Genomic DNA, 113465 nt, shown 5'->3' on the forward strand with positions numbered 1-113465 from the left:
GAAATTCCCCAATACTCATGTGTGGTCTGAACTATATCATTCACATCTTTGCTTATATATTTTTGAATTTATTGACCAGATAGTAGATGGGGCTATAGCCTATCCTTCATCTCTGGGCTCCTTAAAATAGAGACTATACCCTATATTCAATTTGTATTACTCATGATACCTAGATTTCATCTACCTGTCTGTCTCTCCAGTCAGTTGTAATTTAAAATAAGGGGAGGGTGAATACTCAGTGAAAATCTAAACATTGTTTGGCCTATTTTAAAATGCAATATAAGTGGAATCACATTGCCTGTACCATTCTGTGGCTTATTTCTTTCACTTAACATAATGTTTTGGAGATTTATCCATGTTGAGTTGAGCTGAGTTCACTGATTTTTATTGCTGTATATTGCAACATTCTACTTCCCCAACTGAAGGAGATGACAAAACATGAATGATGTTTGGGGCAGGTGGATTTAACCAGTAAGTTTTCCCCAGCTTTGCCAGAGATAAGGCTTTTGGCCCAGCAAACCACTTTCCCAACAGTGTTCAGACCTCTGCTGGAGGGAGAAGTCACACAGCCATGTCTTCCTCCAGAGCTAAAATGTCCTGTCTTGATGCTGGGCTGGCTTCAGTATCCTCTGCATGCTTGAGGCACAGGGAAGATGTTCACTTTGGAGCTGCCTCTCTAGGGAATTTGGAAGCAAGAGTAAGAAGGTTCCCACGGGGGGCCAGTGCAGTGGGTGAAGCTGGGTAATTCAGTCCCCAAATTTTCAAGGGGCTCTGTGGGGCCTTAGGCAAAGACAGAATAAATGGCATTTCAGAAAGGTCTTCTCTGAGCTGGCTTTATGGGCATCTGAACTGGGGTGGGGGTGGGAGATGGCAGTGGGCAGCCAACCAGCTCTGGCCTCTATTTGCATATTCATAAGCCCCACACATCGGTTGGTTGGGTTAGGCAGCACCCACTCTCCCTTAGTGCCAGTAGCTGCAACAGGGCTTGTTCTGTCAGATGGTGCCTTGCACTAAGAAGGGGCTGGAGGCTTCCCTCACCCAGCCACAGGCACCAGGCCTGATTAGAGAGGAAGCCAAAAGCACTTTCTGACCATGGCTCTCTGTGCCCAAGGCTGGTGAAGAGTGGGCTGCTCCATCTCCTTGGGGGGTGGCCCACCTGACCAGCGCCCCCGCACCCGGACCTGCCTGAGGGCGTCTTCTCCAAGTGAGTAACACCATCCCTTCCATTTACCTTGCCAGAGCACTTCTCTCTTTTTTTTTATGATGGAATGTTTATTGTAAAAATATTCAAGTATGCAGAAAAGCAGGGAAATTAGCATAACAATACCCATCTAGATATCTATCACCTAGATTTAATCATTATTAACATGTTGCCATGTCTGCTTCATGTTTTGTTAGTGGATTTTCAAGTAAATCACAGTGAGACTTTTCACTCCTAATACCTCGTTCTGTAACCACCTAGGATGGATCTCCCCAGACTTTTGAAGTGTCTCCTTCATAAGGTTCTAACATGGTATTGAGTGAGGAGGCAATTATCATCCCCATTTTAGAAAAATGGGAAAGGCAGAAAGTTCGGCTCAAGGGCAAATGGCTGGGCCAAGAGACCTGACCTCCTAACTCCCGGGCCAGAGCTCCTGTCTCAGGCACATGAAAGGATCCCTTAAGTCCAGGCAACAATGAGACACTGCAGCCTGTGACCTTGGGGGTATCACTTCACCTCTCCACACTTTGGTTGCCTCATCCATAAAGTAAAGGCATGAAGATCTGAGGTTCCCTAACACTGGTCTGTGATGTTTTCTTTGATTCTCAGAGAAGACAATGTAAAAGGTTTTTGACAAAGCTAAATTCATTTGAATATTAAGCCCTTCCTCCCTTTTTTTTTTAAACACAGGGTGGTTAAGATCTTTTTCTTTTATGAAATAAAAATGATAGTGGATTGTAGTCTTTTGTATAATTACCTTTTGCACCCTGACCTGCAAATAAAATGTCAGCAGTTCTCCAGCTGGCCCAATTTTTTGTTTGTTTTAATTTTTTTTTTTTTGGTTGAAATCTAAAAGTCTGGAAACTGCTTATTGTTCCAGATGATCCCTAAGTCCCTCCAAGGCTAAAGTTCTAGGGCTGCAGGGCTTCCTGGACCTGCTCTAGGGGGAAAGGAAGCTACAATTGAAGGAGTGGGTATTACCATCTGGGGGCACAGGCACTCGTCATGAGTTATCACAGGTGATCCTCTGCACAACTCTAGTTGATGACCCTGGTATCGATCCTATTTTACAGGCAAAGGAACTGAGGGGGAAAGAGGCTAGGCTAACTTGCACAAGATCACATAAGAGCTAGGGAGTCTGACCCAGGCCTGATCATTCATATTTCATGGGCACCACTGATGTAGACCCCCAGGGCTTCTGACTTGGTTGTATCTATGTCTGTTGATGGACAGGGCTGTGTGGTACGGGCCGTCAATCTGACTTCCTCTCCCCATTTCCATTCTCAGCCAGTGTGGCAGGGAGAGTTGCTCAGAGCTGGACCAGAAATAGATGGGGCCACCGCTGGCCCACAGCCATGTAGGGATGATGTAGGGGGCTCCCAGAGAATGAAACAGAGATGAGTTTGTACATGAAAACAGTTTAGTGAAGTGTAAAAATGCTGCATGACTTTGAGATATGCCACCCTGAACAAGTCTTACACTGGCAGCTAAAGTTTGCTGAGCCTGGTAAGTGCTTGGATGGGAAGCTGTTCAGGAATAGTGTGCATCAGACAAAAATGTATTCATGTCTAGATGTGTGATTAAGGAATCACTATTACAAATGACCAGTAGTGGACCCTTAAATCCTGTGATATCTGCATAAAAGAAGCTATTTCAGGATAAAACATTTTCCTCCTTATTTCTCCAACCTTATAGTGGGTAGTTATCCACTAGGCACAAGGCTGGTCCAAATGGAATCCAACTGAGTCTAGAAAATGAGTAAACAAAATCCTGCAAAAAGAAACACTGTTTTCCCAATAAAAACCTGGCAGGAACTTTATCAAAGAAATAATAAACTTTCCAGGATAAATCTGGATTGGGCATCAATGACTGTGATGAGAATGAGGTAGCGTTTTTTGGGTTTCCAGCTGTGCCTTTTATCTAAGGATCCCTGATAGGCCATCTTGCTTTCCTGATTGGTTCCCCCAAAGCCAAGCTGGAGTCTGAGGTGTTTGCTCTTCCCTAAATATGGGCACACCACGACGGGGAGATGGCCTGTCAGCTGCTGGTCTCACTGGCACTGGTCCCCAGGACAGGCCTCCCCTTTCCCTCTCTGGGAAGAGTGTTGGGAGATCTTCAGGGAGATCCCGTGGAAGGGCAGACTGCAGGGAGAGGGCTCCTACCATTGGAGGTGATCCGCGCTGTCTTTGCAGCTGTGCTCATGGCCTCCAACACTCCAGCTGAAAGGAGACAACCGACACACAGCTTCTTTCTTATGTCTATTATTTACTTGAAATTCAGCCTCTCCTTCATTAAATACTTTCTAGCTATAAAATCCTACATGTGCATCTCACAAGCCCTGGTGCTATGCTTATGTGTGTAGCTAAATTTGTTTCTCCAGTGGGGCTTTTTATGTCCGGTGCCCAGAAATGTATATCCGGGAAAGGGTCAATGAGAGAAAATGAAAGTTTTGTTTGTTTTTCAATAGATTTTAATTTTTAGAGCAGGTTTAGATTTACAGCAAAATTGAGCAGAAGGTACAGAGATTTCCATATATCATTTGCCATCACACATGCAAATCCTTCCCCATAAACACAAGTTTTTAATAACTATGTGCGAGGAATTGTTCTAAAAACATATGTTAACTCATCGGAGCCTCACAACCACCCCATGGGAACAGTATTATGATTATTCGCATCATATTGATGAGAAACTGAGCTACAGCAGGGCCACAAAGCTGGGAACTGGCTCTAGGGATTCAAATCCAGGCAGTCTGACTACGAGGTCCACGCTTTCAACCTCTATGTTAGATTGTCTTTACTGCTATAATAGTGAAAACTTAAAAAGGAATCTAACTGTCTGACAAAAGGGAATTTGTTAAATAAATAATGGTACATCCATACAATGGAATATTATCAACTTTCATGATGTTGCTATAGATTGATATTCACTGACATGAGATGGGGGAAGAAAGAAGCTACAGAACTATGTATTTGTGGTTCATTTTTGTTTTGTTTATTTATATAATTATAAGAAAGTATGTGAATTTATCTGTACAGATAAAAAGTTTGGGAAAAATGAACACCAGAATGTTAACTGTCAAGTTTTTTTCTGGGAGGCAGCATTATAGCTATCTTTCTTTTCTGTATTTGGGAAGTAAAGTGATCCTGTATTACCTTCACAATCTAAGAAAAGCAGTAAAGCTGTTCTTAAAGGGCTGTGACGATTGCTACTTCTATCTGTGAATATGAGAGTGTGGTTAGTTAATTTTCAAACAGAAAGCTGCTTCACGCCACACCCAGATAAAGGGCTCTGGGCGGCACCCCGGCCCCAGCACAGAGGTTTCCTGTCGCTCGGTTGCCTAGATGCAGTGGCCCTGATCGTCCTCCAGAGGTGGGTGTAAATATCTCTGGGCACCCAGCCACAGTGGAGTCTGGCTGAATTCTGAATATCTAGTTTCTGACCTCAAGACATTCCTGTGGGTTGTTGCTTCATTAAATACAGAGCCCTGTCCCTTGCCCTAGTAGTCGTGCCTCTGGAGCACACAGACTATATGGAACCTCAGGGAAAAACATCTTAAATTACCCACAGGGGAGATTTGGCAAAGTTGGTCGTTCCATGTTCTATCTATTATCTACCTATCAGTTTCTCTGTCTGTACTGATTTTGTTCTATGTAGGGGCTAGAAGGATCTGAAATAAAGTACTTCTAATGAGACAAAAATCAGTCTAAATGAGGTGTATACAGAACATTTTTTGAACTGAATCAGCAAATACCTATTTCATGACAACTGGGAGTCAGGCCTTACTTGGGGAAACAAAGAGAGGGATCACAGTCTAAACGGAAAGAGACATTGATTGCTTCAGAGAGGAGGTGACATTTCAGCTGGATTTTGAAAGAGGAGTAGGAGCTTTTCAGGTAGAAAAGTGGGAGACAGGTCTTCCAGGCAGCGAGGACTGTGCATGCCAAACACGGAGTCATGAAGGAATTTGGCATGTGCGGGGAACACAGCCCAGGACAGCTCCACACTTAAAACCAAGTAAGTTTTGGGCATAATGGCTTCAGAGGAGTTAGATTAGGACCACATTTATGAGGAGCTGAGACATCTGAATCTTATATTCCAGAGGCAGCTAGCAAAGACTGACTCCATGGAGGGATGTGAGCAGACTCACATTTAAAAAAATTAATGCCAATGCTAATGTTACTGAGAAAACTGAAATAATCAAAAGGGAACTTCCACCAACTCCCATCACCGCATCTATCCGTCGGCTGGCTCCTGTCCACGCACACTGCCTAGCCCACCCCCACCACTGACGAACTGAGGATTCTCTTCTGTGAAGTCAGTCTTCCATGTGTGCACTACATCTAGTCCCCTCCTTGCTACTCAAGGACTGGCTCCAGAAATTCTCCCCCTCTTGCCTACATTAACAGTTTTTTCCTTCACTGCCATCAGCCTACAAATATGCTGTTTTTCCTTCTCTCTTGAGAAACCCTCTCTTGACCTCACTTAAGCCACCATCCCATTTCTCTCTTCTTTACAAAACACCTTGAAAAAGTTGTCTTCGTCAATGCCACCAGTTCGTCTGCTCATCCTCTTCCTTAAATGCTCTCCAATGAGGCTTTTCTCCCTTCACTTCACCCAAACTTCTCTCATCAATGTCCTGAATGACTGCACTACCAAACTGAATGGTCAGTTCACAAACCTTATGTGGCTTGACTTCTCTCCCCTCCTAGAAACACTCCTTTCACTTGGCTCCCAGTCCCTCACAAACCCATAGATTTCTCCCTTCCTCCTGATTGTGCCTCCTGTGTCCTTGAGTGACCCCCGTCTTACCCTAGCCTCTTCGTGTTGTTATGTCCCAGGACTCAGTCCATGGTCCCTTCTCCTCTCTATCTCCATCCACTCCTTGGTGAACTCTTCCACCTACATACCTACAACCTCCATTTTATCTTTCCAGCCCAGATCTCACTGAATCCAAGGCTTATTTATCTAACTGCTTTCTCAACATCTTTGCTTGGATGTCTAATAACACCTCAGATTTATCATGTCCAAAGCTGACCTCCTGATACTCCTCCTAAATCTGCTCCTCTGTAGTCCTCTCATCTCAGCTCATGCAATTCCAACCCCTGTTGCTCAGGCCAAGCATTTGGAGTCATCATCAGTGATGCTTTGTTTTCTCCTGCACCCCACATCCAGTCTGTTAGCAAATCCCCCTGGCTCCAACTTCAACATATATCGAGGATCTAACACAACTTCCCACCTCCATTACTACCAACCTTGTCCAAGCCATCTCATCTAGATTATTGCAAGGACCTCCTAAAGTCTCCCTGTTTCAACCCTTGCTCCCTACCAGTAAATTCAGTTTATTATCCACCCAGTAAAGAATGATCCTTTTATAGCTAAGTCAGGTGATATGCTTATAACCTTACAATGGGTCCTCATTTATCTCAGAGTAAAGGCCAACATTTTCACGATGGCCAGCAAGGCTCTATATAACACTTCCCATTACTTAGTATGTTATTCCATCTGTCTCCCTTTTCATGAATGTTAGCTCCACGTGGGCAGGGGATTTTCATCTGTTGTCAGCAATTGGTTCATGTTTGTTGAATGAATGAGTGAATGTAGAAGAAGGACCAGAGTGAGAAGAGGCTAAAAGAGGAAGACCAGTCATGAGGTATTAGAATCGTCCAGGTGAAAAGTTATGCAGTCTTGATCAGGCATGTGTAATGGGAAAGGCATGTAGAATGTAGTTCGGAACCATTGCTGCTATAAATTCACCAGATGTGGTGCGCAAATCAATGCTAAAGATGAGGAGTTGGGCAGGAGTCAGAGATACTGCTCAGCATGCAGCCTGAACAAGATGGGTAGATTGAGAGGAAAGGCAGAGGGGCAGCTCTAGAGTTTGGGTTTGAAAATGTTGAGTTTAAGCAGGAAATGTCCCTGAGCAGTTAGAATTACCATACCCAATCCCCTCTTTTTGAAAGCTATTTAGTTGAAATTATATGTAGCTTGTATGATAGTTGTATGCTCCCTCCTGGTTAAAATATAATTCTGCCAGTATAGTGATAATTAGTAGTTAGAAAGCAGCTTATATATGCTTAATGATCCAGTTATGCTTATCAGATGTTAAGATCTGATTTAAAAATAATTTTTCATACTATGCAAATAATACATATTCATTGTCAAATGATCATAGAAATTTAAGAAATGTTTCTCTCTCCAAGAGGTGGCAAACCATCCAAACTTGGTTTGGCAATAAATCCTTTAATTTATATTAATTTTGCAAGTCACCTATTTTTATTTTAGTAATTTACAAATGTCTTACTCAAAGCAAGTACCTTTGGGTTATTGTGACCTGAGAACATAGCCCACTTTCTGTGTCATTTTCCCCATGAGGGCACTGCAGCTGTCACCACCTCCCACCCTCCACCCTGGAGCTTGGAGTGACGTTGCTCACAGGAGCTTATGTTGGGTGTCTCTGCCATGTCCAGGTGGACGCTGTAGCATTGTCTACACACCAAAACCCACTGGCTGCAGAAAAATTGAGATTTTCCCAAGGTAGAGAATTCCAAGTAAGTTTCAGGATGAAAGTGGGAAGAACAAAGCAGGCTCTTTCACCAGCATTTGTGCAAAATAAGCAAAGGAGAGTGGAAATTAGTAGAGGAAAAAAAATTCATTTGCCTCTTCTAGGAAAGGAAGAATCTGCTTAACAGATAGAGAAATGGGTCTCTTAATGCACGTCTTTTTTGTGGGGGTATCATTAATATACAATTACATGAGCAACATTATGGTTACTAGACTCCCCCCATTATCAAGTCCCCACCACATACCCCATTACAGTCACTGTCCATCAGCGTAGTAAGATGCTGTAGAGTCACTACTTGTCTTCTCTGTGTTATACTGCCTTCCCAGTGCCCCCTCCCCCCGCTATATTATGTGTTATGCATGTCTTTTCATCTTCAGTTTCCTCATCTGTAAAATGGGAGAATTAGACTGACTCTTAAGTTTGGCATGAGGGGCAAAGCAGTTAAAATGTACAAATGTGTTTTTTTTGGTTTTTTTTTTTGAGAGTGCATCTCTCATATTTATTGATCAAATGGTTGTTAACAACAATAGAATTCTGTATAGGGGACTCAATGCTCAATGCACAATCATTAATCCACCCCAAGCCTAATTCTCGTCAGTCTCCAATCTTCTGAAGCATAATGAACAAGTTCTTACATGGTGAACAAATTCTTACATAGTGAATAAGTTCTTACATGGTGAACAGTGCAAGAGCAGTCATCACAGAAACTTTCGGTTTTGCTCATGCATTATGAACTCTAAACAGTCAGTTCAAATATGAATACTCATTTGGTTTTTATACTTGATTTATATGTGGATCCCACATTTCTCCCTTTATTATTATTATTATTATTTTTAATAAAATGCTGAAGTGGTAGGTAGATGTAAGATAAAGGTAGAAAACTTAGTTTTGTGTTGTAAGAGAGCAAATGTAGATGATCAGGTGTGTGCCTGTAGACTAAGTGTTAATCCAAGCTAGACAAGGGCAATAAAACATCCACGGATGCAGAAGATTTCTCTCAAAACCGGGGAGGTGAGGTTCTAAGCCTCACCTCTGTTGATCCCCAATTTCTCACCTGATGGCCCCCCTGGGACTGTGCCTGTCTTAGGTTGTTCCTGCCTTGAGGAATCTTACCCGTCTCTGGCTAACCAGTCATCTTCCGGGGCCATACAGGGAAATGTTAAGTTGGTAAGTGAGAGAGAAGCCTTATTGTTTGAAAAGGTTAGCTTTTTACTTCCTTGCAGATTTATGCCCTATGGCTTCTATGCCCAGCATTTGTCTTGAGGTATCTTTACCACTTGGAGGAATTATGATACTTGGTAAATTCGATATGAGGCACGAATTCTATTTAAGGGTTGTAATTAGGAAGGAAGAAGAAAAGCTATAGAAGTAGCAGGCAGAAGAAAACATGGGAAGATTGATTATTTCTTTGACATATCTTCTTGTGGAGTAACTTAAGCATACAAATGTTTTGTAAACTCAAAAAATACCTGCTACTAGGAGCCTCCTGATTAAAGCATTTTGGTACTGTGTGGGAATAAAACAGCTTTAGGCAGCTTTTCCTTATTCTCCCCATACCCTCATCCAACCCCATATGATGCTTTTTCTTAATAGCAGATATCATGACCTGAAAACACACTTGTTTATTCTCTTTCCCAATGCCAGATGACCAGCTCCATGAGCGCAGGGCTCTGCCTGTCTCGTTCACGTCTGTCTCTCCAAGTGCCCAGAAGAAGGCCTGCTGCTAGTAGGTGCTTAATAAATTTTTCTTAAATGTTGAACGATGAATGCATAATCTGATTCTTCCAGGAGCAGGACAGCAGAGTGGTTAAATAGCTGGTTCTCAAACTTTGCTTTGCTTTTTTCAAAGGCAGGTTCCCTGCCCCAGCATGGAGGGATTCTGACTTAGCAGGACTGGTAAGGCCTCCTGAATTTACTGTTTTTAACAAACGCTCCAGGTGATTCTGCTGCAGGTAGTCACTAAGTTACTCTGAATCAGACAAATGTTCTTTGGACTTCAGCCTGCCACATATTAGCTGTATGACCGTCTTAACTTCTCTGAGTCTGTTTCCTTATCTGTAAAACAGGGATGACAGCATTCTCACAGAATTATGAGAATTAAATTAGGTACTGAATATAATGCCAGTTATGCAGTTACCTGCCATTATTATTATTGTTGTTGCTGTTATTTTATTGCTGTGCCCTGGCAGAGAAGAACTTTTTCCCTGGATGATCCTTCTTGGGAATCTCCTCAAAGTGTGGGCCCGACCACCCGTACCCCGTTACCTGGGAATTGGTTAGAGATGCAGAATCTCTGCCCACCCAGACCTGCTGAATCAGAATCTGCATCTTAACACTTTTTTTAAAAAACAATAAATGGTTTCTTTGCACATTCAAGTTTAAAAAGTACTGTTCAAAGTTGCCAGTACTGTTTGCTTTCTGTCTCTGATTTCAGAGTTTGCTCAGGAGGCTCGGAATTCCTGGCATCCAGAGCCTGAGTCTGTGACGGCTGCTTTTCACCTTTCTAAGTGCGGAGGAGGAAGGAAGCCCCAGCTTACTCTGGGTGCCCCTCCAGCTGAGGACATTAGGAGGAGGGAGACCCCTCGGAGTCCTACTGGCTCGGCAGCCTCCCAGCAAGTGCCTGGGGAGCCAGGGGATGGACCCAAATGCCAGCTTGCTTTCTCCTCCATCCGGGGCCTGCTCCCACCTGGCAGAACCCCATATGGAAGGTGAGAGAAGCTCATCCCTCCAAGAGCAGGGCAGGGACTCCCCTTTAGCCTGGAGCTGGGTCCCCAGCTCCAGCCTCGCTGATCCTGACTTGTTTTGGGATGAGCACATCCAGGCAAAAAGGGCCAGAGTGGAGACCATCGTCCAAGGCATGTGCCTCTCCCCTAACCCTCCGATGCCAGGCAATTCCCGAGCCAGGGACAGCCTGTGCTGCCCAGAGAAGGCCCGGGAGCGGAAGAGGAAGCAGAACCTACCCAGGCAGCAAAGGCCTCTGAAACCAGGTCCTGCCGGGGGCCACAGCAGCAGGAAGGGGGGCCCTCGGGTGAGAGAACAGCTTCATCTGCTGAAGCAACAGCTAAGACACCTGCAACAGCATGTCCTGCAGGCTGCTGAGGCCAGGGACACAGCTCTGGGCTCCGGAGGCTCCGAGAAGGGGCAGGACCCTTTGAGTATGAAGCAGAGGAATGGCTACAGGCCCAGACCCTGGGGGATGGACAGTGACCACCACCAGTGTTCCCACAGGGACCTCTCTGGGGCGGAAAAACACAGCGTGTCTGAGGTCACACACCAGTCTGAGGAACCCAGTTTCCTTCCTTCTGGAGCACGTGCTTTGCTAGAGATTCTGCGGAAAGAATTGGCTGGGGCAGTGTCCCAGGCCGTGGACTCAGTATTACAAAGGGTGCTACTGGATCCACCACGTCGCCTGACTCAGCTGGGCAGAAGCTTCCAGGAGCTGGTGCCAGAGGGTAGAAGCCAGCCCTCACCTCCTGAGGGAGGGGCCTGTAAAGATCCACTTCCTCCGGCCGCCTTGCCCAGGAGCACACACCCACGGGCTGGGGTCCCACTGGGAAACTTCTCACTGGCCAAGCCTCTGGATTCTCCTCGGTACCCTGTCTCTCCAAGAATGATCCCCAAGCCCTATCAGGGTCCCCCAGAAAACTATCCCTTGACTATGCCTTCCCACACCCAGGAAAATCTGATTCTTAGCCAGCCGGTGGGTCATGGGCCCCAAGGTCACTGGAGCGGCAGTCTCCCCCAGGACTCATCTTCCCAAAGTCACTCCTCGTCAGAGGCTGCCCTACGACCCTGGGGAGCTGTCAAACTGCGACCGTCAGGTCTGAGCCAGCAGTGGCACCCTTTGCCCCTCACGCTCACCCATCTGGAAAGTCTGCCCCTTCTTCCCTCAGTGAAGATGGAACAGGGGGGCCTGCAGGCTGCCGCTCACAAACTTCCTTTCTCCTCAGTCCACATATCCTTTACTAGTAATTGTCACAGTCCAGATAAAGGGGAAATCCAGAAGATGAGGGGAGGTGGGGACAAATAACTACATGGAATAGGGAATAGCTTTGCTTTCCCAACGGTCTTCTTGATGTCACTTGCAGGCCTTCCTTCCCTGTGGCTCACAGCTTTTAGGTGAGAGAGTGATGGCCACATTCTGGGACTTAAGGATGCTGGGAGGTTCATCTACCTCCTTCTACGACACATGAGATTCCGCCACTACTGATGTATTACTTTGGGTCTAAAAGAGTTTTGTTTTTAAACTCAAACAGACTTCCAGAATATAAGTACCCTATGGAGGGAAGAACCCCTTAATTTGGTGTCAGCTGCCCACACCCCTAGGCAGAGAGGCTCACAGGAATGACCTCATCTGAAGCAGGGCTCCTCCAACCTCTTGGATCCAAAGGCAAAAAGCCTGCACTGTTAAGGTAATTCATTGGGAAGGTATAAAGGACCAGAGACTTTGGGCAGATGGGAAAGAGGAAGTTTTCCTGAAGGACTACAACTGAGAGGCAGCTGGAAGCTGTAAGAAGCCTTTAGTTTAAGGAACAGCTTCTAAGCTGCAGCTGAGAGGACTAGAGCCTGGGGCTGGGCACGTGGAGGGAGAGGCAGCCCAATGGTATGACTGAGGGGCAGGCTGGTCTGCAGGAATCTGGCTTTTACTGTGTTATCTGTGCAACCCTTAGGCAGACCCTAGTCTCTTAAATGGTGTTTCCCAGAGGAATGCGCCCTCAGATTGGGTTAGTGTCCTTACTGAGGGACTTCTCAGAGCCTTTAACATGCTGATGTCCAATGTGAAGCTCTAAGAGAAGAATGTATGCAGCCCCAAGCTCATATGTCCAAAGGATTCCCTCCAACAAGCATCTTATAGGACTAAACTTTTTGACAACATATTTTGGATGTTGCTTTTTTAGCAAGCTGAACTCACACCATTGCTTCTCATGGGAAGCCTTGAATCTAGTCTCTAGAGGTCAATGTATGTGTGGAATCACATAGCCAGGTGTGAACGGTCGTGCCCTCTGCTTGGCAAGCTGTAGTAAGGGCAGCAGGATTGGGTAGGACCGGCTCACTGCCACACCAGGGCTTGCTCTTGTGTCCTAAATGCTATGAGCGCCCCCTGCTGGTGACAGGTGTTGGACACAACACCCCCCCACCCCCACCCCCCACGTGGGTGCTGGGTAATTTCCCCACGCGCAGTGAGCAACTATAAAACCAGCGCTAAGAACACCTCACCTGCTACCACAGCCTCTTCAGGCTGTAGGGAATCTTCTTGGAGGTATGGAGATATCAGTGCAGATAAGATTTTCCCAGTCAGGCTATCACCCTGTGCAAGAAAGGCTACCAGTCTGGGACTTTGATAAGAAGCTATCGATTACGACTCCCTGATAAAGTCAGGCAGTGGTGGCAGCAGCTCAAGAACTCAGTCCCCAAAGATTCTCTGCCCAGCTTCCTGTGGGAGGGGCATGCTGCTATTTCCCAGGCACCTACTGTGCCCCATGAAATGAGGCTTGGTCTCAAAAGAACTTCAGGAGGTTTCTGAGCCCATCCACTAGGCCTAGATGCACGGGCAGGGTACTTAGCTACCTATGGAATGATTTGGGGCTCCCAGGCAGCATCCTGGCTCCCCAACTAGTCCCTCATTCCTGCTGCCTACATTCCAGCATTAGAGATTTGTTTTGGTGGGTCATGAAAGCCACTTAAAAGTAAACTGTGTTGAAGTGTAAAAGAACTTTCAAATTCAAACAACATCCCTGTGAAAAGGCATGATGTGAGACAACAATTAGGGTTAACATTTTCTGCACATGTTCTTCCTGGCAGGCACAGCTCCCAGCAATCCACATGTATATGTCCGTCACCTCTCAGCTACAATTCGGAAACTCAGAAAGCTCTGAAAATCCCTCTGATTTCTTTCCCTAAAGTTGATGGCACTTTTTTGGTGGCAAAACCTGACTTGCACCGATTGGAGGCTATTTATAGACTTTTATAGACTATCCCACTTAGTGTAGATGGCCATCCATTCTGCTGTGGAAATATGAACGTACTGGATTACAGACTGCTCCCATAGCCTCCGCTGTGAGAGTTAATATGTGGTATGTGCACCATATTACTGTTGAAAAAATAAATTCTGAAATCTGAACCCCCTTTGCCCACTGTTTCAGAGAAGAAGTTGTGGGCCTGTGTTCTCTCACAATCCTCAAGCATCCTCTCTAGATCAGGCATCTGAGGGGCAGGAACAGAGAAGCAAACCAACTTGCTCAAAGTCACAAGACAGACATATGTGGAGCTGGGATTTGAACCCAGGATCTGAATGCCAAGCACCAGCTTTAACCACTACACTCTGCATTTTAGAAGTGAGGCCACAGCTAATAGGTGACAAAATCAGTATCTGAAACTGGGTCTCTGGACTCTCAAATCCAGGAGCCTTTCCAAAGCCTTTGTGAACCTGTAAGGGAGTAAGAAGTAAGGCCAATGAGACAGGGTGCAGGGCTCTCTGGATAGCAGGCTGGGTGCCAGCTGATTACTATGACTGTAATCAGTTCATTTGGTTTCCTTTGGCTAAACTGATATTCTACTGAGAAGTCTTAGTTTTCCTAAAGCTACAGCTCTCAGACTTGAGCTCCAAGGTTACTCTGTGTAATGCTTCTCACGCAGCTCAGGATTATCCCCGAGACTGCTAAGTGTTCATGTCTAAGAATTTTTATTTCCCTCCAGCCCTGGTGCTGGACAGTCATACAACAGCTCTCTGCTGCTGCTAAAAGGAAGGAGTCTGCTCCCAGGGTGAGTTATGTGTTGGAATATAATTTCCATTATTTGTGGATGGATTAAGGTTGATCAGCTAATCACGCAATCAGTCCTTCATCCAACAGACATTTATTGAGCACCTACTATGTTCCTAGCACTGGGCTAGGCATGTGGAATACAAAGGTGAAAAGATAAGGTCCTTGCCCTCAAGGAGCTCACAGTCTAAATGGGGAGACAAACATGCGGTAAAAATTCCAATAAGGTCATTGCTAAACAGAGGTTTATACAAAGAGCCTTGGTAGCCCAGAGTAAGGAAGGCCTAATTTTCACAGAGAGAGTGTGAGCTGAGATAGGAAGAATGGAAGCTGTGCCGGGCAAATGGAGAGAAGGTGCTGCCCAGCAGTTCAACCTTCCTGAGCCAAAGCACACTGTGATCTGGCACTCAGTCCAGTTAGATGCCTGTGGCTTAAATACTGCAAAGGAGATCATGAGAGCCAGAATGGGGACCATCTAGTTGGCTCCTCTCATTTTACAGGTGAGGAAACCAAGGCAGAGAGGGGCAGGAAACCCCTACTTGGGGGTTTGGACGGTTTATCTGGGATTGACCTGCCATCTCTTTGCTCCCTTTCTGAGAGCACATGCACCAAGTACAACAAACTGTTACATAGGCCATATGACTTCTACACATCTAAGTGTTTTTTAAATTCTGTAACTTCACTATACATAGATGGTATTCAGCATCTGGAAAGAAAAAGCGTATCTGATCAGACTTGCTACAGAGTAAACACACCATTCAACCAGGAAAAATAAAATTAAATAGAATCATAAGGAACAGAGACAATCCACTATTTAAATTGATAAAATTATTTGACAAACTGGTGCTAGTTTTCCTTGACGCTGGGATAAATCCAGGAGGGCCTAAATTCGGGTCACCTGAGGAAGGCCAAACTAATGTTTTTCTTCACACGCTATCCCAGCTCCAACCTCCTGAAGGCTTATTTCTCTGACGTTCAGGTAAAGTTATTCCATTCAGTTTCAGCCTCTTCAAAACTCCCAAGCAGCAGTGGATTTTGCCCCATTTGAGGTCCTAGGTCAGCATACGGGCACTTTAGTTCCCCTTCATGTTGTTAATGGAATCAGTGCAATTTCCAGTTCTGTGCTAAGACTGCCTGAATACTCCTGAATAATATTGGGCTAGGAAGGTTAAGTATCTGAAGTCTTAAGCTTTGAGCTGTACATATACCCAGAAACACACGGAGAGGGAAGATGGAAAGAAAATGATTAGTAAACTGAATCTTCAGCCTAGTGTTCTAGTCTTTGCTGGGGACATTATGAAAAATAAAAAATGTGTAGAATTGGACACTGTCAAATTTCACAACATCCAAATCGCTGTATTTCAAAACTGCATACAGATCAAGTGTGACAATAAGGAAAATCAAGCTCTGATGGTTGGAACCAGACTTTGCCTGTTGTCATGAAGTTTCTGAGGGCTTCCTTTACCCTGGGTTGTTGGGTTAGGGGATGTTAGTACTTGTTTCTACATCTTCCCTTTGCATTTTCCAGGTCTTTCCCTCATGTTCAGTTGCTTGGTTGATGCCTGCACCAAGCTCTTATTTCTATTCATTCTGCAGCTCCAAGCTGCTGATAAATTGCTCACTGATCTGCACTCTTACCCCTTGCTTGGCCCTTTACTGGTAGAAGGCTCCGGGGCCACCATGCAATCTGCCTGGATGCAGCAGAAGCTGGTACCATACTGTTCTTGGCTCCAGACCCTCCCCAAACCTAGACACCGTAGAAAGCTTTTCATGGATAAAAAATAACTTCCATAAATCTAGTATATAAAAAAAAATTATTTTCTAATGGGCATTATAACAAATTCAGATTCTTCTGTGTGTAAGTTAGTGGGCTTGGAAAATAGCCGAGGCTTCTTTTTAAAGGAAGCCCTTTTTAATGTTGGTTAAAGTCATTCTTATTAACCCTTATGTTGAACTGGAAGCTGATAGTTCTGACTCTGAGCATCTCATGGCAAACGTCTGACTCAGTGGACCCACTGTTTGTACAGTTCAACCGCTGCATTACCTCCCAGATGATCAAGTGGTTCAGCAACTTTCGTGAGTTTTACTACATTCAAATGGAGAAATTTGCCCGGCAAGCAATTTCAGATGATGTCACAAATCCCAAAATGCTGGTGGTACTCCGTGACTCAGAACTTTTTCGAGCTCTCAATATGCACTACAACAAGGGAAATGACTTTGAGGTAAGACCATGTACTTGGGTGCCATGAGGTCTGATGAGTGCTGCCTTCCTTTGTGATCGAGTTTTAGAGGAAAAGATCCCCTTCTATATCTGTCCTTTAGTCACTGAGAGCCAGGGCACCCTGGGGCCAATCTCTGTTCCATTCACAAAGATTACATCCTCGACATCCTCTGTTAGGCAACAGGCAGGTGCCACAAACAATATATAGCCAGTCCTCGTTCTAAAACTTACACAGAGGTTTGCCAGGTCTTAGGCCACTTTGTAGTTAATACTCTGTAAATTATCTCATTACTTACCATGTTGACCTCTTTGCCTTAGCACCAGGAGGCCCAGGACTCATGCTGGGATCAGCTGCAGCTCCTAGTCTTGGCTCAGGTTTTCTTGACAACGATTTGTTCTTTTCATCATTTGGTTCTTATCTTTATTTTCACTTGAACAATTTTATTTGTGGGCCTTCCGTGGCAAATCACCTCAAACCCTTCTGGAAAAAAATGAATAAACAGTACTAAACTTCTCAGTCCTTTGGGGATCCCTATGAAGGCACACTGGTGGCACCTTAGAGGTAAGTGTCAGTCAGGGCAAGCAAATGGCCTAAGTGTCACTGGCGAGAACTCCCCATCCAGACACACGTTTCTTTGTGTGGGGCTGACAGCTCTGCGAAGCTGGGGGCCAAGTGTGTCTGGTCACCAATTGCATGTCCGTCTTGCTGTTCTCCCTTGACTGAGACTACAAAGAGCAGTTTATTAATGTCACCAAGAAAGGGAAGAAATGCTGGCATCCACTGGTCAGATGCTCTGTCAGAAGATGTTTGGAAACCTAAGCCCGGCTGTAGGGAAACCTAAGGCTCCTTTCTGAGGCTTGTGGGGTCAGGGCCCGGGGAGGAGCAGGGCTGCCGCATCTTTCCAGGCCGGTGTGGTCACTTGGCATGCAGTGGTGGCAAGCCCTGGGCCAGGCTGGGTCTGGCGGACCCATGGGACTCCCCATCTCCCTGTCATTTATGGTGCCAGTCTGGGTGAGGTCCTGGGACATATTCTTGAGTGCCCCTCAAACTCATGGTTGGCTTTAGGAGCAGGAATGATTACACATCCTTTGGATCCAGCCCCAAAAGATGGTGGGATGAGGTATGACAGTCATAAACTTGGGGCACTCCTTTCCACATCAGGCTTAGACTAAGGAAAAGAATACTAAAAACCTCTTTTGAATCACAGACTTAATTTGAGAGTTTCCCGCTTACTTACTAAAAATGTCACCTGTTAATGGAATCACATCCTTCTACAAAGGGAGTGTTGTTATTATGCTTTCTCCCACAGCCGTCTCACTGGCACCATCATTTCAATGTTTGTATTTGATGAAGGAGCAGGGGATTCCTAGGACTGCAAATATCAGGGGCCAGCAGTGCAGAGACACTCTTAGCAGCCCACCACCCTAGGAACAGGCAGCATCAGGCAGTGAGGTCTGTATGGCGTCACTGCTCCCCAGCCTCACGTCTTTTCTTTCTTGTGGGTCTCTTTGCAAATGCAGGTCCCAGACTGCTTCTTGGAAATTGCCAGCTTGACGTTACAGGAGTTCTTCAGGGCTGTCTCCGCAGGGAAAGACTCAGATCCTTCCTGGAAGAAACCCATTTATAAAATTATTTCAAAACTGGACAGTGACATCCCAGAGATATTCAAATCTTCCAGCAACCCCCAAGGGCTGTTTCGGAATTAAGATCCCGCAAAGTGAGGAGGAGCAACTGGCCAGGATTTCCTAGATTTGTCTTAAATGGCCATCAGTATAGCTGTAGTCATATAAAAATGGCATAAGGAGAAAACACCGAAATAGGTATTATTACCATTTCTGACCATTTATTTGCTTTTCCAGAATCGCCAGTTAGTTTAACCTCAACTCTAACACATATCAACCTAGTGTAATTGTGTGTTGGTAGCACACTGTAAAAGGCATACAGTAGTTTGAAATCAGAAGATTTAAGTCTTTACTTCATTGTTCCATGTGTCATGCCCCTGGGAAATTGCAAGGACCTCTGCATCTGTAAAATGAGGTGGTAAGGATTAAAGGATGATATGTCCTAAAGCACTCTGTGAAATGTTATTCACTACACAAATGTGTTTTTCCCCCCCTTAGCTTTCAGATAAGGTTATCTTATTTGGGGTTTCTAGAAATTGCTGGTTTTACTTTTCTTTTTAATCCAACTTCATTTGCTAGACACTTTCAAATACATTTTCTTTAAGCTTTTCATCTTGACAAGCAGATATTCTCTTCACTTAAAAAGCACCCATCACACATAAGTTTTACAACTGTGCAGTAACTTGCTGAAGTAGAAGGCTAGGGGGTTTGGGTTGGTAGGGATGCTGAGTAGTAACCAAGAGAACTCGAAGACCTTCTGGTGTCAGACTGCATGCTGCCCACCTCACGCTGCCTCTTATGATTTTAAAAAACAGTCCACCATCCCCAGTATGCTGCTGGGATACTGTCATCTGACAGTCCACTGTCATCTGAAGCCTCCCACTTAGGGGGACTTCATCACCCAGGTTTCCCACTGATCATTCCAGCAAGCCCTACATCAACTTTCTACAGGACTGGCGTGTTGCTCTTCATTCACATTTGGCTGCTGGAAATGTTTATCAGTTGGACAATGCGAACAGTCTCTAGTTGACCAATGCAATGGATATGACTTCTTATACGCAGAAGAAACTGAACTTCAGACTGTAGAAACTAGAAAGGGCCTGAGGATATCATCTGGCCCACTCTGCTTAAATTAGGAAGGAGGAAACTGAGCCCCAGATGGAAGACTTGCACAACCCGTGCACAGCTTCACAGACAATGAGTGGAATAACTGGGACAAATAGTCTCACACACAGAAATGGAAATTCTCTCACTCCACAAGGAAGTTACAGTCCCTGGTCAATCCAGTACAGACAAATGAATTCCTGAAATCAACGTTGTTTTCCCCTACTGGCTCGATACAAACTGTGACTCACCCTGAGTATACATAGGCAAAACATCTGCAAGCCCAAGTACCTGCATCTGCCTTCCTTGCCAGTCAGAATCAAGTCCTTGTAAGCACTGCCCAAGTTGTGTGGGCTGGGCTGGGGGGTCCCACAGAGCTCGGACACCGTCATTCTGACTCAGGGCTGCCTGTGACTTTGTTAGCTTACTTCTTTCTGTTTACATAAAACAAGTCTTCACAATCAACTACTCCACTTCCTTGACTTTTTGAGCATGCTGGATCAGATGAGATCAAATCTCCTCTATTGCTGGATCGTCAACATAAAAAGGTATGAAAGGTGATTTTCTTACTAATTTTCTCTTACTCCAAACAGCTGAGAGGAAAACCAAAACAACGTACTTGGCCCAAACTAATGTTCTCAGGTTCTTTTAAGTGTCCTCCAATTTTTAAGTGTCTTCCAACACAGCCAGTTGCACTCAGATGATCTCTGCCTATTTCCCCCCAACAATGTTCCCTTTACAAAAATGAAGGAATCTGCGAAATCTAAGTTTTAAAGTAGGCAAACCCAGAGCAAGGGCAGTTATCTGTGTTTGGAGACAGCAGAAGAACCCACTATCCAGAGATATTACATAGCTATGTAAGACATTCATGGGAAACGATCCCAGGTTCATATGACTGTCTGATATGGAGCAGCCTGTTTCTGTCTCAAACCTGACATTCATTAGTGTGTGTTTCAAAGATAGAGCCAAGCCACCTCCAGGACAGTGAACCTTGTCCCAGGGACCAATTACATGAAATGTATGAGTTCAAATTGAAAACATTTGTGTACTGCACTCTTTCCAGGAAGTGTTTTCTACCCACTGAGCTAAACACAGAAGAATGTATAAATACATACTCTGCCAACAGAAGAATTCTACTTTATTATATTTTTCTGTTTCTACCAAGTATATCTCTTTCGCTGTTGGGAACCCATTCTGAGTGCAAGCTGAGCTGGTTATTATGTTCTTTTAGCAGTCATAACATTGCAAAGGTCTGGTCATTCTTTCCACTAAGGTAGATGTGGGTACTACTCTCTCCCAAATTAGACATGTTCAGAGTCTGATCAATAGTACATAATTGTCTAATCCTTCAGTGGTAGATTGTAGGACCTGGATTGTAGTTTGTGATGATGGCACTATTGAGGAGTTAATGCCCAGTTATTAATTAAAAGTAGGCAGCTAATTGGCTTTCCATGCAGGAAAAGGCTCATTAGGAACCTTATTTCAAACATGATAGTACACACAGCTCCAAACAGGACTCATACAGTGAAGGGGCCGAAGACATCTCTCAGGTATATAAGGGGTACCTGAACCATTTCTGTTCCATCTGACAAAGGGCAAAGCATAAAGGGCAGAGGTGATGTAGCACTATTAATAAGGAGCTGCACCCCAGCTCTATCACTATATGTTGGTCCATAGATCCACTTTTTAAAAATTGTCTTTGTTTCCAATGGCAAAATAGAGAATCCCCTCAAGAAAAATAATTAAAAGACTTGTATAACATAATGTTACACATGCCTTCAGCAAGGATTTTTTAAAAATCCTTATAAAATTAGCTAAAATTTTGGTAACCAGTTCTGAGGATGAAGTCCTATGTATTCTGAATTTTCATGATCTTTGTAGCTCTTTTCTTTATAGTTTTGATCTTTCGCTTTGTATACAGATCGTTGATTTGATGATGCATACATTCACAACAACAAAATAGATATCTAAAAAATCTTTTGATGTTTTTACATACTCCATCAGGCATTTGCATAGGTTTCACATGTTACATGAACATTTTCTCAGGACTGAGAAAATCAGAAAAGAATGAAATAAAGTGATGGGTGGGAAAGAGATAAAAAACACACTGGCTAACATAAGTTATATTTCTATCTGATGAATAAATTATTTACCTTTAAAATTTGAAAAGTGTTCTGTAACTTTTAACCATTGCTTCAGGGCTTTATGCTTTGAAGAAAAAGCTTGTGAAAATATGGCAAATAAAGTATTTCTCACTAAAATATGAAATATTCTTGGTCAGATTTAAGTATATGCAACACAAACTGTAAAGAATGAGCTGTGATTTTCTATTTGAGAATATCAATAATGCATGCTGTACTGCTGAGCTAGATCATGGTACCAACACTTAAAATGTGTATTAAGCACTCACCTTTGGAAAATGATGATTTATGAAGAGAATATTTTTCAGTAGACAATTTCTACAGACCAAGAAGCAGCTCTTCTAGACTATATAAACCTAGAGTAACCAAATGCCCAAGAGTTGCATGTTTAGTCATATTTTTAAAAACCCAGATGTTAGCCTCCAGAGGAAGAAGGGAGTGTCTGGTGAGATGCTGAGAGCAGGTACAGACAATGAGAACAGTAGAGGTACATCCACCCCAAACCTCACCAGTTTCATTATGTCCATCTACTCACTGAGGAGTCTGCCTTCTCCTTCACCAAGAGTCTTTAGGGCTTATTTTGTTCTCACAATCTCACCCCTTCACATGTACAAACTTCTTTTGCCATTTCCAAATTCTCCAGAGTCACCCTTCAAACAAAAGTCAGGTCCTAATCTTTCTTTAGAAAAACCTTTCTTTCCCCCTATTTACCGATTTCTGTGGCTCAGACTCCTATCTCCTTGTTAACTGATTCTGGCCTGGATTTTAGCTTTAGGCAAGAAGGCTGTCTCCACTTTTACCTTCTCCCCATTCATCCTCAGTTATCTGATCTGCTGTACCCCACCCTTCCCCAATCCGCCTTCACTTTCCCCTCAACCAATACCAATCTCTTGAGTACTGTGGTTAGGTGCCTGAGCTCTGGAGTGTGTTTTCATCCTGGGTCAAGCACCTACCAGCTATGGATCCCTGCAAGTTACTCTTTTGGTCTCAGCTTCCTCATCTGTAAAATAGAGATAATAGAATAGTACCTACCTCACAGTACTATTCTAAGGTTTAGAAACTATACATGAAATCCTCAGCACACTCCTAGTGCACAATATAAGCTCAGTAAATGTTAGTTATATTACTCAGCAGTCATAAACTGTTTGCAGAGTCATAAATTTGTATCGCTTTACAGGGAAAAAATATTATTTCATAGCTTAAGATCAGCACTGATGTGTGACATTATTGATATGGAATATTCTGAATTTTGTTTTACTATAACCACCCAGTAGCACATACTAATATTTATGATAACAGCATAAAACTTGGCTTTAAACTGATATATTAATGTTTTCCAAGAGATAAAAAACAGCTTTAAAAAAAAGGCCTTGTGCTATAAACTCTAAATGCATTTCCTCATTTACTCTTCATAGCAATCCTACATTGATGTGTTTGACACATGACATAGATATTATTGCCATTTGTTAGTTGGTTGCTAAGAGATCAACCTGCTTTTGTCTTTTACAGACCAATATGTTGCATTTTTGACACTCTCGTAATAAGTTTAATGCCTAATGTGGTATTTCAAAAACTGTTCAACTTGCCATCTTTAACAATTGCTTCTTGGGTCTGTTTTAATGTCCACTGAATAGAGTGTTTTTGGCTTAAATATTTTCTTGATTAACTTCTGTATAGTTATTCAAAACATCCTTGTAGTTGCTCCACTTGTTCAAAGAGGCTAATTGCTTTCTTTCTTGACTGGATGGTTGTGTAAGGGGGCATACACAACCCTGGTTTTTTTCCCCTCGCACTTCAAATCTATGTTCAAGATTAGATTTCCATAAAGATAAGATTACTTTTTTATTGAAAATAATCTGGCCTCTTTTCTGGCTATTTTCATTTTATAGTCATTAATGTTAACTTCCTCCTCTGCTCTTTCATGAATATGGGTTAGTGATTACCTTTTTCAGAATATTTAGACTCAAAATGTTTTTTGGCTACTGTTTCTAAATAAATTGACATTTTGATATCAAGCTTTATGAGACAATGGGATTATCAATATGATGCTTTACTGATTTCTCACTATATTAAATCCCTAACAAAAAAAACTGCAATTACATGGGACAGACTGTATTTTTTTAATAAAGACCCAAGCTGCTTTTGCTCAAGATTACTATCTTTGTGTTTAGACATTTCATTTCTCATCACATATTCCATTACTTCATCAGGGCTGAGTTTAATAGCTCTGGACCAATGAGAACAAACTCCATAACTCTTCTAAAACTCTTAGTCAAAAATGGTGTAAGAAAAAAGAATTTCTATGGAAGACAGTGGGGTGCAGGTAGAACACACATACAATTGCTAGATTGTAGACTTTTCAGCAAATCCTAGTAACAGAAAGCTTAGTAACACTGGACTGACACTTATAAGGACCTTAGTTTTTAGATACTGGGTGCAAAGAAAATTAAAATCCTCACCTCATGTGAATGGTAGATACAATTATGTATCCTTAAGCTCTGGAGACAGCAATTGCCTGAAAAATGTTAGGTGAGGCAGTTTAATATGTTGACAATGCTTAGAATATGCTATTGACTCCATTTCTTTATTATAGACCCACACCCATTCACTTAAAATATATCAGGGCATTTCTCCACAAGGTTGACAGTCTTCTCACCACTAATTTCAGGAACTAGAACAATGCAACGTTTACTAAGAAATCTCAAACATTCTAAAACTTGCTACAAAAAGAACTGCAATGCATTCATTTTAGGAGACTTCAACACACCACTCACTCCAAAGGACAGATCAACCAGACAGAAAATAAGGACACAGAGGCACTGAACAACACATTATAACAGATGGACCTAACAGACACCTATAGAACATTTCACCCAAAAGCAGCTGGATACACATTCTTCTCAAGTGCACATGGAACATTTTCCAGAATAGACCACATACTAGACCACAAAAAGAGCCTCAGTAAATTCAAAGAGACTGAAATTATACCAACCAACTTCTCAGATCACAAAGGTATAAAACTAGAAATAAATTGTACAAAGAAAACAAACAGGCCCACAAACACATGGAGGCTTAAAAACATGTTCCTAAATAATCAATGGATCAATGACCAAATTAAAACAGAGATCAAGCAATATATGGAGACAAATGAAAACAATAGCACAATGCCCCAACTTCTGTGGGACGCAGCAAAGGCAGTTCTAAGAGGAAAGCATATAGCAATCCAGGCCTATTTAAAGAAGGAAGAACAATCCCAAAAGAATAGTCTAAATTCACAATTATTGAAACTAAACCAAGAAGAACAAATGACGCCCAATGTCAGTAGAAGGAGAGACATAATAAAGATCAGAAAAGAAAGAAATAAAATTGAGAAGAATAAAACAACAGAAAAAATAAATGAAACCAAGACCTGGTACTTTGAGAAAATAAAACAGATAAACACCTAGCCAGATTTATTAAGAAAAAAAGAGAATCTACACACATAAACAGAATCAGAAATGAGAAAGGAAAAATCACTATGGACAGCACAGAAATACAAAGAATTATTAGAGAATACTATGACTATATGCTAACAAACTGGATATCCTAGAAGAAATGGACAACTTTCTAGAAAAATACAACCTTCCAAGACTGACTCAGGAAGAAACAGACAATCTAAACAGACCAATTACCAGCAATGAAATTGAATGGGTAATCAAAAAACTACTCAGGAACAAAACTCCTTGATCAGATGGATTCACTACTGAATTTTATCAGACTTTTAGAGAAGACATAATATCCATTCTCCTTAAAGTTTTCCAAAAAATGGAAGAGGAGGGAATACTCCCAAACTCATTCTATGAAGCCAGCATCATTCTAATACCAAAACCAGGCAAAGAAACCACAAAAAAAGAAAACTAACGACCAATATCCCTAATGAAACAGATGCAGAAATACTCAACAAAATATTAGCAAACCGAATTCAAAAACACATCAAGAGGATCATACACCATGACCAAGTGGGATTCAGCTCAGGGATGCAAGGATGGTACAACATTCGAAAACCCATCAACATCATCCACCACATCAACAAAAAGAAGGACAAATACCCCATGATCATCTTCACTGATGCTGAAAAAGCATTTGACAAAATTCAACATCCATTCATGATAAAAACTCTAGCAAAATGGGTATAGAGGGCAAGTACCTCAACATAATAAAGGCCACATAGGATAAACCCACAGCCAATATCATACTTAACAGCAAGAAGCTGAAAGCTTTTCCTCTCAGATCAGGAATATGACAAGGAGGCCCACACTCCCCGCTTCTATTCAACATAGTACTAGAGGTCCTAGCCACAGCAATCAGACAACACAAAGAAATAAAAGGCATCCAGATTGGTAAGGAAGAAGTCAAACTGTCACTGTTTGCAGATGACATGATATTGTACATAAAAAACCCTAAAGAATCCACTCCAAAACTACTAGATCTAGTATCTGAATTCAGCAAAGTTGCAGGATACAAAATTAATACACAGAAATCTGTTGCATTCCTATACAATAATGATGAACTAGCAGAAAGAGAAATCAGGAAAACAATTCCATTCACAATTGCATCAAAAAGAATAAAATACCTAGGAATAAACCTAACCAAGGAAGTGAAAGACCTATATGCTGAAAACTACAAGACACTCCTAAGAGAAATTAAAGAGGACAGTAATAAATGGAAATTCATCCCATGCTTTTGGCTAGGAAGAATTAATATTATCAAAATGGCCATCCTGCCTAAAGCAATCTACAGATTCAGTGCAATCCCCATCAAAATACCTACAGCATTCTTCAATGAACTGGAACAAATAGCTCTAAAATTCATATGGAAACACAAAAGACCCCGAATAGCCAAAGACTTCCTGAGAAGGAAGAATAAAGCAGGGGGGATCTCACTTCCCAACTTCAAGCTCTACTACAAAGCCACAGTAATCAAGAAAATTTGGTACTGGCACAAGAACAGACCCATAAACCAGTGGAACAGAATAGAGAGTCTAGATATTAATGCAAGCATATATGGTCAATTAATATATGACAAAGGAGCCATGGATATATAATGGGGAAATGACAGTCTCTTCAACAGCTGGTGTTGGCAAAACTGGACAGCTACATGTAAGAGAATTAAACTAGATTACTGCCTAACTCCATACACAAAAGTAAACTTGAAATAGATCAAAGACCTTAATGTAAGTCATGAAACCATAAAACTCTCAGAAAAAAACATAGGCAAAACTCTCTTGAACATATACATGAGCAACTTCTTCATGAACATATCTCCCCGGGCAAGGGAAACAAAAGCAAAAATGAACAAGTGGGACTACATCAAACTAAAAAGCTTCTTTACAGCAAAGGACACCATCAATAGAACAAAAAGGCATCCTACAGTATGGGAGAATATATTCATGAATGACATATCTGATAAGAGGTTGAGATCTAAAACATACAAAGAGCTCATGCACCTCAACAACCAAAAAGCAAATAATCCAATTTAAAAATGGGCAGAGGATATGAACAGACACTTCTCCAAGGAAGAAATTCAGATGCCAACAGGCACATGGTAAGGTGCTCCACTTCGCTAATCATCAGAGAAATGCAAATTGAAACCACAGTGAGGTATCACCTCACACCAGTTAGGATGGCCAACATACAAGACAAACAACAACAAATGTTGGCAAGGATGTGGAGAAAGGGGAACCCTCCTACACTGCTGGTGGGAATGTAAATTAGTTCAACCATTGTGGAAAGCAGTAGGGAGGTTCCTCAAAAACTAAAAATAGAAATACCATTTGACCCAGGAATTCCACTCTTAGGAATTTACCCTAAGCATGCAGCAGGCCAGTTTGAAAAAGACATATGCACCCCTATGTTTATTGCAGCACTATTTACAAAAGCCAAGAAATGGAAGCAACCTAAGTGCCCATCAGCAGATGAATGGATAAAGAAGATGTGGTACATACTCACAATGGAATATTATTCAGTCATAAGAAAACAAATCCTACCATTTGCAACAACATGGATGGACCTAAAGGGTATTATGCTCAGTGAAATAAGCCAGGCGGAGAAAGACAAGTACCAAATGATTTCACTCATATGTGGAGTATAAGAACAAAGAAAAAACGGAAGGAACAAAACAGCAGCAGACTCAAGGAACCCAAGAACGGACTAACAGTTACCAAAGGGAAAGGGAGTGGGGAGGAAGCATGGGAAGGGAGGGAGAAGGGGAATAAGGGGCATTATGATTAGCATACATAATGTAGGGGGGCACGGGGAAGACAGTATAGCACAGAGAAGACAAGTAGTGACTCTACAGCATCTTACTACACTGATAGACAGTGACTATAATGGGTATGTGGTGGGGACTTGATAATGGGGGGAATCTAGTAACCATAATGTTGCTCATGTAATTGTATATGAATGATACCAAAAAAAAAAAGAACTGCTAGCATTCAGTCCATTGTTGTTGTGTCCAAATTGGTGGATTTGCTGAAAAAATGATCAATAACAGATTTTTACGCCTTGGGATATATACTTGTCATTTCAGTTCCTTTAAATAAAGTGACCATGATCTACTTCTTCAAAACATAGTTGAGAAACACACCTTTAAAGATGACCCCATGAAATAAAAGATGAACCCAAAAGCCATTTTATGTTGCAAAAGCTGTGCTACCTATGCCCTCAAAGAGGCAGCCCACAACAGCACAAAGTCCTAAACTCAATTTACTGATGGGACTAGAAATGACTCATTCCATATCCCTTAATACTTCTTCAAAATCCCCTGTGGAGTACTGTATCTTGATTACTGTGGTGGTTACATGAAGCTTATACATGATAAAACCACATAGAACTACACAGACACACAGACACTTGAATACTTGTGAAACCAGTGAAATCTGGATAAGCTCTGTGTAGTGTACCAATGTCAATGTCTTGATTTTGAAACATTATATAAGATATTGCCACTGGGGAGGCTGGGTGAAGGATGCATGAGGACTTCCTTGTACATTTTTTTTGCAGCTTCCTATGAATCTATAATTATTTCAAAGAGTTAAAAACAACCCCTGCCCCCTGCCACAAACCATGTAAAATCAGAACCTTTGAGAAAGTTCTATTGAGGGAGTCCCCTAAAGTGAAGCAAATAGAAGTCTTCACCTCCACAGATTAGAGCGCTTCTATAAAAGGACAATTAAAACCACAAAATCATTATCTAAAATACCATAGTAGATTAATCCAATAAGGTACATTCTAGCTTCTTGATTAAATAGCAATGTTCATTTTGTTAGGATTTGTTTGGTTTTGTTCTGACTATACAGATAATCAGTACTATCAGCTAGTTCTGCTCTCCTGAAAATCAGAAAGAAGTCATAGAAAAATAATCTGTCCTGTACAGCACGGAGAAGACAATTAATGACTTTATAATATCTTACTATGCTGACAGACAGCGACCACAATATAGGGGGTGAGGACTTGATAATATGGGTGAATGGTGAAACCATTGTGTTATGTGAAACCATCATAAGATTGTATATCAATGATACTTAAATAAAAAAACATTAAACTAAGTTTAGAAAATATTCAAGTGATTCTAAAATACATTGCAATTTCATGTACACTATAGTTTTTGCTAATTGAAAGTCATCAAATAATTGTAGTGATGCCAATTTTAATTACATTTTAACTGTACTGAAAAAAATGAAAAAAAAATCTGTCCTGCCTCCTCACTGCACTTCTATCTACAACCTCCTTTTCAAACAAATTTCTCCTTTATGCTTCAACATTAAATAGCATTGTACCATGACTCATTTCTATCTATGGTTAGGAGTTTTTACCACAACTATGAAGGTCTTGGCTTGTTTTCAGGCCCAGGGACACATGAGTGTTTTAGATTAAAAGACATTTTAAATCTTGGCTTTATTTGCTCCTAATTAACCAGATTCTCCCTATATCTAAACTGTTCTTTGGCTATCAAGCTCCTTTGGAAACTGCATTAACCCTTTCAGGCTACATGGATTATTCTGCACTGAAGGGGCTTGTTATTAACAAGTATCCTTTTTTTTTTTTTTTGAGAGAGCATCTCTCATATTTATTGATCAAATGGTTGTTAACAACAATAAAATTCTGTATAGGGGACTCAATGCACAATCATCAATCAACCCCAAGCCTAATTCTCAACAGTCTCCAATCTTCTGAAGCATAACGAACAAGTTCTTACATGGTGAACAAATTCTTACATAGTGAATAAGTTCTTACATGGTGAACAGTGCAAGGGCAGTCATATCACAGAAACTTTCAGTTTTGATCACACATCATGAACTATAAACAATCAAGTCAGATATGATTATTCGTTTGATTTTTATACTTGATTTATATGTGAATCCCACATTTCTCCCTTATTATTATTATTTTTTAAATAAAATGCTGAAGTGGTAGGTAGATGCAAGATAAAGGTAGAAAACAATTTAGTGCTGTAAGAGGGCAAATGTAGATGATCAGGTGTGTGCCTATAGGCTAAGTATTAATCCAAGCTAGACAAGGGCAACAAAACATCCACGGATGCAGAAGATTTCTCTCAAAACAGGGGGGGTGAGGTTCTAAGCCTCCCCTCTGTTGGTCCCCAATTTCTCACCTTATGGCCCCCCTGCGACTGTGCCTGTCTTAGGTTGTTCCTCCCTTGAGGAATCTTACCCGTCTCTGGCTAACCAGTCATCTTCCGGGGCCATACAGGGAAATGTAAAGTTGGTTAGTGAGAGAAAAGCGATATTCTTTGAAAAGGTTAGCTTTTTTACTTCTTTACAGATTTATGCCCTGTGGCTTCTATGCCCAGCATTTGTCTTGAGGTATCTTTACCACTTGGAAGAATTATGATACTTGGTAATTTTCGATATGAGGCACAAATTCTACTAAAGGGTTGTAATTAGGAAGGAAGAAGAAAAGCTATAGAAGTAGCAGACGGAAGAAAACATGGGAAGATTGATTATTTCTTTGACATATCTTCTTGTAGAGTAACATAAGCATGTATAGGTTTTAACAAACTACTAATTAAATTGCGTACACACATTAACATAATAGGAGTACAGCTACATAACAAAAGCAGACCTACAATTACCAGCCATATCCAGTGAAACCAAGAAAACCAGTTAGGTACCCTAGGCATTTGTGAAAACTTATCAATGATATGATGGATATTGTCTAACTGAATTTGAATAGTTTGAGAAAAATCAGACAAATTATAACAACACATTCTTGGGAACTGTTCACACCCCATATGTTCTTTTAACAGTAGATAGTCTATAGTCGCACAATTTTGGAGCGCTGCAACTTGCATTTCTCCTAATTCTTGGTTGAGTTCCGACAGTATAGATCCAGTCAAATTTGTTGTTTTACTGTATGCACAGGCCAGCTTAGATATCTCCTTCTTCCTTCCAATGGCAAGTCCAGGAACCGGTGGGATGAATGCCGCTACAACTGCAGCAGTGCCAGGATCTTTGTTGAAGTTTTTTGATGATCATCTTCGGGAATGACTTACAGAGGATGTTGATGTTGGAAGTTCTTTTTCATATCGTATCTTAATTCATTTTCTGGGTAGCCAAATTAGGCTTTGATCCTCTGTATAAACACAAACAAACCCTTTGCCCACACTTTGATATGCCCTTTATACCATTGTGAAGAACCTATTGGAGATCACCACACAGGAACTGCTTTTTTTCTTTTTAAGAGAAAGGAGTATTATCAGAAAAATGTACTTCCATAGCTGATCATCTGACACCCTTTAAAAGGTCAAAATTAAGGATATGTAAAGCATGCATTAATCGTTGATTTGCAGTTAGTTTTATTCTATCAGGGAGTAATCCCCCTTTTCTTTATCTCTTTTTTTTATCATTAATCTACAATTACATGAAGAATATTATGTTTACTTGGCTCTCCCCTACACCAAGTCCCCCCCACAAACCCCATTATAGTCACTGTCCATCAGCATAGCAAAATGTTGTAGAATCACTACTTGTCTTCTCTGTTGCACAGCCCTCCCCTTTCTCCCACCCCCCACATTATACATGCTAATCATAATACCCCCTTTCTTCTCTCCCCCACCTTATCCCTCCCTACCCACCCATCCCCCCAGTCCCTTTCCCTTTGGTACCTGTTAGTCCATTCTTGGGTTCTGTGATTCTGCTGCTGTTTTGTTCCTTCCATTTTTCCTTTGTTCTTATACTCCACAGATTAGTGAAATCATTTGGTATTTGTCTTTCTCCGCTTGGCTTATTTCACTGAGCATAATACCCTCTAGCTCCATCCATGTTGTTGCAAATCGTAGGATTTGTTTTCTTCTTATGGCTGAATAATATTCCATTGTGTATATGTACCACATCTTCATTATCCATTCATCTACTGATGGACACTTAGGTTGCTTCCAATTCTTGGCTATTGTAAATAGTGCTGTGATAAACATAGGGGTGCATCTGTCTTTTTCAAACTTGAGTGCTGCATTCTTAGGGTAAATTCCTAGAAGTGGAATTCCTGGGTCAAATGGTAAGTCTATTTTGAGCATTTTGAGGAACCTCCATACTGCTTTCCACAATGGCTGAACTAATTTACATTCCCACCAGCAGTGTAGGAGGGTTCCCCTTTCTCCACAACCTCGCCAACATTTGCTGTTGTTTGTCTTTTGGATGGTAGCCGTCCTTACTGGTGTGAGGTGATATCTCATTGTGGATTTAATTTGCATTTCTGTGATAACTAGCGATGTGGAGAATTTTTTCATGTGTCTGTTGGCCATCTGAATTTCTTTTTTGACGAACTGTCTGTTCAGTTTCTCTGCCCCTTTTTTAATTGGATTATTTGTTTTTTGTTTGTTGAGGTGGATTAACAAGTATCCTTTAAACACCTCCAACATCTTCCACACCTACAAAGTTACTAACACACCAGGGAATTTGGAAATTGTGATTAATGAATCTATCTTCAGATGGAGATGAAGTAAAATTTAAAGTCTCCTTTAGCCCTCCAGTTCTCAAGCTTGGCTGAACATTGGAACTACCTAGTGGGCTTTAAAAATTACTAATGCTTGAGTCTCACGCCAAGATTCTGGTTTAATTGCTATGAGATGTAGCCTGAGCTTTGGGAGTTTTAACAGATTCCCAGTAATTCTTGTATACAAACTTTGATAATTACTGCTTTAATATACAACCCTTCACATGGGGCACTTTTCATATTTTATCATTATTCTCAACATGCATATATAAAGAAAAGAGTAATCATATATTCAAATGTTTATGGAATCTGAGCAATTATTCAGCTAGAACCTTATCAATTCTTGGATTTTCAATGGAATGCTCAGACTCTTATCTAGTGAAAGGCTCATGTGAAAAACAGAAAATCCTCAAAGTATATTATTCTCATTAAAAAATACTTTTATTTTATAGAGGTGTTTTGGGTTCACAGCAAAATTGAGTGGAAGGTACATAGATTTTTCCACATACTCCCTGTCTCCATATAAGCACAGCTTCCCCCATTATCAACATCCCCACTAGAGTGGTATCATTGTTACAACTGGTGAAGCTACACTGATACATCATCACCCAAAACCATAGTCTTTCCTAGTGTTTACTCTTGATGTTGTACATTCTGTGGGTTTGGACAATGGTAAATGCCATGTATCCACAATTATAGCATTATACAAAATAGTTTCACTTCCCTAAAAATCCCTCCCTTCCCACTAATCCTTAGCAACCACTAATCTCTACTATCTCCTTTTACAGAATGTCATATGATTGGAATAATACAGTGTGTAGTTGCTTCCAAATCCTGGCAGTTTTGAATAGAGCTGCTAATAACATCCATGTGCAGGTAGCTTTCAACATCTTTGGGCAAATACCAAGGAGTGTGATTGCTGGGTCATATGGTAAGAGCATGTTCACTTTTGTAAGAAACTGCCAGACTGTGTTCCTAAGTGGCTGTACCACTGTGCACTCCCACCGGCAATGAATGAAAATTCCTGTTGATCCACATCCTTGCCAGAATTTGGTGTTGCTGGGGTCCTGGATTTGGCCATTCTCATAGGAGTATAGTGACATCTTGTTTTAATTTGCATTTCTCTTTTTTATAACATGGTGTGAAGCACTTTCCATAAGCTTATTTGCCGTCTGTGTATCTTCTTTGGTGAGGTTTCTGTTAAGGTTTTTAGTCCATTGGGTTGTTTGTTTTCCTATTGCTGTTTTGAGTTCTTTGTCTGTTTTGGATAATAGTCCTTTACCAGATATGTGTTTTGCAAACATTTTCTCCCAGTCTGTGGCTTTTTAAATTCTTTTGACAATACCTTTCTCAGATAATTTTTAAAAATATAAGTGAAATCCAACTTGTCAACTTTTGTTTCATGGGTTGTGCCTTTGATGACCTAGAAAGTTATTGCCAAACCCAAAGTCATCTATATTTTCTCCTATGTTATCTTCCAGGAGTTTACTTTTTTTTACATTTAGGTCTGTGATCCACTTTGAGTTAATTTTTATGAACAGTGTAAGGTCTATGTCTAGATTCATGTACTTGCATGTTGATGTTCAGTTGTTCTAGCACCATTTGTTGAAAATACTCTTTGCTCTACTGTATTGCCTTTACTGTCTACTGATTGTTTATGTGGGCTCTCAATTTTGTCTATTTTGGGCTCTTAGTTCTGTTCCATTTATTTATTTTTGTCTCTTCTTTCACCAATACACAGTCTGATTGAAGTCAAGTTGTGTCAGTTCTTCACTTTTCTTCTTCAATATTGTGTTGGTTATTTTGGGTCTTTTCCCTTTCCATATAAACTTGGAAGCAACTTCTTAATATCCACAAAAAAAAACTTGTTGGGATTTTGGTTAGGATTGCATTGAATCAACAGATCAACTTGGGAAGGGTTGACATTTTTACAATATTGTGTCTTCCTATCCATGAACATGGGCTATCTCTGCCTCTGCATCTATTCTTTGATTTCTTCCATCAGAGTTTGGTAGTTTTCTTCATTTAGATGTTGTACATATCTTTTTAGATTTATACCTAAATATTTCCTTTTTGGGGTTCTAATGTAAATGATAGTGTTATTTCAAATTCCACTTTATTGCTGACACACAGGAAAGCAACAGACATATATTAACCTTGTATCTTGCAACTTTGCAGTAATTGCTTATTAATTCCACATAGTTGCTGATTCTTTTGGATTTTCTACTAGACAATTGTCTTCTGCAAAGATTTATTCTCAATCTGTGTACTTTTTGTTTCCTTGTTTTATTGCATTAGCTAAGACTTCCAATACAGTTTTGAAGAGCAGTGGTGAGAGGGAATATCCTTGCCTTATTCCTGATCTTAATGTGGAAGCTTCAAGTTTCTTAGCATTAAGTATGATAAAATGTTAGTTGCAGGGCTTCTTAATATTCTTTATCAAGTTAAGTTAGTTCCCCTCTATTCTAGTTTACTGAGGGTTTTTATCATGAATGGTTATTGGGTTTTGTCAAATGCTTCAACAGCTATTGATATATTCATGTGATTTTTCTTCCTTAGCCTGTTGTGGTGGATTACATTAATTAATTTTTAAGTGTTGAACCAGTCTTGCATACCTGGGATAAATCCCATTTGATCATGGTGCATGATTCTTTTTATACATTGTTGGATTCAATTTGCTATTTTGTTGACGATTTTCACATTTGCATTCACGAGATCTGCAGTCTGTAGTTTCTTGTGTTTGATTTTACTATTAGGATAATGTTGGCCTCATGAATTAGGAAGAATTCCCTCTGCTTCTACCTTTTGGAAGAGATCAAAGAGAATTGGCATAATTTCTTGCTTAAATGTTTGGTAGAATTCTCAGTGAACTCATCTAGGCCTGGTGCTTTGTTTTGGAAGATTAACACTTATTGATTCTATTTCTTTAATAGATAAAGGCCTATTCAAGTTATTTCTTCTTGTGTGAGTTTTAGCAGATTTGTGTCTTTCAAATTTCATCTCAGATACCAAGCTTGTGAGCAAAGAGTTGTTCATAGTATTCCTTTGTTATCCTTTTATTGTGTATGGGTTCTGTAGTGATGTCCCTTCTTTCATTTCTGATATTAGTAATTTGTGTTAAGAATATCCTTTTAATAAAAGTTTTAATACCTAAATAAATGAACTAGATCCTCTCAAGAGAAGTAGGTATTCCAGACTTCACTAAAACTTTAAAAACAAAAACCAAAAAAACAAGGGTGCAGTATCAAAACCTGTATTTTCTAAGATTATTCAAACGAGTATTAAAAGAAGATGTGCAATGTGAGAAAATATTTTCATAGCACCTGTGGATCCAGTTGTCAGAATTCCAAAGGGAGCAGACAAAAACTTGAAAAAAGAAGTTAATGATAAAGGAAGATAATCTTCTCAACTGACCATTTAATTTCCCCACCATTGAAATACAACACCTATTCCCAAAAGCTTATTAATTTTGAACAATATATGGCTATTATTCAGAGCCTATTTTGCTTAACCATATCAGTTCCAAATTGATTCAAAAGGCAGAATTCAAATGAGAGCAGCATATTAAATGGAATTTTAAAATGCTGAAAGAATTTTGATACCCAATATTAGATTAGGACTCTCTCTAAAACACACATACAGATAATTATTAGGAAGAGAAAAAAGAAGAAGTATTTTCCTACAGTTCAGTAAATTCTGTATTTTTCCTGGAAAATTGGAAAATAATCCCAAAAGGGGCATTTAAAGAAAAATAAGGGAAAGTAATCAATGTCATATACATATCATGGCATATACAAATACACACATGTATATATAAACACACACAAGACATAAGGAGCCTGTAGAATAATATGTAAAGAATATCACATAAAAACAAAACTACATCCATATAGATACATATATATGTATATAAATGTATAGGAAAAGGTTTGGAAAACCACACTCCAAAATGGTAACAGTAAATACTGCTAAGGTTTTTAAGGTGTTTGTTGCTCAATGGGGGGGTTTTAGTATTATCTGTAATGGTTTTATTTTTTTAATAATGACAATGAATTAATATTTTATGGCTGAAATATAAAAAAGATCATGTCTTAAAACACACTTCTAAGAAATCAAACATAACAAAAGTATACCCACCTTGACACTGACAGATGCCAACAAAGAAGCTTTAATGACACATACCCTCTTTCCTCAATGGAAATAGTAGAAAGCAATGGAGAGTTAAGAGCAGAACATTCTGGTCAAATTCACATCTGGATATGACTGCTCAGCTGTTCCAACTAACCAAAGGAATTTTTGCTGTCTTTCCATTGGGTTAGATGAGGACCCATACTTAGCTGTTGCACACACAAGATGCTTACCTTCTTCTTGGTAAATGGAACCATTGGAGCGATATCACCCAAGCACAGGCAGTATACATGCTTCCATGTGAAATCAAGCAATGGACAAATATAACCCTTTGCAAATTCAGCATATTACATATGTATTACTATCTGACTCACTGAAAACAGAATTGCTCATTCCAAATATCAGTTAAAAAAAAACACAAAATACAAAAAAAAAAGTTGCTGGTCAAAATATTTATATACAATCTATGTGATATAACCAGATGTTTCCTCTCCCATAGATATCTTTGCAATAACCATCTAACAGAATTGCCACCATCCTTCATCTTTATCATATTTATCAGAAATCCCAAAATAATGGCCTGTAGGTACTATGTGGCCTCCAAATGTGCATTGTTTTGCCTCAATTGTCCCCATAGTATTTTGAAAAGACTATTTCACATAAAAATCCAGACTTCCACTTGATTTTCATCTGGTAACATTGGGTCTGCCTTGCTTCATGGCAACCACTAGCTAGAGAAGAACTATCTCACTGAGATGAGGGAAGCACTCTGCATCACCCTAGTCCCCACCATACCCTATTGTCTCCAAAACCACTGAGGCTAAAAGTCAACTGAGATTATCATTCTGCTTCCAATGTTGTTTTACTCACAGTAGAGTTAAGAAAATTAATTCCTGTACTTACATCTCTACTAAAAGTGGGAAAACTAAAGATATAAGAGTGTCAAATGTTTTAAGAAAAATGGGGATATTTTCCCATGAAAATGAAGAACATTCCTAGATATATCTAATTTTCAAAGTACATTTCTGATGAAATAATAAACTTAACCTTCCATTATGAAACTATTGGCCAATTCTTTCACTTATGCTATCTTCCATCCATAGCAGGCATTTGGACTTGTGATGCCTGGTTTATATAACATGGATACGCCTCCAACTAGAACATACAAAGGTAGTGAAAAAGCAAACACAAGAAATTAAGTTTTGTGAATTACACATATATTGACCTATATGAATTAATTTTATACTTAAATTTCATCATGTCATCAATTCTAAATATGCCTGTCAAGCACCAACTATACATAATAGGTATTTCATATTAGCAGTTACAATGATGGAAGATGAGTAGAACAGTTCTTACCCTCTAGGAGCTTGCAATTGGAGGGAAAGCCACGGGGAAGAAGAGACAGTTACATAAGTTACTCTATTCGAAGGGGAAATTAAGAGATCACAGGATAAATACAAGTAAAACCCTGTGAAAGCTGGAAGGAGGGAGCAGGAGAGGATCAGGAACAGCTTTAGGGAGAAGGTGGCATGGAGTTGTCCTTAAGATAGGTACAATTTCTAAAGGGTGAGACAAAAAGAAGGCAGTAAAACAGGAAATTTTAGGGAGTGCTGAGGGATCGTATGTCATACAGTGCTCCTGCAGTGTAGTGTACGTGTGGTAAGAGTGGAAGAGGAAGTATGGGATCATGTTACTGACAGACTTCACTGCCAAGCTTGTAAGTTTGTCCTTAATAACATGGCTAATAGCAATTTCCAAGTGAAGTAGGTAAGATGCTTGTTATTGGTGCTAAAGCAAACAGGATAGTTACATTACCTAAGAAATTACAAATTACAGAAAACAAAATTACTTCTAAAAGCTATCTGAACAGCAATACAAGAATGATTTTTCTCTAGAGACAACCCCATTGTTCTTATACACTTAATTCAATACTCTTGATTTTTAAGCTGCCATAATTAAAAAGGAGTATATCAAACAATCTAACAAGTAATAAATGAGATCCTAAATGTAGTTACATTTTTGAGATTTCAAGGAAGGTGGTTCCAGAGGTAATCAACTGAGTTATACTGTTTCTGTGAGACATATTTAGATGAGATTGCATTCCCATGTCCACAGAATTTAGTAGACACACACACACTACTGGAGGGAGAATTCAGCATCCTAGAACTACGAATGGCCCTAATAAAAGAGATGTTGTAATTAAGGAAAGAGAAATTGCCAGATTACAGACCAAGAAACCCAAGTTCTAGTCTTGTTTTATCATCAAGTAACCATGAGACTTTGAGCAAGTCATTTCTTTCAGCCTCAGAAACTTCACCTGTAAAATGAAGGGACTTGACAGGAAGGAGGTCTAAGGTCTGTCATCTCTAAATATGATGAGTTTCAAATGCAGCTTTCAAGTCTGAAATGGCAGTCAGGCTGTGTGGGCCAAAGTACTAACAAAAAAATCAAACAAAAAATTAAAAAAGTTCCTGGAACTGAAACATTGAAGATTTCACATAAAAACCCAGATTTCTCTTTTCTGAAAAACTGAGAAAATGTAACAGCACAAGACCCACATTCCTGCATGGCCACTATCTGCTGTGGCTGAGCAGGTGCTGTCTCCCTTTTAACCGAACCTACCTTATTCTCCAGTTTGCCATAGTTCTCACCCTCTGCCTCATTCATTTACTTGCCAGACCCTGAATGAGTGCATGACCACTGCAATATGCACAGGAGACATCCCATTTATTCACTCTACAGATATATGAGCAAGGCACTGAGCTAGAAGCTGTAAAAGAAATAAACATCAGACACATCTAGTCAAGAAACAGGAATTCACTGCCAGAAATAATAGAGCTGATACTAGAATTTCAAGTTATGGTAGGGAATTATTTCAGTTCTTCAAATATCATAGGAGAGGGATCTGTAATCTAGATCAACATTGTCAAAAACAAGAATGTGTGAATATTTGGTAGAAAGTTCAAGCTTCTTATGTAGAAAACTTAAAATCATGCCTTTCCTTTTACAGCAAATTAAATCCACAGGCTTTTCATAGGACCACAAATGTAAGGTCCTGCTAGCAGGCACAAGACTGTGCATAACTATAGAAGCTCAGCCCCAGTCATGAGAATGCTCTTTGACAAGGGTCTATGTGAAAGCAATGAGCCTAAAACTGAGATCAGATCAGTCAATAAGGTGCAGGTGCATTAACAACCAGAGGACAATGACTTAAGGTTTTAACTGTCCGTTATGTGTGGACGAGGGAACCATCAGAATCTCTGGCCCTTTCTCTCTATTGACCAGTTCTCTCTTTAAGACACACCATGGTTCTTTGCTGTCAAGAGCCTATCATGCAGGATTTTCCAAGAAACAAGATCTGCTTTGTCATTTTATTACTGTCATCTCTCTCCAGAGTTCACCACTGTGCTGTGCTAGCTCTTAAGTGTCTGTCACCCTCTGAGGATGCCTACGTAAAGGACGCCTTCAGTAGTATTCCTTCATTGCTAGAAATTAGGCAAGTATTGGGAAGTGGCAGAGTGATAATGATATATGAAATCCGCAATGTTTAAGAGCAAAAGACAGCATAAATACTCATCAATAGAGACCTGGCAAATTATGGCACAAAGTAAAATATTCTGCTGCTGAAAAAAAGACTGGAACAGAATACTGAGTAATAAAAAAGAACAATACTGACACACATAACAACTTGAATGAATGCTGAGAATTATCCCAATTGAAGTAAAAAAAGCCAATCCCCAAAGAGTATATATTTTATGACTTCATTTATATACCAGTCTTTAAATGATAAAATTATAGAAATGGAGAACAGATTAACGGTTGCCAAGGGTTAGAAATGGGGGTATGGGTGGAAGGAAGATGGGCATGGATACACTAACCTACACGTATGATAAAACTGTATGGAAATACAACCACACAATATATTTTCCATGCTATGTAAGAACAGAAACATAGATGAAGCAATTCCTAAAAACTTTCAGTAGAGCTCCTATAATAAGAAGGTACTTTTGGAAAATTAAAGAATGAGAAAATGAGAAGGGAAGAAGAGCTGGAGAAGGGAATAGAGAGGAAAAGAGGAGGGAGAGAAGTGGGGAGTGGGAATGGGAATGCTCTATGTATGATACGAATGGCCTCTAAGACAAGGTGGTATGTGTAGCATTCTACCAACTGGATAAACCAAAACAAAAATGTTAATATTTAACGTTTAAGCACATAATTTTTCTGAAAGCACATGAAACAGGCAACACTGGTTGCCTCTATATAGGTAGCACAGTAGGAGGCTGCAGGCTGGGATGGAGGGGAGACTTTTAGACACTTGTGAACTTTCTGAATTTATATGAAGGTATTACTTATTCACAAAATCTCCTATTTTCTTTTTGAATATGTGGAAATCGAGGCAAATCAATGCTTCAGCGCCATCACCTTGGTATACCCCTATGGTCTTGCAACTGCTTTCTGTTATCACTCATTCTTTCTCGGGCACTTTATTAATCAGCCTTTGCACCTAAGCCTTTTAAGCCTCCATACTCAGTTTCATTGATTACCTGAAAATGCTTCTGAATTATTTTTCTTTCAGTGCACACACACTGCACCATGTAATACAGCAGAGTTCAGTCTATAGTAGCTGACTATAAAAGGTGACATACATTTTCAAGCCAAGTGAAAGTTTCGAATTTCAAGTTACATATGAGAACAAGTAGAAAAGTGATGATGATAGTGATCAGCTACCAATTTTCAAACTTTTACTATGTCCTTGGTACTGTGTCAAGCAGCTTACAAGCATTATCTCAACTTCTCACAGCAACCTTTAACAGGTGAGTTTTGTTATTTTCACTTTATGTAGATGAGGAAACTTAGCTCAGACAGGTTAAATAATTTGGCTAAGGTCACATAGCTTCTAAGAGAGGAGCCTGAACTTGTACTAGAGTTTGTCAGTACTAAAAATAAGGAATTATTCTTCTATGACTTAGTCAAGTTCATCTCAGTTTTGGTAACTCGAAACTCTAAAACCTTTCTGAAACAGCTATATGATCTCTTTGTAGCTCACAACCTACTGCTTTCACAGTCCCAGCAGTAAGCCAGGCTCTAGACACCAGTTATAACCAAAATATTTACCACTTGCATAGTTAGCAGGATAAAATACTTGACAAAAAAGCTGAGGTGACTCCAAAGTAAGAAAACCTAGGTTGAAATTTTTAGTCACCAATTTAGAATTTAATACTTGGTCTTCAGATGAGATGGCACGTACTTTGGTTTGCCCAATTGGCAATAAGAATTCTTTCAAAAGGTAAAAAAATCTAACTAGAAAATGTAAGATTTTATCTTTGTCAGTAAACTTCTAAATGAACCATTGATACCTGAAATCAATTTTGAACTTGTAGAAATGTGTATCGTGTCAATAGTTTACCATGTATCAAGCTTTTGATCTCTAATCAGTCACAACATATTTTGAATTATACCAGCTTAAACCTACATAAATGATTCACAAATGGAAAAATTTCTGCACCTCGTCTACCACCAAAGTGAGAAGTTTTAGTTTAAAAGATCTGAAACATGAAAGATATCAAAAACTTCCCCCAACATTGTATTATTTTGCTTAAAGACACAAGAAATACAAAATATTTTAAATAAACTTCATATGAATAAAGTAAAAAAATTTAAAACACATACCAAGAAGCTTTCTGAGATGATAAGGAAAGCAATGTAAATAAAACAACAGTAAAATTCTAGTAAATAAATGGAACCCAAGTTAGGTCCTCTGTATTCCAAGGACGTCTCTTAATAAACTTAAAATATTTGTGTTATCAAGGCATTTTCTACCCACACCAAATTTCTCCAAGACATGCTTAGAATTTTTATTCTTTTCTGCTTCTAGTGATAATACAAATTGAAGAATTTCTTACAGTCCCATAATAGACTAGCAAAGTCAAATACCGACTGACAGCCTCTATTATTTCCTTTCTGGCACCCAACCTTCTTTTTCATTGATCTTCTTACATTGAGGTTATTTGTTATACCAATTTCCTCAAGTAGGCAACATTCTATGTCCATTCCTGTCATTTCTGACTCTGTTCACCCTTCCCCATCCCCTCTTAGCATTAAGATCACAGACCCAAGGCCATGATTGCAAGGCAAAAACATGATGGATTTAAAGTGATTAATGGGTGATTACCACTTCTTATTTCATTGGCATTCTGAATACTGTCAGTCAGAACATGAAAAGTTGAGAGAACTGAAGTTAAACATCCTTTATAAGAACATATATGCCTCCATTTTCTTCCAACCTGGAAAACACATTCTGGAAATTTTGTTTTTTGATGAGAACAGACATTTGGTAAATTTAGTAATGAGTACGTGGGTCTTTGAATAAACAATAATTCTAATGGCTATCTTGTTATAGAGTTTCACTCAACATAATGAAGGCGGCTGAGAAAGATCGGTACATAGAAATGTATTGTCAGCCAAAAAGCAACCAAAGTAGCTTTTTGTCAAACACCACAAACAATGGAAGTTATTAAATATAGCAAATTATACATTCAATATTGACTTGTTAATGAACTTAAGTCTCTTAAGTGTAAACATTCAGAATTTCAGGGAAAATAAAAGTATAGAAAGTTGTCAGGATATCCCATTAGTTTTCAGTACTATAACTTCAAATTCTTTAACCCAAAGTGATACCATTTGATTGCTAATAAATATTATCTCTAGTCACACAGTATTTAATGTAAGTCATAAGACTAAGGTTTTTATCTATAGTTCAAAAGTGAACATTTTGAAATATTCAAGCTTTCTGTGAACAAATTTACAATTTGCTGAGTTGGATTACCAAGTGGAAATGGTGTTTGAGGAATAAGGCTCTTCTCTGTCTTCTCTCGTGCTAGAAAGTAACTCTTCTTTGCAGAATGAATAAGAGAAAAGAGCTCTTTTCCTGTTTTTAAATAGGAATGATATTTGGATTTTAGCTCTGTATGTTTCTAGATTCCAGCTGGTACTATCCACAAGAGAGGAAATTCTGTGCAAAAGGCCATGCTTTCCAATAATGAGCAATCTGGCAAGAACCTGCAAATTTGACAGGCTTAAAGGCTGCCTGCCAGAGGGCTCTGCATCTCCAGATTCCTTTCCTGCAATCTTGATTTTTAAAAAATCAACAATCAAGTTCAGTAGTAAGGCAACAAACTCCTGAGTTCTGCGGAGTACATCAGTTCTGTCCACCAGGAGTCAAACCCAGATTAGGGAAAAATCAGACTATAACATAGCATGAAGAGAGAATGTAAAAAGAGGGAGGAACAGGAAAGGATCAAAACAAACAAACAAACAAACAAACAATAAAACAATAAAATACCTTGTTACAGAACAGATGTGCTCCAGAGAACTGATAAATACTTGGAGTTGTCTCTACTAGTTTTCAAGACGCAAAGACAGAGAAAGAAATCAGCTATAAAACAGATCACTGAGCCTTGTGTTTACAACATGTGCTATGGAATCATTGAGCTATATGATCTTCAATGGGAAAGAGGTTTAGCGATGTTCAGCTAGCACGTAATTAGAACACACCATATTAAAAAGAGCAATAAAAATAAAATTAAGAAAACAAGAGAAAGGGGCCCATGCTGTATAGCCCATGAATCTCATCGGCTTTATCATGAAAGTTTATTGTTTTTAATCCTAGTACAATCAGCTACCAGTTACATACAGTAAAAAACAAAAACAGCCACAAAGCAATGATGATATAGTCTGTGACACTGTACAGTGGAGGAAATTTTCTGTTGGAATCCTCCAGCACACATACACCTGGCTTCAGCAGTTAAGCTATCACTCCCTCCCTCCCCAAAATAGTTAAAAAGAAAAATTAATGTCTTGCTCGGGTACAGCAAGATTCTAATACCTCTTGGGGACACTGGAGAACTTTAAAAAACTAAAGCAGTAGAAACAAAACAAAAACTGAAACATGGTAGCAAGGTGACACACATGAAGTTCCATGAGGCCTTGGCTTCAGAGCACCTCAAAGCGAACCACCTGGAAAGAAAAGAAAAGGCTGTCATGCAGGAAAGAAAGGTAGAAAGAAAGTTCAGTAGACCTTAGTATCTCACCACTCCACTCCTTCCCAAATCCACAGAATTCATACTTTTCTCAAGTCTTATATTTTCCTAAGTGAGCCAGGTTGCAGAAAATTGCTTCCTTTCCAAAACATTGTATTGTAAATATTGACAACTAGCATATACTTACTCTTTAGAACCAGAAAATAATATAGGAAGAGAAGCATTTTTAGCAAAGCATGCTGTCTTTTTTATTTCAAACCCTTTAGAACAATCACACAGTAGGCTATTTATATGACTATATACCCTTACCTTAAAGTATCAGTGACTCCATTCAAAAACTAAGTCTCATATATATTTGGTTCGATTGAGGGCTTTTTCAGCCAGGTGACCACTTTCATCTGTGATCTTCTCCCAATCAGTCTGTCCGACCACAAAACCTATGGCCCTTTTCCTATCTGCATCCTTCTTTTCTTCCAGGTCTGCCCATCTCACCTAAAAAGAACACAGCATTAGGTTGGGCTTTAGGAAAAATAAATATGCAAAGGGCCTCTTTCCTCTCTGGATAGTGTAAGGGGTAGGATAACTAATTTGAAACCAGGAGTTAAAAAAATTAGACACTAACTGGGGAGAACTGGAGAAAGCCATAAATCCTACATCAAAAAGAAAACTCTTTAGTCAGTCACCAAGTCCTAACCAATCCAGCTCCTGAGCAGTTCAGTACTCAGCTCAGTCCTGTCCCCTCCCCTTCCTCTGTCACTCCTTTTTAGTTCAGTGAGCTCATTTTTTACCTGAGGTAAACAATAACCTCTGACTAGTCTTCCAATCTTCATTCTCACTCTCTGCCATCCACTCTGTCAGAGTGATGTTCCTAAAATACACACAGTTGTGACTCTCATCTGTTTAAATCCTTCCCCTGCCTACGTAATAAAATCCAAGCACACAGATCCCTTTGCATCTGGCTGGCCCTGACTCTTCTCCTGCAGCATCTCTGGGCAGTGCCTATGCCATTTTGTATAAGCAACAAAATTACATCTAGCTCTCAGAGCACACAGGGCCATGTCCCATCTACATAACCTTGCATATACTAGTCTCTCTTCCTGAAACTTCTTTGCTCTAACCTTGTCCACCTGCCATGAGTTCTAGTCATCAACCCCTGCTTTATCCCTCTTGTCCTTTGCCAATCAAATAATCATTGCTTCTCTGGAGCTACTTCTGGATTTTGACATGTCTATTTTTGAACTTCTGCACTATATTTCAATTATTCATTTATTGATCTGTCTTCCCTAACACACTATTAACACCTTGGATGAAAGACTGAGTTTTCTTTATCTCTACACAATAAATATTCCTTGAAATTTAATCTTAGAGAGAAAACAGGGAGCTGGTATTATTACTTGCAGTCATGGAATAAAAAGGCCAAGAGATGGACTTGACTGATATCATTTATGAGGAGATTATAACCACAAATACACAGATAAGGGATATTTCCAGTTGGTGATCTGATATTTAAAAAATACAGTTTCTTACATGTTATATTAATAATTTAAACATAGTATTAAAAAATTTTAATACATGAAATATAGATTCTTATATTAATAATTAAAAAATATAAGTGGATATATCATACTTTATACAAGTTGAAATGCTTAAAAGAGAGACTATGAAATTGTGGTTTGCAGTATAGTACCAAAGTCTGCAGAGATTGTATTTTAAATATGGCTTGTAATTTATTATCTTTGACAAGGAAAGGGAATCAGAGCACGCATACTCAATGCTCTTCACATTGCATCTACAAATGCATTACTGCTCCTAGAGGCACACTGACCTTCCCTATTACTGTTTACAGGACTAGGCTTCTCCAAACAGCAACCACTTGGCCAAAGATACATAGTTTTAGGAGTGGGGAAAAACTGGTAACACCTGGCTCCTTTCAAAGTAGATATTTATTGTGTGGAAAATCCATGGCTCAATTTCCTTCATGCATCTTAGTAAAAAGCCTAATAAATAATGTGAGATCTTTTGTGTACAAAGATCTCTCAATGTTCTGCTCATTAATGCTGATGTACTTATTTTGATAGAGTCATACTTCTCTCAGTTCCCCTTGGAATCAAGGGGACACATTTTAGCAAAAGATAACTATGGTTAAGAGGGATGAAGAATGGACAGATGGACAGATATTATGGCAACTGAACAAAGAACAAGTAACGAGTCCCCAGTACATCCTTAGCACAGAGTTAAACACACTGATCAACCTCATCCTGAATAAATGGAGAACTAACTTTTAAATCTGCAGTTTAAATCCTAAGCCTCTAAATTCAGATAAAGAATATGGGATTTAGGGGGGACAGCAGGTGAGAAATTGGGGATCAACAGAGGTGAGGCTTAGAACCTCACCCCCCTGTTCTGAGAGAAATCTTTTGCATATGTGGATGTTTTATGGCCCTTGTCTAGCTTGGATTAACACATAGTCTACAGGCACACACCTGATCATCTACATTTGCTCTCTTACAACACTAAACTATGTTTTCTACCTTTATCTTGTATCTACCTACCACTTCAGCATTTTATTAAAAATAATAATAATAAAGAGAGAAATGTGGTATCCACATATAAATCAAGTATAAAAACCAAATGAGTATTCATATTTGAACTGACTGTTTAGAGTTCATAATGCATGAGCAAAACCGAAAGTTTCTGTGATGACTGCCCTTGTACTGTTCACTATGTAACTTATTCATTATGTAAGAATTTGTTCTCCATGTAAGAACTTGTTTGTTATGCCTCAGAAGATTGGAGACTGACGAAAATTAGGCTTGGGGTGGATTAATGATTGTGCATTGAGCACTGACTCCCCTATGCAGAATTTTATTGTCGTTAACCACCATTTGATCAATAAATATGAGAGATGCCCTCACAAAAAAGGACAGACTTCCAATGGTAAAATAAATAAGTAACCGGGATGTAATGTATAGCATAAGGAATATAGTCAAGATATTGTAACAGCTTGGTAGGGTGATAGCTGGAACCTAGAATTATGTATATAAATGTTTTATCACTGTGTTGTACACTTGAAACTAATGTAATGTAATACTGTGCGTCAACTACCCTTCAATAAAAAATAATTATCTAAAAAAAAAAAAGAATATGGGATTTAAAAAATATGTAATTATTTTTTAAATGTGCTGTTCTAGCATATTCTCAAAATTTTAAAGTTGAAATTTAAATATTTCAGAAACTACCGTATTTTGTTCACATCTCTAATACATACTGATGCTATATTAATTATTTATATGATGGACTTCTCCACTGGACTTGTCCTTTAGAGGCCTCATCCACATACCTACCACACAGACACTGAACCCTGTAGAATGAGCAATTACCAAACACTAAAAATATAAGGAGCAGAATAATGACTTTTCAGCTAGAAATGGCTTCGTATGTCAGAGTCCCTCCTAATCTTCTTAGAGGTACTTTGAGATTTACAATCTCAATTGTTTGCCATTTATAGTAACTACAAAAAAAGTTGTAACACAAAAAAATCTTGATAACACTCAAAGGTGAGTTCAGCAAACAAGGGAAATGTTCACCTTCTACAGTTATCAAAGAAACAGAAATTAAAGTTCCTTTGAGTTACCACCTTATATCCAACTAAGCAAGTGAAATTAAAAAAAAAAAAGGAATTGTATTAAAAAACCCAGCCATTTTGGTAGGTATCTAATATGATCAACTCTACAGAGCTAGTTTTTTGTTAATACTGGAAGTTAATCTCAGAAAGTCATGTAGTATTTGTAAAAAGCTGAACTATAAAAATTAAGAGACCCCAGGAAAGGAATTAGTAAGAAATCAGCATTCCTTGCTACCTGTAGGATCTCCCTGTGCTCTGATGTTGACTTTGCTGAGTGGTTTGAGGGTTAAAAATGATCTGAAATGAGGGTATGAAGCAGGGAGAAAAGTTAAAGAGAAGCCACTTTGAAGAACTAGGATGAGCACAGTTCAGTTCTCTTTGCCCATCCAGCTCAAGTAAATTATATGGAAGCATATACTCCTTATTGAAGAGAGTGATATTTATCTGACTAAAAATAAATTAGATGAAAAGATTTCTCATTTGGGATTATTCATTGATACTTAATTACACCAAATTATTATTCCCAAGAGAGAGCTATTTCTACTTCTGTTGCCCCAACCTTAAAACTGTACAAAGAGGTGTCAATACAAGCAGTCCCTGGGTGGAGCTGGGCACAAAAAGACTCATCAGATTTCTTCTCCCCATCCCTCAAGCCACAAAGACAAGGGCAGGCCTAGGGACTGTCTGAAGAATTTCAGAGAGCTTTGAAACCTGGAGTTCTTCGTAATGGTATTCACTGTAATGAAGTTTTACTGGCAATTTTATTATTTTTAAAGTACTGAGGAAATTCATAAAGAAATGATGTATAAAGATGAATGATATGCAACCTCATTCTTAATTAAAGAAATGCAAAATGAAATACTATTTTTTTTCACCTCTCAGAGTGTCAAAAGTTAAAAAGTTTAATAACAGCACTGCCAGTCTAAGTGTGAAAAACAGGAATTTGCTTACATGGGGTGTATAAATAGGTGTAACCTTTTTGGAAAGCTATCTCATAGTATCTAACAGAATGATAAATCATATTCTATGAGCTTGCAGCTTGAGTGCTAAAAATCCACCCTAGGGATATAATTTCACAAAAATGCCAAGACATATACACACCATGACTTCACCATAGTATTTATTATTAGCAATAAAATGAAAACAGCATAAGCATCCACCAATAAGAGACTGGATAAATAAATGATAGTACAAAAACAATGGCATACAAGGTAGCCATTTAAAAAGAACAGTAGGTCTGTACATTCTGATACAGAAAGATGAAGACAAATTAACTGGGAAAGGCTTATGCGAATCATATATAATATGGTCCCTTTTGCTTTGTTTTTTTGTTCTACAGGATTTACACAAATATCACTTTTTATTGAATATGACATCTATATGACATCCTGGCTTCATCTCTCTACTTGTTTTTTAGCAAAACTTCTTCAAAAGGTTGTCCACATTTGCTGTTCTGTACTTCTTCATTTCCTATTCCTTCTCTAATATGCTCCAAACTGGCTTCTGTCCTTCGACTAAGAAAACTGGACTAATTGTTGATCAATCATCAATGATAGCCGTGTTGCCAAATCCAAAGGCCATTTCTCTGGTCTCAATTTATCTCCTCTGTACCATTTAACAACTGACTATTCTTTACTTCTTGAAACATTTACCTCTATCTGTATATCTAAATTTTGGAGTCCTAGTCTTATTATCATTTCTAACTTAATATGGTCACTTAACTGAACTTCTGATTTTTCACTATCAAACTTATGACACCCCCTATCCCCCACCAGTTTTCTCTATCTCAGTAAATGGCATCACATACATGGAGTGCTTATGGCCAGAACCCCAGAGTCATCCCATCCACTCCTGGACCCTCTACATCTAATCCATTAAGAAGTGCCACAGATTCTCGTCAACATTTCACTCCGCACTTGGCTTTTTTTGCCCCCAAGATAAAATGGCACAAGTGGCCACTCTAAACTCCTTCAATGTTGACAAAATGCTCATCATGTGAAGCTCTATTGTCCACTTTTTAAGTTCCTTGTATATTTTCACCTCATAAATTATAAGGTCTGACTCATTTTTTTTGGTGTGTAATATGATATAGCATAAACTAAATCACTCTAAAAAACTAGCATTCATGTGATTATCTGCCTACAACTTTCTCAACCAGATGCCTACATGGGCCCTTTATCTGTTGGCAATAATGATAGTCTCTTACCCTTTTCTTCCCAGGCTCTGAAGCACGAGTATCATAATCATCAGGGAGCTGAAGATAATCCTCCATTCTGCTGGCAATTGCCTCCCAGTCACGTTTCCTTTTAGCACCAGTTCTCAAGCCATCCAACTTGTCTGAGGGACAAACACAGAGCCGCAGCATTAAGGAAGAGTGTGAGTTTGCATACAACACACAAACAGGGAAAAGAAGACTGGAGCACTGTCAGAGGGCACATCCATATTTTTGAGAGCAGCGTCACTTGCAGATCCAAACTATCTTCTTGGCTGAGAGAGTATCAAGTTTTGTGCAATTTCCATTGTTTATTTGGTGTTCCTACTGGCAGCTATTACATTGCAATGTTGGTTTAAGTAACAAATATGGACAGAGCAAGGAAAGGCACTTGTCTCCTGGCCTCCCCGCAGCCCCCCTCAACCCCACCCCAACCCCCCGGCAAATCACATTTCAGGTTTCATGCTCCGAAGGAAAAGGAAAAGTTGGGTTTTTCTAAAAACAATTTCTTCCACCCCTCCACCCACCCCCGCTTTAAAACAATATTACCACCACCCATTTGACTGCAGTCATGTATGTGTGATCCTGTATCACATGAAAAGTAGTATCAAGAACTTAATGAGCAAAACTAATGTTTTTAAGGTCTTAGAGTTTCTTGGGATTTTGACCACTGTTAGAAGATCTGCTGTGAGTTCATGTTTATGAATAAGCTGATGGTACAAATCACCACTTTCTCTAGCTACACTATGAGGTGCTGTTGACCATTCGGAGGCTGAGTTAATTAGCCAAAGTGACCAGACCTGAAATTTCTTTCTGAATCCTCAATCTGAGAGGGCTCGGCTTTCTGAAGGTCCAAACTGTAACCAATTAAATGAGCAGGGATTGGTGATTCAGAAATTATGAGATATGAGGTTAGGTGTCTTTCAAGAACATGCAATGAAAATGTATGGTCTTTTTTATTGGTTGTTAGTACTGATTTTGAATTCTTATGTGTGAAATTTTATGAGTTTTATATATTTTTAGCTACACTGAAGCCCTAAGCTTTTGAATCATCTGTGGTTATATAAACACATAATTATTAAGAAGGAATAAAAGAAAACTTAAAAACTTCAGAAACATAATAACCACACTTCACTGAACTCCATAAAGGGTGCAGAGAGTATATAATAGAAATCTTTAGGCACCAAGTTGGAAAGAACTTGGTAGGAAAAGAAAAGTACAATGGAAGCAGTGGCAGGAAGGAGGGTGAGTTTGTTTTAAATGTGTAAGTTTCACACACAACTAACTGTACCATACCGTACAGGCTTCAAAAATGAGTATGACTTTGCATACTTGGCAATGCTTTTACTTCCTAAACCTTTCCCCTATAAAAGCAATATTAATGAAAAACCAGCAAGGCAAACTGTAACACTTTACACCTCAAGAAATTGTTATCATATCACTTTGGAAAAATTTAACATGGATGAGTTCAACAGAAACAGTCCTCTAATCTCTTCAGTAAATCACACGTTGTACCAAATGGCTCTATCTACATGTATATGGCAGGCCATATTATACAAGACCTTTATGAAGTGACCCCTTGATTGTACAGGGACACAAAATATGGTATCAGAAAATGAACAAAGTCCCACCAACAAAACTATTCTAGTTCAACAGGGTACAGTATTATCAGAAGAGTAGGAAGCTTCAACATACTTACTAAATAAACCTCAAAGGTTTTCCAAACTCATTAAGATCAACTTTGACATTAACATACTTAAAGGAAAACTTTCACATTTCAATTCCAAGAATAGAGTATGGCCAGGCAGCAATGCAGAAGGACAGTGTGAAAACTGCAAGGACTTTTCCTCATACACTGGGCACATATGACAGAAGTTACAGACCAAGAGTCCCATATTTGCAATGGGAAAGTTCAGAAAACCATGTATTTCTAGTCTGAGCACCCTTTTTGTAATGTTTAATCTGAAATTTTAGTATGCACAACATGTTTAAAGTTTACTTCTTGGGGGTGAAGAAAGGTTCATACCTTTCCACATGGCATCCTGGAAACCCAAACACACAGATGTATAGCATAAGGTGAGGGAAGAGAAATCTGGGGTGTTAATTACAGAAGACGATTGGTGTCCAATACACTCATACTAATGATTTTCAAAAGTTTTAAGTTTCAAAAGATGAAGTTTAAAGATGAAGATGAAGGTTTAAATATCCAACTTGGCAATACAATTTACCACACCTTGAAAACAGTATATTTATGATAGTACAACAGAAACAAATTTTAGATACATCTATGTATTTTTTAAACATAAATGTCATTTCCAAAATTTTGTTCATGGTGAACATACAAGGGTTATGCACCTATACAAATAATTGCATTCCAACTGTGAAGAAATGAAACTGCCTGACACACAGAAGGCCAATACACAATAACTCAAAGCAGAGACAAACGATAAAGATGAGAAAAGCAAAAGTACTTGATGTGGAGAAAACTAAATTAGGATAATAGTCTCAAATATTCTTTTGGTTTCTCAAAGTTATGTCATTGGAATTTAATTTAAGTAGCTTCATTGCTGAATCCCAGCATCTGATGTGGTATATACCACCTTTGTGTTTGGGTGTCTGTGTCCTAGCTGGGAAGGAACCAGTCAGGTGTGATTGAAGGTGGGCCAGCCACAGGCAGTCTTCAACTACTCCATGACACCCTTGCCAGATACAGCTCAGGCCCATTCCAAATTTTTTAAATTACACCACTTCCAATTTAATATTCTGACATAGGCTTAACTGTATATAGTAGGCCTAATGAACACAAAGAATCTGCAATGAGATTTAATCAGCTGCCTGAAAGATTATGGGCAAGTGAGTATTTTCTCACTGGCAGACTCATTTGTGAATCAAAATTCCCCAGTTACAGATTCAGCTCTTCTAGCTCAATGTGTGACATTGCTAAAACGTAATATATTTCCAGCCAGCATAATCATGTTACCAAGAGTAACTCAAGAATGTTGGTAAAGTACTCAGAAAAATAAGTCGTACCTCGTAATCAAATCTACTGAATTTGTTATAAGGAAGGCAACATAACTAGGCTAATTCTCAGATGACGATCCTCATATTTGAGAGAAGAATCTTCTTCTCAAGTGGCTCCATGGACCAATCTCAAAGAAACAAGTACTTTCAAAAATCCCCAAACATCCTGATACTTTCAAGAATCAATTTGCTTTCCACCACATGTGATTAGTTCTCAAGATAATTCAGTGGTTCAAGATGCAAGCGATTATATGAAATATCACTGCTACTCTTATTAGAAACAAAAATCCAACTGCAAACATGTTAGAATTTATTTTCCAACAGATGCATTACTAGATCTTCAGTACCTTAATTGAAATGGTTTATTTAACAAATCCATTTCTGGAATTAATTGTCTAACATTCTGTCTTTAAAATGGACTGAATTTGTAAGTTTTTTCTGAGAAGCAAATGGTAGACAGGCTAGAATATTTTTTCCAGAAATTGATACCAAGATTGATATCATATTTTCTTGAATAATCATCACAACTAAATTCCATTTTTCTTTCTCTTCAGAAATTAAAAAGGAAAATAGAAAATGGCCTGGCTGAAGTTAAAAAAATATTATCCTAGGTCATATACTACATGAGGCCTCTGAAGATTATATGCTTAGCTAAAATATTTACCACTTTTACAACCCCCTTGTCTCTTTATGTATGATCTATTTGCCCCAAAAGATAATCACAATTTAGAGAACCAGAAAAGAGGGCAATGATTTTATCATCTTACAGGTTATTCTACAAGTATAGAACTTCAAATAGACCTAATGACAAAAAAGCAGATCTAAAGCATTATTAAAAAAAAGTAATTTGTGATTATTTTTCTACATATTTAATTGCATTTAAACACGTATAAATGCTTTAAGAGCTTAGGGAGGGAGATAACTGGTTATTATTAAGATATCCCAGAGTGGAGGAATCTATCAAGTAACCACATATAATTTTCACATGACATATACTAGAAAAAACTTCTAGACTTTACAACAAAGCACCTATCCCAATAATAATATTACAATTTATGGAACTATCTTTTAACATAGAACCTGTTCAACATAAATTGCTATCATGATCAGTTGGGCAAAATAAAAGGCAGAGTCTATGCAAATATGTGTAAAATGCATCTCTCTGATGTCAGAAATACAGACAATATGTCCCAAACAGTGAAGCAGCAAAATGACTCAAATTTGTTCTATGAATTTAAGGTATTTAGATGATTACTTCAGTTTTGGAATAACAGATTATCAGGAAGAAAAATGCAGAGACCAAGAGTCATACTTCATACATTAGTATGGTCAATCATCTCAGAAAGTCCTTTATCACATTTTCTTAGATTATTTATTAATACAGCTTAATCAGCATGTTAAATGCTTCTCTTTAAGTGAAATAAAAAAATTAAAAAATTAAAGAAAACTGAGAAAACGTTCTACAGTATAATCATGAAATACTGTAGAAAAATCTGCTGGATATGGGTGATTTTCTGCTTGACAGATAACCTCACATTAATCAACTCCAATTTTTGATTTAGACAATCTTTTTAACCAGTTAGTTTACCTTGTAGTATGGCACTAAAGACAAGCTGAAGGAAAATTTAAACAGAATCTTATAGAGAAGGCTCCTTGAAAACCTAAAGTATGTATCTACCTCTCTCTACCCAGAAACTCTAACTTACTATACAAGGAAAATAATTGCCTTTTAATTAATTTTTAAACTTCAATATTTATTATTATTACTACTATTATTACCTGAAGTATTCATAATCAGTTTCAACTTTGGACCACAATTAAAAATTCTTTTAGAAAAGCAGAAATCTCATTGGTACCAACATTTCTGATTAATATAAAAGAGTAATAGTATTTTACTACTAAATTTATCACAAATTTCTGTTTACTCTAAAAACCTTAAGTGGTATTGAAGGTAGTTCTTTTAAAATGTTCTTTTATTCTGTCACAAGATACAACTAATTAAACTGAAAGCTAGCAAAATAGACTGAGGGTGTTAAGGTAGGCCAAAAATCTTGGTTTAAAGCAGAAATTTTAGGAAATTTCCTCCTCTTACAGCAGAAAGACCTATGACCATTACCAGCAGGTATCACATATAAAAACAGGAAAAAGGAAATACCCACCTAGCTTTGCCTCAGATGTGTCCATCTCCCATTTGCTTTTCGGAATGTAACCCTAAATCGTACACAGAGAGAAGCTCGAAGGGTTAGAAAGAGACACACATATGCATATCACTTTTGAACTGGAAAAGCATTAAAACTGGGAATGGATTCGGTTTCCACTCACTGATTACAAATATATCCTTAGGGAAAACATAGTCTCATTATCTTTGAAGAAACTGAATTACCAAATTCACCAAACTTCACTACCCAGATTTCAGAATAGTCACTTCAGAATAGTATCATGAAGGCGATTTGAGGCAGCTACAGCTCAGGACACAATTGCAGTCTGAACAACAGCTGTATTGGTAAGAATGTACTGTCGTGACTGTGCTAATATTAATATCATTCAGAGTAGCAGAGGATTTATAATACTAGCTAGGCTATTTTCTAAAAGTGATAGTAGTCATGAGTTACAAAGAGTGTTCTTCAAGACAGTTATTTTATATTCCAGTGTAATTTTAAATACTTGGAAGAAAGGAGAAAACTTGGTATCACTGAATACAACTATGAAGTTCAACTTCATTTTAAAACCACTCAATCCATTGTAAGTTAGATCTTACAAAGGCTAGTTTTACTGGGTCAATTTCAGAGCATTTTCTTCCTCAGATGAAAGTAGATTATTATTTCTGATGTCTTTTAAAATTATGTTTTCCTGTTACATGAAAACCAGAAATATCCACAGGCATTTTACATCTTATTTACTAAAATAACTGGGTGGTTTATTTCAAACAAAGCGTCAAAGGTTTCAAATTTCCCAATGTACCTATTTAACTATGTAGTAATCCTTTCAGTTTATTCACCTAGCAAGTGTGTGTTTTTTCCACCGAATTTGTAATGAATCCCCTTTTCCTTCATTTGGACTCTGTTATCTCTTAAATCCTAACATACAGGATCTTAATATTAGGACTTAATATATAGGACAGATTCATCAAAGGTGTCAGCATCTTCTTTCAAGAATCAGTATACCTCTCTACTATAGGCAATATTCAAGTTCATGGGCTGGACTGACACACAGGTAAGCTGGAACATACGTAACATTTCATGACAATACCTTATGTGGAAGACTTTACTACGGCATCATCATTCTTCCAGGAAACCTACAGGCTTTATACATTTCTAGTCTTTAAGCCAAACTAATAATTCAATTTCAACTTACTAGGTAGTATTCAGTTTGTAAATTATACCATCTTTTCTAAATACAGTTTAGAACAAACCAAGACAGAGCTATGCTGAAGTGATAGTGCTAAAAGTTAAGTACTGATGAAATTTGTACAAGTTATATCTCAAACATCATCTGAAAACCTTAAGCATCACTAGAATAATATATTTATAAACTCTAAGTCATACCTACTAGGTTTACTGAAGTGCTAAAGAAGGCAAAATATCATACCAGTAACCCGCGCCCCCAAAAAAAGGATTCTCTTAACCAAGAAAAGTTTGGATTTCACCCAGCTGTAGTATCAATACAGAGCTGAAAAGGCAAGGTTTATTGAGAATTCCATTAAAATGGTCTGAATGACATAAGACTTTCTCTTAACCCTTTGGTTAAAATTCTCCAACAATCTTTTACTCTTGGAATAGAACCCAATAGTAGAAGATCTGGATTCTGCATTTTTTAAGGGGTTAAGCGAAGTTTTATAACATAAATAAAACAAGTATGTTACTTTTCCCCCGCTGGAACCACCCTGTTCTTCCTTAAACTATGTCATCATCTCACTGCCTGAGATGTTAGGCCACTTGGAAATAAAAGAGAGAGTCTGGCAAGGTAGACTTCTAAGGCCTCCTTGCCATGTTTGTGATGTAAAAATATAGTATTACAGTGTATTTTGCTTTTTAAAATACAGTACATTAAATTAAAAGTTCCAAGTTTTGACCTATACCTAAGCACATCAGATATTATGAACCATATCCTGAACTGAAATCTCCACAAAAGGAAGACGGAGCTTCAGAAAGCTAACATTATAGACTTCTCACGTGATCACTTTCTAGTACACACACTGCAAATGGCTAAAGAGATCATCAGCCATATTCCAGAACAGTGTGGAACTTTTAAGTGAATTTCCTGCCTGTGTTTTAGTTCATAAATGTCAAAATACAACCTAATTAAGAAAAAAATACTTTGTTTAAAGAAAAAAACATACTGAGACTCAAATGCCATTAACTTTAAAGCTTATTTTTTAATCCACATATGAAATCTAGGAATGTAGAGGATAACACCATCTCTATATAAACACACAGTTTCTTTCCAGAGTCCTCTATATCACACATGAGTCTGATGGAACTACTCCTTAGAGACTCTGTATTCTCTAAGGGGTAGGAATCAGGGTTCTTGCTTTGTACATTTTCAGAAGAACATGAGAAGCAGCTTTAGCAAGGGCTGGTGTATTAAATAAACCAAATAATATTTTGAATTATAAAAGCAACATGATTCCAAGGCATTACTAATCTCTGTACCTCATTAGCAAACACTTAAAACATAACTCTATAGGTCGCATATTCTTGAATGACAGGGTAAGGCAAACATCTCTACAGAGGTGTGATCGAAAGCATTTACAGTAGGTACACAGGAACTCGAACTCCACTATAAAAACCTCTAATCAGCCTAAACAAAATACATTGCCTACATAGTCAAATCATTTTCCCCATCACTTAATAGGATAAAATGCAGAATTAAAAATCCAGCAGTCAGTGGCAACCCTCTGCCTCCTCATTCAATAAATTCTTCTGCCTTAATTAACAGAAACTCAATTTTGAGATCTTATAGCAGAGAAAAGACAATTACGAGTATGTTGGGTAGGCTGTACCACACATCTGCTGGAATGTAAGAAGACCCTTCCATATGTAATTGGTTTTCTTAAAAAGTATAATCCCCTAAAACCACCCACAAATAGTTGAGTGAATCGAGGTAAATTTCTTAGCATTCTTAAAATTTTCTTGTAACAATACAGTAGAGGGTTCTTTAGGTCAGGGGAAAATAAAAAGTACCCAAAAGTCTCCATGAAGATGATTATGGAAACTTTTACCATTAAGGTACACATCAACAGTAGTAATCTGACCACAGATCTGAATTTAAACCCTTGAGAGTTTTAATAAAGAGACACTTTGTTCAAAGTGGTTGGTCTGTCTCCTACCAGTTCGCTTTCCTCTTCCTCTGCATCTTTCTTTTCTTCCTTCTGTTCTTCAATATTTGCATCAAAATCTTCCATCTCTACCTACACCATCCCAATAATCATTAAAAAAAAAAAGATTGAGTTAACAGTTAGGAAAATGTTGAGTCCTTCATTGAGACCTGAAATGAGCCCAATTACCAGAGCAGTACAGCACAGACTCACTGTTATATACTATTCACTTTTAACACCCTAAACTTTGCAACAAAACTGACAAAAGACAGAATGATATTCCTGCCTTTCATTTTCCTGAGGTAGCCATTTCATAGTTCCCTATGAAGTTGAGTACAACAATCTGTTCTAAGCTGACAGTTATCTATTTTGAATGTCTATGGATTACTAGGATCTCTTTTTAAAACCCTTAGCAAGTATTTTTCCAATCAAGTAAAACATATAGACTCAAATTTCAAAATATAAGAAAGGCTATAGTGAAAAGTAAGACAGTATGTTGCTCTAGAATGGTAGCAATGCATATAGAAAGTAGATGGGTTACAGAAATATTTGTAAGGTAAAATTGACAAGACTTGTAGAAATGACTAGATGGTGGAGGAATAAATGGCAAAATTTATATATTACCAAATATAAGTACCAATTACATTAAATATAATTGGTAAAATGGAAAGTAAATAGTAAAGGATAAAGGAGTAAAGTGTCCAGGTTTCAGTAACAAATGATTGGTGGATCTAATTACTAAAATAGAAAATGCTAGAGGAGAAACAGGTTTGGATGAATAACATATTGGATATGTTGAGTTTGAGATGCACTAAAGTAATATATGTTTTTGGTAGAGAATTTGGAATATGGCAGAATTGTAAAAATCATCCATAATCTCCACTCAGATAATTATTGTTAAGATATTGATGAAATTCATTCTAGTCTTTACAATTTATTATAAACGGCAATCCAAAAGAAGGTAGTAGCAAAAGCAGCCAGCAGAGGAGACTAAAAAGGGATGGCCAGAGAGACAAGAGGAAAACCAGGAGGACTCACAAAAGCCAAAAGAAAAATGTTTTCAAGAAGGTGAAAAATTGTTTTCAATTATGTCATATGTTATGCAAAGTTAAGCAACAAAAGTGAGAACTGCCCACTGTCATGGAAATCTTCCATGAGAGTCTCCAGAGCCAGAGAAAAATGGCTTAAGGAGTGGCATGGGAGGTAGAAACACATACAAATACAATGTCAACAGTGAATGTAGAAAATTCTCATTCACAGGAGGAGAGCAAATAAAACAGACGTACACAACTGATTGAAAAACAAAAATCTCTCCTCTTTCATAAATAAAGGTATACTTTCATCAAACTAATAATTGATTTAGGCAAGACTTATCAATGAGTGAAAATTTCTTGGGGAATAGGAGATTAACAATTTCAAAGAATCTCCCTATATTTATTTATTTATTACAAAGAGAAAAAGGTAGAAAAATTTGATGGATACCACCTCAACACAAATCACCAATAATGAATAAACTGAGATCATATGGCTCCTGACATGATGCAGTGAGAACCCAACACCACTTCTGTAGCATTCCTACTAATGTTTAACCTAAAACTAATCATGTGCAAACAATCAGACAAACTCAAATTGAGGGGCATTCTAAAAACAACTGGCTATACTCTTCAAAAAAACTTTGCCTCTCGTGACAATGACAAGACTGAGAAAATATCTTTTATATTAAAGGACTGGATCCTGGAGTTTAAAAAATTGTTAGAAAATACATTTTGGAAATGGTAAAATCTGAACATGTACTTATATATATATAAGATAATTCAGGAAATTTATATTACTTAATATAGTAATTTATCAATGTTAAATTTCCTGAATTTGATAATTGAGACTTCTGGTTTTGTAAGAGAATGCCCTTATTGGTGGGAGATACCTACTGCAACATTTAGGGATAAGGGTTGTGAGGTCTGCAACTTAATTCTCAAATGGCTCCACAATAATAGTGAGATTAGTAATAAGACGTGTGTGTCTACATAGAGAATAATGTGGCAAAATATTAACAATTGGTGAATCTCAGTTAAAGTTGTACAGGTGTTCTTATACTATTTAAGCAACTTTTCTGTGATTTAAAAATGTTTCAAAGTAAAAGGTGAAAAAGATGGTCACCTGTTCACTGCTTTGAACCAAAGGACACTCACCTCTTCAATAGCAGCATCTTGCAGCAAAGAACGAATGTCCAGACGCATCATATGACGAGGTGCAGTTTCCCAATGATCAGCCATCTATGGAGAAATTCAGGAGGTCAAGTTATCTCTGGAAGCTACCCAAAGAAGACCAAGTGGGCATCCAAGACAAATTTAACTAACACTGTGAAGCCGAACATGCCAGTTCCAGGAAGAGCTTGGCCACTGCTTCCACTTAGATACAAAGGATAAGAAATACTAAGGCATACAGAACAGATATTCTGGAAGTAAAGGGAAAGACAAGAACTTTCAGTCAACAGTAATCAACAGAGAAAATTAAGTTTAGAAAATATAACACCTTCTGTATTTGCAAAAATCACCTTATTTATTTCTTTAAGCTTTCTTCCATGGATATTTCTTTTGCCACAAGTCTGGTTATCTGCACTCATTTCAGCTAAATATACCTAAGAAAGAACAAATGATGATTAGGCAAACAAATGCAGTACTTACATGATAGCACAAAGTACTCTAAAGTTTTTTTTTTGAAGTTTATACCTCAAATCCCTTGGTTTTTGCTGCACTCCAAAACTGGTCAAAATGTCTAACTCTGTCATTGATGGCATCCAGGATGATGAAGGGGAAAAAGCCATCATCCAGAGTCTTTTTGAAAGTTTTGAACATGCTGGTGCGGTAGGTCTCCTCCATCTCAGCTTCATATTCATATTCCATTACCTAAGATCCCCCCAAAGAGATAGAGAGTTAGAAAAAGCAAAGAGTCATCCTAAACCTCTTCCCTGGTTAGCATCTGGCTAGAGATGCCTTTGTAGTCTTTCCTTCACACCTGAGTACTAGAGTTTGTGTTCAAAAAAGAGAGAAGTCATTCTTTGTCTTCCAAAAAGCCACATTTCTTCTGAACATATTTTCCCTCCAATACTATTAATGAATCAGGATATAATCTGAGAGGAATATACCATACCTTCTTTTTCACTTTCTTTCCAGAATCTGGATCTTTCTCTTCTTTTTCCACTTCAGTGATGAAGTAATCATCCAGACTTAGAACTCTCGGTGCTGGTCCTCCAAATTCTACCTCCTTATCCTAAGAACCATATAGTTAACAAAGTTAAAAACTATAAAGTTGTGGAATAAATTAATGAATGTTTACACCAAAGTCTTTTGTGGCTAAATAATATGCAATTTTCTGGTGATTTTTAAATCAAGCAGAAGCAAAAATATTTGCTTAGCACATCAAAATTTTTATGGGATGTCATCTACCACAGAGGTCAACTAGAATGGATCAAATGGGAAATATCTGTATTGATATCATGCTGCTTGTTAAGAAGGCAAGTGGCTAACAGAAGCAATAGATTGTTTGGCTTTCCCCTACTTACTCGAATAAGTTTTGCAACATGTGTCTTTCCACTGCCAGGCAATCCTCTCATTATAACAACAATCTGAAACACAATGAAAAAATAATACCCAGATAAGATTTTTTTATAATGAGGTCTTATAGTTAACAATGACTTATTATTCTCCGGGATAGACAGTAAAGAAAAAAATAACTTAGACAGAATGCACAAATCCCTAGAAAGACCAAGACTACTGAAACTGATCAAGAAGAAACAATCTGAATAGACATATGACAAGTGAAGAGATTAAATTACTAATTCAAAAAACTACCCACAAAGAAAAGCCCAGAACCCAGATGGCTTCATTCCTGAATTCTAACAACATTTAAAGAAGAATTGATATTAACTATTAACAAACTCTTCCAAAAAACAGAAGAGGAAGGAACAATTCCCAACTTATTTTATGAGGCCTGCATTTCAAATCAAGCAGATACCCTGATGCCAAAACCAGGTAAAAACATCACACAAAAACTACAGATGTCTTAAGAATATAGATACAAAAATTCTCAACAAAATACTAGCAAACTGAACCAGCAACACACAAAAAGAGTTATACACCATGACTAAGTGTGATTTATACCAGGGATGCAAATTAACATCTAAAAATCAATTAATGTAATACATCATATCAATAGAATAAAAAACAAAAATCATACAATAAAATAAAATCACACACAACACAGTAAAGAACAAAAATCACAAAAATCTCAGTTGATGTAAAGAAAGCATTCAACAAAGTCCAACATCCTTTTATCATAAAAATATTCAACAAACTAGGAATGGAAGGGAACCTCAACCTGACAAAGGACATCTACTGAAAACCCAGTTAACATCATAACAGTGAAAGACTGAAAGTTCTGCTAAGATCAGGAATAAAACAAGGATGTCCACTTTCACCACATCTGTTCAACACTGTTTTAGAAGTTCTATTCACAGCAAGAAAAAGAAATAAAAAGCATTCAGACTGGAAAGGAAGAAGTAAAGCCATCTCTTTCTGCAGGTGACATGGAACTTATATACAGAAAAATCTTAGGGAATCTGCTAAAAATCAGAACAAATGAGTTCAGCAATGTTGCAGGATATAAGATCAATACACAAAGATCAATTGTGTTCCTATACAAATTGAACAATCTAAAAATGGAATTAAGCTAGCTATATCAATAACATTAAAGGTGAATGGAATAAACAATCCAATTAAAAGGCAGAAATTGTCAGATTGCATAAAAAAATGAGATCCAATTACATGTTGTCTACAGGAGATATACTTTACATTCAAAGACAAATAGTTTATAGTTTGAAAGTAAAGGGATAAAAAAAATGTATCATGCAAACAGCAACCACAGGAAAGCTGGAGTAGCTATACTAATAGATAAAACAGACTTTAAAACAATGACTTACATGCAAAATACATAAGCCAAAATATCTGATGGAAATCTCCAATATCTGTTTACTGAAATGGAATCTAATTATTCTGGAATATAAATTTAAGAATATACACATTTGGAGGTCACTATGAAAATAAGCCTAAACTAAGCAAGTCTCCTAATTCTTCCTCTTTTTGTTCTACATATTACAAAAGCAAATCCACTTTTCTCTCCTTAAAATGCAATTAACTGAGCTTTTATTAAGTATCTTCTGAGTTTTCAAGATCTCTTTTGCCTGGCAATTAGCTTTAATTTTTTAGATTCCATAGGTTAGGGAATTATATGATCATTTGGAGATGGTAAGATGCCTTAAATTTGATAGTATGTCACAGAAAAATAGAGAAATTCTGTTTAGGATATTAAAAAGATCTCTTACCAGCTTTTCTGATTTGCAAGAAAACTAGTTAACTATATAGGACTCACTCTCTCAGGTCTGCTCTCTCGGCCAGGTGGTTTCAAAATATCATCAACATTCTTGGATTCCGGTTTCTTCTCAATCCGTGGAGCTGGAGGTGGCTGATGGCTTAGTGGAGCTGGAAGGGGCATTCGCTCCTCTGGATAAGTTCTTCGTTCTCCTAGGATTCCAGCAGATGAACAAACTTACTATTTATATAGTAATTATTTTAAATTTGAACTTTCTCACCTCATCTGAAGGTAACATAGTTCATATTGATTTGGGGGCCACTTTTAACTGTAATTAGAGAAAGTTTAAAATAATGTAAATATACTGAAATCAAGAAAAAAAAGATTTATGTAGGATTTCAGGCTGTTCTGAAAAAACACTGAACTCATCCTTGTTTGTATTAAACTTAGGAAAAAAGTTAACCAACAGGACACAGAATAATATATACTTTGCTAGACAGTCCCAAGACTTAGAGTCATTTTGCAACTTCTGCTTTGCAGTTTTAAGAACAAGAGTCACTAGCTTAGGAAACCTTGCTTTTATAAACAGGTGTGAGTTTCTAATTTAAGTGTAATTTATAGCTGTGAAAAACTAAAAGCAACCTAAATGTCCAACAATAAGGGTTTTATATTTTCTCCACCCAATGGAATATTATAGAGCCATTAATATAACAGGTTTACATTTGGAAACGTATATGGTACAATATCAATGGGAACAAGCATGATAAAGAAATTGTATTTATACTTAGATTGCAACCTCACTAGTGTTTGTGAAGAGAGAATGACAGGAAATATACAAAATTGTAATAGTTGTAGTAGAGTGTGTGGTGGAATTATAAGTGATTCTGTTTTATTTTCCAAAGTCTCTTTAATAATGTACAAAAGCAATTTGTTTTATTTAATTAATTACACTGCTATTTTTGATGATAATGCTTCCATCTCTGAGAAATCTGTGAGTACATTTTACTTTGAAAAGTTTAAATCCATAGCTACAACAGAAAGGATCTTCCATTGTTAGCTTTCTTAATATCCTTATAGTAAATAAGGCACTGCTCTACCTCCAAACATGGACGGTCCTTCGTAGGCTGGTCGGTCAGACTTCCGGTCATAGGACGGCCTATCAAATCCCCCTCTTCTGGATGAAGAATGGTCTTTTTTGTCTCGATATGACTGAGTCCTAGAAGGTGTAAGAGGAAGTGCAATGGTAAATAAAAAATATCTGGAGGTCTTGCTTATAATTTAATACCATTATCTGCTCAATTTTCCCTACGGGTAGTTACTACATATAGTCAATATTTTTATTTTGCTTTTCATCTAGATCTGCCTTGCATACACATATCTAAAGAGCTCACAAATTGCCAAAATAAATTGTTTGCCTACTAATTAAGTAATGACTGCACCTTTATTGACAAAACTATTTCCCTTCTTTTCTGGCTATCTCCATCTCCCATTTAATTCTATGGAGTTCAAGCTCACAAACTCAAGCATCTAGTTTTCTGAACATTGGTCCAGAACTGCTCTTCCCCTTCCAAATTATACACACACATTCATGAAAAGAATATGTCATTTACTAAACTTCCTTTAGATACACTGAATTTTGTGTAACTTAAGTATATGGTAATTTACACACCTGGCAAAGGTATTTTTCATAGTCTACATACCTATCATCTCGAGGTCGGCGTTCTCTATCAAATCGATCCCGGTCATAGTCAATAATGCCACGATCCCGATCCCGGTCTCTATGTGTCTCCCGATCCCTTTTGAAATCTCGATGATCTGCCATGACATTACTTTGACGATCAAAATAAGGCTCACGGTCTCTGTCTCTATCATAACGATCGCGCTGGCCTGCATGCTCTACAAAACAATTAGTACAAAATAAGACCTACATCTCTTTTCCTGAAATAAAGGCAGAGAAGTACAAATCTAACTTTAGAACAAGTATAAATTGTTGCCCTAAATGCAACTTAGAATCTTTTAGCTATATTAAAGAGAAACCCAGACAATCATACAAAAAGGAAAAACTTGTGATAATTAGGTCCTATAAGGCTTACAAATACTGATCTCTCTGGGACTCCTACCTGTCTCAAAAGTTGATCTTTCAGGTAGCGGATCTGGGCGCAGAGTTATTCTTTCTCCATAGGGTATCTGTTCTACTTTATTAGTGGATATATCTGGTAAACAAAATCAGAATAAAACAGTGTAAAAGTGAAGCTTAAGGAGGCCAAAGCTGAAGCTAATAGCTCTTTTACAATCCCAATTACAAACCTGCCACCATCACTCACCTCGGCCATGACCATAATCAACAGTCTGCTGCACTGGTGGTGGTTTGGACATTGGTGGCATACCCATAGGCATGGGGCCAGGAGGGGGAATGGAAGGGTGAACATGTGGGGGTGGTAATACGGGAGCTGATGGAATTGCTGCAGTTTCTGATTTAAATTCTGAATTCAGTCCTTGTTCATCATTTGTATCCCAAAGGCCATAGAAAGAATCTTCATCCCAGCGTTCCTGTTCCACAGCTGAAGTCTGTGGCTTTATCACTGGAGGAGGAGGTGGAGGTGGAGGAGGAGGGGGTGGTGGTGGTGGTATTGGGATGGGTGGCCTGGTCATAGGAACAGATGATCTTGCTGGTGGAGCAGAGGGTCTTACAATCGAACCTGGTGGTTTACCCATAGGAGGGGGTGGTCGATAGGACCCTGGAGGCTGGAGGACAAAATAAATGGCTTAGTGGACAAGCACACCACCATGTTTTCATATATCAGTAGAAATTAAAATCTGGTTCTTAATCCATAAAAGAAAAAGTTGATAAACTGGACTTTTTCAAAATACAAAACTTTAAATATATGCTTTAAAATACATGCAAATCATTTATCTAATAAAGGGAGAAAATACATGCAAATCATTCATCTGATAAAGGACCTGTATTCAGAAAAAAAACAAAACACTTATAACTTAGTACAACAAATAATAAAATACATACAGGCAAAAGATTTGAACAGAACTTCTCCAAAGAAGATATATGAATAGCCAATAAGCACATAAATAGATGTTCAACATAATTAGTCATTAGGGAAATGCAGATTAAACCCACAATGAGATACCATTTCATATCCAGTAGAATAGCTATAACTAATAAAACAGACAATAACAAATGATGACAAGGACGTAGAGAAACAACAATACAAGGTGGTGCATGCCTACTCTGGAAAATGGTTTAACAGTTTCTCACAAAGTTAAACATAAATTTACCACACAACTCAGCAATTCTTTTCCTAGCTATCTATTCAAGAAAAACATGTCTACCCAAAAAACTTGCACAGGAATATTCATGGCAGCATTATTCAGTAACCCGTAAGACCATCAAGTAGTGAACAGATGAACAAAACAAAACAAGGTATGTCCATATGAAAGATTATTACACACCAATAAAAGAAATGAAGTAGCAGCAAAGGCCGTGCTAAGAGGGAAATACATTGTAATACAGGCCTACCTCAGGAAAGAAGAACAATCCCAAATGAACAGTCTAAACTCACAATTAATGAAACTAGAAAAGGAAGAACAAATGAGGCCCAAAGTCAGTAGAAGGAGGGACATAATAAAGATTAAAGCAGAAATAAATAAAATTGAGAAGAATAAAACAACAGAAAGAATCAGTGAAACCAGGAGTTGGTTCTTTGAGAAAATAAACAAAATAGATAAACCCCTAGCCAGACTAATCAAGAAAAAGAAAGTCTACACACATTAACAGAATCAGAAATGAGAAATGAAAAATCACCATGGACACCACAGAAATACAAAGAATTATGAGAGAATACTATGAAAAATTATATGGTAAAAAACTGGATAACCTACAAGAAATAGACAACTTTCTAGAAAAATACCACTTTCCAAAGCCGACCCAGGAAGAAACAGAAAATCTGAATAGACCAATCACCAGCAATGAAATTGAATTGGCAATCAAAAAACTACCTATGAACAAAAGTCCTGGACCAGATGGTTTCATTGCTGAATTTTATCAAACATTTAGTGAAGACCTAATACCCATCCTCCTTAAAGTTTTTCAAAGTGTAGAAGAGGAGGGAATACTCCCAAACTCATTCTATGAGGCCAACATCACTCTAATACCAAAACCAGGCAAAGACACCATAACAAAAAAATTTACAGACCAATATCCCTGAACATAGATGCAAAAATACTTAACAAAATATTAGCAAACCAAATTTAAAAATACTTCAAAAAGATCATCCATCATGATCAAGTGGGATTCATCCCAGGGATGCAAGGATGATACAACATTTGAAAATCCATCATCATCATCTACCACATCAACAAAAAGAAGGACAAAAACCACATGGTCATCTCCATTGATGCTGAAAAAGCATTTGACAAAATTCAACATCCATTCATGATAAAAACTTACAACAAAATGGGCATAGAGGGCAAGTACCTCAACATAATAAAGGCCATATATGACAAACCCACAGCCAACATTATTAAACAGCGAGAAGCCAAAAGTTTTTCCTTTAAGATCAGGAACAAGACAAAGATGCCCACTCTCCCCACTTTTATTCAACATAGTTCTGGAGGTCCTAGCCACGGCAATCAGACAACACAAAGAAATAAAAGGCATCCAGATTGGCAAAGAAGAAGTTAAACTATCCCTGTTTGCAGACGACATGATATTGTACATAAAAAACCCTAAAGAATCCACTCTAAAACTACTAGATCTAATATCTGAATTCAGCAAAGGTGCAGGATACAAAATTAATACACAGAAATCTGTTGCATTCCTGTACACTAATGATGAACTAGCAGAAAGAGAAATCAGGAAAACAATTCCATTCACAATTACATCAAAAAGAATAAAATACTACCTAGGAATAAACCTAATCAAGGAAGTGAAAGATCTATACCCTGAAACTGTGGGACACTCTGGAAATTCATCCCATGCTCTTGGGTAGGAAGAAATAATATTGTCAAAACAGCTATCCTGCCTAAAGCAATTTAAAGATTCAATGCAATTCCTATCAAAATACCTACAACATTCTTCAATGAACTAGACCAAATAGTTCTAAAATTCATATGGAACCATGAAAGACCCTGAATAGCCAAAGCAATCCTGAGAAGGAAGAATAAAGCAGGGGGAATTACGCTCCCTGACTTCAAGCTCTACTACAAAGCCACAGTAATCAAGACAATTTGGTACTGGCACAAGAACAGACCCATAGACCTGTAGAACAGAAGAGAGAGTCCAGATATAAGCCCAAGCATATATGGTCAATTATTTTATGATAAAAGAGCCATGGATATATAATGGGGAAATGACAGCCTCTTCAACAGCCGGTGTTGGCAAAACTGGACAGCTACATATAAGAGAATGAAACTCTATTGTCTAACCCCATACACAAAAGTAAACTCAAAATGGATCAAAGATCTGAATGTAAGTCATGAAACCATAAAACTCTTAGAAAAAAATATAGGCAAAAATCTCTTGGACATAAACATGAGCAACTTCTTCATGAACATATCTCCATGGGCAAGGGAAACAAAAGCAAAAATGAACAAGTGGGACTATATCAAACTAAAAAGCTTCTATATAGCAAAGGATACCATCAGTAGAACAAAAAGACATCTTACAGTATAGGAGAATATATTCATAAATGACAGATCCGATAAAGGGTTGACATCCAAAATAAATAATCCAATAAACAAATGGGCACAGGATCTGAACAGACACTTTTCCAAAGAAATTCAGATGGCCAACAGGCACATGAAAAGATGCTTTACATCGCTAATCATCAGGGAAATGCAAATTAAAACCACAATGAGATATCACCTCATACCAGTTAGGATGGCCAACATCCAAAAGACAAACAACAACAAATGCTGGCGAGGATGTGGAGAAAGGGGAACCATCCTACACTGCTGGTGGGAATGTAAACTAGTTCAACCACTGTGGAAAGCAGTATGGAGGTTCCTCAAAAAACTCAAAATAGAAATACCATTTGACCCAGGAATTCCACTCGTAGGAATTTACCCTAAGAATGCAGGAGCCCAGTTTGAAAAAGACATATGCACCCCTACGTTTATCGCAGCACTATTTACAATAGCCAAGAAATGGAAGCAACCTAAGTGTCCATCAGTAGATGAATGGATAAAGAAGATGTGGTACATATACACAATGGAATATTATTCAGCCATAAGAAGAAAACAAATCCTACCACTTGCGACAACATGGATGGAGCTGGAGGGTATTATGCTCAGTGAAATAAGCCAGGCAGAGAAAGACAAGTATCAAATGATTTCACTCATCTGTGGAGTATAACAGCAAAGCAAAAACTGAAGGACGAAAACAGCAGCAGACTCAAAGAACCCAAGAATGGACTAACAGTTACCAAAGGGAAAGGGATTGGGGATGATGGGTGGGAAAGGAGGGATAAGGGGGAAAATGGGGCATTACGATTAGCATACATAATGTAGGGGGTTGGGGACATGGGGAAGGCAGTATATGCAGAGAAGACATGTAATGATTCTATAGCATCTTACTATGCTGATGGACAGTGACTGTAATTGGGTATGTGGGGGGGACTTGATAATAGGGGGAGTCTAGTAACCATAATGTTCAAGTAGTTGTACATTAAGAATATCAAGATAAAATAAAAAAGGAAGGAAGTACTGATTCATAATTATGACATGGATAAACCTTGAAAACATACTAACTAAAAGAAGCCGGGCAGAAAAGACCACATATTGTGTGATTCCATTTAGGTGAAATGTCCAGAGAGGCAAATCCACTGTCAGAAATTGGATTAGCTCTTGCCTGGGACTTGGGATAGGAATGAATGTTAACTGGCCTAAGTACCTTATTGAATTGATAAAAATGTTCTAAAACTGAGATATAGTGAAGGTTGCATAAGTCAGTAAATTTACTAAAAAATCACTAAATTACACACTTACAATTGGAAAATTGTATGGTGTATAAATTATGCCTCAATTAGGTTATTAAATAAAAAGGGAAAAAAGTTGTCTCCACAGTAGCACTCCTCCCACAATGTACCACTCTCTCTTTCTTCTCTGTCCAGAAAATCTAGGGTGCTAAGCCACTTAGACAAAATGTCCAGGCCCATCCAAAACCTACTGCATTTCTGTGGGGGAGGTCCTGAAATTAATTTAAAAAAACCAAAACCAAAACCAAACCCTTCATAAGTTAATTCTGATGTTCACCATTTGGTTAAGAACCTCTGCTATAAATAATCTCCCCACTCTGGTGACCCATCTCCTTCATAAAAACAGTGAATTTCCTGTGATAGAAATGAACTCTAGCTAGCTTCCTCACTTCTATTCAGTTGTCTGGTTGACAACAGTAGTTTGTGGCAAGGTTGGTACCAACACATAACATGTGCAGCAGGAAACAACAAAACAAAGAAATCAAGTGGGACATTCAATGATCTCTCCAAGAAGGATGCCACTGTAGTGTGCAATGTTAACATTATTTCTCCCAAAGCAATTTGGGAAACCCCGTGGGAGATGGGTCCTATGTACTTGATATACTGAAACCCAATTGTCAAATTTTATTTTAATCTTTGTAAGCCTGATTCAAACACTTATTGCCCATTTCTCTTACTTCATTGTTTCTAGTTTCCTTGTTCTTCACTGACAGCTATTTCAGATGTTGGAGATCAACAATATACATTATTTATATATTTACTCACATATAGGCTATGCTTTAAAAACAAATTTTTTTGAGTAACAAAATGGATTTGACTAATATGTAAAAACATTACTTAATGGCCACTAGAGACTAGAGACATATGGCTCTACCTAAGGTAAACTTTAGGTTATGGCACTTTTAAACTTTAAGAAAATGTCTATATAGAACAAAGCTATTATGTCTGGAACACAGCTATCCAGACATGTTTGAAATATCTTAAGAACTCTTGGGATTATGTGTACAAATAAAACAAAAAGTGTTTTCTTCATACTACACAGTGAAAGCAACAGTTACAACTGTAAAAAACAAAAAACAAAAAACAAAAACACCCCTACAGTGTTTATATGAGAAAGGATTAATATATATATGAAGGATGATATAAATTAGTAAGAAAAACTGTAACAGTCAAAAAGACCAATGAGTAAAGAAAAAAGAACTTCCATAAGAAGAAATATAATGAAGAAATATGGAAAAATATTCATGCTTACTAATTATCAAAAATGAATGTTAAAACATTTTATTAAAACTATTAAATCTATCAAGAATATTAAGTAGCTATCGCTTGCAAGGCTATTGTACAGATATACAACTACTTTAGAGAGCTGCTGGCTATATTACAGGAATCATTAAAAATGTCCTTATTCCTTAACTGAAATATTTCATTTTGGGAATTTAATTACTTTTAAGAACTTATCTAAAATAAGAACTTGATTCAAAGACACTCATTGAAGTTGTAATAATAACACTAGTGAAAGATTAGAAACAAATGTCCAACACAAATCGAAGTTTTAATAAATTATTATGCACTGAAAGTAATACAGCATATGGCAATATGGAAAAATGTTTATGATTTGTTAAGTGAATAAAGCAGAAATGTGGATCTATAATCTGGAGCTTCTACTATTTGCCAAGAGATGCAAAAATAAAAGACATAATTCTTATCCTTATGGGCTCAGTTTAGAAGGAAAGACAGACAAGAAAACAGACAATCAAAATACAGTATGATAAAGGCTATGACAGAAGCCCAAACAAGATGTTATGGGGTACAAGTGCAGACTGTCATCTTACACATGTGAAAGAGAAGATACAGAGCTGAGTTCTAGTAAATGAACAATAATGAACTAATTAAAGAAGGAGATAGGAAGAAAAAGAAAACAAACTCCAGGTTTAGAGAACAACATGCATGTGTAAAGGCATGGAAAAGCCTGGCACCCTCACAGAATTCTAAGAAGCTCCATGTGGATGGAGGCAAAGTAGGGTGTAGGAGAGTGGAGTAGCAAGTAATGATAAGAAGAGGTCAAGCCAACTTGCTCAGAAGAACATAAAAGGCTACGCATAAGAATCTAAATTTTATCCTGAAAGCCATGGGGGAATACTAACAAGTTCTAGAGCCAGGGCACAACATGGTAAGATTTATGTTTTAAATGTCCATTTGGGCCAGAAATCACATCAGTGCTGTCTAAAGTGGAGCGTTGGGGTAGTCTTGACTACAAAGTGGCATGACAGAACTTTTTTGGGTGATGGAAATTTCTTTATCTTTTGGTATAAATTTGTCAAAACTCAAAACTGTAGACTTAAAATGGGTTATGGTATATAAATTATACCTCAAAATTTGATTAAAAAATGCAATAAGATAATTACTCTGGCAGCAGAATGGAGAATAGATCAGAGGGGAATGACATGGAAAGAAATGAATTAGAAGGCTTTAGAAATAATCTAGACAAGAACTGATGGGTAGAACTGAGGTTGTGGGAAGGAGAAAACAGAATATTTGAACCATATTAAAAAGGTAGCAAAATCAATCAATAGAATGACTGGACATGGAAGGGTAGGACGGAGGAAGGAGTTATGGTTGATTTCCAGGTTTCAAGTTTGGGTGACTAGGTGATGGTGAAGAGAAAGAACAAGTTTATTAGAGAATGATAAGAGCTCCATTTGAAATATGCTGAGTTTGACTGGAGACACATCCAGAGAGAAACCCTGCAGGCAGATGGGTGTATACACAGGTCAGCAGATATGATTTGGGGGATCAACATCATGATACTCGTTGATGTCAACAACTATGTATGAGTGTTATATATCAGACTAGGATACAAGGGAACTTTGAAATTAAAAGGGTTAATTTGATGAAATGGTTCAATAGTGTTTTTTCTCTCTTACTGTGTTTTTATAAAGTTATTTGCATGGAAACATTTTTAAAGCCCATCACTGGCTTAAAGGTACAACAAACAACAATGACGACAAAAACAAAACAAAGGGAGAGCTTAATCACAGTCTTTAACATAACTTTAAGGCCTAAACTAGGGCCTGATGTCTGACCTCTTCCATAGCTGAAGGACAAGCAACCTGAAGAGGTGGGGAGACTATGAGGCTCAGGTAAGGGTTTGTCATACTTTTGACCTTTTTCAAAGGTCAACTGCCATTAGCTTTTTACTTTTCCAAATTTCACATTTTTTGTAGAGGAAATTTATACTTATTGTAATACAAGAAAATCAAACAACATACAAATATACAAAGTAGGAACCATTTCATTTTCTGAGCACACATTTTCCCATACCGGATACATTCCAGGTCTTGAAGTTGTGTTCTGCAATCTCGAATCCTGAGGTGGTAAGTGGTCAGGCATCTGTGGCTCAGGCCCAAAGTCCTTCATCTTTTGAAGCTGTTCTTTCTGTTCCCTGTAAACAAATAAAATTGCCATTGTACATAAGGCATGCCTACTCCATTCCTAAATGACTACAATTAATATCGAAGAAAAAAAGACCTAAAAAACTTGTTCATTTAAAACCCTCTATGTTGTCCACACAGCACTTCTGGGGTAACACACTCTTCTCTTTATGTAGCTAACAGGTCAGTCATCTACATCTTACAAATAATTATAAATTACTGAAGATCTTCAAGGACAGATTCTACAATCTTCCTCACTAGTCTATTCTAGTATCTCATCTACTTGTCATGTTTTTCATTCATCCAACCAAAAGCTCCCTTGGTATTTTTGTGGTTGTTCAGTACTCTTTAGCCCAGAGATTGCAAAATGGTAGCCTATTATAAGCCAAATATGGCCTAGAAATGTTTTTTAAATTTGACTTTCACATCAGTTTTTAAAATCTGAATTAATCGCAGTTATTTATAAAGCAAAATATCTCATATAAATTCAAATTTTAAAGAAATTTGCTAATACTGGACCTACGTTCCACATGTCAACGATCAGCTGAGTGTAGTAGTAGCTGTCCACTTTAGACGAAGCAATTTGCCACAATCCACACCACACTCAGTAGTTATACTGGTCCACTTTTCCTTATTTGAGGTACCTGTCTGGCTCTTATGGGCATTTTAGCTTATGGCCCTTGCTGCATATATGGTAAGAACAATTGTCAGTGTATACCTTTAAGAATAACACTTAGTATTCCTAAAGCGTAATTATGTCACTCTGCAAGTTTTTCTTTAAATCTCTGGTAAAATTCCTTTTACCTTTCCTTACAATGCCCACCTTAAACATGTGTAACATCTACTACAAACTCTTCAGACTTTTTACAATCATCTCCCTACATTTTGTAAAGTGTAGTGACCCAAACGGACACAAAATAAGAGCTAAGTATATAAAAAGATTATTTTCAGCCTCATGTAAATCATATTACGACTTTACACCAATACAACAAAGCTTACTTGTGTTCAGCTATGACCACTCTTATCTATCACTTCATATATTTTAATTATGTTTATGTTTGCTTAATTATATTATAGCTTTAAAAAAGGGATGTTGAAGAAGAAGCACCTTTTATTGAGCATTTCTACACAAAGCATAATGGATAAAAAGGAAATTTCAAAAAGAAAAGTAAAGAAACCTTGGCAGCTTAGCAACACCAATCAGCTTGGTGTTTTCCATAAACAAAGCAGATTTTAGAGTTAGACAGACTGGGTTCAAATTCTGAGTTTGCCACTTATTAGCCAAGTGGACTTAACCTTTCTGAGCTTTAGTGTCACTTGTGATTTGGGGGTAATACTACTTATTATTGCAGGCCTTTGAAATATAAGGATTTGAGACAGGAGGATATAAATAATATATGCTTAATTATGAGCACAGTGCCAGCACAAAGATGTTAAATTAAAGGCATCTATAATTGAAAAGTGAATTAACTGTTCTATGGCATGCTTTCCACATCTTCTTCATGAGTAATCTGGCAAAGTCAAACCTCTTAGAGCTTATCTTCTATAGACCACAGAAATTTGTTTTGCGACTGAGACACGTGATTTTTCATCTTAACCTACAGGTATTTTTCCTAATATTTTTCTAGTCATAAAGATTCAGTTATTTTAATTGTATAACCCATAAATGCAGACCAGAATTGGTAAATAAAGGAAACACAATGTATTGGAATATATCAAAACCTAACCATTAGTTTATTTTCTCACAACACTGCTAATTCCTAGAAAATTACTCAAAAAGCTTGCAATTTGCCAATGACTCCTCTAAATTTTTATCTCAGGATATAATTGGTTTAAGGACTAAATAAATTAATATACAGAAAGCACCTAGTATAGTTCCTGGCACACAGTAAGCATGCAATAAATGTTAGCTTTTATCATTATTGCTACTACATGGGAAATATTATATAGATACCTACACACAGTAAGGTGATTTTAAGTCAAGAAATTCAAATTCTATTCTCCATCTCACAAAGAAAATACTTGATTATATGGAAACAAGTAACATCCTCAAGTAGAGGTATCTGCTTCTAGTTACACAGAAAGATAAAATATCCCCAAAATAAAGTGTCAGTGGTTAGACAAATCTGAGGCTGCTTCCATCTAAACCATTCTGAGCATCAACAGAGAAAAACATAAATCCTTAAAGCACTTTTCAAAATCATATCAAAGATTGGTGAATAGAAAGTCTATCAGATCTAGTACCAAAACACAAGCTTCCCCCTTGGTGGGGGTGGGGTGGGGGAGTTGTTACACACAAGCTCTATGAAATCCAGAGCACTTGGAAAGCTTGAAGTTTGACACTTAAAACATGCACAGGTATGGCATGTCAGCAGCACATCTATAAAGGCCAAGAATGGCTATTAAATTTTCACAACCCAGGACATAAATTTATAATTAACACAGTTCCTAAATGTCCATTCTAACCCTAAGGCAGCACTGAGTGATCAGAAATATAAACTAAAATTATTTGCTAAGAACTCGAAGTAAAATGATTCCACTCAAATATATCACATCACTTTACAAAGAGCAGCCTGAATGTGGTCTTGGCTAAAAGAAATAATCTTAAGCAGTCAACTTACCGAAGCATTTTCAGTTCTTGTGCAGCTTTCAAAATGATTTCATGCTGCCTTTGACTGAGAACCATTACCCCTCCAAGGCCTTGGTCAGAGTCTAAGTTTGTATCCGACCCCATCATTTCAGAAGAATGATGTGAGGAGGCCATATGTTCCACCATGGGGGAATGTCTATCCACATCAGATGGGTACCATCTGTCTGACAACCGTTCTCTTTCCCAGTCCATTCTGTCAGGAATATAATCTCGTTTTTCCTGCCATGTATCTCCTCTTTCTGGATACTCTCGGATCCTCAACTCACCCCTATCACGGAAATCTCGATCATACCCATGGTCTCGATTTCTTTCTTCTCTCCATCTATCATCCCGATATCTATCCAAAGGTGGAAGAGGTGGGAGGGGTGGTAAAGGTGGAAGAGATGGAATATCCCGTTCATGAAACTGTGATTCTTGTTCATCCAGTGGTCTCCCATAATCTCTGTCCCATTCATTATCCAAATTTCTATCATACATATCCATGGGTCTTCCAATCTGATCCACATCCCTGTCCAAGTCCCTGTCCATTTCCCTGTTGTAGTCCTCATCCATATCCTGATCTCTTTCCCAGTCATCCCACCAAGGGCCTCGTCTATCCCCATCATGAGACCGAGATTGTGGTGCTGAGAATCTGTCCTCTCTGTTATACGGATCTAGTGTATCATCTTGATAGTCACGTTCACATTCTCTCCAGTATCTCTCTCTATCCCAGTCATCAAGTCTTTCTCGTTCCCCCGGAGCATTTCTACCATCTAATGGGAAATCTTCATGCCCTCTCTCTTCTCCATGGTTCCATGGAGCCCTAGGCTCATCTCGGTGATATGGATACATTTTTTCCCCACCATCCCCTGGTTCTGGTCTAAATGGACCTCTGTCACGACCAAAATCTGGTCTTCCCTGTCCCCTTTCCCGACCGCCAGGTGCTCGAGGTGGTCCCCTCTCCCTGCTCCCAGCTCTTCGGGGTGGTATTCTCTCCCTACTCCCGGCCCTTCGAGGGGGTCCTCTCTCCTGACTGCCAGCCCTCCGAGGTGGTCCCCTTTCTCGGCTGCCAGCTCTACCCCTGTCCTGGCTGCCTTGCAGGACACCTGACACTTTCTCCCGACTGCTCCCTGATCTCACCAACCCTCTGTCCCGGCTGCCTTCTCCTCGGCTCATCTTCTCTCGACTGTCTTCTCTTCTACCCATCATCTTTTCACGAAAGTCTTCTTGCTTGACCAACCCTGGGCCACGGCTGATTGCCTGGCCTCGACCTCTATTTACTAGTCCTTTATCCCGTGTGTCTTCCATCCTGCTTTGTCCAGGACCTTTGTAAGAAGAGTTGCTGCCTCGACTGCTGTCTAATCTATTATCTCTGCTATCTGGCTGAGGTAGCCCTTTATCTTGGTTGTTTTCTGAGTGGGGCAGAACAATACCCAAAGGTTTAAAATCAGTATCTGCAGTTAATGATGATGATGTTGCTACAGCTGCTCCTCTCTCCATCCCCCCCGTTTTTGATGAAAAAGTAGATTGAGTAGGTACAGGTTTATTTGCAAGGGGTACAGGCTGAGTATCAGCTTGGGCTTTGTCCATTTGAGTCTCCATACTTTGAGAATTCTGGTCCCAGTTAGAAGGCTCTATGGGCCCTTCTGAGACTTCGCTTTTAGGTGGCTCTTGTTGAGAGTCACTTAGATTCTCATTTGACTGAGCCTCCTTGGCATCCTTTACATCTGCAGCAATGGAAAATGCAGCTGACTGCATTTTAAAATTCTTCTGCTGGTTACTACTAGTGTCTGCTGACGAGTCTTTGTTTCCTGAAAGAGGTTCTGCTGGAGACTTAGACTGCTGCTGTCCATAAGCTGGTCTGGGGCCTTTCCATTGTGGTCCACTCTGTCGAGGACTGAGGGATGTATTGGGAGTAATATAAAACTGAGAAGCAGGCCCCCGGGGAATCATTCCCCATTTGCTTTTAGTGCCCTCTGCTGGGTGACCTTCGTATCTGGGTCTTGGCCCATCAGGGCGATTTCCTTCAAAACGAGGCCCTTTGGGTCTCGGTCCTTCACACCTTGTCCCTAAATCCTCAAATCTTCGAGGACCATCAAATCTACAAGTAAAACAAAATATATTACTCAAGACAGAAAAGCAGAAAATTCTCCATGTAAGAATACTTAAGGCAATCTTGCCTTAATATCTGTTTACAACAATGACTCATTCAGTCATTAAACACATTCTGAGTTATCTGCGTCTTGCAACCAGTACACTAAGGTGGCAGTGCTCAGGTCTTAGGACAGACTTTGGAAATCATGTCAGTATTAGATCTAATTCACTTCAACATAGCACCTGCAGCAAATCACTGATAAACTGAATTGTTAAAAAGCAATTACAAACATTGTGCCTTAGACAGAAAAACCCACTCATTTTAAACAGAAAAAAATCCCATAGTGAACTAAGAGTGCTCTTAGAATGAAAATATAACTAAAAACTAAATATGAAACAACTAAGATAATATAGGATGATTATTATATTGTTGGAGCTAGCATTATCATCTTAACTGATGAGGTTTAAAAAAAGAAAACAGCCAGCTGAATCTTTAAAGTGTGCCCTGACATTTTTAAAGTTTGGACAGAGATATTTCTGTTAGAGACCCATTTGCTCATTCAGTAAATATTTAGCACATATCCCCTGTCTGTCAGACACCATAGTACATCCAAGGGATATATGAATAAAATGTCATCTGTGCCCTCAAAGGATTTACAATCTAGGAGAAAGAGAATCTAAGTATAAATTAGCACCAAAAGGTGCAATTATTAAAGTCTATCTGCATATAATAAAGGCAACAGAGGAGGGAATGGTCAATTCTACCAAGATGAGGGAGTGCTGTCCAACAAAGGCTTTACACAACAGAAGATGGTTAAATTAAGTCTCCAAAGACAAATTCTCCAAAGGCTAACAGAGTGTAGTGGAGCTGAGGGGAGTAGATGGCAAGGACATCTCAAGCTAAGAAGGCATTATGAGGAAAGGCAGAGAACTACATACCAGCACAGCATGTTTGGAAGTACAAACAGTTTAGCATAGCTGAAGCAAAGAGCAGACAGAGTCAGGAGAGCTGGGGAAGAGGTGGGAATAGAAAAACAGGGCACTAAGAGGTAAGGTAGAAAGGCAGTCAAGGGTCATCTCTAGAAGACCTTGTATGCTTCATGTAGTAGACACTACTGGGTGCTCCTCCAATATCCATTCCCCCTTTTCTTACAGTAATTGAGCCTCTATTTTTAGCTGGACACAAAGCCAGCCAGACTTATGGCTCTTTTTCTCAAACTCTTATAGCTAAAACTTGCAGCCATGTTCTCGCCAATGGGTTGAGAGTGGGTTCTTAGGGTTGTATCTTAGTCTGGGTTGTATCCTAATTTAAAGGGAACCCTGCATCCTCCTCTTCACCATTTCCTTTTTCATGCTGGCTTTGACATGGTGGTGAAGTATCCTGAAACATGTAGATAAGAGCAACATACTAAGGGATGGTTAAGCTACAAATTAGAAGGAACATGTGTTCCTGACACTGTAGAGCCATCACATAAGTCCTGAGAGATAATAAATCTCCAACTTAGTACAGCCATGTGACTTTGGATCTCTGTTACAACAGATGAATCAATTTAGCCAGGTAAGAAGTTAGGAATTACCTTATAAACACTTAGAGCCATTAAATATGCTCTAACAGAGAAGTAGAGATGCCAGGTGGGAAAAGTTTATTGCAGATCATTTCTACAATGTGGGTAAGTGAAGGTGAATGCTGTTTTAAGGCAGTGACTGATATGAGGATGTAGAGAAAGAGATAAAAATTCAGAGACGTGAGGGAAGGTAAAACTAATAGGATTTTCTAACAGGTGGGATAAAAGAATAGAGCAAAAGGGAAGAATTTAGGATGATTTCAAGGTTTCTGGCTTAAGTGACTGAGTGGATGGTAACACCTTTCGTGTCTCTAATGAGAAATAGAAGGATTTTTCTTTCATTTGTTTGGGAATTCAATGACTAGTAATAAATTCATTTTCACCAAAATATTTATTTCCTAGTCCTGTGACATTAGGCTTTGCTGGTTTTAGTTTCAAAGAGAAGAATGCTTCCATCCAGGTACACAACTATGGCTGTATTAAACTTAAGTTGAGACTGCCACCTGGCCACTTTGGGTTCTGAATCAACAGGCAAAGAAGGGAGTTACTATTCTGGATGGGGGTGACTGATTGATCCTGACTTTCAAAGGGAAGCTGAGTTACTACTAAACAGTGAGGGTGAAGAGGAGTATGTCTGAAATGCAGGGATCCTCTAGGACACCACTTAATATTTCCATGTCCTGTGATTACATTAATGGAAAACTACAATAACTTAGTTCAGGCAGGAATCTGAAAAGCCCAGACCTTCCAAGAATGAAGGTTTAGGTCACTAAGCAAGGAACCAGGCCAGCTGAGGTGCTTGCTCAGAGCAAAGGAAATACAGAAAGGGTTGCGGAAAAGATAGTTATAAATAACAACTATGATTACACGACCTGTTGCAGAAATAAGGACTGACGATTATGAATATTTCTTCCTTAATTTGACATGTTTAAATATATACATATGTATTACTGAAATATTTTTGGTTGAGTTTTCTTCCTTCTTGTCTAACACAAGATAAATTAATAAGAGTTAGTTTTATATCTCAGAATTTAAGTTACAGAATATCAAAGAGCGAATGTGAACCAGCTAGAAGAATGAAAATTTCCCCAAGGGGTTAGAGTGTTTTGGTTGTTTGGGATAAATGTTTCATGTTAGATGCAAAATCTCCCTTGTGACCCACCCTGAGCAGAAACATAAGAAAGGGACTCTGGGAAATGTACTTCAGCCTAGTGAGGATGACTTTAGAATCATTACATGGAATTTAAATATAAATTAATCCACTATAAACAGAGAGGAGCCACCAGCAGATGAGGATTTTGTTTTTAAATTCTGGAAGACAATGGACAAACATGAGTGGTAACATACGGAGCAGGAAGAAGCTGCATTTAGAGTGCTGGTGGCAGAAGGGGATACAGTCAAAAAGTGGCTTACTCACAAGAAACCCACAGAAGGTCAGGATTCTCTGTGCCAGGGATGCTGGGGATGGACAGGAGAAAGACTTGGGGCTAAAAATATGTAAATTAAAATCTTTATCCAGAACCATCAACCAGACTTTCCCTAGGCCAACAGTTTCTAAGTTCTTGAATCTGAGGGTCCCCTAGCACTAGCAAAGTTTATTGTTCTGTAACGTGAAGCAAATCCACCCTACCATACACAGAGGTCCCAATCAGACTGTCAGTGTCTCCCACTTTTACATATAAATGGACACTCAAGGAACACTAGATATCTGAGGAATGTCTCCAAAATGAAAGAAGAGATAAAAAAAAAAACAACAACAACCAGAACATGAATCTGGAGCAAACAGATAATATAAAATACAGAAGACAACTTGAAAAAACAATCCTCAAATAATTACCCTTAGAGAAATTCTTATAGGTATAAATGAAGAACAATTTTCTATATATATAAAGAGGGATCAGAACCAGAAGAACTGCAGAAACTTTAAAAAATTCTCCAATGCAATAAAAGCATTAGAAGTCTCAAAACCGGACAGCTACATGCAAGAGAATGAAATTGGATTATTGTCTAACCCCATACACAAAAGTAAACTCAAAATGGATCAAAGACTTGAATGTAAGTCATGAAACCATAAAACTCTCAGATGAAAACACAGGCAAAAATCTCTTGAATACAAACATGAGCAACTTTTATCTGAATGCATCTCCTCAAGCAAAGGAAACAAAATAAAAAATTAACAAATGGGACTACATCATGCTAAAAAGCTTTTGTACAGCAAAGGACACTATCAGCAGAACAAAAAGGCATTCTACAGTATGGGAGAATATATTTGTAAATGACATATATGACAAGGGGTTAATATCCAAACTATATAAAGAACTCACAAGCCTTAAGACCCAAAAAGCAAATAACCCTATTAAAAAATGGGCGGAGGATATGAACAGACAATTCTCCAAAGAAGAAATTCAGATGGCCAACAGGCACATGAAAAGATGCTCCACATCACTAATTATCAGGGAAATGCAAATTAAAACCACAGTGAGATATCACCTCATACCAGTTAGGATGGCCAACATAGAAAAGACTAAGAACAACAAATGCTGGCGAGGATGCGGAGAAAGGGGAACCCACCTACACTGCTGGTGGGAATGTAAACTAGTTCAACCATTGTGGAAAGCAGTATAGAAGTTCCTCAAAAAACTAAAAGTAGAAATACCATTCGACCCAGGAATTCCACTCCTAGGAATTTATCCTAAGAATGCAGCAGCCCAGTTTCAAAAAGACATATGAACCCCTATGTTTATCACAGTACTATTTACAATAGCCAAGAAATGGAAGCAACCTAAGTGTCCATCAGTAGATGAATGGATAAAGAAGATGTGGTACATATTCACAATGGAATATTATTCAGCCATAAGAAGAAAACAAATCCTATCATTTGCAACAACATGGATGGAGCTAGAGGGTATTATGCTCAGCGAAATAAGCCAGGCGGAGAAAGACAAGTACCAAATGATTTCACTCATCTGTCTTTGTTTCTTTCATAAGAACAAAGAAAAAATTGAAGGAACAAAACAGCAGCAGACCCACAGAACCCAAGAATAGACTAACAGTTGCCAAAGGGAAAGGGACTGGGGGGTGGGAGGTGGGAAGGGAGGGAGAAGGGGAATAAGGGCATTACAATTAGCACACATAATGCTGTGGGGGGGGGGACAGGGAAGGCAGTACAGCAGATAAGACAAGTAGTGACTCTCTATAGCATCTTACTATGCTGATGGACAGTGACTGTAATGGGGTATGTGGTGGGGACTTGATAATGAGAGGAATCTAGTAACCACAATGTTGCTCATGTAATTGTATATTAATGATACCAAAAAAAGAAAAGCATTAGAAGTCTCTCAGCAAGTACAGCAAAATGAGAGAGAAGAGACAAATATAATCAATCTAGCACAGCCAAAATTCTATTAATGATGAGTGCCAGAAAGAAATCAACAGAAAACAAGAGAAAAAATTAATAAAGAAATAGCACAAAGAGATTTTCCAGAGTTAAGGGACTATACAGGCCAGACAGAAAGGGCCCAGCTCATTAAGTCTTCAATACAATTTATAAAACTAAACAAATGAAAAATAAGCAAAAAAACACTATTAAGTTTTGGAATACTAGCGATTAAAAAAAAGTTTCTGGCAGTAGGGAGAAGGCATCTGAAAAGGAAAAGAAGCTGAATAGCACAACAGCTATACAAGGTGACAGAATAAAATAAAACAATGATCCCCAAACCTTGAGGAATAATTATGTCCAACTTCAATAAATGTTATGTAAACAGTTTAAACAGCATGGTATTGTCATAACAACAGACACATAAATCAGTGTAACAGAATAGAAAGCCAAATAAACCCACATATATGGCCAATTAATTTATGACAAATGAGCCAAGAATACATCATGAGGAAAGGACAGTCTCTTCAATAAATGGTGCTGGGAAATCTGGACCAACACATACAAAAGGATGAAAGTGGACCACTATCTTACACCATACACAAACATTAACTCAAAACAGAGTAGAGTTGAATGTAAGACCTGAAACCATAAAACTCCTAGAAGAAAACACAGATGGTAAGCTCTTTGACATAGGTCTTAGAGATGTCTTCTTGAATTTGACACTGGCAGCAAAAGAAACAAAAGCAAGAATAAACAAGTGGTACCATATCAAACTAAAAAGCTTCTGCACAGGAAAAGAAAGCATCAACAAAAATGAAAAGGCAACCTACTGAAAGGGAGAAAACATAAGGGGCTAATATTTTAAAAATATAAAAAACTCATACAACTCAGCAGCAAAGAAACCCAAATTATCCTATTAAAAAATGGGCAGAAGATCTGAATAGACATTTTTATAAAGATGGCCAGTGGGTACATGAAAAGATGCTCTATATCAATCATCAGGGGAATGCAAATCATAACCACAGTGAGATATCACCTCACACCTGTTAGAATGATTATTACCAAAAAGACTATAAATAACAAGTGGTGAGGATATGGAGAAAAGGGAACTCTTGTTGTGCACTGTTGGTGGGAATGTACACGGGAGCAGCCATGATGGGAAAGAGTATGGAAATTACTCAAAAAATTAAAACAGATCTACCATATGATCCAGCAATTCCACTTCTGGGTATTTAGCCAAAGAAAATGAAAACACTAACTGGAAAAGATACATGCACCCCATGTTCACTGCAGTATTATCTTCAACAGTCAAGACATGCAAAGAGCCTAAGTGTCCATCAACGGATGAAATGGATAAGAAACTGTGCTGTGTGTACACATATACATACATACATATAAACAATGGGATATTATTCAGCCATAAAAAAGAATGAAATCTTGCCATTTGCAACATGGATGGACGTTGAGGGCATTATGCTATGAATTAAGTCAGACAGAGGAGGACAAATACTGAATGACCTCTTATATGTGGAATCTAAAAATAAATAAATAAAAACCTAAGTTCACAGATACAGAGGACTACTGGTTGCCAGAGGTAGCAGGAGGGGGGTGGGAGAAATGGGTGAACTGTTTTTGTTTTATTTTTTACTTAAATAAATTATAATTTTAAAAATGACTTCAAATTCTACATCCAAATTATTAATCAAGTGTGAGACTAGAATAAAAATATTTTCAGACAAGCGTGGACTAAGAAAACTTATCTCTAACCCACAATTTTTTAGTAAGTTACCTGAGCATGTACTCTGGCAAAAAGAGGCAGTACACCATAAACAGGAAGCTATGAGATTCAATAAACAGTGAATCCAATTCAGGAGGACAGCCAAGGGAAATGTTGGAGTTACAGACACATGGCAGATCTTGAAAGCAAGCAACTAGCCACAAAGTCCAGGCAAAAGCAAGGAAATACATGAATTTGGAAGAGATCTCCTCAAGAGAAAAAGAAATGATGCTTTTGAAGAAATATTTTAAAGACTTTGCAAGAAGAATGACAACTAGAAATTCTAAAAGAAATTACACTAAAGAAAATGTACTCATAGTCCACTGCTTACCTCTGTAAAGAACAACACTGTTTACTGATTTATCCAAATGTAGTGATATAAATATATTGGATGGATTGGGTTAGAGAGTAGTGTAAGAATAAACTTTTATCTACAGAATAGGAGCAAATATACAGGCGTACCTCATTTTATTGCACTTAGCTTTATTGTGCTTTGCAGATATTGAATGTTTTACAAATTGAAGGTTTGTGCAATCCTACCTTGAGCAGGTCTATTGGGGCCATTCTTCCAACAGCATTCACTCACTTTGTGTCTCTGTGTCACATTTTAGTAATTCTTGTGATATTTCACATTTTTAAAATTATGATTATGTCTGTTATGGTGATCTGTGATCAGCAAATACAACTCATTCAAAGCTCATATGGACAATATTTTTTATCAATAAAGTATTTTAAAATTAAGGCATGTGATTTTGTTTTTTTAGACACAATGCTATGGCACATGTAACAGAACACAGGATAGCATAAAGCTAACTTTTATATGCACTGGTAAACCAAAAAATTAATTGGACTTGCTTTATTGTGATACTCACTTATTGAGGTGGTCTGGAACCTACAATGTTGCCAAGATATGCCTGTATAATATCTAAAACGTGTAAGTCAGGCAAGTAACCACATATTATTTAGTGATATAAAGATAACTATCCAAAGAAACAGCTAAAGAATTAAAAGAAGATGTCATTAGGAAACACATCGAGGATGGCTTGGGGTAGTGGGTGCCTGTTTTTCTTGATTTTTTAAACTATGTGTATAAATCACTTTGATAAAAATGTGAAATGTGTTTCTTTAAAGGATACAGAGAAAGGATTAGCCCTAACCAGAAGAAGGGCTGCTTCTGAGACTACAAGAAAGAAGATAAGGATGGTAAGGTAAAGGGAAAGGAAGAAAGTGAATTTTACTGGGCTTAAGGCACTTTGATTTTCTCAGTGAGGCAGAAAGCTAAATTAAAGATATAAAGCAAAATTAAAATGTTTGCTAAGACAGAGAAAGCAGCAACAGTAGTGAAGGCTTGGCACAGCTGGGCAAAGCAAAAATGAGTTGGCCAGAGATTTGTCTTGAGATCAGAAGGATCTCAACACATAATTACTGAATTGCCACCTGTGGGGCAGGAAAAATAGAAATTTGAAAAGCAAAAAATGACAGGAAAAGGATTTCAGACAGAGAGGAACATGTGTAAAGGCCCGAGGAAAGGATAACAGAAGCAGGAGGCACTAGGTGTGCAGATAAAAAGGAAAAATAGAACATAGCAAAAAGGTTGTAAAAGGTAATGAATTCATTACTGCAAGCCTCAGGCCTGCACATACAATGTGAGGTTTCCATGAAAAGATAGGGTGTTTGCTTTCAGATTAAATTGCTGATCAACAGCTAGAGTCATCACATTATTCTTACTTTAGGGGTCAGAAAACTTCAAACCAACTGAAATATACTTTCAATACTACATATAAATGGCAATTATCAATACTACACTTTCATATTTTCAAAGTTCAAGGATGTTATGAAATGTTAGACTATCAAAACCTTTTTGACACATAAAAGTAAAGAGTTTTTAGGACTTTGAAATAAGTATATTAAGAGAGACTCATATTAAAAATATGTACAAAATAAGTCATCTTTACATCAATACAATGAAATACTATGTTCTTTTAAAAATATAATAAATGTATTTGAAATAAAGTACAAACAGTATAAATTCACTAAATATAATCATAAATAAAATGCATGCATTGCACACCAGTTGGATGATAACAAAAGTAAACAATATTTGGTGTTTAACTATTTAGAAAACTTTTGTACAGTTAAGTATTTATAAACCTCTAAAAAATAAACCCCCTAAAACTAGGTATGAAACCATTAGAGCTCGGTATAAAAATTTCAGAATTCAATATAAAAAATATACTCCAAATTCAGTATTAAAATTAAAAAGGCATGAGAAGTACCCTTAAAAAGGTAATGTTTGATTATCACAATATCTACATAAAAATGCTCAAATCAGCAGGCCATGGAAATTACAAGATATTAAATTCTGGAATCAAATTCCTGACCTTTTAGTTTTCATATGAAATAATGCCTATTTTCTAATATGTATAATGGAGATCCTAAAATCAAAATTCCCAAAGAGAAGTAATCACTATAAATAGGAACAACCATGACAAATGGAAGCATAAAGTAAAACTACAGTGTTCACAGTCCCTTCCTAATCCTAGTAAGACAGCTATAGAATGGAAGAGGCCCACAATACCAATCCTAAACCAATAGGAAAGTAAGATGTGACCAATAAGGAAGCCTTGATACTATAGGGGTCAATTTCTCAAAATGGTCAATAGATTAAATCAATGCTCATCAAAATTCGATCAGGCTTTTTAAAATTGACAAGCTGATTCTATGAGTTGTATGGGAAACAGAAAAGGACCAAGATTGGTCAAGACAATCTAGATTAGCGGTCAGCAAACTATGGCTCACAGGCAAAATCCAGTTAAGAGTGATTTTCCATATTTTTAAAGGTTAAAAAGAAAGGAAAAGGAAGAAAAACAGTTGAAAGAGACCAAACACCCTCAAAACCTTAAAAATATTTACCTTCTGGTCCATCACAGAAAGTTGGCCAACCTCTGATCTAGAAACAGAATTGGAGGACTTACACTAAGAGATATCAAAATTTACTATGAAACTACAGTAAGTAAAACATTATGACACAGGACAGGGACAGACAAATAGACCAAAGGGAGAGAGTCCAGAAACAAATCCACATATATAGTCACTTGGCTTATGATAAAGGAAAAACCACAAAGTAGTAATGAAAGGATGACTTTTCAATAAATAGCAGAGGGGTCGATTGGATAACCATATGGAAAATAATAAACCTGACTCCTACCTCACAGCATATATTAACAAAAAAATCAATTCTATATGGATAGTTGATTTAAAAATAAAAGGTAAAACAATAAAAGATGTAAGATAAAATAGGTTAATAGGGTAATTGTTATTTATGGCCTTGGAGTAAACAGAAATTTCTTAAACAGGACACAAAAAAGTATTAACTATAAAGAAAAATACCACTTAATTGGACTACTAAATTAAATCAAGAATTCCTATAAATCAAAAGGCATCATTAACCCTTGTGGTTCTCCTGGGTTCACTGGATCTAACTATAGTTTTCGAGTCTTTTTTTTTTTTAACAGTTCTATTTGTAAGGATTGACATTTCATGACTTCTTTTCTTATAGGCCTTCTCAAGAACATATAGAAAAAAAAGAAAAAAACTTACATCATCTTGCAACTACTACATAGGTCCACTGGATTCTTTCATAAATATAAGACACATTATGGGATATTAAGTGATTTTTCCCTTATATCTTAAAACATCTTACAATTTCTTTATCCTAGAAGTATTACTCACCACTACTTATCAATTATCCCCAACTGTGCTTAAGAAGATTAAAATATGAAAACTAAAGAATGATGGAAAAACCTAGAAGGATGAAGCAAAACTGAAATAAGCTGTCACACCCCTTGCATTACCCAAAATATTGCTGCCCGCTTTTAGGCTTCACTTAGCACAACTGAGAATTCAGAAATTTTCATTTCCTGACTGTGATGACAAAGAAAAGTGACAAAGTTGTGTCAATATCAAAAAATAAATGCTGAGATAGCAGCACTGTAGGCTCTAATAAAGATACGAAACTGACCACGTAAATGAAATCTCAGACTCTAAGTCCTCAGATGACAACATCCTAGATAAATATTCATAAAGTTAAGATGAGGACAGAAAGGAAATATCATCCACTTAATTATTACACAGGAATGACTTCACATAATATTTTATGGCAAGAAGCTGGACCATCCTGCATTGCAAAAAGAATATGAGAATTATTTCATCTTTTATGATGTTTGCATGCCCAACTTTATTTGATACAAAGAGTTTCCTCTCTCAAGATTTTTATTGAAATTTCTAATAAATTATTTTAAAATTTAAAAACTAAAAAGGGTTCACTGGAAAATGATGAAACTTACTTTTCAGGAACACTGAAGAATAAGAAAGGAAAAAGAGCTGCAAAGTGAAAAATAGTCAAGGCAATATGGACATATAATGGCAAAGCATGATATTTACAAAGTTATATCTATAACTGATATACACAAAGAACTACAAATCAGTAATAAAAACCATAACCCAATAGAAAAATAGGCAAAAGACTAAATCAACATTTCACAAAACAGGAAATCCAACTGAACAATAATCAAATGGAAATGAAGTCAAATGCATTCATCACTAGGGAACTATAAATTAAAACCACTAGACATCCACCAAGATTGCTAAAATTTAAAAGTTTAACAATACCAAGTGTTGATGAGGACACAAAAAAACTGAACAAGGAACATCTGGTGAGAGTGTGAACTGACACAACCACTTTGGAAAACATGATACCTATCAAAACAGAACATATACATACCCTATGATCAAGCAATTCCAATCCTTGGTATGCATCCAAACAAAATTAAATACACACACATATATGCATCTGAAGGGACACAGAGAGCATCAAAAGACACAAGCAGTATATTTCATAATAACCAAAAAACTTAAATGACCATCAATATCAGAATGGATAACCAGACTGTGGTATTTTCATACAATAAAATGTTGCACAGGAATGAGAATGAACAAACTACAGCGACACACACAACATGGGACAAATCTCACAATAATATATGTCAAGTGAAAGATGCCAGACTCAAAAGGGTATATATGGTATGATTCCATTTTTATAAAGTTCAAAAACAGGCAAAACTGATCTATGGCATAAAAAATTGGTATAGTGGCTTTCTTTGGGCTGAGGGAAAATGGGAAGGGACATGAGAGGGATTTCTCAGACACTAGTAATCTCTATGTTTTGTTCTGAGTAGCAATAACATGGTGTGTCTACTTTACAAAAATTCACTAAGCTGTACATTTATGATTGTGCACACCTCTGTATGTTACCTTTTAATAAACAAGTTTTATTAATGAAAAATATAAGGTTCTAGGAAACCAACACTGACATGATAGTTCACTGGAATAGTAATAGCCTTCTAGAAGACTTGATGGATCAAAGGTATACACAAACACAAATACATAGTTTCAAAACAGCTGCCCTAGATGTCCAACAATGTGGTATGCTATTTACACATGATGCAGTTATATCACTTGACTTTTTGGAAACCTTCAGTTTTTAGCAAGCAGCCTAAATCTGGATTTTGTAGAAACTCCAAGTAATTTACAATACTTTATTTTATAGCATATTCCTGGTAAATTAGTTTGCAATTCTTGTCTTCATACCCATCTTTGTTTAACAAATAAGAATGGTCTTACCATATCAGTTATTCATTCATAGCAAACTATGAATTCAACCAATAAAGGAAATTTACAAGTTCCTTAATAGTGTGGATTACCTCAGTCTCTCTCACTCACTAACCAGCTTTCTATTAATATTTTTTATTTAGTTACATGGGAGAAAAAAGAAATATGCCTGGAGTAACAGTCATGAACTACACTTCATATGGGTTAAGTGAGCAAAAGACATACAAGGTTAATAGAAACGACAATGACATAAACTAGATTGGGGAAAGGTTTTTAAAACAAGGTAGATAATGTGAGCAGGATCCAATTCCAGGACAGAAAAAAGCATCCTTATTAAAGATGGAGGTGAAAAAGCTGGGGAGGGGTATCTCATACCTCAGAATGATACAATCAATATTCAATAAGATTTCAGCAGACTAGAATTTTGGCCCAAATTTAACTAGATGAAATGTAAAAATTAGGTAGTAGAAGAAGAAAAGAGCAAAACAAAATAAAAACAATTGTATAAGTTCAAGATGAGAGACTTGGCTTAGTAACAACTAATGTAGAAAAGACCTGGGAAGCCAAACTGAAATCAAGCTCAACATGAGTCAAAACAGTGAGTATGCTAATCACCACCACCACAAAAGCAATTTGTTCAGTTATGTAAGTATATTTATAATGAACTTGGTAATAGATCTGTGGTCCTATGCATCTTAAGTGTCATTCTGAAGGAGACTGACAAACCAAGGCCCTTCAAAGGATAGTGAGCAATACAATAAAGCAGGAGGCAGCTAGAACCAACATAAGTGTGAAAAGAAAGGAAGAAACCTGAGCTTATGTGATGGCAGATCAGAGTAGGTAGGGGAGGGCCAGGGAGACAAGAGGGTAGTGTTTAAATAACTGCGGGGACAAACTGCAGAAGAGGTATAAGATCATTCATTATGTGCTGCACCAAGAGGCAGAATCAAGTAGAAGTTACAGCTACACATTTAGGTTTAACGTAAGAAATGAGCCTTCTAGAAAACTGTCAATATCTTAAGTGACAGTTTTCCTTTTCATATTCAATGTTCAAGCAGAGGCCATCAACTGCTTGCCATAGGAAGTACAATAGACTTAAAAGTAGATAAGAAGGCCTTGGATTCTAATCCCATCTCAACCACTTACTAGCTATGTCATCTGAGGTAATCTATAATCTTTCTAAATCTCAGCTTCCCTTATTTGTTTCATGAGGTCACTGAGAAGAATAAATAAGGTAATATGTGCAAGATCCAGGATGACAAACTAAAGTGCAAAAAAATGTGAATTGCAATAAATAATTGCTTGGATCCTCCTAGCACTGAAACCTTGAGCCAAGAAAAAACTTAAAACTGGTCCTAAATTTATAAAGTCAAGATTTGGTAGGTAGGTAAATGACAGAAAAAAAACAAAAAGAAAAAAGGAAGGAGGAAATCTATGCTTCACGAGGCATTAGGAATGTACTTTTCTGATAGCAAATTAGTCACCAGATCTAAAAGGCAACATTCAATCCAGAAGACAAGCAGGAATTCAAATAAAAGATACACATGCCAAATAAATCAAGACAGAAGAATGTATTTTCAATCACTGACAGTACAAGTATCACTGAACCATGGCAATAAACACAGCATTTAACACTCTGGGGAGTTTGCTCTGGGAATCTTCTGGACTGAGCACCCACTGGGTGTAGACTCAGGCTCTACTGTCCCAGTTACACGATCCTGAGCAATTTATCCAATCCTCTTAGCCCCAGTTTGTAAAGGGTATATGTAGGGTATGAACCTGCCTAGTTCACAGCTTGTTGAGAAGACTCCATGAGATAATGTACGTAAAGCCTTGGGCAAGGCGTCTGGTACCCAGAGGAGTTCATGTTAATTGCCTCTAATCAGCTTTGATTTTGGATGGAGTTTTGTGCTGTGTTGTTTTCAGAATTACAAACTTGGGGAACAATAAAAGATGTACTTTGCTTTCAAATCTTGAAATTAAGTCTGAATTTAAAATGATTATATAGAACCACTGACATCGGTGGAAAACTAACCAATGTACTGACAAGTGGAAAAAGCAAGTTAAAAGACAATATACTAAGTATGATCTCATTTTTATGATATATATATTATAAATTATCTCTAGGTGGCAGAGTTAGGCGACCTACTTTTTTCAGTACTCTTCTGTACGGTCTGAATTTTGCATAACAAGTATGTATTTCTATTACAATTTCCAGTTTGAAAAAAACCTGATTGAAAATGTTTTTCTATAGGAAAATTATCATTTAAGTCAACTCGGGGAGAAAATATATTATTTTTACAAGCTTGGAAGAATGAGTTAATGCTTTTTAAAAGATAAAGAGAAAACAACTTAGAAACTGCAAGTATATTTTTTTGTGTGCTTTTTCTAAATAAAATGTGGTTCAGACCAAAGAAAAACATCTCCCAAACTGAGGAAAAGAATCCATGGGGCAGAAACTTTCTGTTCTATTATATTCACTGCTATAAGCATAGAACAGGAACTTAATATTTGCTGAACAAATGGATAAAATAAAAGTCCTATTTACCCTTACACTAAACTTAATTGCCTTATTTCACTAGTAGGTACTTGTTATTCATCTTTATCTTCCAAATAGCTAGCATATTACCTAACAAAAAGAAGGAAGTTACTAATTCAGTTATTTGTAAAATAAATGAAAAGCAGAAAAGACAAATAGAATAATTATTACTTCTGAAGCTGAAAAGACAGTAAGAAATTGATAAGCATTACTCTAAAACATAACTTTCATCCTGGACTATAATCTCTACATATAGGATAAAAGCAATATCAAAGAAATGGGGCCAAGTTACCATTTCTAGATTTCATTATGTCATGTCTAAAGAGTGAATAATACATTATTAATTATAAACCAGCAATGTACATAAAAGCACAAAGAGAATATAAAAGTTGTTAAATTAAGTTTTTAATACTATTAGGGCCTACTCAGCCTAGATCAACAAAAAAGCCAGACCAAATCAAACCAACCAAACAAAAGGCAGACCTACCTTGGGCCTCTTGGACCTTCCAAGTAACTGCTTCTAGGAGGATCTGGAAGTAGTCCACCTGACCTCACTGGCAGGTCCATGACTGGCTGAGATGGAGCAGCTGAAGACTCCCCAAGTCCTTGCTCAGATGAGAACGAACCATATGGCAGGGCAGACTTGCTCCGAGGAGCTTTAGAATTCACTTGTTCTGATGGGCCAACAGTTGACGGCACTGGAGGATGGTAAACTGAGGGAGGGGCTGAACCAAAAGACACAGGAGTAGGAAGCAGTGCTGGTCTAGGTTTCTCTGGAACTTGTGAGCTCTGAGAAACAGAGGCTGGTGGAACTGGGGCTGCTGCTAACTGCGGAGGCATTCCTTGTGGAACCCCAGGGGGAGGTATTCCTGGAGGAGGTGTGGCTGAAGACAATGGTGGGAGGGGCAGGACAGGTGGAGGTGCTGTTGAAGAGAGGGAGGGTGGGGGAAGAACTGGTGGTGGCCCTGCAGAAGAGAGGGAAGGTGGGGGAAGAACTGGTGGTGGCCCTGTTGAAGAGAGAGATGGAGGCATCACTGGTGGGGGCACAGAGGTTGGCAGAGCAGGTGGCATCACAGGTGGGGGCATGCCAGGCGGTGGCACTGTCGCAGGTAGGGCAGGGGGCATCACTGGTGGTGGCAAGGACGGAGGCAGGACTGGGGGGGGCATTGTTGGTAGAGGTGGAGGCATCTGAGAATATGGAACAAAAGGAGGTGGCATTGACATGTTCCCCATATACTGGTTCTTCATGTTCTGAAATGAATTGACTTTTTCCTGGAGATAGGTCTGAGTCGCCTTCATATGTCCCTGCCATGTCTTCCATTGCTTTTCATACTCCTGAAGCTGATCTTTATGAGGATAGGAGTGGAGCTGTTCCTCCCACAGCTGAAACTCTCGCTCCCACTCTTGGTAGAGATGCTGAAACTGCTGGTGCTGCATTTCGTAATGCCGCAGCTGCACATCTACAGACATGGTCTACAAAGGAAGGGACAAAAATTACTTCAAGGTATTCGTCTAAGAGACTCAATCATAAGTTCATATATTAATGAATCAAGGGCATTTGAAGCCTTAGGAAAACACTAAAGACACTAAGGGTAAGTTTGTTAAACCTTTCTTTCTTTGATTTATTTATATAAGTTATCACAGAGTTGGAAAATGCAAATATTAAAGCAAATAACCTATCTCAGGAATAAGTACTTTTCAAGTTTTTAATATTTCTATGGATTATTTTAGAAACTTGAAAAATGATTATTATAGACATATAAACAAAGGTTTATACCTCAAAGATAAAAGACAAACAATATGTAAGTCACTTCATCTTTTATGGTATATTTGCTCAGGTTTTGTGGTGGCTGCTTTGATCTTTCTAGTTGTTACTGTAGTGGTTTGCAGGCGAAACTCGGGTTAACTTCCAGCTACACAGTAAGAATCCCTCATTCTCCAATCCCTTAGCAACAGCACTGTAACATCTGCCTGGGTTGACAGGATCCGGAGATGCCACCATACCTGCCCGCCCCCCGGCCCTCAAGAGAGCTGTCAGCGTCACACTTCCCAAACTCCAGGTAACGCGACAGACAACTATGCATCACCCCTGGGCAGCCTTCCTTCTTCACGTGATCCTCCTGGTGACTAGGTCCGTGGGGCACTCGCCTGCACAGGCGGTGGCTGCACCACCTGCTGGTACCGCTGCAGGAGGCGCTGCAGCTGGCCGTGCTTCTGCATGATCCCCTGGTACTGGACGCCAACGCGCTGCTGCCGGTGCTGCTGCCAGTGTGCTGCCGCTGCCTGCAGCTGCTTCAGCCGCGCGTCCTCCTCCGGGTCCTCGGACTGAGCATCAAATACAGGGCATGCTTTTAAGTAGTCATAAAACAACCAATTTAACAAGAAGTCTAAATATTTTACAAAGTATTAGGCTGTCCTGTATTACAAAGTCCAGGATTCCCATGACTCTGACAGAAATACTCTTCTGCCTTCAGGTGAAATACCTCACTCTATCTTTACTGTGATCATGGATACAGTACAAAGGGGTTTATAAATCCACGGACTTCACTGGAATAACCACCTCACTGTTCCTAAATAGGACAACCATTTCCCCAACAAAGTCAATCTACAGTTACTGTCCTTTTCACCCTATGAGCAATCTCTTTTCACCAGTCACTTTTCACCAACAGACTACAGTGTAATCATTACAGTTCAATTGTGTTTCCACATTAGGCTCTTGGGAGAACAATGACCTTTGGACCAATGTGAGAACTTCCATGTACCCAGACTATAGCCTGGACAGTCTGACATTAAAAGCTGAAGCCCTGAGCCACCAAAATGAAAATTCCCAGCATCCCTTTCGTGCTTAGAGACACTCAATTCAGAAGAGTGTGTAATTCTTCACTCTCACTTAAACGATGAAAAAAAAACGATGAAAAAAAAAACCTTTCCTAAACCAGAGAAGGCAGGCAGCTTCCACAAACGGAATTGTACATGTACTTGAAAAAAAAACATGAAAATATACATCAATTTATGACAAAAGTATATATAAATAAATCAGGAAAAATAGCTGAACAATTTAATAAACACCGAGTAATTAATTTTTTGGTTACCTGGGGTTCCTCAGGTGGGAGAGGAGGTGGTACCTCCTCATTAGGAGGTGGTAATGGAGGTTCCTCAGATGGAGGGGATTCTGGTACTTGACTGGTGGCAGGTACCGTGACTTTTTCTTTTACAGGCTCAGGTGTATCCTTTTCTACAACAGGAACTTTCTTGTGTCCTGGCAAATGTACTTTTGTCCTCTGCTGCAAACTAAGCAGGTGCTGCCGATACCAGTACTGCTGCTGTTCCTACAACAGAAGCCATTTTTAAGAATTTTAACTGACAGTCCTATATATCTGCAACTTGGTGTTGACAGAGAGCTACGTTTGTTTGGTCCATATGTAACAAAAGGCAAAGCTGGACTGAGAAAGGCAAATAAGTAAACAAATCTTTCAATTCCTCCCCCAAATTTACACATTTAAGTTAAACCATACATATTAATTCAACATACTTCTCTACTCTCTTAAAACACATGCTTCTGGAGGTAAGAACAGTCTTTTTCGATACGTGCTCAGAGTAAATCAGTATTCACAGCTACTTGTTTTTAACCTGCCTTTAGTTGGCTCAGATTTATCTGCAAGGGTCTCGTAATTAATGAACATAAGCAAATAGTCCTACGTCTTCTCTCTGCCTTCTCTCTCCTCCAGTGCTCTTCCCTCTTTTAAACACTGCTGTGTCACCATTCTAGCCATACCCAGATATGTACTCATAAATGATAATATACTGTCTTTAAAATGCTTTCTACCTATTTTTTAAAGTTTCAGCTTTGACTTCCAAATTATACTGTAATTTAATTCTCTGGAAGCTTGTTTTATGCTTTCACTTCAAAAAAATTACAATAATAATAAGTGTTATGTGGAAAAAAAATCAGGAAATACAGTTGATCCTCATTATGTGTAGATTCTGTATTTGCGAATTTGCCTCCTTGCTAAAATTTATTTCTCATTCCAAAATAAGTATTTGGGGAGCTCTGGTGATCATCATGGACATGCAACAAGGTAGTGAAAAATCTGAGTCACCTGACTTGTATGTTCCCCACACTCTGCCTTTTTGTTTAGCTCTCATACTGTAAATAAGTGTCCTTTTCATGGTCTTTTTAGGACAACGTTTTTCACATTTCTGTGTTTTTTGATGGTGATTCTGCTCTTTAAAATGGCCCTCAAGCATCATGTTAAAGTGCTGTCTAGTGTTCCTAAGTGCAAAAGGGCTTCGTGTGCTTTTTTGAGTGTGTATTAGATAAACTTCATTCAGGCATGTATTACAGTGCTGATGGCTGTAAGTTCAATGTTAATGAATCAACAATGTATATTAAATAATGTATTTTTAAATCAGAACATATAAAAAACAAGGTTATGTATTGATTGATTGATGAAAATGTAACCAAAGGCTCACAGGAATCTAACCTTGTATTTCCCCTAGGAGCAGTGGTTCAGTATTCACTATCTCAGCACTCCTGGTGACTTTCTAGAACATGACTACCTCAAATAAAGAAAATAAACTCTGCAAATAAGCAATAACTAATTATTTAAAATCAATGAAAAGTATCACCGCTCAGAAATAACTACCGGATCTTCAGTATCCCAGTATTGATTATATAATTTCCCATTCTTTGAAGGTTGCATAAAGGAAAAAAGTCATAACACTAAATTATTTACTGATGAACTGTCCTATGTATTTCTATAATGAACAACAACAGTATATATTTCTGCCATAATTACAAGGATGCAGGATTTTATGAAAGTGACATTGGAGAATTTCAGAACTCATTACTGATAGCTGAGGACCTAACAGAACTCTGACCAATTAACAACTAAAGGAATTTTTATATTAGGAATTACAAAAGAGAATGATATAACAAAGGCCAAAAAATAACCCCTGAGAAAATTGCTGAATCCCTAAAATATTTTTTGATATATCCAAAAACAAAGAAAAGATGATATATAATGCTGCCATAATTTTGTCACAAAAATTATGGTACAGAAACCCAATCTACATCTTATTTATTCTTTGTTTATTCTAAGACTCAGCTATTTCTTTATGATTTTGAGATCTGTTTTTCAAGATTGTATCCCAAATCAAATTTTTTTTTTTAGTATTTACAATAAACTTTTGGTCCCTGTGTTGAAAGATTTATTTTACTTATTGGGATTCATTATCTTTGAATAACTAGGATTTCCTATATTAATATTTTGCATTCTCTCCAATTTTGTATATGCAAACAAATGCATAAAATACATATAATAAAAACTCTTTTCTAATTAAACATAATATTTTATTATCTGTTCTTTCACTTGAAGAATGTAATTTTCTTGGGAGAAAGATGTCACATGCTTTTTGTATGTCCTATCTGGTGCTTCAGTATAGTGCTGGAGCACACAGTAGAATATCAATGAATGCTTATTGATCAGCTGAAGACTTCCCTCTTAGGCCACTCATTTCTATGACCTGAAAACCTGCTCCAAACCATTGAGAAGAATAAATTCCATCTCACTAATCACATCTTGCAGTTTGGGTCATGATTGGCATTTTTCTGTCTTTTAATTATCATGTACATAACCATCAGCTCCCAGGATATAATTATTTTTACTATTTAAAATAAAAAAATACCAGCACACTGCCCATGATAGTCAACAATAATGTAATATTAAAATATTTTCAACTTTGTTCCGTTATTTTAAGGAAATACTAAAAATAGCAACAGGTATACCTTTCAGCTTAAAAAATTAATAAACTCAATCTCAGGCAGAAGTTAAAAAGTTTCCTTTTTTTTCAAGTTGCTTTAAAAGCATCACTAAAAGATAGAAAGATGCAAACTATTTTCATAAACTAGAAGCCAATGGCTACAGATATTAAGACTATACAAAAAAAAAAAAAAAAAAAAAAAAGACTATACAAGTCTACATGCTTTACCAATTTGTATTCACCTTATTCTCATGCTTCCCATCTTTGTCTTAGACCTAGTCTAGTGTTAAGAACCTTGTTAGGAACTCAAAATACTTGTTGATTTACTGACAGTATGAACTGTAGGTCAATTTTCTATTTAATGTGAACCCAATAAACAGAAACCAGATCTAATTCAATCCTAGGACTAGGCTTTGGCACATTTTTAAAGCTCTACAAGTGAATAATGACATCATTGAGAAATGTCCTCAGTGACCCCAAGAGAAGAGTGATTTATCTCTATTTTAGAAAGGAAAAAACCTGTCTGGACTTGCTAATGAAGCTGAACTAGCAGCCAGTTCTTCAGAATGCCCCATCTTATCAGACAACCCATCTCATGGGATATTAGTGCACAGGTTGAGGAAAATCATGGCAAATGTCACATTCAAGAGACTGAATGAAGGGAATTAAAGAGGAAGGATGTAAGAACTATTTGTCACAAATACCATTACAAGAAAAGATGTTAATTTATCCAGCAAGCCCTTACTGATCACTTGCTACCAGTATAATAACGAACTAAGTTCTAAATGATTTTCCATTAGGGAAGTATAAAGGAGGAGAGAGGGAGAGGGAGAGAGGGTGAGAGAGGCAGAGAGAGCGTGTGTGAGTGATATTTAAAAGATTATTTCTGGAAGGCTGCCTTTTCTATCCAGGTCAATTGTTATGAATGCCTGTAATACTAAATGTTCTATGCCTTATAATGTTCTAAAGCAAGGTGGTGGCAGTGGGGAACCTAGTAAAATAATGAATTGGATTTCCATATTTTAAATTTATTGAAAATATATTTACTTTCAATATTTTTGAGGTTCACATTCTACTCCAGGAATTAAGGTCACCAGATAAACTTAGTCCCATTTAAAAATAAAAAAACCTCCTTTACTTCACCTCTTCCTCCAGCTCCTGCCCTCATTCTCTCTCTCTCCTTCAGTCAAACTTCTTGAAAGAGTTGTCTATACTCACCATCCCCATTTCCTCACCTTCCATCACTCCTCAAATCAATGCAATATGGCTTCAGTCACTATGAAACTGCTCCTGCCAAGGTCAACAATAATCTACATGTCAGTAAATGCAAAAGATAGCTCACAGTCTTTATCTTGCTTGACCTCTCAGCAATACATGACACAGCTGACCACTCCCTCCTAGAAACAGTCTTCCCTTCACTTCTGTGGCACTGCACTGTCCTGATTTTCTATCTGCCCATTTGGTTCCCTTAGATACTGCAATTCTGCAGGGCTAGGCTCAACAGCCTTTAAACTCTATTCCTGTTCTACACACATTCCTTGGGAGACTTCATCTATTTCTGTGCCTTCAAATACCATTTTTATGCTGATGACTCACAAACCAATCACGTCTCCCAGATCTCACTTCTAGACTCCAGACCTATTATCTAACTTCCAACTGGACATTTCCATTTGGAATCTTAGGTCTCAAGGCCCTCAAACTCAGTATGTCTAAAATGTAACTCGTTACTTTCTCTTCATCCCCAGACCTGTTCTTCCTCCTCAAGATTTTCCTATTTTATTCAAAAATGGGACCCTATCCCAGTAACCCAGGAATCATCCCTGACACCTCCCTCTCCACTACTGCTCAATCTCCAACTGGATTCTAGCACTTAAATATTTTGCCAGTCTTTCCATCTCCACTATTTCCATCTTCTCTCCACCTCCACTATCACCATCCAACTGCATGCCACTATTATCTCTTGCCTGGATTAGTCAATTAACTCTTCTCTCTAAATCACTCTTGGTTCTTTCTATTCCACTTTCCACACTGTAAGCACAGTGAGCTTTCAAAAATGCTAATCTGTCATATTTGCCTATATAAAATTCTTCATTGGCTTCCTACTGCCCTTAGGATAAACTCCTCACAGGCCTTCCCTGATCTGGTTTGTGTCTACTATTCTCACCCTAAGTTTCTAGTAAGCCTTACTGAACTTAACTATTTGAACTCTATCTGGTTAATTCCTACCCATTCTTCAGACTTCACTTAAAACACTACCTACAAAGGGAGGCCTCTTCAGTTGGTTAGAGCTCCCAGCTATATCCAATCATTTAAAAAATATTCATTCTTCAACTACTATGTGCTAGACACTGAGCAAGGCACTGTGAATACAACGGTGAGCTAAACAAAACACTCATCTTTTCCCATTCCTTATGAAACAGTCTAGTGATATTTTACATTTTATAATCCCATAGCACCCTGTACTTCTCTTACTTACTTATTAAATATCATTTCCCCACATCAGAACAAGTCAATGAGGGCAGGTACCATGTCTATCTTGTCCCCTATTTCATCCTCAGTACTCAACTAAGCACAGAATTTGGCACATAGTTGCTACCCAATACAAAATTGAATATTAAATAAAAGACTAAAAAATCTAATCAAAGTCAACAGCTTTTCCTCAAATACATTTTGAGAAGAAAAGGATAAATAAAATCATAATTCATGGTAGAAAGGCTAGTATGCACTTTACCATGCCAGTCCATTAAACACATAGAAAGTAAATTCTTCAAAAGAGACATAGTGATCTCAGGGATGCAAGGATGGTACAACATTCGAAAATTCACCAACATCATCCACCAGATCAACAAAAAGAAGGACAAAAACCACATGATCATCTCCATTGATGCTGAAAAAGCATTTGACAAAATTCAACATCCATTCATGATAAAAACTTACAACAAAATGGGTATAGAGGGCAAGTATCTCAACATAATAAAGGCCATATACAACAAACCCATAGCCAACATTATACTTAACAGCAAGAAGCTGAAAGCTTTTCCTTTAAGATTGGGAACAAGACAAAGATGCCCACTCTCCCCACTTTTATTCAGCATAGTTCTGGAGGTCCTAGCCACGGCAATCAGACAACACAAAGAAATAGAAGGCATCCAGATTGGCAAAGAAGAAGTCAAACTGTCCCTGTTTGCAGATGACATGATATTGTACATAAAAAACCCTAAAGAATCCACTCCAAAACTACTAGATCTAATATCTGAATTCAGCAAAGTTGTGGGATACAAAATACACAGAAATCTGTTGCATTCCTATACACTAACGATGAACTAGCAGAAAGAGAAATCAGGAAAACAATTCCATTCACAATTACATCAAAAAGAATAAAATACTACCTAGGAATAAACCTAACCAAGGAAGTGAAAGATCTATACCCTGAAAACTATGGTACACTCTTAAAAGAAATTAAAGGGGACACTAATAAAAGGAAATTTATCCCATGCTCTTGGCTAGGAAGAATTAATATTATCAAAATGGCCATCCTGCCTAAAGCAATATACAGATTCAATGCAATCCCTATCAAAATACCTACAGCATTCTTCAATGAACTAGACCAAATAGTTCTAAAATTCATATGGAACCACAAAAGACCCCGAATAGCCAAAGCAATCCTGAGAAGGAAGAATAAAGCAGGGGGAATTATGCTCCCTGACTTCAAGCACTACTACAAAGCCACAGTAATCAAGACAATTTGGTACTGGCACAAGAACAGACCCACAGACCAGCAGAACACAATAGAGAGCCCAGATATAAACCCAAGCATATATGGTCAATTAATTTATGATAAAGGAGCTATGGATATACAACAGGGAAATGATAGTCTCTTCAACAGCTGGTGTTGGCAAAACTGGACAGCTACATTTAAGAGAATGAAACTGGATTATTGTCTAACCCCATACACAAAAGTAAACGCAAAATGGATCAAAGACCTGAATTTAAGTCATGAAATCATAAAACTCTTAGAAAAAAATATAGGCAAAAATCTCTTGGACATAAACATGAGCAACTTCTTCATGAACATATCTCCATGGGCAAGGGAAACAAAAGCAAAAATGAACAAGTGGGACTATATCAAACTAAAAAGCTTCTGTACAGCAAAGGATACCATCAGTAGAACAAAAAGATATCCTACAGTATGGGAGAATATATTCATAAATGACAGATCCGATAGAGGGTTGACATCCAAAATATATAAAGAGCTCACCCACTTCAACAAACAAAAAGCAAATAATCCAATAAACAAATGGGCACAGGATCTGAACAGACACTTCTCCAAAGAAGAAATTCAGATGGCCAACAGGCACATGAAAAGATGCTCCACATCACTAATCATCAGGGAAATGCAAATTAAAACCACAATGAGGTATTACCTCACACCAGTTAGGATGGCCAACATCCAAAGACAAACAACAACAAATGCTGGCGAGGATGTGGAGAAAGGGGAACCATCCTACACTGCTGGTGGGAATGTAAACTAGTTCAACCATTGTGGAAAGCAGTATGGAGGTTCCTCAAAAAACTAAATAGAAATACCATTTGACCCAGGAATTCCACTTCTAGGAATTTACCCTAAGAATGCAGGAGCCCAGTTTGAAAAAGACAGATGCACTCCTATGTTTATCACAGCACTATTTACAATAGCCAAGAAATGGAAGCAACCTAAGTGTCCATCAGTAGATGAATGGATAAAGAAGATGTGGTACATATACACAATGGAATATTATTCAGCCATAAGAAGAAAACAAATCCTACCATTTACAACAACATGGATGGAGCTAGAGGGTATTATGCTCAGTGAAATAAGCCAGGCAGAGAAAGACAAGTATCAAATGATTTCACTCATCTGTGGAGTATAACAGCAAAGAAAAAACGGAAGGACGAAAACAGCAGCAGACTCACAGAACCCAAGAATGGAATAACAGTTACCAAAGGTAAAGGGACTGGAGAGGATGGGTGGGAAGGGAGGGATAAGCGGGAAAACAGGACTTTACGATTAGCACACATAATGTAGGGGGTTGGGGACATGGGGAAGGCAGTATAAACAGAGAAGATAAGTAGTGATTCTATAGCATCTTACTACACTGATGGACAGTGACTGTAATGGGGTATGTAGGGGAGACTTGATAATAGGGGAGTCTAGTAACCATAATGTTGTTCAAGTAATTGTACATTAAAGATATTTAAAAAAAAGAGAGAGAGACATACTGTGTTAAATCACCAATGTTTAGTCTGAAAATTGGAAATTAAATGGAGGAATATCCAACATTTACCCTGTCTTTCCTATACTAACTGTATTTACAGTAACACAACCCTAGTTCATGAGTAAACGGTTTTCTTTACAGAATTCCATGTGGTAAATGTAGAAGAAATAGCAGAAAAAAAATTACCATGCTACAACGTCTAATGAAGAATTCACTCACTCAGGCAAAGACAATCAATGGATGAACCATTAGATGAAACCTCAGATGCAAGACTGATGGGAGGCTTCAGAGTAGAGGAACCAGACCGTCAACCCTGATCAATGTTGGCATCAATAATAGTAGGACAACGAGGCATTGCATGTTTTCTGTCGGCATGCGAAAGAAGTACACACCACCACCTAGGTTAGGAAGTACACTTGCCAAAAGAAAGGTATGCTTAAATCTAAGTTTTCAGACTTAAATTCTAGTTTACAAAACACACGGAGGATGTGGAACAAGTCAAATGACCCCATGAGAAAGGAGATGTAACTAGACATTCTATTGGGCAACTGACACAGGTTTTACTGGCATGGGGTAAAAAAAGAACAGGAGAGACTGAACTAGATCAGGAGTTCACAACTGAGGATGATTTAGCTCCCAAGGGACAATTTCTAGAAACATTTCTGGGTGTTACAACTGGGGGCTGCTAGTAGCACCTAGTAGGTAGAAGCCAGAGATGCTGGTAAATGTCCTATGATGCACAGGACAATGCCCCCCACAACAAAGGATTGTTGTGCTCAATAATGTATCTGTCGGGTCCTGATTTGAAGAAACCAAAAACATAATTAAGTCCACTGGGGAATTTTAACATGGATGCTGTCAAGGAATTATTTTTAATTCCATTGGTATGATGAGACAATGCAGAAATTTTGAATGGAGCAGGAATTAGATGATACAAAGGAACTGTTGTTAATTTTGCTAGGTTTCTATTTACCTAAGAAAAGGTCCATTTCTTTTTTTTAAAGATGTCTAATTAAGAATGTGAGGATGAAATGACATGAGAGCCAGATTAACTTTAAAATATTTCAACAGCAATAATAATAAAGGCATAGGTGAAGTAAACATGGCAAAATCTTGATAGCTGTTGAATCTGAATGATGATTACATAGGGGGAATCATACCATTTTCTCTTTCTGTGTATGTTTAAAATCTTTCACCATAAACATTTTTAATGACATTCCAAAAATAAAATAAGAATCAAAGAATAATAAATATGCTGAAGGGTTCATTGTTAGAGATTGACGTAGGCATGAAGAAAATATTCATCATTTAATAAGCCAAAGTATCCTAAATTTAGAATGTGACAACTCTTGTATCTTATTCAACAAATCTTCCTGGAGAGTTTACAATTTGCAAGGCACTGTCCCAGGTACTACAGGGATTTAAAAAAATGAGTGAGATAGTCCCTGTCTGCAAGGAATTTACAATCGGACAGAACCAAACCAGATGAGTGAGCACAGGCACGGCTTCACAGAGACCATATATTTGAGATGTGCCTTGAAAATAATACAACTGTTAAGTGGGGAGAAAGGGCTGAGATGTTGGGATATGAATTCTAAGAATGTCCAAACAGGCTTATAAGGCCATTCTTGATCTGGCCCATTTATACCTCTCAAACCTCATCTTCCAATACTTTTATTTCCTGCTTTCACCAAAGAATTGGAGGCAATGAAGATTCTAAGCACTAAAAAAAGTTCACTATGAACAAGAGTACAAAGGCAGAGAAGCAAAAGCAGTGTTCACGATAAGTGTTTATATTAAGGACCAGTCTGTTTCCTCCTCTTTCCCTCAAAAAACAACTAATTTGTCTTTATAAAAGGCCAGAAAAACAGTCTAGTAGAGATGAGGACATAAATGTTGTATTTTGGCTTGGACTAATTCTGAGAGTGTTTGACAACAAAAGCACTGGGAATTTCAGCATGGGATGGGGAAGAGGACATAAATTCTGTGTCTATAATAGAAGAATATGAGAAAACAACCTGGTGGGATGGTACTAATTAGGTGTAAACCAACAGAATCACTTACTCTACTACTTTACTCCAGCATCTCTCAAGTGTTTTCTCCTGACGAAGAGCCAAGTACATCATTTTGCTTACTTAAAACAACTTGTTTCTGTTCCTAATTTCGAATGCCAAACCACTATGAAATTAGAGTACAACATCCCTACATTTTGGAAATCTTTTGTATGTAAATCTGAACTTGTAGATTGAAAGATTATTTTTTTGTTAGTGAATCTAAGGTCAATTGATAATTGCTAAAAGTGTCTATTTTAAAAAGCTATAAAAAATTATTTATTCCACCTTAGCTCTTTCTTTCTTAATGGAGGAATTCACTTACTACTGCTACACTATCAATCTCTGACCATTCCGTGAGAAGCAGAAGTTTAGAGAAATGGCTCTCTTGTGAAGGAAGAGATATCACAAACTTTTTTTTACCCTGGCCAAATTCCAGTGCTGTTACTCTGGAGTGAATGGTAACAATAATGCAATGCAACATGATTGGTCACATCTTAAAACTATCTGTAAATGAGGAGAGGATACTGGGTCAATCCCTTAGATGACCCAAATTCCCAAAAGGGTTAAATGTGTACAGACTCCCCCATGTACTGTATATGTATAAACATAATTAGGATGCTTCTGATTAAGACCAGGATTTCCATCCTTCATTTTGCTGAGACATTTTAATTCAGGAAGCTGACAGCTATCAGTGGACCCTAAATAATGTTTATAAAAAGCGAATTAATTGCAAAAAGCTTATATGCATTTCAAGTGTCAGCGTTTGAGAAGCTTCTTTTTTATGCTGGTTCTCAAATGTAAATTTTAGTTTAAAATACGTTTTAAAACAAAGCCATTTGCAACAGCAACAAAATCTGGGAGGCTCATCAAAGGAAACCAAAGAATATACATGAGAAGTAACTCTTGAGCCACTCCACTATTATGTAGTGTTTAGAAACACCTTCTACTACTGTTCTTTAATAATCCACATTTAGCATAATTAAAAAGTTGGGATGTTAGACTTCTGACTCTTAAGCAATCCTTTGGAGTGTAAATAAGCTAGTCATTGTGTGCTGGAATTAGGCTAAGCAATGGTTAAAGCCCGGAGGCCTGCTTACTTAGAGCCCTCTAGGTGAAAGATGCGGCTCAGGCAGATGCTTTCTTACCTGTGGAGTCATTGTAGAGGGATCTGGCTCAGGGGCAGCTTGCTGCTGTTCAGCGCTCTTGCTCTTGGCCCCACTCTCCAAAGGTTCTTGCTGGACAGTTGTCTTATTCCCAGAAGGGACAGACGGTGGTGGTGGAGCTAGTAGTTGGGATTTAGAATGGCCCTGGGAGGGGCGGGAAGGAGATGCCTGAGAAGGGGGCAAATAGGACTGGGAATGGCTCAAATAGGATTGCGAGGACGAGGAAGAGGAAGAATAAGAGGTGGGCGCCAGATAGGACTGGGAAGGTGGGGACTGGGAAGGGGAGGGCTGAGCAGGAGGCAGGTACGGCTGAGACGAGGTCGGGGGGTAATACGAGGGTGGTGGCTGAGGTGGGGGCATGTAAGATTGAGACGGGTGCATATAGGACCCCGGGGGTACAGGGGGAGATTCAGGGGGGGAGTCCAGCTCCATGGGGACCAAACCAGGAGGCCCGTCTCGTTGGTGATGGAGCATCTGGTGTTTGTACTGCTGCTGCTTCTGATAGCTGAGGGCCGGCCCGGGTGGCGGGGGCATTGGTGGCGGCGGTGGCTGCCATTCGCCGTAGCCGCCCCCCGGCATCACCGGCGGGGGCGGCAGGGGGGGCGGAGGAAGATGATGGGGTTGGAGCACGCACTGCATTTGCTTCTGATGCATCTGCTGCAGCTGTTGGAGCTGCGCCAGGTGCTGCTCGCGGAAGCTCATGAAGCCTGAGGAGGAGGGAGCCGTCGGAGTCGTCGAGCTCGAGTACCCGGGCCCCGGCGAGGCCTCAGGAAGCGCCACCGGCGGTGGCGGTGGGACCGGTGGTGGCGGATAGTGGCTGCTCCCGCCATACCGGCCCCAATTAGGGTACATATCGGAGAAGAAGGCGCAGGGCTCGTCCCGGCGCCGTTACTCGTCGCAACCGACCTCCAGGAGCCGCGGTGGCGACGGCGAAAGCCGGAACTCTCGGCGCCTATAGGCCCCGGAGCGTGTAAACGGAGCACGCCAATGCGCCGGCGCTACCGAGCTGGGCCCACGACCGGGAAGGCGGGGACCGTACTGGGATGACTACGCCTGCGCAGTAGCCACAGAGAGGAGAACAAAGGCGAGATAGAGCGGCCCTTTGCTTGACGACTCCCGGTTGCCATCTTTCCTCAGGTCCGGATAATGCAAGTATGAGTAGAAAGTTCTCATGGAACAGGGAACCATAGAGTCTTACAGCGGAAAGGAGAGGTAGAGATCCTACTGCTGCACGGGTTCATTTTTGAATGAAAAAAAAGGGGAAAAAGATTCCATTCACAACAGCAACAATCGCAACAACCACCAAAATCCATGAAACAAGTGGAATAACTCTAATGAAAAATGTATTGAATTTATATGAAGAAAACTACAGAGCCATACTGAATCACATCTGAGTGGAATAAATTAGATGTGAAATAATGGAGATGCTTACCATAGTCTTGAATGAAAAGAGGAAAAATTGTAAAGGTGTCAGTTCTTCTCAAATTAAATGAATAGATTTAATTTAATTCTAAAAAAAAATCCAACTGGGAACAAATCTGTGAAAAATGGAAACGTATTTTGAAGATGTAATTTTGAAGACAGAATGTAACACTACACAGATAACAGGCATATAAATGGTAATATCTGCACGTATTGTAAAAGGAAAGAAATGGAATTCTTTAGAATAACTCAACATATAAAAGTTCATGTTGGAGAATCTCAGCTAAAGCAAAGATACGGAAAACCAGATACAAAGATTGTTTAGAGAGGATGACTTAGAAAATAATCCAGTACTAAGTCTAATACAAAACATGAACTCCTTGGGCTTGAATGAATCACTGGAAAACAAAGTTAATACACACTGACTTCTGAAGAAAAAAAAAAAGCCAAACCCTGAGAATATTAAGTGTCAGTGTGTCAGTTGTGCACCACTTAAAGATTTGACCTTGCTTGTGCCTCAGCAACCCAGATCTTCACCTCTCTTAGGAGGGGGATGTGAGTGGAAAGTGGGGCATCTAAGCATTCTACAGAAGAAGAAGCTTCTCATTCTCAAGTAGGAATTTAGTTGGTTTTTAAACTTTTTATTGAAGTATAATATATATATACATAAAATTTCCATAAGTGTATAGCTGAGTGGATTTTCACAAACCAATCATACTTATGTAACCAGATCAAGACACAGAATATTATCCAACTCAGAAATCCCATTGCCTTGTAATTTTAATATTCAGTTTAAGTTCTCATTTGAAAAATATAAAAATAAATGTAATAAAGTAATAAAGTAATAGTCTGTGGGGTAAAATCAGACAACCATCTTATTAGATGCAGAAAAAGAAAATGATAAACTTCAACATGTAGTCATAATCTTTAAAAAGCTTAGCAAACCAGAAATAAAAGGGAACTTCCCTTAATAATCTATAGAGTATTTACTTAAAAAACTACAACAAACATCACACTTAATGGTGAAAAGTTGAAAGTTTTCCCACTGAGATCAAGAACAGATGTCCACTACCATCACTTCTGTTATGGGTTAATTATGTGCCCCCAAAAAAGATGGTTAAGTCTTTGGACCTTGGAATGTGTCCTTATTTGGAAATAGGGTTGCAGATGTAATTACTTAACATGAGGTCATACTGGTCATAGGGTGGGCCCCAATCCAATATGACTAGTGTCCTTATAAAAAAGTGGCCATGTAAAGATGCAGACACACAGAGAGAATGCCATGTGCAGCTGCAAGCCAAAGAATGGAACAAATGAAATTCTCATACACTGTGGTGGGAGTGTAAATTGGGACAACCACTCTGAAATACTATTTGTCAGGATCTACTAAAGCTGAGCAGACCCACAGCCTATGACCCAGGAATCCCACTCCTAGGCTTATACCCAACAGAAATGCATCTATGTATTCACTAGAAAGCATGTAGAAGAATGTTCACAGCAGCACTATTTGTAATGGCTGAAAACTGGAAAACAATCCACATGTTCACCTATAGTAGAATGGATAGTCAAATTGCAGTACATTTAAACAATAGAATACAAAACAGCAATGAGAATGAATGAATGATAACTACATGCAACGACTCAGATGGTTCTCACAAACAATGTTGAGCAAAAGAAGCCAGGCAAAAAAATATATATACTTTATGTTTTCACATATATATGTTTAAAAATAGGCAAAACTGATATACAGTGTTAGAATTCAGGATTGTAGTTACCCTTGGTGTGGAGGGATAGTGAACAAAAGGGGCACAAAGAGAAATGCAGGTAATGTTCTGTTTCTTGATCTGGGTGCTGATTACACAGGTAATGTTCAGTTTGTGAAAAGTTCATCAGGCCATACCACTCCTCATTTGTGCACTTTTCTATGTTTGTATAATTCAATAAATGTACCTCCAAGAAAAATTTGCAAGATGGCTGTTCAAAAGAATATTTACTGTATAACTATCTTTGCATATAGTTCAAAAATGAAATTAGAATGTTAAAAGTGAGGGTAGTGGTTACCTTTGGAGAGAAGGAAAAGGGTAGTGACTGGGAAGGGGCACGAGTAAGGTTTGTGAAGCACTAACAATGTTCTATTTCTTTAACCAAGTGGTATTTACACAAATATTTGCCTTGTCAAAACTTATTTGAACTGCACATTCATAATTTGTGTTTCCTATTTATATGCTGCACTTCAATTTTTTTTTTAAGTTAAAAAAAACAAAGGTGGAAAGGAGAAAAGTGATGGTAGTCACAAGAAAATAGAGAAAGATAAGATCAGGTGGGGGAAGGTGAAAAGGTTTCTTGTTGCTTTTTCCTTTCCCACCTGGCATGTAGGTTCTAGCTGTCAGGTCCTCTTAGCCATCCCTCAGTGAGTATTTCAGCACCTACTTGAGAGACAGCACCTCTGTTTAAATAGGCCTTCCACATTCCCCTCACTGTTTCAAATAAATTTCAAATTGGGCATTGTTCTAGAAGCTATAGGGAATCCTATCTGCTAGATTCTTACTCAGGGAACTAACATGCAAGTTGGCCACTCAAATAATCTAGCCTGTACAATTTTCAATAATCACAGCCATCTTCATTATATAGAACCCATCTCCAGAAAAAATTTTAAAAGACGCCTCATTTTGTAATGCTCTCCTCATGACGTTTTAGTAACTAATTTCACAGTACATGACCAATCACAGGCACATTTTTTAAAGAAACGAATTTTACTAATCTAGAATGCAAAAAGCAAAGAACAATGACAATATAAAGTGACCTGATTCAAAATGAGCTAAGGGATGAATTAAAGCACAAATTACACAGGTTTTCTATGGGAGTCTACAGAGGGGCTCCTTTTATCAGGTGTTAATTGTCAGTGCTATCACAGTCAACTTGCATGAGTCTTCACTGGACTATGTTTATGACCCAAATGTACTTCTCTCTTATGTCATTCCTGCAGTTACTAGGGAGACTTGGGTGAGGGCTCGGAGAAGGTGGCATTTGATTGGTTAGTGGTTTGAGGCCATATTCTAATTGGCTGGTGGCTTGCATACCATTTTGTGCAATAAAAATCCCTGCTAGCTCTTGCATCCTAAACAACAGGACCTAGAGGCATATTATATACTATTGGGTCTATGTACATTTGGCAGGCAGTTCATCAAGATTTTGGATGGATAATGTCTAGACTCAGAGTAACCTGTTATACACAACCTTGCAATGTAAGTGCTTTGTCCCCTTCCTATTACCACGGAGTCACGTTCTCATTATACTAACACATAGGTGTTCATAAGCAATCTCAGTTGCCATGTAGTCAAATCCTTCCAACTGTTCCCAATGGATCTGCACAGTTTAGGAGAGCCTGGCCTGGCACTTGAGGGTGATTATATCCATTA

General features: G+C 38.1%; 2 protein-coding genes across 4 annotated transcripts; one reads left to right on the forward strand and one right to left on the reverse strand.

Moving 5' to 3' along the window:
- The first annotated feature begins 10204 nt into the window (after positions 1-10204).
- On the forward strand, positions 10205-19220 carry PROX2 (prospero homeobox 2). The gene is made up of 4 exons (XM_036913177.2): positions 10205-11721; positions 15399-15506; positions 16555-16749; positions 18270-19220. The coding sequence occupies exons 1-4, from the start codon at positions 10402-10404 to the stop codon at positions 18453-18455; spliced, it is 1809 nt and encodes a 602-aa protein (XP_036769072.2). The 5' UTR covers positions 10205-10401; the 3' UTR covers positions 18456-19220.
- Positions 19221-44366: 25146 nt separating this feature from the next.
- On the reverse strand, positions 44367-109639 carry YLPM1 (YLP motif containing 1). Of its 3 annotated transcripts, none has more exons than XM_036913179.2 (21): positions 108607-109639; positions 97482-97718; positions 96538-96714; positions 94877-95862; positions 77358-79466; positions 74627-74747; positions 66641-67061; positions 66437-66529; positions 66017-66131; positions 65414-65532; positions 64377-64528; positions 62512-62574; positions 62100-62219; positions 61679-61855; positions 61504-61587; positions 61139-61222; positions 58962-59042; positions 55792-55843; positions 50606-50736; positions 45084-45266; positions 44367-44751 (listed from the first exon to the last, which is right to left on the reverse strand). In XM_036913179.2, exons 1-20 carry the CDS (start codon positions 109474-109476, stop codon positions 45120-45122), a joined length of 6339 nt encoding a protein of 2112 aa, XP_036769074.2. In that variant the 5' UTR covers positions 109477-109639; the 3' UTR covers positions 44367-44751; positions 45084-45119. The 3 variants fall into 3 exon arrangements, 2 of the variants coding, with proteins under 2 accessions (XP_036769074.2, XP_036769073.2); XM_036913178.2 differs by having other exon boundaries at positions 66017-66212; XR_005030449.2 differs by lacking the exons at positions 44367-44751; positions 55792-55843 and having other exon boundaries at positions 45100-45266; positions 66017-66212.
- Between the last annotated feature and the right edge of the window lie 3826 nt (positions 109640-113465).

Source organism: Manis pentadactyla, chromosome 11, assembly GCF_030020395.1.
Source record: "Manis pentadactyla isolate mManPen7 chromosome 11, mManPen7.hap1, whole genome shotgun sequence".
Lineage (NCBI taxonomy): Eukaryota > Metazoa > Chordata > Mammalia > Pholidota > Manidae > Manis > Manis pentadactyla.

What these genes read in the sequence shown, in the direction of transcription:
- PROX2 (XM_036913177.2), top strand. Translation starts at nt 10,402, where the DNA reads ATGGACCCAAATGCCAGCTTGCTTTCTCCTCCATCCGGGGCCTGCTCC. An exon ending in TTCCTTTCTCCTCAGTCCAC is followed by an intron (nt 11,722 to 15,398) that starts ATATCCTTTACT and finishes ACGCTGGGATAA; the next exon opens with ATCCAGGAGGGCCTAAATTC. An exon ending in ACAAGGGAAATGACTTTGAG is followed by an intron (nt 16,750 to 18,269) that starts GTAAGACCATGT and finishes TTGCAAATGCAG; the next exon opens with GTCCCAGACTGCTTCTTGGA.
- YLPM1 (XM_036913178.2), bottom strand. Translation starts at nt 109,476, where the DNA reads ATGTACCCTAATTGGGGCCGGTATGGCGGGAGCAGCCACTATCCGCCA. An exon ending in TCCCACCTGAGGAACCCCAG is followed by an intron (nt 96,715 to 97,481) that starts GTAACCAAAAAA and finishes TTTGATGCTCAG; the next exon opens with TCCGAGGACCCGGAGGAGGA. An exon ending in AGGACCGTCCATGTTTGGAG is followed by an intron (nt 64,529 to 65,413) that starts GTAGAGCAGTGC and finishes CTGGAATCCTAG; the next exon opens with GAGAACGAAGAACTTATCCA.